The sequence below is a fragment of the Protopterus annectens genome, chromosome 15.part0 (assembly GCF_019279795.1).
Source record: "Protopterus annectens isolate FY-2018-M chromosome 15.part0, PAN1.0, whole genome shotgun sequence".
In the NCBI taxonomy this organism is placed as follows: domain Eukaryota; kingdom Metazoa; phylum Chordata; order Ceratodontiformes; family Protopteridae; genus Protopterus; species Protopterus annectens.
In genome coordinates, this window is record NC_056749.1 from 728,306,941 (window position 1) to 728,451,119 (window position 144,179).

Here is a 144,179-nt window from a genome sequence, read left to right on the forward strand (position 1 = left end):
AACACTGTAAGGCTTGAACATCTGGAGTCTGGAGCAGGCATCTCAAGAATGGCTGCTTGTTTAGAAGGGTTTGGTTGTAAACCTGTACTGGTAAAGAAATGACCTACATAAGTAACTTCTGGTAATCTGAATTTACATTTCAGAGGACTGAGCTTCAAGTTTACTTCACATGCTCTGTCCAGAATTTTCCTGAGGTTTTTGTCATGCTCTGCTTCACCATTGCCTCCAACAAGTAAATCATCAACTATTATAGCACACTGGTAGCCTGAAAAAATTTGTTCCATTGCACGCTGAAATACTTCATTGGCAGAATTTATTCCAAAAGGCATCCTGAGGAATCTGTATCCACCAAATAGAGTGCTGAATGTAGTCAGTAGTAAAGATTTATGATCAAGCATCACTTTCCAAAATTAACTCTGCATCTAAGACAGAAAAAACAGTAGCATTTGGCATGAGGGTGGCAATCTCCTCAACTGTACGCATAGGATGATGAGGTCTCTTTAATGCCTTGCTCAAGTTTCTTGGGTCAATGCATATCCCAATTTCATTTGATTTTTTCTTATGAGCAGCTATCATGGAAGACACCCACTAAGTTAGTTCTATGAGTGGACAAATCACACCTTGCTGCACCATTTTGTCTAACAGGACCTTGACTTTATCCTACACAACTATTGGAACTCTCCCTGCTGGTGTGAACACTGGACTGAACTCTGGGTCTACCTTCATGGAGTACACAACTGGAAGTTTGCCTCACTTGTCATCAAAAATATCAGCATACTCTGAGAAAATAGCATCAGTAAAGCTGGAACTGGGACATTTGATTACATGATGTATTTCTTTGGTAAAAGATAGTAGTTTCATTCTCATACTGTCTCTGAGACCTAATAATGACTACACAGGTCTTCGGACTACATAAAATTGCAAGCTGTATCTCTTCCCAGCGGAATAGCATGAAAGCACTACTGACCCTTCGATCTGAATCTCTTCACCTCCTTAAGCAATAGACTTCACACAATTGACCAAATTAAGTTGCTCATCAGTTCTCACTCTAGCAAATATTTCTGCTGACATTACATTACACTTTGAACCAGTGTCTACTTTGAGCTCTGTGGGTTTGCCATTGATCAGGACAGTAAAAATACTTCTTTCTTTGCCAACAAATCTACTGTATTAACCTTTTCACTGACCACAGATACACTGTCTACATAGAAAGTAGGGTTGCAGCTTTCTACATGATCAACTTACATTTTTAAGTGACCTTTCTTAATAACTGAATGAGGCTTGCCTGATTTACAAAACTTTTGAAAGTGTTTCTGTTTCTTATACTTGTGCCATTGCTGACCAAATGCTAAGCACTTCTCTCTTTTAGACTCACAACTGGCTCCACAATTATGACAGTTAACAATAAGACTTGACTTGACTTGGGTTTTGCTGACTCATACTTATACTGTACTGGGCATGTAATATTTATTGAGCTAGTCTTGAAACTTGTAGAAAGTTATGGGTTCTCCCAGGTAATCCCTCAGGGGTTGGAGCTGCCATGTGCTTAGGCCTGCTTCTGCTTACTATGTGTTGCATGCTGTCTATGTTTGCTCTAGAGGCTGTTGAAACCATGTTCTTATCACTTGCAAACATACTTGTGTGCCTTTCTGTGAGCACATGGATTTGACAAATTCCTGTGGCTTTGATCAACATTAAATCACTGTCATGAAGCAAAATCTTTTTCATTGCAGCACTATTTCTCTAAATTTACTTTTCAAGCACTCAGGATCCTCCTTTACTTTAGCCAGTACCACAGTATGGTGGTTTTCCCCCTCTCCTGCATATACTTCTGGTACATACACAAATGAATGATCTCTTTCAATGGCCTCTGACCCAGCTAAGTTAAGCAAAATGAATGCCCTCGTATGTGTATCTTTATTAGAAAAAACTGCTTATATTAAAATATTATATTACTGCTGAAATACTCTCCAATTCTCTGCAATATTATGATCAAACACAAGTGGACTGGGTCTGACAAATGCCTCTGTCATATCAACACACAGCAGCGAAGGTGCTTGGAATTATGTATGAACATACACACACATAGATGTATGCCAGAACCTGTAATTATGCACAACAGACTCTTTAAAATAGCTGCACTTTGCCAAATAAGTCTGCATAGCACAAGAGCACTTCAAAATCACAGTACTTTATGAAATACAAATATGAAATACTTTAAACTATTTCCTAAAAATTAGGAGATGAACTATCTGTGAACATATTTGTTAACAACCTCACATACACTGTACTGTAGGAGTCTTATTTCTTTCAACCTGTATTTTTCTTAATTAGCTTATTTTTCTGTAGCTAGCTCTACTGATTTCTTAATTTATTGTATTTTTTTTATTTTTTATAACTATTTTTCTATTTTATATATTATATTTTCTTCTTTATGAGTATTGACTTTGGAACTACTGTCTCTCTCTGTACTCTTTGTCTTACACTTTCTTCTTGCTTCCTTTTCTCAAATAAATACATTTAAAACATTTAAATGTTACTGTGGCCTCTTCTCCTCCTGGTCTCTCCAAAATGGAAATATATCCAGTTGAACCAGCCCAATAAACAAATGTAAAAATAAAAATCACTCCCTATCAGTGTAAGAAATATTTCAAAATGACTATACTTTGCAAATAAACTGTACGTGGCAAAAAAAATCAGAGTAAGTAACATTTTAAAATGAATGCACTTTACAAATAAACTATACAACACAGAAAACCAAAATGGCTGTACTTTGTGAAATAACTCTGTAGAGTGTAAGAAGCAATTTAAAATGGCAGCACTCTGTGAATAAATGCACACAGCAGCACAAGAAACTTTTTGAAATGGCTATACTTTGACTGCAGTTTTCAATATAACTGTACTTTGCACACAGCAAACTCTTTGGAATAATTGCAATGTAATAAAGCACACACTCTACAAAGACTTTGTACACTGAGATACTTCAAGCAGCTCCAGTTATGCTTTGAATGGCTTCGGTCAATAAAAAATAGTAGTTTGTGCCCAAATACGGTCTTTTACTGAAAAACATGCAGTTGCCTTGCTTTTTAAGCTTAATTTTCCCTTTTATTGTACTTGTTATGCCCTTTTACTCTCTTATCATGCTCATTATACTTTTCATGTGGTAGTTTAACTTTAAACATGCTCATTATATACACCACATTCTGAGCCCCATATGAATATCTCTGTCAGTTTTATTAAATATCCCAGTTTTGAACATTTAATTTAATTAATAATATGTTTTGTGCCTTACAAATGCTGCGTTTCATTTTCTTTGCCAAGTAAATACTTTTTGCAAGTTTTGGTTACCTTGAGTTCGTTTCTGGCCCTTTTTGTTTGTCTGAGCTCCGTTTCACTCACCCAGCTCAATCTGCCTTCACCTTCAACTCTGCTCCTCATGGCTTCAAGAAGTTGCTCTCTTAATCCCAGTTCTGACACCATGTCACTCAATCAGTCAGGATAAAACAGACAAGCAGTTGTGGGTTCAGTTCAAGCAGCTTAATTACACACAACCACATCAGGAATTAGGCTTTGTAACTTAAACTTAAACTTATAAACAGACTGACTACCACACTCATACATGTTAACACTCTGGCTGATCTGCTGCCTGCATGTGCTCACTATTTATATGCACGTGCTTACATCTGGAAATGCTTCTTAAAGGTACATACATATGCTCTGTTCTACACCTTGTATGGTTCTCACACTGACATGCATTTATTTGATTCCAGGCAGATATCTGTGGTTATGGATGTGTGTGTGTGTGTGTGTGTGTGTGTGTGTGTGTGTGTGTGTGTGTGTGTGTGTGTGTGTGTGCGTGTGCGTGTGTGTGTATGTGTGTCTGTGTTTGTGCAGAGCATTACTTTCAACAGATTCTGATATAATCTCATTATTTGGTGATTTGTAGTTTTCTGGCAGTTTTTGTGGATTGTAGTCACTAAATAATGACATATGCAAGTTTCAGATTTTGTATCATCCAAAAATAATGCTTGAAAATGCAAAATCTGTTATTCTAGCAACTTTCTAAGTATATAAAAATAATATTTAAAACTGGTCTCTAATTTGGTCTTTTAAATTCTTTTGGGGGTAACCGTGAGGAAGACATGGTATAAATATATATGACAGTAGCAACTTTAACTATATAATTGTGGACATTTTTTTGTTCACTTTAATCTACAACTAGCTAAACCAGAGATATGCATAGGAAGTGGCTATTATTTGTTTGGGCTAGAGAGGCCTACTGGATAGACCACATCTACAGTAAAACAGCAACCGTAATTGTTTTTAAATATGTGTAATATTTTGCAGCATGCATATATCAACATCTTGTTTCTTTAACCGATGTGCAGTACGTCAGTAATGGAGTTCTTAATACTATTAATATTTAACTCATTAATCATTTATACAGTGTAGAATGTCACACCTCCAGCAGCCTACTGCAATTTCAGAGCAAACAAAGATTAATTTATCTAGTGCAGAACATCCTAGACTAACAGTCTTAGTGCCATTTTATTAATAACTCCTTGTCCTTCCAAAAAATGCCTATTATTAGTGCGTAAGCCACTTAAAGAATAGTTTCAGATTTTCCTTGAACGAATCCTTATCTCAACAGTACTGCTAGAATGCAGATATTTTGATTTCTTTACTTTTCTTTTTACTTTACTGAGTCTTACTGCAGAATTGCGAGATTCCTTCTGCTAAACTATAATCTCTTTTCTCATCCATGGACTAATTTTTGAGATCAAAGTTATATCATCTGCATATGAATGTATTTAAGCTTTATCTCCAGTCTGACATGCTTTCTACAGCTTCATCACTTCCTTCTTTGGTCTTTTCCTTTACCTTTTTCCTAATCCCATTTGTTATCAATACAAAATAACTCTCCACTAAACGCGTGCCATTGTTTTAGTCAACACTGAAGTCCTATTCCCTTTCTAAATTTCCAATTTAGCATTGATTATATTCAAATATTTGTATAAACCCATTTAGGAAATTTAATAAAACTATCTCCAGATCTGTATGTTTGTAATACTTCTAATAATTTTTATGACCAATGATGCCATAGGTTCATAGGTTCATAGGTTGGTACTAGGCTATCGGCCCTAGGGCCTATGCAAGCCTAGCCATAACAATTCCCTGGATATTTCTTCCCACAATATTTACTTCTCCAGGCCCCTGTCTAGCAGGGTGACTGACATGATCCCCGGGGTGAATTTCCTATCTCCCATCCAATCATCAAGGTTCCTTTTGAAGAGGGCCAATGAGGCGCTCTTCTTGACATGTATGGGCAGTCTATTCCAGAGTATGGGGTGTCTCTGGGTCAGGAACCTATCCCTCCAGCATGTTTTATTCATTGTGATGACAAGGTTTAGATCCCTGGAGCATGTGGCTCTGAGGGTTGGGATTTCTTTAAGTGGAGCATGTCCAACAGCTCAGGGTTTGACATGGCCTTGTATGTTAAGCAGTGATTGCTTCTGAGTAGACGATATGTGACAGAGTATAGCTGGAGTTTTTTTAGACAGTCAGCATATGGCATCTGCTTTAGGCCTGTGATTCTTTTAGTGCGGTATTTCTGTGACCTTTCCAGCTGTTGCAGATGTCTTGTGAGGTACATACCAAATGGGGCATTATACTCTATAATAGGTCTAATGAGGGATGAGTACAGTGAGACAATGACCTCCTTTTTTCTGGATGTAAAGCCCTTAGTGATGAAGTGTGCCACATAGAAGGATTTCCTGACTGTTGTGGTGATGTGGTTATCGAAAGTGAGACCACTGTCCACCTGTGTCCCTAAGTCTCTCATCATACTTTTGATGTTTAGCGTCTTGCCACCTATGTGGTAATTCATGGGTACATGTTTTTTTCCAAAGGAGATGACTATACATTTCTTGGCATTAAGCTTGAGCCCATGGCTCTGGCACCAGGCATCTGTTTCTGTAAGGCCTTTTTGTAGATTATTCACATAGTTTGGGGATTCAATAATGGCTCCCAGTTTGCAGTCATCTGCAAACTTTGTTAGCCAGATTCCCTTAGTGTTGGCCTGTACTTCAGAGAAGTAGATGCCAAACAAGAGTGATCCCAGGACTGAACCCTGAGGTACTCCACTTGTCACTTGTCTGGAGCTGGATTTGGAGTCAGCTACTTTTACAGTCTGGGTTCTGCCAGTAAGCCAGTTGGCAACCCATCGAGTGATGTAGGGATTTATACCCAGCTTAGTAAGTTTATCTATGATTTCAGAGTGGGGGATGGTGTTGAAGGCCTTGGCGAGGTCCAGATAGGCTGTGTGGACCACCTTACCCTCATCCACAGCTCTGGAGACTGATTCAAAGAAGTCAATCAGATTTTGGAGACAAGATCGGCCCTTCACAAACCCAAACTGGGTGGGGTCCATTGTTTGAAGGTTGCCAGTGTCTTTGTTTATAAGTTCCATGATAATGCGTCCCATGCCCTTGCAGATCAGGCTTGTCAGACTGATGGGACAGTAGTTCCCGGGATCCAAGGCAGATCTTCCCTTGTGGAGCGGGATAACTGTAGCTGTGCGCCACTCAGTGGGCACGAAGCCTAAGGTGAGGCTATGATTAAACATGACACTTAGGTGAGGTGTCAGTTCATTTTGTAGTTCATGTAGTACACAGCCTGTGATGTCATCTGGTCCCATGGATGCTGTATTCTTAGCTTTGGAGAGTGCGGTTTCTACCTGTATGGCTATGATTATTGGAATTTGGCAATCTTTTGGTATTGAGATGGGCCCTTTAGGGGATGAGAGGGGAGTGAAGTTGGCACTAAATTGATCTGCCAGGATATTGGCAATATCCTTGGGATCAGTATATATAATGCCATTCTGTTGTAGCTCAGAGCAGATCTGCACATTGCCATTTAGATTCTTGACATAACTATAGAATTCCTTGTGGTTGTCTTTGGAATCTTTGGCAATTTTATTTTTGTAACTAGCTTTTGAGGATTTTATGAGGGATCTCAGCTTCTTAGTGAGGCTGGTGAGGGAGTTTTTTGCATCCTGGGATTTTCCTCTTTTCTGCAACAGTTTCTTCCTTCTGTTGTATAGTTTGTTTATAGCAGGGGACCACCAGATTGGCTTCCTTTTTTGGAGAAGAGCATCTTGGTTCTATTTGGGATGGCACGATTCATGCACAAGTGGATGTGCTTGTAGAGTGCCTTAGTGTAGGATTCTGCAGTCGAACTTCCAGATCTCGTCTGCATGGGTGTTGCAAAGTTTGTCACTTCTGACTTCAGTAGCATGAAGTTGGCTTTGGAGAAGTCTTTTAAGGAGGTTTCCTTACTGGGGGGTGGGGGTGGGATGTGGATGTCAAAGGTGATTTGCTTATGGTCAGACTTGACCAATGAGGGGATGACCACTGGTGTGGAGCATCTATCTCCCATGTTGGTAATGACCAGGTCTAGGATATTGACTCCCCTAGTGGGATAATGGATTAGTTGTTCCAGGGCATTGGAATTTATGAATTCCAAGAACCGTTGGGAAAAGGAGTTGGTACCCGAGTAGTTTTCCCAATTAATGGCAGGGTAGTTGAAATCACCCAGTATTAGGGTGTGTGGTTGTATCTTAATATTTTCCAGTATGTTTAGAAAGGTGTAGTGAGAATCTTGGGGCATGGTGGGGGATCTGTAGCAAGCTACAATTTGGATTTCAGTCTTACCTAGTGTTAGTTGCACCTGGAGAATTTCAGATGCATTGTGTTGGGCAACTAGCCTGGAGTTGTGAATATCCTTGGTGAATATGGACACTCCTCCACCTTTAGTGTTTTGGTCTTGGTTTTTTGGCCGAAAAGTGTGGTAAGAATTGTAGCCTGGTATTGCAGGCGTGCTCTCTGGAGCCTTGAACCAGGTCTCAGTTACTGCACAGATATCGATGTTCTCCATTTTTAGGAGTGCCTCGAGAGAGTGCATTTTGAGGTTTAGACTTCTAGCATTGAGTAGCATTACCTTCAGATTTTGCATGCTTGTATCTGTTATGGTGGTGTTTTTTTCCTTTGAACCTTGCCTAAAAAAGGCACTAGAGGGGTGGCAAGAGCTTTAGCCAGTAACCTGAATCCCAGGGGTGACAGGTGCAGACCATCTCTGGCAAAGCATCGTGGTTTGTCGATCATGTCTTTCCAGGCAGACAAATACTGGATCCCCTTTGAATGACACCAGAAGCTTAACCAATTGTTGAAGTCAACATTTTTCTGTATACAAGCTTAATAATCTTGTTTCTCTTTTCCCTACTGTATTGAATATATAACTTCTCCTAAAATTATCAATAATTTCCTTTAACATTTGGCACCATACATTTCATTTTCTAACAAACATCATCAAAAATAACAATAACTGTAATGTTTTTAATAATATCTTGCAGTCATGTTCACATAAAGCAATAGGTATCCAGTTCTTCAAACATCCCTTTCCACCTATTTCCATACCTGTTAGGTCAGGCTTTTAATCCCTCTGTTTTACTAATGGTTTAAAGATACTTCTTATTTTACGGTTTTAGTAATACTATGTACAGTAGGGCAGAATGGTACTTACAATCTGTATCATTCCACTCCGAACCAGCTTTTCAAATGCATAATTCAAGTCATCTAACACAAGCTTCTTTTCCACAATGTTCACTTTTCTGTCAATACTTTAAAGTTTAAATGATCCAAACCTTCATTCATGTCAACATTTTTTCATACATTCTTTCCATAAAAGCATTACCTTTTCCAGCTACTTTCTCTCATGTAGTCTTCATCTTCCCTTAAGCATCCATTACATTACTTATTACTTCAGTTTTCTTTATTTTTGGGACCAGTAATAGATATACATCTTCTAATCTTGTTTTCACTGAAAATGTCTGTGTCAATAAAAATATTTAAAATAGTTACATTAAACACATACTTTTCATAGGTGGCTACTAGGATAATGGCCCTAGGGCCCTTACAAGCCTAGCCAAGTTCAACCTTGTTCCCTTAAAGGTCTAGAGATATGGTCTATGTTATAAGCAGATCTAAATTAGCACCAGCTACCCCTATCCAAGAGTGACACAGGTGAAACTACTGGGGTGAATTTTTGGTTTCTCATCCAATCATCCAAGATACGCTTAAAAAGGGTTAACAAGGGGCTCTGTTTAATGTGTATTGTGAGTTTATTCCAGAGGAGAGACAACCTCTGGAAGACTTATCTGTCTCTCCAGCAAGTCCTGTTGATGTCAAATGCTAGGTAAAGGTCCTTAGAGTGAATGAATCATGTACAATTTGACTTACAAATGTGCAGCATTTCCATTAAGGCAGGATCAGAGGTTGCTCTGTATGCAAGGCACAGGTTGCCTCTGAGTATTTTACACAACACCGAGTACAGTAACAGTGATTTCAGTCTGTCCACAAAAGACGTGCTGAAGACCCTAAATTTTCATTGTTAGGAAACCTTTGACATCTTTCCAGTTGCTGCAGATGCCTGATTAAGCACATACAAAAGGAAACATTGTACTCTATTATTGGCCTGATGAGGGAAGAGTTCATGGGAGTTATAACCTCTCTTTCTCTGGAAACTCTGCCCTTGATTATGAGGTGAGCAATATAGAAGCCCTTCATTACCATTGTGGAGACATGGTGATCAAAAATAAGGTTTCTGTCAACCTGTGTGCCCAAACATCTCACCACTGATTTAGAACTTTGGGTGTTATTAATATGGTAATCTGCAAGAACATTGCCTCTGCCTAAGGGGAAGATAATGCATTTTTTTTTTTTTTGCTTTGAGTTTAAGACCATGACTTTGGCATCAGTCATTGGTTTGTGTAAGTATTTCTTGTAGAATGTTAACATCATTTGGGGACTCAATGACTGCTCCTAGTTTGCAGTCATCAACAAACTTTGTCAGCCACAGACATTCTGTTTTTGCCTGTACTTCTGAGAAGTAGATTCCAAACAATAGGGGCCCCAGCACCCATCCCTGTGGAACACCACTGGTAATGGGTCTGCTGGTGGAGTCCCCTATTTTAACTGTATGTGTTCTGTCAGTGAGCCAGTTTGCAACCCACCTGACAGTATATGGATTGACCCCCAGCTGGGTGAGTATTTCAGTGAAGACTGAGTGGGGGATTCTGTCAAAGGCCGTATGCACAGATTTGCCTTCATCCAGGGCTTTGGTGATAGTCTTGAAGAAGTCCACCAGGTTCAACAGCCATGATCTCCCTTTAACAAAACCAAACTGGGTTGGGTCAAGTGTTTGAAGGTCTTCTATATCATTGTTGATAAGGTCCATCATGTTTCTCTCCATAGCCTTGCAGATAAGGCTGGTTAGGCTAATGGGTTTACAGTTCCCAGGGTCAGTGGATGCACCCCTGTTTTCCATTCAGCAGGGACAAAACCAGTGCTTAGGCTGTGGTTGAAAAGAGTACCCGATATTGTTGCTAACTTCTGTTTTAAACCATTAAGAATGCATTCTGGGATGTTATCAGGTCCCATATAGGCTGTGATTTTGGACTTGGAAAGAGCAGTTAAGACCTGCTCTTTAGAGATACTAGGTGTTAGGAATGTTTTGGAGTATATGTGGTGGGGACGGGGGGGGGGGGGGGTGAAGTTTTCACTAAACCTGCCTGCTAGAAGGTTGGCTATTTCCACTGGTTTAGTATATGTGGCTCCATTCACTACCGGTTCACCACAAATCTGAGCTTTTCCTTTAAGGTTTTGCATGTAGCTAAAGAATACCTTATGGCTATCTTTAGCTAGGGATGCTAATGTAGATTTGCAGTTAGCTTTAGATGACTTTATGAAATGTCTTATTTGCTTGTTCAAGCTGAGAAGGGTGTCCTTCCAATTCTGAGATCATTCCTTCTTGCTCTAAAACAGCAATTTCTTCATTTTATTATAGTAATCTTTTTATGGTGGAAATGAAAATACCAGGATCCAACCAAGAGACACACTGAGGCACAATGAGCTAGCGCTTTCATCCACTTTTAATGATGTGAACTTCTTCAGAAAAACAAATAATAACCACCTAACCACCTTTTAAATGATTCATTACAGGAAATGATGTCATAGTCTGCACAATGAAATAAATTTAAAGTAATACTATGTAAAATAATTGATATATCTATAAAAATGTATATACATACATATAAATAAATACAATATATCAATATGTTATTCCATGCTCTATTTATCTATACTTTAAAAAACATTTTATGTTAATGACTTCATTAAGCCCTGGGTATGTATCAGCCCCAAAAAGGAGCTGCCAAAATGCATCCCTCTGTTCTAATATGTTGTCAATGTCACCACCAAACATTTTTTTCTCTACATAATCTAAAACGAAAAATTCAAATTTCTTAAAATTCATACAAGAAAGAGCATGTCTAGCTAAAGAATTGTTTTAATCTTTTTTCTTTATAGCTAGAACATGCTCATAAATTCTACGTTTTAAAACTTTTTTTGTTTTGCCTATATAGTAATTTTGGCATGTGGAACACGTAGCCATGTAGACTACATTTTCACTATGAAATTAAAATATTTATTTGCCCAAAATGTTTGTCCTAAATGTTCTATTGTAATGAAGGACGAATTACACATGAACCTACATTGTTTACAGTCTTTACATGCAAAAGTACCTTTTTTATTGCTAACTGATCTGTCCTTGTGAGTTTCTGACTTCTGAGGAGTTTCTAACTTCTGTCTAATGTTTGTAACTTTTTTATATGTAAACCTTGGTAAATACCCCAAAAATAAACTTAATTCATTGTTACCTAAAATGATTCTCCAGTTCTTCTCAATGATTTCCTTTATACACCAAATTTCATTTACTATTGGCAAAGGAAATGCTATGTTGAATACTTGATTTTTTCTTGTGTTACTATGATGTAAACTTATAGGAGCTCCCACCATTATGTCCTCAGAAGCCAAAATGGGCTGAGCAACCCCTTTTCTTAAAAGTAAAACTTCTTTTTCTATTCCCTCTAACCACCTTCGGTCATAACCTCTTTGGAGAAATAATTCTCTAAGAAAGATAAGCTCATTTAAAAATATATGTTCATCAGAAGTGAGCCTACTTAGTCTGATAATTTGACCCTTGATAACCCCTTTTTTCATGTGTGTTGGGTGCAAACTATCCCTGTGCAAATACTGGTTTGCAAAACAGGACTTCCTATAGATTCTACTTCTAAATTTTCTTGTAACATTATCTATGTTAAGTGTCAAATCCAAAAGTTAATTTGTTCACCATAACCACCTATTTTAAATAATAAAAAATCTGTAGTGCCATTAAGGTCAGATACAAATTCTACAAATTCAGAATGTTCCCCTGACCACAAAAAAAGCAAATCATCTATGTATCTATGGTATAATTCTACCTTGTTGTAACCAGGGTGTAACTTCAGGAATCTATTTTCCCAATTGGCCATGACTATGTTTGCAAAAGCCGGTGCCACTCTTGCTCCCATGGCTACACCTGATATTTGCTTATATAATGTATTATTAAATTTGAAAAAATTATTGTCGAGTACTAATTCCATTAATGTACAAATTGTATTTACTTTTTCACCTGAAAAATCAGTATGACATGTAAGATACTCTCTCATGAACTCTAAACCTACTTCCTGATTAATGGAAGTATACAAACTCATGACATCTAGTGTACAAAAATATATGTCTCTGTCAGGCACTTTATATTTGCCTAGGATCTCAAGCAAATGCCAAGAATCTCTTATATAGTGTTCAGATTTTTGTACTATTGGATTAAGAACATTGTCTAACCATATTGAAATATTCTCAGTTTTAAATTGTCTGGCAGAGACTATAGGTCTAAAAGATGGACTTAGTTCGTTATTTTGAATTTTTGGAATTCCAAAAAACGTAGCCATTTTGGGATGTTCTACCACTAGAAAATCATAATCAGCTTTGTCAATTTCCCCTTGGCAAAACATATCAAACAACAGGGTATCAATTTTCCTAAAACTGTAGTTGACAAAGTGTAAAGAAACTTTAGAATAAGTGTCTGAATCTTCTAACAATGTACTGAGAGATTTTTCATAAACACAAGTGTCCATGATAACTATTTTGCCCCTTTATCAGCTTTCATAGTTCTAATGTTAGAATTCCTACTTATATTTTCCAAAGCAATAAATTCAGCTTCAGATAAGTTATTTTTAACATCATTGTAGAGGTGGCTGTATACTCTTTTGACATTTATTGATTATTTGCTATAGTCACCTCACGGAGCAGACTGTTATTAACCATTTGGCATTATTCTACATATATTTTTTCCACTTTGGATACGTCAAGAATGGCCAGTATAGAGTTAGACTACGTTCCTCGAGGTGAACACCAGAGGAATGAGTCATTGTTTCGTAGATTCAAACAGTATCTAGATTGTACAGCAGTTTCGGCTTGGCACTTGGATACCTTGACGCCAAGAGATGACGTCACGCTAGAGACGATGAACATGGAGTGTTTACATCAACTTTTAGATGATATGGAACGGAGCTTTTGCAGGCTAAAAAGACTACAAGTGCAACGTATGCATTTGCGCTTTTGCTTGGACATGAATATCGTACCACGAGGGCTGCGTATCTTCAATATGCCTAGTCAGGGGCGCGACTACCCTGAACTCTTATCAGCATGGCAGAAGCTCAACTTAGAAGCCAGTCGGAGGTATTTGGAGCTACTAATTAATTTTTTCGAACCAGAAGAGAAAGCCCTAATCTTGGACATTAACAATAAACAATCTATTATCTTTGAAGAGTTTCCAGAAGGTATTGTTTTATCGCTTTTTGAGAATGTATTGGATAGTGTGTCAGCATTAGAAAGAAAGCTGATACAACAGAAAAAGCAGAAAATTATTAGAGATTTGAATGACTTTAAATTGGGCCACGTGTTCACTTGGCCCAGATATAATTCTAACAGCAATGATAATAAGAATTATGCTAATGGTTCTGGTGAAGTTTTGAATAGTACTAGCAATGTTAGTAATAGTCACCATGTTTCTGCTAATGTTAATACATCGGGTTATAGTAGAAACAGAATTGTGAATGTTGAGAATAAAGCCATCAGTAATGTTAATGTCTCTAGTGTTATAACAGACAAGAACTGTGATACTGAGCCAGTGGGTCCTAATAAAGATCTCATTGGCATACAAGCTAGTATGAATAAGGAAGCTATGAATAGAGTTATTAATAGTAATATGCATACAGATATTATTAATAATGTTAAACAGGCTCCCTCCTCGATAATAACTGACAGGGTAGAAACTGTTGATACTACTATTGTGCATGATGAAATCATAGAACCTATAAACATCAATTCTAATGATTCTAATGATGTGATACACATCATGCACCCTAGCATGCAGGAAGGAACTAATTTATATCCTACAGTTCAGGTGATAAAAAATAAATCAGTTGTTGATAGTGGAGATGGAAGTGCAGTGGTCAGACGGAAAACACAATGCAGTCAGATAATGACATGTCCTGAGACAGCATTGAATGTCTCTTTTCCCCTTCCTGTACGAATGGAGAAAGGTCCCAGACGTACGCGCTCTATGAGTCGCGGACGCCAGAAAAGGAAATACTCAGAAGAATTCCCACAGAATCAAACTCTGAAAAAAATGTGGAAGAAATAGGAAACAAGTTAGTATATAATCTCTCTAAGAGAGTATTGACTGGTGATGACATTACTTTGTTAAGTAAAGGAATGAATTTTATACCCAAGAGTAACAGCACAATTACAGAAACTGTAATAGACTTGAAACTATTTTGCAGGAATGTTATGCTTAGGTTGCTTTATAAAGATAGTGATCCCAAAATTCAAACAGATGGGAAATTTGTTTTTAAAAAACTCAGTGAATATGTCCCAGTCAATCATCCAATCATAGAGACTTACCAACGACTCACTGAGGATGAGTTATATAAATACTATAATGAGAATAGAAGTAGAAGATGCTATTTTGCAGATAATCTTACTCATAGCGAAAGACTAAGTTTAAAGAGCCTACAGAGTGATAGTACTATTGTTGTCAGACCAGCAGATAAGGGAGGACGGGTGGTGGTCATGGATACTGACCATTATTATACAGCAATGAAAAACATGCTAAGTGACAGTTTTTATGAAGTTGTGACTGTTGCCACTACATTAAGTATCATAAGATCGATTAGGAATATATTATATGACCTCTTCTTAAGTAAACTGATAGATGAAGACATTTATGGATATCTAACTATTAAAGAACTATTGACACCTATCATGCATGGACTCCCGAAAATTCATAAGAACTTAGATGACCCTCCCATGCGACCTATAGTTTCAGGGCGTGGGTGGGTCACGGAACATCTTTCCGTATATATAGAAAAGAACCTTAGACCTATTTTAAATGACAACAAATATGTACTGAGAGACTCTAAACAGTTCCTGCTTGATCTTTTTGAATGTATTGGACATCACACTGAGTTAGATGAATGCATTTTTGTTACCCTTGACATTCAGTCATTGTTCACAGTAATACCGAATGAACTTGGCCTGACTTTTATTTCTGATTATTTGAAAGTACATAGCAACTATAATACAGTGAAAATAGATTTAATATTACATTTCTTGGAATTGGTATTGGATAACAATATTTTTGTTTTTGGTGATGTTACATATAAACAGGTTGATGGTGTTGCAATGGGCACACCATGCGCCAATAGTTACGCAAACATGTTTTTGGCTCAATGGGAGGAGAGTGTTTAGTTCAGGACAGAACTCTTCATGAAATATGTTTAATTCTTTCAACGTTTTGTGGATGATGTTTTTATTTTATGGAAGGGGACAGTGGAGCAATTAGAGTTTTTCTTAGGAGTTATGAATACTCTAACCAGTTTTCTTAGATTCACTTTGAATTACTCAGTGAATAAGATTGAGTTCTTGGATCTATACATTGAGAGATTACCCAATGGGTTGATCAACACAGGTATATTCAGAAAGACTTGCTATAGCAACTCCCTGTTAATGAGATCAAGCATGCACCCCTCCTTTGTGTTTAAAAACATCATCAGAGGACAAGCAATAAGGGCCTCTAGGCTCAATCCAACAAATGAAGGTTTTGATACTGAACTTAACAACTTGAAGGATAGATTATTAGAGAGAGGTTATGACACTCATGAAGTGAATAACAATTTACAAGATCTATCGAATTTAAGATGTACCACTGCGACACCATATTTTGGACCAAATGAGGACATAGATAATCAGGCTAGCAACTTTAATATAACATCTGTTGTTAAATTTATTACCACCTTTACGTCTGATCGTTACTATGTCAAGGACATCATCAGTAGATTTTGGACTGTATTTCAGATAGACGATGACATTAGAAATATTGTTGGTGATATTCCGAAATTTCAGTATAGGAATAAAAAGAACCTTAAGAGGATCTTATGTTATTCCAATGAGACTAATATAAACACAGACTTAGGTAACACCAAGCCGTGTGGTCAATGTAATTTCTGTTTATATATAGACACTAATTCATCCTTTACACATCCTGATACAGGACAGACCTTCAGGACTACCACCACAGCTGATTGTATGACATGTAATGTAGTTTATCTTGCGGTATGCCAAGTATGTACTAGTTTTTATGTGGGTAAAACTAATTGCAAATTTAGAGATCGAATCAGAGAACATATATATAACATTAGAAAAGGGTCTCTTAATAATGCTTTAGCTAAACATGTCATGAACAATGACTCATCACATAACTTTCTCTTTAGAGTACTAGAAGTTATACCTACCAGTATGAGAGGGGGAGACATTAGAAATCACACCGAAAGTAAGGAGAGTGATTGGATTATACGTCTAAGGGCAGACAATGGGGCAGGCCTGAACGAGAGAGTATCTATAAAACCACGGCTAAGAAAGCGTAGGAAAATTAAGTAAGGCACCAAATATACATAGATACAGGATAGATATATATTGTATGCCTACTTATACCCATTGTATATAGTCGTAGTCCTGACATGCATATTCACACATGGTTTTATAGGATATATATAGATTGTTTATTGCTTCTATTTATATGTTTATAGATATGGCTTTATAATATGTTAAGTGGATATATGTTCAAAATGTAGAATAATATCAAAATATAGAAACATATAGAATATATATATATCTTTTTCACATATTTTTCATAAATATTCACAAATAGATTCAATATGAATTTTTATATATATTTTTATATATATTTATTACTATTATATGTATTAATTATGTATAACCTATAATATGAATTGTTGTTCATTAGTAATAGATATAGTTGATGAGATCCGTGCAACATGGAATATTGTTTTTTAAATATTCTTTAATACATATTTTTTATTACATATATATTGATGTGTTTGTTAATCATACATATGTGATGATTTTTGTAAATCACATATTTGTTTTTAGAACATACTCTTTATATTTTTCTCTTTAGATTAGAATAGCTTTATTTGGATTTTATGTTTCCCTTCTAAATATGCAATGAGATGAACTTTCAACTCAGTGTCGTGCCTATATATATGGCAGTTGTGTCAAATGTATTATTAAATAGACCTGAAGAAGCTATATTTAGTGAAAGCGCTTGTCTAATAAAGACTTTTGTTGCCTATAACATCAGCGTTTATATTTCTTGTTGATCGAGTGGTTTGCTGGACATCCACAACTATTGTCCCTTTGTGGAGTTTTACTTTCTGCGTCGCTCCTTGCCGTTTGTGTTTTTCATTTATTTTTAACATTGCCGTGTTTGATCTCTCTAAACTCTTTTTCACAAATGTTCTGAAACACTTGCAGTGTGTTCACCAATGGGGGGTTGAAGACACTTGGTTTAGTAAGCCTGGAATTTCCCTGTTCCACTGTAGTAGTAACATCATGCAGAATGTATTGCAGATTAAGTTTACGCAAAAAAAGCCTAAAATCAATCATTAACTTCCCAATGTTCATCCTGTTGGTAGGAATAAAAGAAAAACATTTTCTTAGCATGTTGTTAGTCGCTACACAAAAGGAAGTACTACTCAAATTAACAATATCTATTGTAAAGTTATCTCTTGGAGATGAAATCACCTCAGTTTGTTCCTCCCCTTTGTCTTCCCTTTCTGCTATGTTACATTATACCATTTGGTAGTCCTTTTCATGGAGGGCCCTTGTGTTCAAAAAGGGCCAGTGACATGTAAACTTAATCTGCAATACATTCTGCATGATGTTACTACTACAGTGGAACAGGGAAATTCCAGGCTTACTAAACCAAGTGTCTTCAACCCCCCATTGGTGAACACACTGCAAGTGTTTCAGAATATTTGTGAAAAAGAGTTTAGAGAGATCAAACACGGCAATGTTAAAAATAGCTTATCTGAAGCTGAATTTATTGCTTTGGAAAATATAAGTAGGAATTCTAACATTAGAACTATGAAAGCTGATAAAGGGGGCAAAATAGTTATCATGGACACTTGTGTTTATGAAAAATCTCTCAGTACATTGTTAGAAGATTCAGACACTTATTCTAAAGTTTCTTTACACTTTGTCAACTACAGTTTTAGGAAAATTGATACCCTGTTGTTTGATATGTTTTGCCAAGGGGAAATTGACAAAGCTGATTATGATTTTCTAGTGGTAGAATATCCCAAAATGGCTACGTTTTTTGGAATTCCAAAAATTCAAAATAACGAACTAAGTCCATCTTTTAGACCTATAGTCTCTGCCATAGAATTTAAAACTGAGAATATTTCAATATGGTTAGACAATGTTCTTAATCCAATAGTACAAAAATCTGAACACTATATAAGAGATTCTTGGCATTTGCTTGAGATCCTAGGCAAATATAAAGTGCCTGACTGAGACATATATTTTTGTACGCTAGATGTTATGAGTTTGTATACTTCCATTAATCAGGAAGTAGGTTTAGAGTTCATGAGAGAGTATCTTACATGTCATACTGATTTTTCAGGTGAAAAGGTAAATACAATTTGTACATTAATGGAATTAGTACTCGACAATAATTTTTTCAAATTTAATAATACATTATATAAGCAAATATCAGGTGTAGCCATGGGAGCAAGAGTGGCACCGGCTTTTGCAAACATAGTCATGGCCAATTGGGAAAATAGGTTCCTGAAGTTACACCCTGGTTACAACAAGGTAGAATTATACCATAGATACATAGATGATTTGCTTTTTTGTGGTCAGGGGAACATTCTGAATTTGTAGAATTTGTATCTGACCTTAATGGCACTACAGATTTTTTATTATTTAAAATAGGTGGTTATGGTGAACAAATTAACTTTTGGATTTGGCACTTAACATAGATAATGTTACAAGAAAATTTAGAAGTAGAATCTATAGGAAGTCCTGTTTTGCAAACCAGTATTTGCACAGGGATAGTTTGCACCCAACACACATGAAAAAAGGGGTTATCAAGGGTCAAATTATCAGACTAAGTAGGCTCACTTCTGATGAACATATATTTTTAAATGAGCTTATCTTTCTTAGAGAATTATTTCTCCAAAGAGGTTATGACCGAAGGTGGTTAGAGGGAATAGAAAAAGAAGTTTTACTTTTAAGAAAAGGGGTTGCTCAGCCCATTTTGGCTTCTGAGGACATAATGGTGGGAGCTCCTATAAGTTTACAACATAGTAACACAAGAAAAAATCAAGAATTCAACATAGCATTTCCTTTGCCAATAGTAAATGAAATTAGGTGTATAAAGGAAATCATTGAGAAGAACTGGAGAATCATTTTAGGTAACAATGAAGTAAGTTTATCTTTGGGGTATTTGCCAAAGTTTACATATAAAAAAGTTACAAACATTAGACAGAAGTTAGAAACTTATCAGAAGTCAGAAACTCACAAGGACAAATCAGTTAGCAATAAAAAAGGTACTTTTGCATGTAAAGACTGTAAATAATGTAGGTTCATGTGTAATTCGTCCTTCATTACAATAGAACATTTGGGACAAACATTTTGGGCAAATAAATATTTTAATTGCCATAGTGAAAATGTAGTCTACATGGCTACCTGTTCCACATGCCAAAATTACTATATAGGGAAAACCAAAAGAGTTTTAAAATGTAGAATTTATGAGCATGTTCTAGCTATAAAGAAAAAAGATAAAAACAATTCTTTAGCTAGACATGCTCTTTCTTGTATGAATTTTAAGAAATTTGAATTTTTCGTTTTAGATTATGTGGAGAAAAAAATGTTTGGTGGTGACATTGACAACATATTAGAACAGAGGGAAGCATTTTGGCAGCTCCTTTTTGGGGCTGATACATACCCAGGGCTTAATGAAGTCATTAACATAAAATGTTTTTTAAAGTATAGATAAATAGAGCATGGAATAACATATTGATATATTGTATTTATTTATATGTATGTATATACATTTTTATAGATATATCAATTATTTTACATAGTATTACTTTAAATTTATTTCATTGTGCAGACTATGACATCATTTCCTGTAATGAATCATTTAAAAGGTGGTTAGGTGGTTATTATTTGTTTTTCTGAAGAAGTTCACATCATTTAAAGTGGATGAAAGCGCTAGCTCATTGTGCCTCAGTGTGTCTCTTGGTTGGATCCTGGTATTTTCATTTTCAAAGTTACTAGTTTGTGCTTTCCAGCTTGGTTTACTTTTTTTGGTGGATTTTCATCAGGCATGTTTATTTTTTCTTCAGGATCTTGCTTTGGTCCTATAAGGAATGGCTGAGTCAATATAATTGTACAGATGTTTATACAATGCATTGTTGTATATGCCAGTATAGGTGTATTTGCCATCATTGGGTACAGGAACTTTGAAGGTATTCATGTAAGAGCCTGTAGTTGGTTTGGAGAAGATTTTTAGCCTAATTTCTCCTGAGGGGCGTCTGATGCTATTGCTACTTCAAAAGTGGCTGATTTATGATCAGACTTCATCAGCTGAGGAGGGCTGCACACTTATGGTGGTGCACCATTCTACCATGTTAGTAAGTACCAAATCTAGAATGTTTGGGCCCCTTGTGGGGGTGACAACTATCTGCTCCAAGGCATTTGAGTTAACAAAGTCATAAAACCTTTAGGTGTTTGTACATGTTTAATTTACCCAATCTATGGACAGGTAGTTAGTCACCCATAACCAGGGTGTTTGGTTGTATTTTGAGTGACTGAAGTAAATTCTTGTAGGCAGTGTGGATATCATGGTTCATAGAGGGGGATCTATAGCTGACGATAACTTGGAGAGGGTTCTTTCCTATAGTTATTCACACATGGAGTAACTCTAGAGAATCATTCTGTTTAACCAATATGGAGGTGTATTTATCTTTGATGAATATTGATATTCCTCATAGTCCTCCTCCTTTAGTTTTCATGTGTTCATTTTGCAGTCTGAACGTATGAAAGGCATTATATCCCAATACGGCCAGGGTGCTCTTCATGGCCTTAAAGCAGGTCTTTGTGACTGCACAGATGTCTGCATCTTCCAAGGTGAGGAGTGCTTCCAGTGAGTCCAGTTTCAGATTTAGACTCAGCATTTAGCAACATAACCTTGAGTTTGTTTTTTTGAAGATATTTTTAGGTCTGAAATTTTGTTTTTGTGACATTGCCTAAAAAAGGCAGTATGTGGAGGCAAGATCCTTAGCCAGTAGCCAAAGGCCCAGAGTAAACTTCAATTCATTTTGTAACTCCTTACTTTTTCCTCCATCTCATACACATCAGGGTATATTCTTCCCACATTTATCATTTGTTATTGCTCTTAACAATTTACAGTATGTAATAGCTTGTATTGCTCTTTCCATTGACAGTGCCACCCAGCCCATATTTTGCATTTTATTTCTGTAGTGGAACACTTTCTGCTGAAGATGCACATTTCTGCTCACCTGACTTTTTAATCTTTTCACCATCTTACCTATTCAAATCACATTTCCTTTCTTCACAAAACCACTAAAATGGCAGCATGATCAGAAAATGCTATCCATTTCTGTAGCCTTTTGTTCTTCCTTTTGAGTAGACTTCAATTCTTTGCCTAAATACAAATTGCCCATATTACAAATAGTTGACCATTCTTTAATAATCTGCAAGTTAAATTACATTTTGTAGCTCTTGCATATAAATTAAAATCACCATTCCAAACAATATTGATGTTTATTAACAAAAATGCATTAAATCTAACAAATCTTTTCACCTGTGCTATCTTCATCATTTCTCCTTTACTTCTTAGATCCACTGTTACACATGTTTTAGGTTTTTGAACAATAACATTTATGAATTTCAACTTTTTCCTGTATATTGCCAGTATAATACCTGAACAGTCTTCCTCCCTCTTTTACCAAAACACAGTTGCCATAAAATTTCCATTTCTTTAAGCTGACTTCTGTGTACAATATACGTATCTAATAAGCATCCAGTTTTTTTTTTATTTCTCCAAGTATTTTGGGTTTCTAATACCATGATGGGAATGCACCCCATTCCCAAGTCAAAGTATGATTAAAGTTCATGAAATTAGTATTTTTAATCTTTGATGTCAGCCAGTAGTGCTCTTCACAGCACCCACAATGTGCCTAGTAATGATTCCCCCTGCAGTTTGTATGTAGTTACATGTATTGGTAACATATCTAAATACGATTGTAAATTCTCTTTTTATAGGACCCAATTGCTACTACTACTATTGGAACTGTCTGGGTATCTTTCTTCCACATTGCTCTCATTTCTGCCTGCAGATCCTGATATTTTATGACTTTGTGTCTCTCTCTACGTAAGACATTGTAGTCACTGGGTGAGGTGATTTCAATGATCAATGCTGCTCTTGTCTTCTTTTCTTGGACCACTATATCTGGTTTTCTAGCATCTGTCTTTTGAACTGTTGGTAATGGATGATCCCATGTGATGTAGACTTCTTCATTTTCTACGATGCTTTGTGGTTCATGTTTCCAGTGTTTTTCAGCCACTTCAATGCCATGTTTGCACAATCCCCAGTGCAACAGTCTCACCACATTATTATGCCTTTCAGTATACAGTCCTTCTGCCATTAGTATCTCGCAACCAGCAACAAGGCATGCAACTGTTTTCAATTTTGTATGCAGCCTACTATCTTGGGCCTCCAATATTAACCTTTCATCTATTGGTTTGAATTCACCTCTCCTTAACCATTCCTGTGTTTGATCCTGATCAACATGAGGTTCTTTCAGAAGTTTTCTATACTTGCAACTATATTTGTTCTTTTTCCACATTTCTTGCCCTCTCATCTGATCCTTCACCTTATATTCTCTCTTTTGTTTTTTGGCACAGTCAGTTGCTGCCTGATTTTTATCTACTTCTGGTTTGATTTCCATTCCTGCTTGATGCCAATAAGCTTTTGCAAGATTAAGCAGAGAAGTCATCTTAGATTTATTCTCCTCATGTTTCAAAACTTGAGTCTTTTCAGGTCAGCAGATATGTGTGGAGTCACACTATTGCAGATCTGTACATATAGGTTCATAGGTAGGTACTAGGCTATCAGCCCTAGGGCCCATACAAGCCTAGCCAAAAAAATGTACCCTGGCTTTCACCACCCAAGAAAATTATTTTCCTGTGCCTCTGTCGAGCAGAGCCACAGAAGTGATCCCCGGGGTGAATTTCCCATTTCCCATCCAATCATCAAGATTTTTCTTGAAGAGCGCTAATGAGGAGCTCTGTTTGACATAGATAGGTAGTCTGTTCCAGAGTATGGGAAGTCTCTGGGACAGGAATCTATCCCTCCAGCATGTTCTGTTTATTGTGGTGACAAGGTTAAGGTCCCTAGAGCATGTAGCTCGGAGGGATTGGGATTTCTTTAAGTGGAGCATGTCCAACAGCTCTGGGTTTGACATAGCTTTGTATGTTAGGCAGAGATCACCCTGAGTAGGCTTATATGCGATGGAGTAAAGCTGTAGCTTTTTGAGACGGTCTGCATAGGGCATCTGTTTGAGGCCAGTAATCATCTTTGTGAGGCATTTCTGTGGTCTTCCCAGTTGTTCTAGATGTCTTGTGAGGTACATACCAAAAGGGGCATTGTACTCTATAATGGGTCTAATGAGTGATGAGTAGAGGGGAACAATGACCTCTTTTTTTCTGGATGAGAATCCTTTTTTGATGAGATGAGCCACATAGAAGGATTTCCTGACCACTGTGGTGATGTGATTATCAAAGGAGAGACTACTGTCCACCTGTGTCCCAAGGTCTCTTATCACATTTTCGGCATTAAGTAGACTACCAGCTATGTGGTAGTTCATGGGTACAGAGTTTTTACCAAAGGGGATGACAATACACTTTTTGGCATTGAGCTTTAGGCCATGGCTTTGACACCAGATATCTGTCTCAGTGAGGCCCTTTTGTAGTTTGTCCACATCGTTAGGAGTTTTGATTATGGCTCCTAGTTTGCAGCCATCTGCAAGCTTTGTTAGACAAAGACCTTCTGTGTTGACCTGCACTTCAGAGAAGTAGATACCAAACAGGGGAGGACCCAGGACTGAACCCTGTGGTACTCCACTTGTCACTGGTCTAATGTCGGATTTGGAATCCGCTATTTTCACAGTGTGGATTCTGTCCGTGAGCCAGTTGGCAACCCATCTTGTGACATAGGGATTTATACCTAGTTTAGTGAGCTTATCTATAATTCCAGAGTGGGGGATGGTGTCGAATGCCTTGGCGAGATCTAGATAAGCTGTGTGAACCATTTTACCCTCATCTATGGCTTTGGTGACTGCTTCAAAGAAGTCAATCAGGTTTAGGAGACATGATCTGCCTTTTACAAATCCAAACTGAGTAGGGTCCAGAGTTTGGAGATTACCACTGTCTTTTGTTTATGAGTTCCATGATGATACGTTCCATGGCCTTGCAGACCAGGCTCGTCAGGCTAATGGGGTGGTAGTTCCTGGGGTCCGTCGTGACTCTCCCTTTGTGGAGTGGGATAACTGTCATGGTGCACCATTCAGTGGGTACAAAGCCTGAGGTGAGGCTATGACTGAACATGATGCTTAGGTAGGGTGCCAGTTCATTCTGTAGTTCATGTAGAACGCAGCCTGGGATATTGTCTGGTCCCATGGATGCTGTGTTCTTGGCTTTGGAGAGTGTGTTTTTTACCTGTGCAGTCGTGATTATAGGAACTTTGCATTCTTCCGGTATAGAGATGGGCCCTCTAGGGGGTGAGAGGGGGGGGGGGGTAAAGTTAGCACTGAACCTATCTGCTAGAATGTTGGCAATATCAGTTGGTCCTGTATATTTAGTGCCATTATGCTGTAACTCAGAGCAGACCTGAGTGTTCCCATTTAGATTCTTGGCATAGCTATAGAATGCTTTGTGGTTGTCTTTACAGTCAGTGGTAATTTTCTTTTCGTAACTAGCTTTGGAGGATTTTATGAGGGATCTCAGCTTCTTACTGAGGTTGACCAGGGAGTTCCTCCAGCCATGGGATTTTACTCTTTTTTGCAACAGTTTCTTTCTTCTGTTGTAGAGTTTGTTTATGGCAGAGGACCACCAGATTGGCTTCCTTTTTTTGGAGGATAACATCTTGGTTCTATTAGGGATAGCATGATCCATGCACTCGTGTAAGTGCTTATAAAGTGCATTTGTGTAGGATTTGGCAGTCATACCTCTATTGTCCATCTGCATGGGTGTCATGAAGTTTGCCACTTCTGTCTTAAGAAGTGTGAAGTTGGCTTTTGAGAAGTTTTTTACGATGGTTTCCCTAATTGGTGCTGGGGGTGGAATGTGGATGTCTAGGCTGATAAGCTTGTGGTCGGATCTGACCAATGAGGAATTAACCTCTGGTGTGGAACACCAGTTTCCCATGTTGGTAATGACCAGGTCTAGGATATTGCTGCCTCTGGTGGGGGTGTGAATAAGTTGATCCAAGGCGTTGGAATTTATAAATTCTAGAAAACGTTGAGCAAAAGTGTTGGTACATGAGTAGTTTTCCCAGTTAATGGTGGGGTAGTTGAAATCACCCATTATTAGGGTGTTGGGTTATACCCTAATACTTTCTAGTGTATCAAGAAATGAGGAGTGTGAATCCTGGGGCATGGTGGGGGGTCTGTAGCAAGCTACAATTTGGATTGCGGTCTTGCCCAGAGTTAGTTGCACTTGGATAATCTCGGATGCATTATGCTGTGCAACTAGCCTGGAGGTGTGGATATCCTTAATGAATATGGACATGCCTCCGCCTTTAGTGCTTCTTTCTGGGTTAGGTGGCCGAAAGGTGTGGTATGAATTGTAGCCTGGTAATGCAGGGTGCTCTCTGGTGCTTTGAAACAAGTCTCTGTCACTGCACAGATGTCAATGTTCTCCATTTTAAGGAGTGCCTCGAGTGAGTGCATTTTGAGGTTTAGACTTCTAGCATTGAGTAGCATTACCCTCAGATTTTGCTTGCTTGTACCTGTTACGGTGGTGAATTTGTCATTTGAACCTTACCTAAAAAAGGCACTATAGGGGTGGCAAGAGTCTTAGACAGTATTCGGAATCCTAAGGGCAACAGGTGCAGGCCATCTCTGGCAAAGCATCGTGGACTGTCGATCATGTTGTCCCAGGCAGACAAATACTGGATCCCCTTAGAATGACACCAGAAGCTTAGCCAATTGTTGAAGTCAATCATTTTGTCCTTGTACTGTGGTATCATTCTGGGTGATGGCAGGATGCTAATCAGGGTTAGGGTCATACCTGCTTGGGATACAAGATCAGAGAGCTCCTCCATGTCTCTTTTCATGTAGTCCAGGGAGGTACGTCTCAGGTCATTTACACCAACATGGACAATGTCAGTGTCATATTTGTACTTATTGTGGAGTGACCTGAGTGCATGCGTTATGTGGCAGATCCTGGCACCTGACAGGCAGCTGACAGTAACTTTCTCCTTGTTTAGTCTAGTGAGTGGAACATCAGTGTGCCTGACTATAGAGTCACCTATGACTAGAGTGTTGGGTACATTGTTATGCCTTATGGGCTGTGGTTGAGTGGCACACTGAGTTTGTGGGCTATGTGTCATTTGGGTTGTGTTGGGGGGTGGAGTTTGCTTGCATTTATGCTTTGGATGTCCCTGATGCTTGGGCAGGTTTTTATTGAGAGCCTCCACGAATGTAGGTGTGTGTTTTGTGTTTCTATGTGTGTGTTTTGGTGGTGTAGGTTTTGAGGGACTATGTGTTGAGTGTGGTGTGGTGCAAGTGTTTACCCTCTCCTCTTGACTGTCTAGTCCAGTCATGGGTGAAGAGAGCTTTGCTTCCAGTTTGGCTATATAAGTGCATCTCTCACAGGTTGTAGTGTTGGGTGGTAGGAGGAGAGGGTTGTCTGTGTACATAAGACAATTGCTGCATTGCCTCAAGATGCCCAGATTCATCAGGTAGACAGGAGAAATCACTGGGAGCTGACCCTTAGACATGTCTGGATAGGTGCTTATTTATTAAGTACTAAAAACTGCTTTCCACTAGACAAGTGAGGAAAGTTGAGTGCTGTAGTAATTTGCAGCTTATGTAGTGCTTACAATGAGTTCTGAACAAGTGCTGAGTTCAAAGAAACAGATTTGAGTGCTGAAACTAGAAAACTAGCTAGATATAAGAAAAAAAACTAAGCTAGAAGGCTTCCCTCCAACACAGAAGGGCTTGGGGGCTCAGAAGCCTACAGTCTATACCACTTAACAGGAAGGGCAGGAAACAAGCTTAAATTTTTTTTTCTTCTGTTTCCCAGATGCTCTCTTTGTACACAGTAGGAGTGCCTGAAATCAGAATATGATCTCACTGTACTCAATATAATCAATTTCAAGGAGGCCTATCCCTCTTTCGGAATGGGAAATATATAATCTTGGTATGCACTGATTTTTATAAATCATTTGATGAGCATGAAGCATCCTTCTTGTTTTCCAGTCTAATCTATTCAACACCATTTGGGGCCAGTCAATCACTCCAAAACTATAAGTTAGGACAGGAAGAGCAAATTGGATTTTAGCTTGGATTTTGTTCCTAGATGTCAGTGCTGTGTTCAGGATTAATTTAAGTCTTCTGAAGTATTCCTTACTAAGTTTAATTTGTATTTTTCATGTTTTATTGTTGAGCCTTCATCAATTCCCAAATATTTATACACTCCCTCTTGCTCCACTTTTTTATATCACATTCTTGTCCCAAACTGATGTTTTACTGGCGTTACAGTTTTCCTGCTTTAAAGGTTTCTTTTGCATAGCTTAGTATAGATAATCTTATGTGTATTCTAAGCATTTACATTTAAGTATCAGATTTTAATATTGTCTATTACCTGCTTCCATTTTCTTAACATTCCTAAAATGTTCTTTTCTTTTTCTAATTATGATTATTTGTGAAGTAGAAAGTTGTGTTCACTTTTCTCAAGGTATCTTCTTCCAGTTCTTCATCTGATCTCTTAGTGCCTCATACTTTTTTCTGCCATACACTCTGTATGTCTTCCACCACTTTATCAATATATTTTTTGCTCCCCTTAAGATATTAAACATTACTATAAATATTTCAAATTCACTCTCTGTTTACTAAACTCACAATCTGTTTAAATTCTTTTGGGCTTTTATTTTCTCCTGAGTATCACAATTATAATTAAAACAAAATGCATTTTACAGCTATATTTCCTTAATTTAATCTGTATGTCCCCTTCCCCTATAATTTTCACAGTGTCTATCATATTTGTTATCACTGTGTTTTTGATGACACATCTTATTTCAAGTATTTTATGTCATCGTGAGTTTTACTGCAGTGTGTTTTATTGTACTTGTAAATTAGGGAGGTATGGTACAGGGGGTGATCTCTAAATCTTTTTTTTATTATTGTTTTTGGTTCAGTATTTTTGATATTTTATTTTCTGTAAATTTTGAGCTGAACAAACGTTACTTGACAGCGAATACATCATTTTTTTAATTGTTTTTGGTTCAACATATTTGATATTAAATTTTCTGTAAATTTTGAGCCGAAAAACAAATACGTTGATGACACATCTTATTTCAAGTATTTTATGTCATGGTGAGTTTTACTGCAGCGTGTTGTATTATACTTGTAAATTAGGGAGGTATGGTGTGAGGGGCTGGCCTCTAAATCTTTTTTTTTATTGTTTTTGGTTCACCATTTTTGATATTTAATTTTCTGTAAATTTTTAGCTGAAAAACAAATACGTTGACAGCTCATAGTAAAATGTTTACACCACTGCTTATCCTGTTGCTGTATTAGATGAACAAACTGCGAACAAAAATATAACAAAGTTTAAAAAGCTTATCATACCCAAGTGTCCCTCTGCAGCCAAAAATGCTCACTACTTTTTCCTGAAAGCACAATTTTATTATTGTCATTTTCAAGTCTGCCAAAATGTCCCATTCCTGTGCCTCCCTGTCTATAGTTTTCCAAGATCAAACAACTTTTTCATTTTCATCAGATTTCATTCTTTTATGTAAAAAAGAATGAAAATATTCTGCATCTAGTACCTCTTTTCAAAATTGAAAAAAGTTGTGTTTTTTCAAAGTCATTTCCAAAATGTTATTTGTTCTGTAACTGCAGACATAAGTTATCTTTCTTCAGGAATGATTGCTCACAAAATGGGATGATCAGTCAAAGTGAAGAAATGAGATTTATTTTCTTGACATATTATGGATATATGGGATATTAATATTTTTTCATCCATAAGGAGTATATATGGTATTTTATAGTATAAAATGAAAACTTGAATAATGCTGGAAATGTCTTAATTGATACCTAGTGTATAAGTAGCAGTGCTTTGCAAATATGTATACTTGTATAGCAATAAAATATGCAGGCATGGATTAATATCATATTTCTGTACATATCACAAGCAATGTTCACTTGGCAGCACTGTTCAACAGTATTTTACAAGCAGGGTCAGCAAATGGACCCAGAAGGGTTTCTTACTTGCAAAGGTGGTCAGTAAGTGAAACAATGTGATTTTTTTATGCAGAGTTTTAAATATATGACAAATTAATATATGCCATATTAATATCTTTGATAACTTAGAACAAAAGGAGTTTAAATGGTGTTTTGTGGTAAGAGATGTAGGTTTGCATAATGTAGGAATGTTTCTCATTAATAACTCATGGGTAACTGCTAATGCTTTGCATACACTCATACTTGTTTGTTTATAAAATATACAAATATGAACAGCTATCATATTTATGCAAATATATATCATGCAGCGTCTACTTAGAAACATTGTGGACAAATATTAGACAATATTTTAACAGAAATATAATGTATCATATTCTGTATATGTAACATTGGCTTATACAATAATTTCATGAAATTAACATTTTTCTCTTATGGACAATGTGCTTAAAACAAAACAGTCTGTTATGGAAGCTGAAAAAAGAAAGCAGCAATACCTTTTGCATCAGATTCTTTTTCCATAACGGGAAGAGGAATTAGTATGGGGCCAGCGAGTGAGATCTCTAAGTTTTTATTGTCTATTGCACATGAAATAACTGAAGTATTTTCTGATAATGACTTTGCAACAATATAGCAGTATGAAACAGACATACTTTAAAGCACTTTAGACAATAGATTTGATGATATGCTCTCTGCAGGCAGTGCTACTCAGTTTTTTTAAATTGACAGATGATGGCATTATGAAGAGGAAGGCAGCACAAAAGAGATAGCTGCATAAAGTGATATTATCAAGAACATTCAGAATGACCACTCATCCAGCATTTTACAACAAAGAAAATAAATTGCTGAAATAAGATAAATGGTCTGTGAATAAATTACTTTAGCTCCATTGACATTTCAGTTATTTTGAAATATCTAACTGAAAAGGTAGACATATTGGCATTGGGATTCCAATTGAATCCTCTGCTTTGCATACAGTGCCACATGGTGTCATCCAGTCAATGTGTATCCTTGTAATACAGATAAACATTGTCATATACCTCATGCGTCAGCACATTAAAGCAAAATAAACTGCTTACAGAGAGACAAGAATAAAATATAAGAAAATTTTGACTGTTGAGACCTTAAAAGTATGGTTTACAGATTGAGAGAACAAGATTTTGGATAGTTTTGTATGGTGTATGTAATTTGGCTATGACAGAGAAATCCCGGATGATGTAAACCAGTGAGAATATAACCAAGGATATTGGAGCAATTCTGACAGTGTTGGACATGATTACTCAGCTTATTTATAATAATACTACGATGCATAGAGCAATTCTGGCAGTGTTGGACATGATTACTCAGCTTATTTATAATAATACTGCAGTGCATACAGCAATTCTGGCAGTGTTGGACAGGATTACTCAGCTTATGTGTAATAATACTACAGTGCATAGAGCAATTCTGGCAGTGTTGGACATGATTACTCAGCTTACTCGTAATAATACTACAGTGCATAGAACAATTCTGGAAGTGTTGGACATGATTACTTGGCTTACTCGTAATAATACTGCAGTGCATAGAGCAATTCTGGCAGTGTTGGACATGATTACTCAGCTTACTTATAATAATACTACAGTGCATAGAGCAATTATGGCAGTGTTGGACATGATTACTCAGCTTACCTGTAATAATACTACAGTGCATAGAGTAATTCTGGAAGTGTTGGACATGATTACTCGGCTTACTCGTAATAATACTGCAGTGCATAGAGCAATTCTGGCAGTGTTGGACATGATTACTCAGCTTATGTGAAATAATACTACAGTGTGTAGAGCAATTCTGGAAGTGTTGGACATGATTACTCTGCTTACTTGTAATAATACTACAGTGTATAGAGCAATTCTGGAAGTGTTGGACATGATTACTCGGCTTACTCATAATAATACTGCAGTGCATAGAGCAATTCTGGCAGTGTTACTCAGCTTATGTGAAATAATACTACAGTGTATTTACAGCAGATCAAGGCTACTACTTAAAAACATAATCAGCATTTAGAAAATACTGAACAAGTATTGCATTAGCAGCAAGAAGTTTTTAAACAGCAGAGATTGGCAGGAAGTGCTATGTCAAAGCAAGGCACAGATTTACAGACACGTACTGCAAACTGAAGCAAAATAAATTAACAAGAAAGCAGAGTTCATATAAATAATCTTAAGCTTCTCAGACTACCTGAGAAGGTGAAAGGAAATTATCTAGTGTCTTTTATATTGAAGGAAATGCAAACTTTATCAACCACAGTCCGACAGGAAACTTCACAAACAGCTTAAATGACAAAGATTCTTGTGGTGTGATGCAAATGGCTGGAGGCAAACGGATAAATTCCCAGAAAAACTTTAATAAAAATAATTATAAATACAATACTGTTAAGCACTTTTGTTCCAACTGTATTAAGGGAACTTCTTCAGAACTAAAAAAATCATTAAAAAAGGCCTAATAAATGCCTATACCTATATCACATGACCCAGCTAAATTAAGACCATTTAAACCTTATTTACATCAATTAGCTAAGTACTTTAACCTTAAAGTAGGAGAAATAGACACAAAATCATTTAACCCAGTAAAACATGTAGCAGCCAGTCTAATTTGCCATTTCACTTCACTCACTTCTAGATGCTCTTCCACCACATAACCTAGGGAATCAACACTAATTTGGTCTAAAACAATAAAATAAAAACTATGCTCAGCATTATTTTCAATATGTCTAAATAATGCATTAATCTTTTTGCAGTTCTTAATGTTGGCAACATGTTCATATATTCTGTTCCTTCATTTCTATTGGTCATTCCAACATAAAATGCTGGACACAAGTCACAATATGCGAAGTAAACAAAATGACTAGAATCACAGGAAAAGTAGCCATTCACTTTAAACTGTTTCCCTAGACCACCTGGAGATAATAGGTGTAATTTTTATAACAATTTGACCAATGGGTTAAATGTGATGCACGGTGTTACATCCCATCACATTAGTTCTGACGTGGCCCCTTTAAAATTAAGGCAATTGAAAACACTGAAAAACAAGGACCAGCATTTGGAGGAAGCGAGGTACACCCCAAATTAGACATCAAGATTTCACCAGTGGGTGCAAGAACCAAAGTGACATCATCAAGGATGAATTGGCGGAAGAACCCGTCTTACATGATTCAGGAAATGAGGATAGCAGGAGGCAAAAAGTGAACATTGTTTTAATTCATCCAAGGATTTTAACTTATTTACTTATTCAGATAGAGTTATGAACACTGATCACGCTGATGTACTTTCTAAAGGTTTGTCCTATGTTCCAGCGAGACATGCTAATTTAGTAAGTACATTGATTGATTTAAAACTTTACACCCATAAATTAAATTTGACATTGTGGTTTCCCATTGGTGTTGGTGGTTATAATATTGAAGGTTGCTCCAGGGCCAGTTGTTTCAATCCACCAATGAACAGCAATGTTTCTATGTTTGAAAGGCTTTGTGACTCCAAAATCAGACAAATATTGGGTTGTCCTAATAAGAGCAAATTTTACAACTTGACTAGGCAGGATTTGGCTGCTTTTAAAGATATTTGTGGTGACAATTCTTTGTGGGTTATGAAGCCTGATAAGGGCAGTGAACTCATTATAATGAATGTATCAGGCTATAAAGAAAAAAATGAGCTTTTTTCTTAGTGAGAGTGGGTACAGGGAAGTTTCATGTAATAAGATTTATACAGCGTTTCATAGAATTGATGATGAACTTAATGACATGCATTTGTAAGGCCAATTATCTCCAAAGGTGATAGAATTTGTTGTGAATTCAAAGCCAGTTATAGCTGGCATATTCAGGATCACAAAAGTTCATAAAAATATTGATGACCCCCTTTTCGGCAGATTGTTGATGCTCACCATAGCAAAACATTTTTCATTGCCAGATTTTTTTACATTTTTTGTTAAAAGGGTCCATGGCCAAGTTGTCTTATATAAGTAAAGATTCCTGGCATTTTTAAGCCAGATAAATGATGTGGGATTTCACAGTAATGTTATCCTGCTCTGTCATGTACTAAGCTATTTACAATGAATATATGAATAGAATGCACCAGTTAAGTGTAAGGTTCCTTAATATGTAATGGCTTCTCAGTATTCATATTGTAATGTTTTTCACTAGTCTGTAGTATTTGTAATGATTGTAACCTAAAACCTTACTGTAATCATCTTTGTTTTTGGAGATTTTCTCCCCAGGAGGACTCCATTGAAAATGGGTTCATCTTGGCCCAATGGACTATCCTGGTAAACCAACTGCAAATAAAATAAAATAAAATAAAATATAGATGTGGTCAATCTTTTCTCTGTGATCCCACATGCTTTGGGACATCATTGGTTGAATGAACAACTGATGGTAACTGGTAATTTGTATCAAGACAAAGCCAACATGGTAGTGGCCCTCATGGACATAGTACTTAAAAATATATGTTTTATTTTTTGACAATAAATATTAGCAGCAATTCAAGGGGGTCACTATGGGGTAGCATGTACCCCTGCTTTTGCTAATTTTGTTAATGTCTACTGGTAGCAACGATTTTTGTTTAATAGTATATACAAGGACTCCTGGTTAATGTATACTCATTACATTGACAATATTTTTATTTTGTGGAATGATTCCCAAGTTAAACTACAAGAGTTTTTACGTTATTTAAACACCACCACTGAGTTTTTGAAATGTATGTGTAAGTCTGATTTTGATCGTATTTCTTATTTAGACATTCAGCTTATGAAGAATTTATGTGAAGCTTGATTTACCTCTAATATCTTTAGGAAAAGTACTTTTTCCAACAGCTACTTACATTACAACAGTTGGCATCCATACCACCCGAAAAAGGCCATCATCAAAGGACAGATGGAATGGTTGGCACGGATTATTTCTGATGCTGTGTTTTTGACTGAGTGTGAAGTGGTAATGGATATGTTCAGCCAAGGAGGTTATCCTTTGGCTATGTTGCAAGAGATTAAAAATAAAGTGGTTAATAAAAGACTCAATGGGGTTTTCAGTCCTAGTTTAACAAACAAGCTGACAACAAAAATGGTGGCTTTACCATCTAGCACCAATGATCAGTATTATAATAAGGCTAAATTGTTCATTACAACTTTTTCAGTGGATAGTAAGGCTATAGCTGAATGTATTCATCAGTATTGGATTATTTTTAAGTCTAATGTTTCCTTAGTTGAGAAATTGGGAGACAAGCCACATATAATGTATCGGAAATACCAATCTTTTAAGAATTTGCTTGAACATGATTATAAGGTAACTACAACAAATAGAAAACAAGGTGTGTTTAAATGTGGCCATTGCAACCAATGTAAACATATAAAATGTTGTGATACCTTCATTGTTAAAGGGAAAGAAATCTGCAGTTAACAAACCCAAATTGGTTAGGGTCCATGGTTTGAGAATTACCTATGCCCTTATTTATAAATTTCATAATAATGAGCTGTATTGTCTTACAGATAAGGCTGGTACATACCGGGGCCCCAGAATGGCACCAGTAGTTAAGCTAATAATTAAAGTCAGTTATCTTTGCTTTGTGGCATTGTTCTTGGTGATGGTGGGATCCTGCTCAATAGCAATTTACCTCCAGTTTCAGAAGCATATTATGAGAACTCCATCTTGTACTTCTTTTATATGAGTCAAGAGAGTCAAGGAGGTGCATTTAAGGTCATTCACTGCCGTATTTCCAATGACAAGGTCATATGTGAACCTTAGGTGAAAAAAATTGTGGATGTTAGTAATTATATATATTCCAGTTCCTCAGAGGCAACTAGCTGTTACCTTGTCTTTGCTTAGTCTGGTTAGTAGAGTATCTGTTTGTCTACTATGGAGTCACCCATAACGAGAATGTTGCCATATGAAATAGCTTGGTATTGCTCCATTATGGGCTTCTGCATGTTACTCATGAGAACCCTATCAGTGTCAGAGTGATCTGTATGTTGGATATGAGCTACTGATGCTGGGGTGTGTGCAGGAGGTAAATTTGTTTGTTAAGGCTGAGGTTTAGTCTTCAGAGTCCTAGTAGATGTTGGTAAAGAATTTTAATGGCATCTTCATAAGACAGCTTTTAGAATTTGCAATCTGTGGCTTTTGTGGAGATGCAGGTGTAGGCAAGATAGTTATAAACTCAATCTATGCAGCTGGCTAAAAGGGAGACCACTCCAGTTGAGTTAAGAATTTTCACATTTAATACACATAATCCTTTGGAATTAGTAAGAGTCCATTATCAGTTTGTGGGGGCAGTTCCTACACTTTCTCAGGATTCCATGTGTTATATGGATGGCAATAGAGGGTGGTTTATGTGGCCATTTCCCATGATGACCAGTGCTGCTTAATTTAAACTAAGTGAGAATCTAAAGATTACCTGTGGACATATTAGAGCTATGTATGTTAGTTGAACTATTACTGCAACTGGTATTCAGTACACAGATTATGGAAAGTAAAAGAAGCACAACTGCTATGAAGATACTTCTCCTGTAATATAAGAAGAGAGAGTTTTATTTGAGTGTGCTACCAACTATGGAAATACAACTACTGTGGTGCTAGTCTCAGCACAGCTTTATCCAATAAATACAACAAAAGAAAAAAATGCAATGAAAATGTTATGATTTTTCTATATCCCATCTGTGAATTTGCTCTCTCTACACTTGTTCTAACACTGTTCTATCTTCTGCCTTCCCCATTTACAGGAAGATAAAGCTGAAAACAGATTCAAAGGTGCTCAACAAACTGCTCCACCTTCCCAGTGTGGTACTTCTTCTACCTCTACTTTCTAGTGTCTCTGTACCAGCACCAATCCAGAGCTATCTGTAGGTTCATTGTTTAAAGTAGTTGCATTTTCTAAAAAAACAAAAAGGTTGACATAATTTATGCTTGTTCAATTGGAAGAAAAGGAATGTTAGCTATGTCTTTTGCGGTGAAAACCTAAACCAAGCCCAATATGTAATTTTTTCTAAGGAAACATCTGCCAATATTTGTAATAGAAACAAACACTTAAATTCTCATTCATTGGAAACACCTTCATTTTATTGCACTGGTTGGATTTGTAGATGTACATCAACTGCAGTGGTGTAATCTGGTCTGTTCACCATCACTGTGGTCAGGCTCAAGCCACCATCCTACCCTATCCCCAATTCCCACCCACACCCTGCTCCTCTACACTTATACTCATCCTGCTCCAGCTGCTGTCATTACCATGTAATAATATTAAACCCACCAAAACTCCACTGACACTACTTCATACATCCCTCTGATAGGAAACCCCTCTCCTTATATTAATGTAGCATAACAGTAATTTACAAGAAAAGTACTACTAATAATGCTAAAATGGCTCTTGTAATAAACCTACCTCTACTACCTGTACTTATAACCCTGACTAAATGTATATCCTTACACCCCACTAACTTTCAAGTCTACTCTTCTCCCACAAACCCTAATTGTACCACACACACATCCTCAAACTATAACTTCACCTCACAGAAACCTTCTTACATAAATCTTATTTGTCTTTTTCTCAATAAATACATGAAGTTAAACCACACAGCCCACCCTATAAATCCTAAAATAACACACAAGATGCGATGGACCCCTTGCTACCTATATAATACCTCACAAATAAAACTTTGTGAAGATGTACACTTAAATCCTGGACCAATCACCCAACATCACTCTCTTACCACTTGCTTAAACATTAATACCCCTCCACATCCACCAACCATAAATAAACAATTTAGCTTATGTATGATTAACATTAATGCAAGAAGCATTACAAATAAACTTTGCAATATCCATGCCTTTCTTGCAACTTATTTATAGCCACAGAAATTTTTTTTAAAACAACATTTCCCTGACAACCATATACTTCCACCAAGATATCAAATTCTTAAGCAAGACAGAAAAATAAAAAAGCAGCAGGTGTAGTCTTCATCCAAAAAAAAAAAAAAAAAGAACTAGAACTATCCCTGCTCACACAGAGCATTCCTAAATATCTAAAACTCAAAATATCGACAATTGCATTTTCCGCTTCTCCACTACTCAAACTAAATAAGCACAAAAATATACACATCACAGCACTCTATGTACCCCCCCTAGGTGATTAATATCACCACAGCAGACAACATGTTATGTTGGCAAACTAACTATGTTAGAAGAGCAGCCATGGTAATATGTGACCTCAACATAGACTGGACACATTATAGCTACAATACATAAACCCCACACATAAACCTCTATGGATTTATTCATATTATTAAGGAACCAAGCAGAATAAACAAGCCCACTGGCAGATAATCTATTCTTGATTGGATCCTTGCCAACAAACCAAACTATATAACCAAATCAAACTTTCTACCAGACACAATCAGTGACCACACCCCCCCCCATTTTTGCTCTCAGAATCATCAATAATGAGGACTGTGATCACTCTCAGAATCATCAATAATGAGGACTGTGATCACTTTCAAAATCATCAATAATGGGAGTGTGGTCTAGATGGTGAACTGTTAGCAGCATCATAATGTCGCTCTGTTATCTATAATTTATCTTCGACATGGTAATTCATTATCAGACAAAGCTGATGACCTAGAAAATAGATCTAGGAGAAATAATATTAGAATTTATGGACTGCCTGAAAAACAAGAAGGAGGCAACATGGTTATTTTTTAACATCTTCGTTTCCCAAAATTTTAAACTTACCTGAATTCTTGTCTTTTGCAATAGAAAGAACACATAGAGCCCTAAAATCTTTGGTTAAAAACTCTTCCCCCAAGGTCTATTATTGTCATATTCTTTTCCTGTCCAGATAAAGACTTAATATTAAAATCTGCAGAGTCTAATTCTCCTATCAAAATATGTAATAATATAAGATTTGACAGTAACTATTCATCTTTGGTGATAACAGAGAAAAGTTTGCCTGCCATTAATAAAAGAACTGAAGAATAAAGAAATTAAATCTCATCTATTGTTTCTTTCCAGATTAAAAAATCTTTCTTCCAGATACTGCTTAGACTGCTATCACTATCATTCACAAAAAAAAAAAAAATTGAATCAAATAGAAAACATGGAATTGAACATTACATTTTTAAACAGATATGCTGCAAGATATTGCAGGAAAAGCAATGAAAAAAGCAAGAATTTGAAAGACAAATGAAGATAAATTAAATTTCTTCCTTCTTTCTTGGACAATTAGTGTAATTTATTTCATATTTTGGGCAAGGTACACATTTTCTTGTTTTTATAATGTAAATGCTCATTATATTAATAGTGTATTCTCTTTTTTTTCTTTAAGTCTATGCTTTAACATAAATAAGTATACTGAATCTATATATGTACATTTCTTTGTGTTAATTTATTGTATGTAAATTTGCATGTCTAAGTATATATGTGTAGCATGTGTGTTTGAATGCTTATATACACTTGATAATCTATACTTAATTAAACATAAATGCATAAATATAAAATATAGTAAGTTTGTTAAGAGCATGGCATATTTAGTTTATACTAAAGTAAAATAGTTAAGTTTATTTATTATTAATGACATAGTTTTACTTTATATAAGAGAATTAATATACTAACATTTGTAAAGAGATTTTATTTATGATTATTTCTGAGCTATAGTTATGCTTTCCCTCTTACCATTTAGCAACATAGTATATAATTTATATATACATGTATTGACTGAAATTCCTGATATATTTAATTGCTATACCATTCAGCTTTAACCTTATTTTTTTTTCTTAATATATAAATAGTTGTTCTAGTGTTGTGATATATCCTATGGGTTGTCTGTTATTTATAGGAAAGTACAGGGGCAGAGGAGCTGTTGAGTTTCATTGGTTAGCTTGGGGAGGGGAAGTCTGAAGTGTGAGGTGATCATTCAAATTTAATTATGTTTGTATAGGTTGAATAATGTAGAGTTGAGTTTATGTATGGTTTCAGGGACCTTGGGATTGGATGTGAATCTTTGGAGTACAGTTGTCATAAAATATGGCTTGAGTGCTTTTTTTCTTCCTACTTAACTCATTACATCTGAGTGGTGCCTCCAGGTGTATCTGCAGTTAACTCCTACTGACGCCTCTAGGTGTCAAATATTGCATCAATAATTCCAAAAACCATGCTATGCACAAAGTTTTGAATGATTTCATCTTAAAGCTTACACAATAGCAAACTTAACTGCACTAATATTTGATCTCTGTCTAGTACAGGTAAATAGATATTAACTGTTGTTTTTATGAGATTAATTTATATAGATATAATTCACATTTTTCTAAATATCTGAAAAACCAAGTAACACAGAACTCCTTAGCCTCATTTGAAATTTCTCGGCTAGATGAATAAAATGCTACTGACAGTATGTGTGTAACTTGAGTGGTTGCTGAGATATTGTAAGTTGTTTACAAAATATTACAAATATAATAGTTACTGTGTTTACTGTAACTTATAAAATTCAGTTTAAGACCTAGAGTTTAATAATACTACCACTATAAAAATAGTTCATGCTGAATAGTTTCCCATTTATACTTCTTTAATAATCCTTATGGTTCCAGACATATGAACATTTGTTTGAAATGTGAGGACATAATTTGATTCCATGACAAGGCTTAGTCTCCACCCATTGGAAGTTACAGTGCAAACTTCCTGAGCTGCATTGGAATGAATGACTTAAATTTGCTGATTGCCTTTGAGCTCTCTATTACTAGCAAACAAGATATACACGTCTTTTAGTGGTATTTTATGCTGCGCAGACAGGGAGCCCCTTTCTTTTCTGTATTTCATTTTCTCGTGGAATGTAGGCTACTTTTTTCTTTTTTATTGCTTTTGGTTTCTCACCATAATCTTGATTAGCTTCATTGCTGTGACTGTTAAGCAAATAAAAATGCCAGCAATGCACAGGTTAAAAGTCATCTAAGCTGTATGATGAGACTTTTAAATATACATGAAATGCAGTTAGTGAGGAAAACAAACTAAGAACTGTGTAACACTGCAGAAATCCTCTGCAAATGTGATGGAAACAAAATAAGAGAAAAAGGCTTCGTCTACTAATATAGGATCTTCATTAGTGCTTCCATTGCACTGTTATTTGTATATTAAAATGAGATGTTGGGGATTAATTTTGTCACATTTTGTGTGCAGGAAAGTGAAAATATGGAAGTGTTTTCCATTACATTGCAATCCCTGGGAGTATAGGTAGATGCTAAGGTAAGGCTGGATGGTGCTACTCATTAAAATGTAATATTTATCTGTTTAGTAGGATCACTCATTTGTTGGGGTATAGATGGCAATGATCAATTTTCCAGATGCTAAGGATAAATGGATTTTAATTGTTTGGTTCTTAAAGATACAGTTGTATTGGATGATCAAATAACATCTGTTATAAAATTTGTGAATTGCTAGACGTCTTTTCTAAAATACTGATACAAACAATAAATACAACTACAGTAATTTAATATTTAAATAGCATTTTATGGATATAATCTATAAGTCTGAATTATTTTTTATAATGAAGAAAAGAAAGGAGATTAAGAAAGAGGAATTGGGAGGGAAGGGGAAGAGATGAGGGGCATCAAAAGTAAAAATTATGGTGAGTAAGATGAACTAGTATTATGTGGAGGTTGGAACAAATAGTAAACAAATATTCTTTAGCAATATATAGATAGTTCTTGTTCAAACTTAGATGTGAGTGTTTCAAATTATTATGGAAGACTGGGATGTATATGCAGGGTTAATGGCTTATTTTGATGCTGGGGATGAGATCTTGTGCGAGTGCACAGACAAAGGGTGATATTAGCTACTGCAAAAATTGAAGATGTCAGAAGTATTCATGGTTAATTTAACATTATGTTTGGAGGATCTATAAAAACAGGAGGTATATGGATTGATTCTCTGAAATTGTGGTTAATTTATGTAAAATCATTTAATTACATTATATTGGGTATTGGTTTAGTTGTTTCTGAAAATGAATAAGATGTTTATTGCTGAGATAGTAATTCAAATATTTTAATACAATGGGATAATGTTATAGTCAGCATTTAAAATGTTTGAATGTTTTACTTTATATATATATATATATATATATATATATATATATATATATATATATACTCTAATAATAGAAGAGATAAGAGGGAAGGAATTAAAAAAACAGAGATAAAAAAGAGAGCTCAAAAAGCAAATGAAAGGTTGCTTAATACTACAACCTAAAACTTAGGCTAAGGCTGAATATATAGTACTATAATATTAGGTTCATATGTTCATAGGTTGATACTAGGCTATCTGCCCTAGGGCATTTACAAGCCTAGCCAGAGTGTGTTTGGCTTCCGCCACCCTTCTTAGATTAGTTGACTGTGCCTCTGTATAGTAGGTCACAGAAGATAGCCCATTTAAGGTTAGTTTACCGTGCCTCTGTCTAGCAGTGACACAGAAGAGATCCCAGGGGTAAATTTATGATCTCCCATCCAAACGTCAAGATTCTTCTTGAAGAGGGTCATTGAGGGGCTCTGTCTGACATGGATTGGGATTTTGTTCCAGAGTGAGTGGAGCGTCTGGGATATGAAGCTGTCCCTCCAGCATGTTCTATTTATTTCTGTGCTGAGGTTTAAGTCACTGGAGCATGTAGTTCTGATGGATTTGGATTTCTTGAGGTGGAGCATGTCCATTAATTCTGGGTTGGACATGGCTTTATATGTCAGGCACAGATCGCCTCTGAGTAGGCGGTAAGCAACTGAGTAGAGCTGGAGTTTCTTTAGCCTAACTGTGTAGGGCATCTATTTGAGTCCCTTGATCCTCTTGGTGAGGTACTTTTGGGGTCTTTCTAGTTGTAGAAGGTGTCGGGTAAGGTACATCCCAAATGGGGTATTGTATTCAATTATGGGCCTGATGAGTAGAGGGGCACAATGACTTCTCTTGATCTAGATGTGAACCCCTTCATGATAAGGTGGACTATATAGAATGTCTTTCTAACCACTTTGGCAATGTGATTGTCAAAGGAGAGATTGCAATCTACTTGGGTCCCCAAATCCCTAATTACTTCTTCCGTTCTTAATGGATTACCATCTATGTGGTAATTTGTGGGCAATTTGTTTTTCCCAAAGGGGTTGACTATGCACTTTTTGGCATTTAGCTTTAGGCCATGACTCTGGCACCAGTTATCCGTCTCTGTGAGACCTTTTTGGAGGATGCTTGAGTCAGCAGGCGAGTTGATTATGGCCCCCAGTTTGCAGTCATCTGCAAACTTTGTCAGCCATAGTCCTCCTGTGTTAGCCTGTACCTCAGAGAAATATATACCGAACAAGAGAGGTCCCAGGACTGAGCCTTGTGGGACGCCACTTGTAACTGGTTTAGAGTCTGACATGGCACCTACAATTCTGACCATGTGGGTTCTATCACTAAGCCAGTTTGCAACCCATCTTGTGACATAGGGGTTGATATTTAAGCTGGTGAGCTTATTTATGATGCCTAAGTGGGGTATTGTGTCGAAGGCTTTTGCAAGGTCAAAGTAGGCTGTGTGGACTACCTTCCCTTCGTCTATGGCCTTGGTGACTGTTTCAAAGAAATTGACCAGATTCAAGAGGCAAGATCTGCCCTTAACAAAGCTGAATTGGGTAGGACCAGTGTTTGGAGGTTCCCAATGTCTTTGATTATGAGTTCCATGATGATACGCTCCATAGCTTTGCAGACCAGGCTAGTTAGGCTTATAGGGCGATAGTTTCTGGGTTCCGTTGTGGCACCACCTTTATGGAGTGGGACCACTGTTGCTGTACGCCATTCTTTGGGTACATATCCTGTTGTAAGGCTGAGACTGAACAGTGATTTTAAGTGAGGGTACAGTTCTTCTTGGAGCTCATGTAAAACGCAGCCCGGGACACCGTTCGGTCCCATTGATACTGTGTTTTTTGCTTTGGAGAGGGCAGCTCTCACCTGTGCATCTGTGATGTCAGGGAGGCTACACTCTGTTGGGATAGTCATTTGCTCATTTGTGGGGGAGGGGGAAGAAGTTTGCACTGAACCTGTCTGCCAGGATGTTGGCAATGTCTGTGGGTTCAGTGTATTTTTTGTCATTTTGCACTAACGCAGAGCATATCTGGGAGTTTCCACCCAGGTTTCTGACATAACTAAAGAAAGCCTTGTGATTATCTTTAGCGTCTTGTGCAATTTTTCTTTCGAAGCTAGCCTTAGATGATTTTATGAGGGATCGTAGTTTCCTGCTAGTACTGATCAGAGTTGCCTTCCCTTTCAGGGATTTTGCTCTATCATGTAGTAGTTTTCTCCTTCTGTTGTACAGCTTATTTATGGCTGGGGTCCACCAGACAGGTCTCCTGCCTTTGGAGGAGTGTGTCTTGGTTTTATTTGGGATAGCACAATCCATGCATTCCTGTAAGTATCCATAAAATGCATTTGTAAAGGATTCTGTGGTTTGGGCCATATTTTCCACCGGCCCTGGGGCTTTGAAGGATTCCACCTTGGTTTTGAGAAGTGGGAAGTTTGCTTTTGAGAAGTTTTTGACCATGGTTTCCTTTGCTGGGGGTGGGGACGGGATATGGATGTCCATAGTAATTAATTTATAGTCAGATCTTACCAATGAGAGGTATACCTCTGGTATGGAACATAGAGTCCCCATGTTGGTGATGATCAGGTCCAATATGTTTTCCCCTCTTGTGGGAGTGGTGACCAGTTGTTCCATAGCATTTGAGTTTATAAATTCTAGGAACCATTGGGCTAGGGTGTTGGGGCTTGAGTAGTGCTCCCAGTCTATGTTTGGGTAGTTAAAGTCACCCAATATAATGGTGTTTGGTGAGACCTTCATATTCTCCAGTGTCTTCAGGAAAGCCGAGTGGGGTTCCTGAGTTTGGGAGGGTGGTCTGTAGCAGGCTACAAACTGGAAGGCAGTTTTGCCCACTGTTAGTTGCACATGGATGGTCTCAGATGCTTCGTGCAGTGCCACTAGCCTGGAGGTATGGGTATCTTTGATGAATATGGATACCCCCCCCTCCTCTTGTGGTTCGGTCCAAGTTTTGGGGCCGAAAAGCATGGTATGAGGTATAGCCTGGTAGAGCTGGGGTGCTCTCGGGAGCCTTGAACCAGGTTTCTGTTACTGCACAGATATCAATATTCTCTATACTGAGGAGAGCCTCGAGTGCATGCATCTTGAGGTTTAGACTTCTGGCATTTAGCAGCATTACCCTTAGTTTCTTTTTCCTTGTGTTGTCTAAGGAGGTAGGTTTGTCTTTTGAGCCTTGCCTAAAAAAAGGCACTATGGGGGTGGCAAGAGCCTTAGCCAGTATTCGAAAACCCAGGGGTGACAGGTGCAAGCCGTCCCTAGCGAAGCAACGTGGCTTGTCAAGCATGTCATCCCAGGCTGACAGACACTGGATCCCCTTTGAGTGACACAAATACATTAGCCAATTGTTGAAATTGATCATTTTGTCTTTATACTGTGGTATCATTCTTGGTGAGGGTAAGATGCTACTCAAGGTCAGGGTTATACCGGCCTGGGCCACATGATCAGAGAGCTCCTCTATGTCTCTTTTCATGTAATCCAGGGAGGTACGTCTCAGGTCATTCACACCAGCATGGGCAATGACAAAGTCATATTTGTACTTGCTTTGGAGTGACCTGAGTGCTTGTGTTATGTGGTGGATCCTGGCACATACAGATGGTGGTAGCAGGTTTATTTTGTTACTAGTAAGACAGTTTCGGTGGGTAGTTTGACTTGGATTTCTCTTAATTAGGAGTCTTAAACTCCATGAATGGGAATTGTTTTAAAACATGGTTGTTTGGAGTTCATTGTAGTTATGTACTAAACCTGGTGTCTATGTTACTTGAAAAATTTGTTTTTAACATTTACTTCTTTGTTATATAATTCAATGTACAGTGACATTTCAAAACATTACTTAAAGATAGATTTACTATTTACAGAATGTTTTAGAAATATTCTTGTTTCCAATATAATATGACACACTTGAAATATATCTCAATTAATGTAAATAGATTAAATAATGGCTGTAAGATGGGCAGTCTAGTTCACTATTTAAACTTATTTAATGTTCAAAGTCTTTTCTTGCAAGAAATGCATCTTATTCACCAAGACATTGATAGACTTAATTCTAAAAATTACACACTCTCAGCTATTCACTTTAAAGAAAAAAGGAGGGCGGTTATAATTTTATGGAGAAACTCTACTTTAATGCCCAAAATTAAAAAAATACTTAGTGATACAAAAGGAATTATGTGCTCAGTGGTTATAAAATTACAAGGAAGAATTTATTTTTGGTTAATGTATATTAGATTCTGGGGATTGCAGCTAAATTTACTAAAAAACAATTAGATGTTATAATTTCAAATCTGAATGGAAGCCTTGTTATGCCTGGGGATTTTAACTGCTTACAAAACGAAAAAGGTACAAATGCTTCTACCAAACCTAGAATATCTGCAACTGCTAAAACTTTATTAATCATAGTCAAGTTATTTAATCTTAAATATGTAAATGAGTTTTGAGTAGATTATTCATTATTCTAAACTCATTATTCATATAGATTTGGTACACAATCTATAATAGATAGGGTTTTTATACCTACTGATCTGACTACTAATTTATGGAAAGTTCAAGTAGTCTCATGGCCATTATCAGATCACAATGCCGTTACTTATTATATTTTACTTAAACAAAGAACACAATGTCCTATAAGAAGTTACCTGAGTATATAAAAAAAACTAAAACATTTTTAATTTTTAAAATGGTTTATAAATGAAGCCCAACAATTCCTGGATATAAATAACAATTGGTCTGTTTTAGAAATGTACATGTGGAACTCTTTTACAGCCTATTTATGTGGTGAAGGTCAATGTATTGGTATATTAAAAAAATAAAACAGTGGGATAAAGAACTTTTAGAACTACAGTCACAAATAATAAATTAAAACTTAATATACAAAAAGAAAATCAAGATATATCCAAGTACAGCTGCCGTCCAAAGGTACTCGTCCCATACTGCATACTTTGTTTTTAGATAGAGGCTATAATAATTCTATGGTCAGAAACATTAAAATTTCTATCTTGAGTGTTGAAGACGAAAATATCAGGACAAACAAGGGTTACATAGGTAGCAGATGGACAGAAACGCATGGTTCCAGGGTCCCTTTTATCACCAGATATACCAATGATAATAAAAATGTTGTGGATATAATAAAGAAACACTGGAATGTCTTGATTACGGATCCCAAGATTTTGAAAGTGATAGGATGTAACCCAAGCTTCAGCTATAGGAACAGCAGGAATTAAAAAAGGTTGTTATGTAAGGAACATTCTAGTGTTAAACATAATAAATTGATTTTTAATACATTTGGTACGTATCGATGCACGAGATGTAAAATGTGCAGTTTCATTGTAGCTGAACAGCGGTTTATTCACCCTACCATTGATTATGAATTTAACCATAAGTTCTATGCTTCTTGTGATAGTAAGAACTTAGTCTATCTAGCCACATGCATAAAATGTGCAGGATTCTATGTAGGTATGACGACAAGGAGGTTGAAAGATAGAATGTATAACCACATATATGATATAAGGAAAAGGAATCCGCAAAATGCGTTGGCTAGGCATGTTAGTTCATATATTGACCACACATTCAGGTTCAAGGTGTTACAGATAGTAACCCAGAGTGGAAGGGGTGGTAATAACATGAACCATTTAGAATCCATAGACCTCTCTTGGATCTTTAAGTTAAGAGTTCATGTGGATCCAGGGCTTAACCAGTATATTAGTATTAAGCCTATACTTGAAGCGCGCACATAGGGATTATTTAGTTATGTTATATTCTAAGTGAATGCTGGATGTCAAAAGTTGGTAGCTTGTTATTCTATATATATTTTTATATCTTTGATAAAAGCTTGTAGTTTCACACTCACACGTTTAGATAATATTTCCGCGTCTTAGATTTGTGCTTGATATGTTAGTTGTGTTGTTTCGATATGGTTAGAATATTTGACTTACTAGGTATATATGTTTTTAGCATATGAATAAGTGTTCACCTATAGTGACTAAGCATTTATTACAGAACAAATGTTTTAGAAATTGTGTTTCAAAAGTTTATGTTTTGTATAGGAACAATGTTTTGTGATGTCTGTTTGTAGATTGGGTGATATTTTATATACGGATATGCATATTTATATTCTATTCTATTTTAATTATATATTATCTCTCTTTTTTAGAGAAGTTAGTTTTGTTTAAAAGTAATGCTAAGGTGGTAGATTTAACAAAACTCCACCTATTTAATTAATTAATTGGTTACGTAATCAGTTATTCAATTAAGTTGTTGCTATTTAAATGTTTGGAGTGAGTGTATGTTAAATATGAAGAAGCATGCCAGTGGAGCATGTGAAAGCGCTCATTTTTATTCATTAAATCTGGATTTTATATACGTTGTGGTGGTCGTGTCCAGTGCTTTCGCTTTAATATACAAAAAGGTAACAGGAACTTGATTACCAACTTTAATACATTAAATGCAAGATATTTAGAAATTCTATAACATAAAGTCCCAATAAACATAGAAAAAGTTAAAATGCAAGCATACTCTCTAAATCCTAAAAATACATAATATAGCCATTAGATCCAAAACTATTATTATACCCAATCACTTAGATCCAAAACTATTATTATATCCAACCATTGTAAACAAATTTCTATTCCAAACAGTAATAAAATGTTACTGCTATAGAAGGAATTTTAGAGGTCTTCAAAATAATTATGATAAACTGAATAAATTTAATAAAAAAATTAACACAGAAAGAAGTACTTGAAACCTTTTTAAGAAATAACATACATAATAAATTAATGAAAGAATGAACTAACATAATAGAAAAATCCATAACTATGACTGAATTGAAAGAACAACTTAAAAAAGAAAACTAATAAAGCCCATGGAGGGATGGAATAATTTCTGAACTATATAAATTGTTTCCAAATGAGGGATTAGTCATTTTATAATTTTTTTTTTCAATAGTAAAAAAATCTAATATTCCACCATCTTGGAAATACACTCTTATTTCTCAGGTTTTATAACCAGATAAAGATCTATCAACGTAGTCTTCCTGTAGACCAATATCTGTATTGAATTATAACAAAATATTTATGTCAATTTATACAAACAGAATTAAGTATTTTCTCCCTTTACTACCTGATGAAGATAATATTCTGACAATATTAAAATAATAATTGCATTTATTGATTATGCTAATAACATGAAAAAGGAGTTATCAATACTTAGTTTAGATATAAATAAGGCATTTGATTTCATTAATTCAAAGGTTCATAGGTTCATAGGTAGGTACTAGGCTATCTGCCCAAGGGCATTTATAAGCCTAACCAGAGTGTGTCGGCTTTCGCCGACCCATTAATTAATTAACTGTTCCTCTGTCAAGCAGAGCCAATTAAGTGATCCCAGGGGTGTATTTTCTGTTACCCATCCACTCGTCAAGGTTTCTCTTGAAGAGTGTTAGTGAGGGGCTCTGCCTGATGTAATTTGGAATTTTGTTCCAAAGCATGGGAGTCTCTGTGACAGGAATCTATCCCTCCAGCATGTTCTATTTATTGTTGTGGCAAGGTTTAGCTCACTAGAGTGCGTGGCTCACAGTGACTTGGATTTCTTTAGGTGGAGCATGTCCATCAATTCTGAGTTGGACATGGCTTTGTAAGTCAGGCAGAGATCACCTCTGAGTAAGCGATATGCCACTGAGTACAGCCGGAGTTTTTTCAGTCGGGCTGCATAGGACATATGTTTGAGACCAGTAATCCTCTTGGTGAGGTACTTTTGTGGTCTTTCCAGCTGTTGGAAGTGTCTTGTGAGGTACACCTCAAATGGGGCATTGTACTTTATGATGGGTCTAATGAGTGAGGAGTAGAGGGGCACTATAACCTCTTTATTTCTAGATGTGAATCCTTTAGTAATTAGATGGGCCATATAGAAGGATTTCCTAACTACTTTGGCAATATGATTGTCAAAGGAGAGATTACTATCTACCTGGGTCCCCAGATCTCTTATTACCTCTTCTGTATTAAGGGGGCTGTCACCTATGTGGTAATTCGTGGGTGTTTTGTTTTCCCAAATGGGATGACTATGCATTTTTTGGCATTTAGTTTGAGACCATGACTTTGACACCAGGTGTCCGTCTCAGTAAGGCCCTTTTGGAGAATGTCTGTGTCAGCCGGAGAGTCAGTTATGGCTCCCAGTTTGCAGTCATCAGCGAACTAGGTTAGCCATAGTCCTTCTGTGTTTCCTTTTACTTCTGAGAAGTATATGCTGAACAGTAGGGTTCCCAGGACCGAGCCTTGTGGGACACCACTTGTGACTGGTTTAGAATTGGACTTGGAGCCCGCTATTCTTACCATGTGAGTTCTGTCTGTAAGCCAGTTGGCGACCCATCTCGTGACATAGGGGTTTCTGTTCAGGCTGGTGAGTTTTTCTGTAATACCTGAGTGGGGAATGGTGTCAAAAGCCTTGGCGAGGTCAAGGTAGGCTGTGTGAACCACCTTTCCCTCATCTATGGCCTTGGTGACTGTCTCAAAGAAGTCAACCAAGTTTAGTAGCCATCATCTGCCCTTAACAAAGCCAAACTGGGTCGGGTCAAGTGTTTGGAGGTTCCCAATGTCTTTGTTAATGAGTTCGATGATGATGCGCTCTATAGCTAGTCAGGCTTATGGGGTGATAGTTACCAGGGTCAGTTGTGGCCCCTCCTTTGTGGAGAGGAATAACCATTGCTGTGTGCCATTCTATGGGCACATAGCCTGTGGAGAGGCTGAGGTTGAACAGCGTGTTTAGTTGGTGGGTTAGTTCGTTCTGTAGTTCATCCAAGACGCAGCCTGGGACACCATCTGGTCCCACTGACGCTGTGTTTTTGGCTTTTGAAAGGGCTGTTTTCACCTGTGCGTCTGTGATTTTTAGGACACTACACTTTTCCGGTATTGTTGTGGGCCCTTTTGGTGGTGAGAGGGGGGTGAAGTTTGCACTGAATCTATCTGCCAGGATGTTGGCAATATCAGTAGGTTCAGTATATTTTGTGCAATTTTGCACTAGTTCAGTGCATATCTGTGAGTTGCAAATTAGATTCTTAACATAGCTAAAGAAGGCTTTGTGGTTATCATTTGAATCCTTGGCTATTTTTCTTTCAAAGTTAGCCTTGGATGATTTCATGAGGGACCTCAGTTTCTTACTGATACTGATCAGGGATGTCTTTCCTTCTTGGGATTTGCTTTTTTTCTGAAATAGTTTCCTCCTTCTATTGTATAGCCTGTTTATTGCAGGGGTCCACCAAACTGGGTTCCTTCTCTTAGAGGAGTGATCTTGGTTTTGCTAGAGATGGCACGATCCATGCATACTTGTAGGTGCTCATAGAGTGCATTTGTAAAGGTTTCTGCATCTTGGGCAGTGTTATCCTTTAGCGTAGGGGCTGTGAAACTTACCACCTCTGTCTTAATTAAGGTGAAGTTTGCTTTAGAAAAGTTTTTTACTGTAGTTTCCTTAGTTGGGGGTGGTGGTCGGGTGTGGACATCCAGGGTGATTAGTTTATGGTCTGATCTAACCAGTGATGGGTTGACCTCCGGTGTGGAACACCTGTCACCCATATTGGTGATGACCAGGTCCAATATGTTTTCACCTCTGGTAGGGGAGTTTACCAGCTGATCCAGGGCATTTGAGTTGATGAATTCCAGGAAGCGCTGGGCCTGGGAATTTGTACTCGAGTAGCTTTCCCAGTGAATGGTAGGGTAATTGAAATCACCCAGTATCAGGGTGTTTGGTAGGACGTTCATGTTTTCCAGTGTCTCCAGAAAGGTGCAGTTGTGGTCTTGGGTCATTGAGGGTGATCTGTAGCAGGCCACAATTTGCATTGCAGATTTGCCTGATGTTAGTTGCACATGGATGATCTCAGAGGAATCATGCTGCCCACTAACCTGGAGGTGTAGGTATCCTTGATGAATATGGATACACCCTCTCCTTTTGTATTTCAGTTCATGTTCTGTGGCCGAAATGTGTGGTATGAGATGTAGCCCGGTAGTGCTGGGGTACTTTCTGGAGCCTTGAACCAGGTTTCAGTTACTGCACAGATGTGGATGTTCTCTATACTGAGGAGTGCTTTGAGCACGTGCATTTTGAGATTTTAAACTCCTGGCGTTGAGTAGCATAACCCTCAGTTTTTTGTTAATTGTGCTGTTTACGGAGATGGGTTTGACATTTGAGCCTTGCCTAAAAAAGGCACTATGGGGGCAGCAAGAGCCTTGGCCAGTATTCAAAAGCCTAGGGGTGACAGGTGCAAGCCATCTCTTGCGAAGCAACGTGGCTTGTCGAGCATGTCAACCCAGGCTGACAGACACTGGATCTCATTTGAATGACACCAGAAGCTTAGCCAATTGTTGAAATTGATCATTTTTTCTTTATACTGAGGTACCATTCTTGGTGAGGGCAGGATGCTACTCAGGGTCAGGGTCATACCAGCCTGGGCTACATGATCAGAGAGCTCTTCCATGTCTCTTTTCATGTAGTCCAGGGAGGTATGTCTCAGGTCATTCACACCAACATGAACAATGACAAAGTCATATTTGTACTTGCTCTGGAGTGACCTGAGTGCTTGTGCTATGTGGCAGATTCTGGCTCCCGACAGGTGGCTAACAGTAACCTTTTGCTTATCCAGCCTAGTGAGTGTGACGTCAGTGTGCCTGACTATAGAGTCACCTATTACTAGTGTGTTAAGTATGTTATTTCACCTTAAGGGCTATGATTGTGCGGCACACTAATTTTGTGATTTATGTATTGTCTGGTTTGTGATGGGAAGTGCAGGTTGTTTGGGTGTCTGCTTTGGAGGTCTTTGATGCTTTTGCAGGTTTTTATTTAGAGCCACCGAGTATGATTTTGTGTATTTATGTGTATTTTTTTGCCAGTGCTGTTTTAGTAGGTCTGTGTGCTGCTGGAGTTGTGATGCAAGTGTTAACCTTCTCCTCTTCACTGTCTGTTCCAGTCTTGGGTGGAGACAGCTTAACTTCCAGTTTGGCTGTATAATTGCATCTCTTGCATATGTTAGTGTTTTGTGGTAGGAGGAGAGGGTTGTCTGTGTACATGAGGCAGTTGTAACATTGCCTTAGGATACCCAGATTCACCAGCTGTACTAGAGAGTGCACCTGAAGTTGCCCTTTGGTCATGCCTGAATAGTAGGGTGAGCTGCTTAGTTGCTTGGTTGGTGAGGGGTGAATAAAGAGCCTTGCCCTGCTGGGCAATCAGTGTCAGGGTATATTAGTGCTTGCTATTAGGTCTGAGCAAGTGCTGGGCTGTAAGATGCTTTTTGAGTGCTTAGGTTGAGAGTTAGACTAGTTTCAAGGGAAAAACTGAAGAGGAGACTTAGTGGAGCCAGGAATAATTTAACCGTAGGTAACTGGCACTGCCCGGCATGCAAAACCATGCAAACACGGTTTTTATAGTAGGGAAATGAAAGAGATAGAAATTAGCCCCAAATGGCCAATAAACTACTAACTTCTGGGCTGGAACCACTCCTCCAGGGACAGATAGGTTGCTCAAAGCTCTCCTCTCTCACAGGTGAACATAAAACTTCCTTCTATCCAAGTAAGTTATGGCCAACTCAGAAACTAGTATCACAGCCCTGAATTCAGCACTAGCCTGAAAACTGGACTTTACTAGTTTAGAAAGGCGAGAAACAAGGCATTTTTTGTTTTTTTTTAAAAGATAAGGCAAAAACAGTAAAAAATACACTTAAAACAGCTTTAAACAACTACAAACGGTCAGAAAAGGATATTGCACTTTAGTGTGTAGCCTACAACAGTTAAACAAATTATTTAAACAAAAAACAACTTTTTAAAAGTGTAGGCAGACAAATAAGTACAATATGTGAAAAAAACAAGTTTTTAAATGACAATAAATGCAGGAAAATCTGCGTTTAGGTGGAAAACAGTTAAGTACAGCAAGAAAGTACAGAAAACTGATATTTAATCACTCCAAAGTCTCTCTCCTAAGCTTGAAGGCTTGTATCAGTTTAAGGCTTTCTAGTGCTACCCAGTAGGTTAGTTACAGGAAAGATGGGAAACAAGCACAGATGTGGTCTTTTAAACCAGAAAGTTGAAAGAGATGGACACTTCTACATTAGAAACATATCATTTTTAGACCTTATACAGATTATTAATCTATATCAGAAATCATTTGCATCTATTACAATTGGTTCTTTTGTTTTCCACTAAATTAATATTATCAGGGGTATTAAGCAAGGTTGTCCATTTTCTCCTTTATTATTTGCTTTAGTCATTGAACTGTTTGCAAATCTTACAAGATCAAATGTAAATAAAAAATGATTTCAAATAAATAATAGTTTCTCCTCAAAAATACAACTTTTCATTTATGACATTTTATTGACACTTGGTAATAGTGAAATATCCTTCTATGACTTGATTACATTGATTACATTAATTTAGTCAGTATCAGGACTTAATTTTAATAACAACAAAACTAGTTTTTCACTCATCAATAGTAACTCAAATATTAAGAAAAGAAGTTTACCAAATTCAGTTGAGAAGATAAACACATTGAGTATTTCGGGTTCATATTGTAAGATAATCTCGTGGTGCTGCGGTAGCATTGTTGTCTCACAGTTAGACATTGCCCGTTCGATCCTCAGTTAGAGCGTCTTCTGTGTGGCGACATGCATGAATGGGCGTTCCTTCGTTGAAGGTTGTGCGTTTTATCCCGGCAAGCCAGCACATAAAACTCTACTGCCAATCATTAGCGGACCAGAGTTCCGCTGTGGCGACCCCTAACCGGGAAGAAGCCAAAAGACACAAACAAACAAACATTGTAAGATAATCTCATATATTTAATATTGATAAATTACAGTAACAAAAGAATTGCTAATATGTACGTGGAATAAAATGTTTTTTCCTATGGATCATATAGATTAATGCTGATTAAAAATGATTATTCTTAAAAAGTATATATAAGTCAATCAATTTATTTTTTGTCTTTAACAATTTAATCCACTCATTTTAAAGTTTTTTTGGGGGAGGGGTCATAATATACCAAGATTTGTTTTGGAGCATCAAAGAAGAGATTGGTTAAATGGTAGAATTGGATTCCCTGATATAGAATTATATGCCTGGTCATCAGTCATAAAAATATAACATTGTGGTTAAATCCTAACTACTCAGCAAGATGGAAAGAAATCCATGAGAATATTTTGATAGAGAAGAATAATATAATAACTGCTCAACATACTAGAATTTTAAAGAATGATATTAAATGGTAATTGACTCATTCCCTCCAATGGAGCTCAGGAAGTTTGCACTTTAACTTCCAATGGGTGGAGCCTAAGTATTTTGACAGAATCAACTTATGTCCTCACATTTCAAACAGATGTTCATATCTCTGGAGCCATAGGGGTTAGTATAAAGAAGTATAAATGGCAAACTCTTCAGCACAAACGATTTCTATAGCAATAGTATTCTTTATGTTCTAGGTCCTAAACTGAATTGTTTAAGTAACAGAAAACACAGAAATATTACTTTTGTAATATTTTGTAAGCAACTTACAGTAACTCAACAACCACACAAGCTACATACATACTGTCAGCAGCATTTTGTTTATCTGGCTGAGTGCTTTCATATGAGGTTAATCAGTTCTGCCTATGTTACATAGTTATTGAGATATTTAGAAAAAATGAAGTTCATACGTATATAAATGTTATAAAAACAATAATTATCTGTCTACCTGTACTAGACAAAATTTAACTATCAAAACTGCTGAGTTTGCCAATGTGTAATCTTTAAGATGAAATCTTTTAACACCTTGCATGTAGCATGGTTTTAGAATTCTTGATACAAATATGAACAAGCAATATTTGACATCTAGAGACGTCAGTATGATGTCACTCTAGAAGCACCTGGAGGCATCACTCAGCTATGAGTTGAAAGGATATTTTATGGGAAACATATATAAACCATCATAGTCTTATTATAACAACCTTTTAATCATTATTTAGAAACTTTATTTTTATGAATCCCAATATTGAAGCATGTTTTTGTAATATTTTCAATAGCCTTTACAAACAGTTGCATTAATGCATTAAACTTTTCTAACATGTCAGTTTTTAAAAATCATAACTTAATATTTTTGCACCAGATAATAAAAAATTACATACTGCACATTTCATTATGGATAAATATAACACAGATATGGAAATGTGGTTAAATATTCAAATGAATAGACAGTACATGAGCTCTAAAACTGACTTAATGCCCTGCTTGACAAATAATTCCTTTCCAACTTTCATTGAGTTTATGACTAATTTAGATTTCGGTCATGATGGAAAAGCATATTTATCCAAAATATACAAAATGGTAAGAAACACAAAACACACATTAAAACCAGTTATTGAGATTCCTTCTTGTTAGTTGATAAAAATGAGCTAAACAAATTAACATTAATATTTTCAAAAAGAAAAACTACTTTCTCTTTACTTTGGAGATTATTTTCTTGGAAATTCATATACAGAACTTTTATTGCTCCACATAAAGCTGAACTTATGTATAAAAAAGAGACTGATCATTGGAGATGTATGTTTACACTGGAAGCAGACTGGCAATATATGTTTTTTGATTGTAGTGTAATAGCATCATTTTGGGAAAAAAAATATTTCTTACAAACTCTCCTGACTGATAATTTTAAGTTAATTAAATCACTGGTTCTGTTTAATACTCCATTCCCTGCAAAAGTTCCTGGAATCCAATACTCCTTTATTTGGAATATTTTTTTTCTATTTAAAGAAAAGTAATTACTATTAATTGGAAAAGTATTACCACTCCCTCATTTAATGAATTTAAAAATATTGCTAATATAATTTCTCAAAATAAATTAGTCATCATTAAGAAGAGAACATATAAATGCTTCTTATTATATCAATTGGTTAAAATTGAATTTTTAAAGAAATTCTGAGTTAAAACTTATAGTAATATTTGTCTGTTTCTGTGTTATTGTACACTGAATAGTTGATATAAATGTGTTAATTATGAAAATTAAACACAACTGTGAATAGTTGTTTTGTCACTATTTATTATATTAGATAAAATGTAATCATAATGTTTATTTCTTACTTAAAAATTCAATAAAATATTAGGAAAAATAATCAATACATAAACAAAAAAGTAATTATTAAACAAGTATGCAACCTCACTAACTTCAATAAAAAAACAACTTTATAAGTAATGTACCACAATGCAACTGGAAGTTTTTAAAATATATGTCTCTCAATTTAATTCTGCAGTAGAATACTTTAATAACACAGTATTAGACATACAGAATCACTATGCTCCTTTAAGAACAAAATGAGTAAAATCCAGCTTCCTGGCTAACCATACATACAAAACAATCATGACAAAAACAGATCAGGCCTGGGCCACATAGCACAAACTAAAAACAAAGCCTTCTCTAATTAACTTTAGTCAACTAAAAATACAACCAGAAAACAAAAAGATTACAACATTAAACTTCAGGTAAAACAGGAAAATAACTGCAAACTATTCTGGAAGTCTATAAAAAAAACACTGAAACCAGGTCATGCCATTACTTCAACACCAACTGCCATTAGTAACTCAGATTCCATAGCTAATAAATTCAACACACACTTTGTCCAAACAGTCCTTAACTTACTAAACACCAACCCCCTGCCAATCAACTTAATTCCATAACAACTGCCTAACACTGACTCACCATTTAATTTCCAACCCATCGCTACTTGGTTCATCAAAAATCACCTACAAAATATCAAGTCAAAATAACTTAGAAATCATTGCAGGGTAAGCCATTACATCTATCTCCAGTTTAATAAACAGGTCCATTAATGAAGTTAAAGTCCCTACCTTACATAAGCAATATTTTATAATACTACTGTATTAAGGTGGAGCATATACAGACATCTCATACTATCACCCAATAGCCATGCTGTCTCCGCTTTCTAAAATTGTAGAAAAATGCATCCATTCTCAACCTTCAAACTTTCTATTCACCAACAACCTCATATCTAGTATTAATGGACAAAGACCCCTTCTCAGCAGAAGCCCAGGGAGAAAAGCTTTAGTATGCACACTACAAATAATCTAAAGTTATACACAAAATAAAAAATGTAGAACATATCTAAATAAATATAAAAATGTCTAAAATAAAATATCTAAAAATAAAAATTATAAAACATAATTTTATAATTTGCATAACATTCTGATAAAGGCTAGGACTTATAGACTATTTGTGCAACATGCAGTGCAAAACAGTGTTGGTAGTGGTTATATACAGCATGTGGGTGAGCTACAGAAATCATTTTCATGAAAGTGTATGATTTGCAGTTCATGCAAATGAGTATATAATGACATGTAAATGAACCCCATGCAAGCAAACAACGTGGAATATGTCAATGCAGGATATCACCATGGTAGAGTGATTAAGTGTATATGGTGATCCACATTCACCTAGATTGAATCCCATGATTTATGGAATATAGGACAGAATCCATATTAGGCACAGCATCAGCAGTCATTCAGCAGCATGCTTTGGTTGGCAACATCAGCAGTCATTCAGCAGTATGTTTGGTAGGGGACATTAGCAGTCATTCAGAAGCATGTTTTGGTAGGTTACATCAGCAGTTGTTTGGTAGCATGTTTTGATTGGAGACATCAGTAGTCATTCAGTAGCATGTTTTGGTAGGTTACATCAGCAGTCATTCAGCACCATGTTTTGGTAGGCAACATCAGCAGTCATTCAGCACCATGTTTTGGTAGGCGACATCAGCAGTCATTCAGCATCATATTTTGGTAGGTTACATCAGCAGTTGTTTGGTAGCATGTTTTGATTGTAGACATCAGCAGTCATTCAGTAGCATGTTTTGGTAGGTTACATCAGCAGTCATTCAGCACCATGTTTTGGTAGGTGACATCAGCAGCCATTCAGCAGCATGTTTTGATAGGTTACATCAGCAGTTGTTTGGTAGCATGTTTTGATTGTAGACATCAGCAGTCATTCAGTAGCATGTTTTGGTAGGTTACATCAGTGGTCATTCAACATATTTTGGTAGGTGACATCAGCAGTCATTCAGCAGCATGTTTTGGTAGGTTACATCAGCAGTCATTCAGCAGCATATTTTGGTAGGTGACATCAGTAGTCATTCAGCAGCATGTTTTGATTGGCAACATCAGTAGTCAGGCAGCAGCATGTTTTTGTAGGTGACATCAGGCCCCATGCTTCAATGTATTATGTGGCACCTTCCTGCACCTACTGAGACAATATAGGTAGTGACTCACACACCAGCATGTGTGACAGTGGCATCAATAAGGATGCAGTGTGGAACTTAGTCGACTATCATGCATAAACAGAATCAAGCTGTATGCATTGTATGCCCATTCCTGTGTACAGAAATGATGTGTAGCACTGGCCATCCTAGTAACAGGAATCTTCCACTAACCTACAGGGGAATGTGATAAGTACATTGCAGGCTCTGCATAATGAGTTCTTAACCAATTTTCTTGACATAATGCTACAACATATAGAGGAGGATATCTGTTTTCCAAGGACTCCAAAGGAGGGAACTAGTATCATATAGGTATTCTGTGAAACTGAACAACATCCTGAGGTTCTCAGTGCCATAGATTGCAGCTCTGTTACTATGAAGACCTGCATCTGGTCCAGAGGGAAATAGAAACTGCCAGATTGTCTGTAATGCCCATGAAATTATTTATCTCTAAACATATTTAAAATATGCCACCAGATTCACATAGCTAAAATGTCTGTGCAGGAGTGGTGTAGCCACTACTGCATGGAATATGGTCACTGAGCGATCCAGGAATGCACCGTATTGACATGCACAAGTGAGCCGACACTGTTCCTGCATGGAATCCCATCTGGGATACTAATTACCTCATTTGCTGGTGAAAAACATGCAAATTAGGTAAAATAGCAATCTAGGAAGCAGGTAGGTAGCCATGCAGGAACAGTGTAAGCTGCAGAAATGTATTCGGCTACTAGCTGAATACATTTCTGCAAAAATGAAAATGGAGGCATGACAGCTCCACTAAAAGCATGGACCCTAACCTGTAGGCATGCCAATGGCCAAATATATGGCCAATGGCATGTTAAACTGTTTAAATTTTTAAAAATAAAAGTTTATTGTTTTTCAGCTGATCTCAGACGTTTAAGCATAGGGAAGTGCCACACAAACGGGATGTGGTGAAATAAAAAAAATGAATATAAAAAGTCCATTTTAGGGGAAAGCTGTATTTTGCTATTATAGTCAATGACAAGCAGAATAAAAGCAATGGCAGAGAATAGTGGTTGCTAAGGGGGAATGCTCTTGTGTAGTGCAGTAACTATGAAGTAAGGCAGTGGGGTATGTTAATGAGGGACTTATACTGAATCACAAAATTCTTCTAAGTGCCACACTGCACCTAACCACGTAGGTGCTCTAACACCACCATGTAGACAGGAGGAGCAACTAACATGAAACGGATGTGTGTCATGCTTGCTGTAAGCAGTGGTGTGTCATGCTTGCTGTAAGTACATTGGAGCTTCATTGGCTGGGTTTGTGCTTAGCTAAGCACAGCTAAGAGAGGGGGTGTGTTGGAAGCTGCATACACTTATTCCATGAACCAAGGAGTGTGTTTGCACCCAGGGGAGGGCCATTTCTTGCTGTTTACACTAGCTAAATGGGTCTGGGTGGTCCACTGGGGCTTAAACAGAAAGTATATAGGAAAAGGAAATAGCAGAACAAGGGAAATGTAGTACAAACAGCAATATGGGATACTGCAACACACAATGGGCCATTGAAAGCATTCAATAATACAGTTGTCAGGTGGCTGCATAGCTGAAAATGGGTGGAGATGTAAAAAAAATAAATAAATAATGGGCAATAGCACAATAAAGTATAAATGAAGTAGAAATCCGTAATATGGGACTCTTGCAACAAACAATGGGCCAGGCAAAGCACACAATAATACAGCTGGCAGGTGGCTGCATAGCTGAAAGTGGGAGGAGATGTAAAAAAATAATTAAAAAAGGCAACAGCAAAATAAAGGCAATCATGCACAAATTACCACTAATGCCTCTAACACTCACAGTGGCCAAATCAAAGCCATGAGTAATATAGGTGGTAGCTGGAATGGATCATAGTCAGCCAATCATACAGGCAGCATCTGCAGCACAACAGTATGGAAACACCTTACAGTCTGTTTTTCCCACAAACTCTGCACCATTGGTGTATACATGTGGGGGAATTTTAATTGGAAAAAAATGTTAGGGGCTGCCATTGCTTTGATCCATCAGTATGTGCTAGAGGTTGAGGGCAGAGAGGAGGATAATGCTGACAACTGCCACAGACCAATGAGGAGGAGAAGAGTGTTCAGACCCAGGGTAACCTACCAGGGGATACATGACTTGGAGATAGTAAAGCGCTACAGGGTGGACAGAGACATACTTCAGCAACTCACCGAGCTGTGCCGGCCTCAACTCAGAGTTAGTACCAACAGAGGGGAACCCATTCCAGTGGATACCAAGGTATGTGTAGCCTAAATAATTCTAGTTGAGCTACTTTCCAAAGCCCTACTGGGGACATGATGGGGATCTCACAGGCATCTGCATCCAGGGTACTTCACCAGTTCCTGGATGCCATGCTACAAGATGCTGGTGAGCACATTTACTTCCACAACACCTGTGAGGAGAACACCAGTAACATGTGTCTCTTCCACTGTGTAGCAGAATACCCGGAGATACTGGGTGCAAAGGGCTTCCCCTCCATCAACTGTCAGGTTGTGTGCAATGCCCAGGGCATTATCATGAATGTGTGTGCTGGCAGCCCTGGAAGTTATCACTACTCCCACATCTGGCATTTGTCACAGCTTTACCAGGCATTTGCCAGTAGGGACATCCCGTATGGCCATCTGGTGGGGAATGCTGGCTATGCACTGGAGCCATGGATGATGACACCCATCAGAAATGCACACACACCCACACAAGAAATCCATAATGAGACAGATGCATAAACCAGGATCATTATAGAATGTGTGTTTGGGATGCTCAAGTCATGGTTCCGCTGCCTTGGCATATCTGGTGGAGCTTTGCAGTACTCTCCAGCCACATGTGCACACATGTTCATAGTTTGTGCCATGCTACACAATATGATCCTGTGTAAATAGCTGCAGCAGCAACAGCACAGGAAGGGCCACACAGCCCACCACCATTGTCAAGGTCCCCACAGGCACAGAAGGACTCACAGGAGAAGGCCCCTGAGCCTGCTCCCATAGGCAGATGGAGGCGTGCCCAGTATGCTCAGACCTTGGCAAAAAGGCAATGCATAGCATACACACACTAACACTGTAGAGACCCCAGGGACTGACCTCTCTCTGACTTACACACACAGTAAAATGGATATCACACACATCATATTACCTGTAACTTACCATGTATAGGCAGTGTACTGTGTGCATTCAACATAGGCGGCTCTCAAGCACTGTCCCCATAACTGCTGCAAGCACATGGTAAGTCAGTCTTCTTAACAATAAATTAATGCAATAGTATGCTCTGCTAGAATATCTATGGTAATGCGGCATGCATGCAAGGGAATGGGGTGGCCTACTGGGATAGCAGCACACAACTGACAGCTATATTGGCCACGAGGAAATGTCTGGCCAAAACTGGCCTCCGCACACTATGCAGTAGTACCCAAGGTGGCAAATCCCACTGCAGTATAGGTGTGGGGACCACTAAGTGGGGGGGTGTCATATGTCACAGGCATGGATGTCAGTGTGGGTGTCCCATAACCACCCCTCTCACTCACACAGTAAGTCAGCTGTAGAAAGCCACAGAGAAATGTCTGGTAAAGGCACACAAATGGTGGCAATGTTGAATTAACCCCCTAGAGACTCACACAGTGATAGCACAGCAAGCCCCACAGTTGCAGTAAGGCTACGAAGGGTAAGAAGTCTGAAACTCAAATGTATGCCAGTACAATCTGACCTGGGCTCTTTACTGATATGCTTCCAGTTTCCAAGACAGGGCACAATAGTATGGTAAATAGAACCAGAATGTAAAGCAATACCAGTACAATCTGTGTAAATGTGTACAGTGGTCAGGTGTGCCCCCCTATATACTCACACAAATGCAGTACCATATATGTTTGCATGGAAATAGCAGTATAGCACACATTGGCAGGGCAGTGTCAATACATATGAAAACATGTTGCCTGTCCACAATATGCAGGGGTCAATAAGCAATGTGTATGTGTGGTTAATACTGTCTGGATTTGGCCAGCATGTTCTCCTGGCAGTCATCTTGTACTGCCCTAGGTAAAGTGCTGCCTTTGACAGGGCCGTGTGCAGATAACTGCAGTGCGAACTGTTATGCTTGTCAGTGACACCCACTGCTCTGCCACTGACGTATCCGGAAGTCACAGTGCTATGTGGAATATGCTACGCATATTACTGACATCTTGAAGGATGTGTAGCAGACGTGCTAAGACTTTTGTGAATATAAGTGCTGTGTGGTACTGTTGCTAGTAGGCATTCTCAATAATCCTTTTTCTTATGTTTGTTTTTACAAATAATGGACATGCCTGCACAGTTGAATGCACTCTGTACCCACACCCATAACTCCCAACCTCTCACAGCAAGATGTCTGGACAAGGGCAGAAGGAAAAGTGGAACAAAGGCACAATGATAGGCATGTGTTGCACATATTGCCCTTACATACTGAGAAAGTTGGTTGGAGGGGTTTGCAGTGGTGGGAATTGTCTGAAGGTTATGTATTTGGAAACAGTAATGTCTGCATTATTTTGTAACATCACACTTCAATTATACATAACTAACTTGCCACAAAAACACAGGTTTATGTAGAAAGAATGAAACCTCTAGCCAAACACCTGGACAACCTACCAAAAAATGTACAGGTCAGAGGTATGCACACACAAGGATATGACATCTCAAGTTAGAAAGATACCACATAGGCAGGGGATCCCCAGCCAGTATATCACCAGGTTGCTGGACTGTTCACACAGCTGTGTGTCATTACTACAGTGGCTGTAGCCGCACCTCACAAATGTCCTTGTTGGGCAAGAATTTACATAGCTGCCCTCATAATATTGGTCTGTGCATCATACAACTACTATTCCTCTGGTAAAGCACTGTGATGATCTGAGGATGTCTGGCACTAGGTAATGACACAATATATTGCAGTTTCAGACTACAGCTATGTCAGAAAATATCTGCTAAACAAAACAAGTACCCTGAGGAAAGTCCTGTGTAAACCTAAAAGGTATACCTATAGCACACAAAACCCTGGACTGGAGTACACCTATCTCTGGAATGGACTCCCACCCTAACTATAGAAGGTCACACTGGGCATGCTCCTACACTTAGAGAATCAAAGGCATGTTGGAACCCACATTGGAATATATGACTGTATTGTGTATATATGTCCATGCAAACATACAGGTATGTACACCTCAACTGTCCCCACACACACACTTCAGACAGGATTACCTTCAGCTAGCTGTAGGTGGCCCATATGTGATATATCTGCATCTGTAGTATGAGATACACACACACACACATATATGGGCAACAGATAACATATGTCAAGCATACACACACATAGATGTGGGGAACTGAGAGACAGACAGTGATACAGAGAGAGACACAGGGGGACACAGAGTGAGTCACACACATGGATACCCTGAATGGCATACAGTTGTAAACAGTCGCACGTGCCAGCATAAAATGTGGGCCCCACTGTGTTACTGTACTGAGGTTGAGTTTAAAATATTACATCACCTGTGTGTGTGTGTGTGTGTGTGTGTGTGTGTGTGTGTGTGTGTGTGTGTGTGTGTGTGTCTCCATAGGTCCAAGTATTAGGAGACTCTTCCCACTTAGTACACTTCACATTGCCCTACTTCACAAGAGCTGCTGCTTTCATTCACCTTAGAAGTACCATTGGACACCGATCACCCTTATAAGCTCTGTAAAGCATGCAATAACTGAGTAACACTATAGTAGAAATAACTAGATAGGTAGGGGTTCTAATCTCAATACTGGCAACTGTGTGTGTATGTGACAGTTGTGTATGTGATACTGAGGGTGCGTGTGTTTGTTTGTAGGTGAAACAGTTTTAAGCCATTCCCACCGACAACACTTCCCAGTGCCTCACTTTATCACTCCTGCTGTCATTCCCCTTATCAGCACCTTTGGCCAGTTGTTGGTCCAGTAAGCTCTGTAGTGTGTGTGATAACTGTGTAACACAATAGTATAAATCACTAGCTATACAGGGGTTCTAATCTCAGATCTGGTAAATGAGTGTGTGCATGTTTGTAGGAAGAAGTATTTTGATAAGTCTCTCAACCACTGCCCTACTTTATCACTCCTGCTGATGTCATTCCCCTTATCAGTACCTTTGGCCAGTTGTCAGTCCAGTAAGCTTTGTAGTGTGTGCGATAACTGTGAAACACTATAGTACATATAATTAGATAAGCAAGGGTTCTACTCTCAGATCTGGCAAATGTGTGTGTGGGTGTCTAAGTGTGTGTAACTGTGTATGTTTGTAAGAATAAGTGTTTTGATGTTACCCACCCACTGGCCTACTGTATCAGTCATGCCAATGTCACTCCCATTATAGGTTCATAGGTGTTTACTAGGCTAATGGCCCTGGAGCCATTACAAGCCTAGCCCATAGAAGTGCCCTGTCATTGTGCAACCCAATGTTAGTTCCTGGTGACTCCATCAAGTACAATCACTGGAATGATCTGGGGGTGAATTTTCTATTACCCATCCACTCATCAAGATCTCTCTGGAACAGGGTCATCTATGTGCTTTGCTTGACATGTATGGGACGTCTATTCCAGGGCATGTGCAATGTCTGGATGAGGAACCTGTCCCTCCAGCATGTTTTGTTGATTGTGGTAATGAGGTTGAGGTCCCTGCAGTGTGTGGTGCAGAGACATTGTGATGTCTTTAGATGTAACATTTGTAAAAGAGCTGGGTCTGAAATGGCTTTGCAAGTCAAGCAGAGATTGCATCTATGTAGGCGATATGAGCCAGAGTATAGCTGGAGCCTTTTGAGTTTGTCTATGTAGGACATGTGTTTAATGCATAGGATCCTCATTCTGAAGTACTTCTGGGGCCTCTCCAGCTGTTGTAGTTGTCTAGTGAGGTACATGCCAAATGGGCCATTATACTTGATGATTGATCTAATGAGGGAAAAGTACACAGATATGATGACCTCCTTTTTCCTGGATGCAAAATCTTTGGTAATGAGATGTGCTACATAGAAGGATTTCCTGACCACAGTGGCAATGTAGTGGTTAAAGGAGAGGTTGCTGTCATCCTGTGTCCCTAGATCTCTTATAACACCTACAGTGTTCAGTGAGCTCCCATCAATGTGGTACTTAGTGGGAACTGAGATTTTACCAAAGGGGATGATGATGTATTTTGTGGTGTTAAGCTTCAGGCCATGGTTTCCACACCTGTCAGTGGTCTCAGTGAGGCCCTTCTGTACGATGTCTGCATCACTTGTAGAATTAATGATGGCTCCCAGCCTGCAGTTGTCTGTGAACTTGAACAGCCAGAGTTCCTGGACTCCGGTGAAGTACATGCTGAACAGGGGAGTACCCAGGAATGATCCCTGTGGGACTCCACTCATGACTGACTGGCAGTTTGACTTGGAGCTTGCTACTTTCACACTGTGTTTTATATCTGTTAGCCAATATGCAACCCCCCCTAGCGATATAGGGGTTGATGTCTAGTTTGGTGGGTTCATCCATAATTCCTGATTGAGGAATGGTATCAAGAGCCTTGACCAGATTTATGTAGGCTGTATGCAGTGCCTTACGGCCATACACAGCCCTGGTAACTGACTCAAAAATGTCAACCAGGTTGAGCAGGCATGATCTCCCTTTCTCAAAGCCAAACTGTATGGGGTCCAGAGTTAGGAGATTACCTATATGTTTTTCGATCAGGTCCCTGAAGATGTGCTCGATAGCTGCACACATCAGACTTGGCAGGCTACTGGACTGATAATTCCCAGGGTCTGTAGTTGCCACACCTTTATGGAGAGGGATGACTGTAGCAGTGCACCATTTGGGAGGGGCAAAGCCTGAGGTGAGGCTGTGACTGAACACAGCACACAGATGTGGTGCCAGGTATCCTTGTAGTTCATGTAGAACACAGCCAGGGATAATTTGGGGTCCCATGGAAGCTGTATTCATGCCCTTGGATAATACAGGTGTATCCTGGGTGGCAGTAATCCTGGGTGCCTGGCATTCTTCTGGAATTCTGATTGTTCCCTTGGGGAGGAGAGAGGGGTAAAGCTGGCACTGAATATGTTGGCAAGAATGTTGGCAATATCAGTTGGTTCAGTATAGGAGGTAGCATTGTGCAGTAACTAAGAGCACTTTTGGGTATTGGTATGGAGGTTCTTGATATCACTAACAAAGGATGTGTAATTGTCAGTGTCTGCTGCAATTCTGCCATCATAGGTGGGTTTAGATGGTTTTATGAGGGATCTCAAGTTGTTGTTTAGGCTAATAAGCAAGTTTCACCACTCTTGGGACTCCACATTTTTCTGCAACAGTTTCTTCCTTCTGTTGTACAGGTTATTAATGGCAGAGGACCACCAGATTGGTGTCCAGTTTTTGGAACAGAGTGTCATGGTTCTGTTGGGTATGGCTATTTCCATGCATTGATGTACATGTTTGTACGGTGCATTAGTGTATGATTCGGCAGTCATGCAGGTGCTGCAATTGTGCCATCATAGGTGGCTTTAGATGGTTTCATGAGGGATCTCAAGTTGTTGTTGAGGCTAATAATGGAGGTCCACCACTCTTGGGACTCTACATTTTTCTGCAACAGTTTCTTCCTTTTGTTGTACAGGTTATTAATAGCAAAGGACCACTAGATTGGCATCCAGTGTTTGGAACAGAGTGTCATGGTTCTGTTGGGTATGGCTATTTCCATGCATTGATGTACATGTTTGTACAGTGCACTAGTGTATGATTCGGCAGTCGTGCAGGTATTTTCCATTGTCATGGGTGCTGTGAAGTTAGCCACCTCTGTTCTTATGAGTCCAAAGTCAGCTTTGGAGAAGTTTTTCAAGGTGGTTACCTTTGTGGGGGTGTGGATGAGATGTGGATTTCCGTGGTGATTACTCTGTTTTGGATCTCACCAGATAGCGATTGACTACAGTTGTCAAACAATGGTCTCATATGTTAGTAATCAACACAGGGCAAGCATGTTGCTTCCTCTACTGGGTGTCAGAATGAGCTGATCCAGGGCATTGGAACTGACGAATTTCTGGAAGAGTTGGGTCAGTGTATTCCTGCTTGAGTATCTTACCCAGTTGATGGAGGGGTAGTTGAACTCTCCTAGTATGAGAGAGTTGGGTTGGACATTGATAGTTTCCAGGGTGTTAAGGAATGTGGATTGAGAGTCTAGGGACATGGATGTGGACCTATAGCAGACTATGATCTGGATTGCACCATTACCCAATGTAAGTTGTACCTGAAGTATCTCAGATGCCATATGCCATAATACTACTCTGGATGTGTGCATATCCATTATTAATATGGAGACACCACCGCCTTTGTAGCTGTGGTCCATGTTTTGGGGCTGACAGGTGCGGAATGAGGTATAGGCTGGTAGTGCAGGGATGCTGTCTGCTGCTGTAAACCAGGTCTCTGTTACAGCACAAATGTCAATTTTCTCCATTTTGAGGAGTGCTTCAAGTGACTGCATCTCAAGATATAGATGTGTAGTGTTGAGCAGCATGAGCCTCTGATTGCATATATGAATAGCTGTTACGGTGGCAATTTGATTTGGAAAACCACCTAAAAAGGCACTATAGGGGTGACAAGACACTTAGCCAGTACATGGAAACCAAGGGGTGATAGATGAAGGCCATCTCTGGAAAGCCATGGCAGACTGTCAATCATGTCATCCCAAGCAAATACTGGATCTCATGAGAGTGACACCAGACACTTAAGCCAATTGTTGAAGGCAATCATTTGTTGTTTGTACTGTGGTATCATTCTGGGTGACAGTAGTATACTGCTCAGGACTACTGTCATACTTGCCTGGATCACATAATCTGAGAGCTCCACCATATAACCCATGGAAGTACATCTCAGGTCATTCAAATACACATGGACAATGGATACTTGTAGTTGTTGTGGAGTGACCTGACTGGGTGTTTTATGTGTCAGATTCTGGCACCTGATAGACAGCTAACTGTTACCTTCTCTATGTTCAGCCTAGTGAGTGGGACATCTGTTTGCCTCACTATTGATTCACCTATGATTACTTTATTAGGCAAGGTGGTTGGCCTTTGGGGCTTAGGTTGAGAGCCACACTGTGTAGGTGAGATATGTGTCCTGTGGTTTGTGCTGTGTTGTGGAGGTTGAGTGGGTGTCTGTCTTGGTGGTCTCTGCTGTTTGGGTAAATGTCTATTGAGTGCCTCTATGAAGGTGGGTGTGTGGTTATTGTTTGTATGTCAGAGTTGTGATAGTGGGTGTTCTGGAGGGGTATGTGTTCCATGTGGTGTGTTGCAGGTGTTGACCCTTCTCTTCTTGGCCAGCTAGTCCAGTCTTTGCTGGAGAGTGCATATCTTCAAATTTGGTGACATAGGGTTATCTCTCACAAGTCTGAGTGTTGGGATTTTAGAGAAGAGGGTTGTCTGTGTACATGAGGCAGTTGCAACAGTGCCTCGGAATGCCTAAGTGCACCAAGTTAATAGGCAAAAGCACAGATAACCGCACTTTAATCATGCCAGGAGGAAGGTCATAACTACTAAATACTGGAGCTAATTATGTGAGGAACAACTACTGCTGATGACTCTCAGGTGTGCTAGAATAATTGATAAAAAAACCTGTTGAAGTGCAAAGCCATTAGGATATTTGAAGTGCAGGAGACAAAGAACTAGCATGATCTAAGGGAAAACTGAAGGCAAACTGTCTGGCACCTGTAGCAGTTTACCTCAGCTGTGCAGTTATCAACATCTTTGGCCAATTATTAGCCCATTAAGCTGTGTAGCGTGTGCGATAACTGCCTAACATTATAGTAGAAATAACTAGATAGGCAGGGGTTCTAATCTCAATACTGGCAAGTGTGTGTGTGTGTGTGTGTGTGTGTGTGTGTGTGTGTGTGTGTGTGTGTGTGTGTGTATGTGAGTCATATACTGTGTGTGTTATACCATTTTGAGTTGTTTACCACCCTGTATACTTCCCATTACCCTACTTTACTAGGCTTGCTGATGTCATTCACCTTAGAAGTACCTTGGGAATAGGTGAAGTTATGCAAGTTCTGTGGTGTGTCTGATAACTGAGTAACACTGTAGTAGAAATAACTAGATAGGTAGGGGTTCTAATCTCAATACTGGCAACTGTTTGTGTGTGTCTTTGGGTAAAGATCATATCCTGTTTGGCTGATACCATTTTGACTTGTGTACCATTCACGGCTTCTTACCACCTCCCGATGGCATTACTTTATACAGTGTGGTAACGGCATCTGCCTCACATGCAGCATGTTAAACCATTGTGCACACCATACCAGATGTTTGCAAAGTATTTGTGGTCTGTGTCCCTTACCAATGCCCATGTATGTGATATTGTTGCCAAATTGGCCACAGTGGCACACATGCAAGAATCAGACATCATATCTGACTGAAACCTCATGCTGATATAACGTCTGCTACAGTATCACTTGTCCAGGCTTATAGGAGCAATACATGAATCCACATCCTATTTCTGGTGGGTTATTTCACCATCCATGAAGGCATTCAGAACATTATGTGTTGTAAGAGGTGGTGTGTTATGTCCCATGCATATAATCTATGTGGGGCATGTCATGTATATGTAGTAGTACAGTACACCAAGGTGGAAATTTAGGTTTACTAGTCTGTCTATTGCCAACTGCGTTTATGTTACTGTGTTCACATCCCCTGTGTCAGTCCTTACTATGTGTATGCAAAGGATATACCATTTTGCCTCCCTGTTCCACCCGGTGAACTCAGGAATGCATACCACAAACTTGTCAAACACAGTATCATGCTTGCCCTCATCAACTGAATTGGGGTTGAGTGTATGGGAAAGAAATGGCAGGACCAGCAGGTGTTGACAGGTGAATTTTTTGCAGTTAATGTAATGGCTATGCTTGTGAGGGACCTGCTGACAGTACTGCAGTAAACTGTTCTGTATGTATGAGCCTGTGGTACTACACAACACTGAGCTGACATGTCTGAAGGCTACCTGTCTGTGACAAGGGGCATGTATGCAAGGTCACACTGTCTGACAACAGTGTCCCTCACACACTGCTGCATGTATACACATGTGGTACATGTACATATAAAGCTGTACCTTGCCTATGAAATGTCGGTGTATCCCCACTCTGCCATACTCCCTCTTTGAAATGTCTGCAGGGCCACAGCCTGCAGAAACACAGACACCTTAGAACACAAGCAGAATACAGCATTTCAGACTACATTTAGTTAGTGGTACTAACAGCAATAATGCATCCTGGCTAATAAGGTACATACACCTGTATGAGTACTCATAACAAATGCAAGCAGACAGCACCGTACATAGTATTACATAGCTACACTGTACCATATTCACACTGTGCATCAGACCCATATTAGCATGTCCCTGCATCGATAGTATGGATGACAGGGATGTGGCACAAGTATCATCATATGCTCAGGGTGTGGTGTGGGTTTATGCATTATTGTCATGGATAAAAGTTTTTATATAGAGCAAATGATGAATTTAATATCTGATGATGAAACATATGTACAGATTAATAATACTATCTTAAAAGGAATATTAGATATGATTGAATTTTACCTTTTTGACATGTTGATGACGAACATGTTCTCAGAAGAACTTTTTAAATACTTTAGAATAGAACATCCTACTATTCCTATTATATATAGATTACCAAAAATTCATAAGAATTTAATGTGCTTCCCTATGAGACCCATAGTCTCTAGTTAAGGCTGGGCCACAGAACCACTGTCAATTTTTATAGAAAAGAACTTGCACCCTGTTTTAGATACATGTAACTCAATTTTAAAAGATACCAAGACCTTTTTACAGAAATTATATATAGAGACAAAGGGATTACATCAAGAGTTTTTGTTAGTTACACTTGATATTAATTCTCTTTTTACAGTCATTCCTAACCAATGGGGTATTGAAAGGATTCGAGAACTACTTATTGAAAAGCAATCATTCCAAAATGACAAAGTTGGAATGATATGTGGATTATTAGAAATAGTCTTGGAGAATAATGTTTTTAATTTTGGTGAACATTATTATTTACAAAAAATAAGCGTAGCTATGGGCACTGCCTGTGCCAATAGCTACGCCAATCTAGCTTTGGTGCAGTGGGAAAACACATGTTTATTGCAAGGACATGACTATAGCAAACATGTGTTATGGTATGTACGGTTCGTGGACAACCTTTTTATTTTATGGGGGAAGTCAGAAACTGAATTAAAAGACTTCATAGACTATCTGCATACTACAACAACTTTTTTGTAATTTACTTATAAATATTCTTATGATAAAATCGAATTCCTGAATGTTATGGTTCAAAAATCTGGGTTAAAGGATATGAAAACTAGTCTATACAGGAAACCGACAAGGAAAATTTGTTTACTGCATAAAGGTAGTATGCATCCCAGACATGTTAGCAGAAATGTCCTAAAAGGACAGATGATTAGGAACATGAGAATATATAACAGTGATAGTGAGCTTATGGAAGCAACTGAAACACTGAAGGACGAGTTTAAAAGCAGAGGCTATTCTAAATCTGAAATAGATTATGTGTCAATGAAGCACTTGCTGAAAGAGGGAGCAAAGGTCGTCCTTATTTCTCAGTGGGAATAGGAAACCAAGAGACAAAGGACAGACAACAAAATGACATGAGACTGCATTTTCCTATTACCTTTACCAGCGATATAAATGTGTTCTGTGATGTTTTTAAAAAGAATTAGAATATTCTAACTGCATCCAAGGACTTGGAAACTATGATAGACTCAGTACCACATTTTTCCTTCATTAACAAAAAGTCTTTATAAAGGCAGTTATGTTATAAATCACACAATATCATACATGAGGTTACATCACAGAGGAAAGGCCCTACCCCTGCAGAAAATGTACAGCATGCAGATACATTTTTTCCTGCACTGCCTTTTTTCATCCAGTCAATAAATTCAGACTAGAAGCAAATATGTATGCAGATTGTAGAACTAATAATATAGTATACTTGAGTTTTTGTCAGATATGTAAAGCATATTATATAGGTAAAACAAATAGGATGTTAAAAGAACAAATTTTAGAACATACTAGAGACATTGCGACAGGTAAAGAAACTAATGCTCTAGCTAAACATGTTCTAAAAGAAGGGAAAGACCATAATTTTAAATTTTTCGTGCTTGAGGTAGTTAAGGAAAGCTTAATAGGAGGTGACATAAAAAACAGAACGGAAGAATCTGAACAAAAGTGGATAATAAAACTGAATGCTGATAAGCACCCAGGTATAAATGATGCAGTATCACTTAAACCTTTCCTAAAGGCTCGACATCTGAAACATTAAACAGATGTTGATGCCCTAGAATAAAATTGTTTAAATATATCCATGCTTTATTATGCAGTATGTTGCCCTTGCCCCAGGTCTATATTCCTCCCAATCGAATTCAAACATATATTAAATAATTTAATTTTTGTCTGTCAAGATGGTCAAGACTTTGCTAGGAGGTTTTATTATAACAATATGAATATACATGCACTTTATAGACATGCTTTATTAATTTTTCATAAGTATGCATTTATCTTTATATATTTTATATTCTTATGTATAATATTATATAATCTGTGTTGTTTTTTAAGATAGAACCTGATACAATGTAATGCCAATGGCTAATAAGAAGTGTTGGTCTTTAAAAAAGTTTTTACTGAAAGGAATCTTTATGTAAATTACTTAAAGCTTTAAATAGGTAATTGTGACTAACTACAATGTGTTAATAGGTAAAGCTTTAAAATGCTTGGTTAGATAGTTTGACATTGTAATACAGTCGGAAGAAGCGATCTGGGTAGATCGCGAAAGCGCTTACTTCTTTTTTTTTAATAAAAGGTAAATCTGTTGTGGAACTCTGCAACTTCTTTTTTCTACAATTGTGGTGTGGGTTTGCCAGATGCACAGGCTGTGCCATATGGTTAACATCATGTGTGTGTGTGTGTTTGGAGGAGTATCCAATAGATGGGCTTTGCAGAGGTACTGTGTGTGTCTGGAGGTGAGCAGCCTGTGACACAGATGTGTGTGTGTATATATGCACACAGTCATGCCATGTGGCGGCCCTACACAGGAGTACATTGGACAGTTGTGGACCGTACATGACAGGGTGTCCAGTTCACCATCTCCAGCCACAGACATGGGAACTGGTCCTGCCAAGAGTATCACTGACACCAGCAGGCCCAAGTCCAGATGCAGTATTGCTTCCTGATGGTGACTCCTATTTGCTGGCTCAGTGCCCCTAATGGGACGGGAGAGGAACACATGCCTATGGCCTGCTCCGGTGTGCTGTGGACAGCAACCCGCCTTTGGTAGTGCTGGTGTCACTGCCACTATGGGAGTATGAAGGTGTATGGCCCTGTAGACTCTCAGCTGTTGTTGCTGCTGACCTATGTCCACATGGCCAATGCCCATCACCCACCACATGCTGTAGCAGAGACATGCCATGGTCGAGGATTGCCAAGGTCTCACTCCACTGTCTATTCATGACCTCAGTGTTTTGATGTATGGCTTCAACAAGGTCAGAATACCTCCAAATTGCAGCCAAAGCCATAGCATACCCTGTTTCTATCCTGATAAACAGATCCATCTCTAAAGCCTCCATCCCCTCTATATGGAAATTCTCTCATATAATCCCTTTGCACAAAGGAGGTAAAGCTACTGAAATCTCCAACTTCCGTCCTATTGCTCTACTCTCCCCACTAGCCAAAATTATGGAAAAATGTATTCACCATCAGCTACTTCAGCACCTTCTCCAAAACAACTTGCTTGCTAACTGCCAACATGGATTTAGGCTCTTTTATAGCACTACTTCTGCCCTTTTAACTTTTACTGATTGCATAAATAGGAATTGTAACAATAACTGTCTCTCAGCTGCTCTATTTATTGACCTTTCCAAAGCCTTTGATATGGTCAATCACAACCTACTTATTAATGTGCTAAAAGCCCAATCTCTTGACCCACAAGCAATCCTTTGGTTCAAATCTTATCTGGAAAATAGACAACAAGCAGTACTCTGGGACAATAATCTATCCACACACCTCCCAGTGAGCACTGGAGTTCCTCAAGGTTCTATCCTAGACCCTCTTCTTTTCTCCATCTTTATTAATGATCTCCATACTGTTTTTCCACAATCCACCTGTATACAATATGCTAATGATTCTACTCTTATCTGTACTGCCAAGTCTTCTTCCTCTCTCCACACTCTTACACAAAATGTATTTAACACAGTTGAAAATGGTTCACTCAACACTGCCTTCTTCTTAACCCCTAGAAAACTAAGCTACTACTCTTTACTCCCACCATAAAATCTCCTCAGTTCCACTTCACTATTACCTCTGACAATGGAACCTGCATTTCCCCTGATTCTACTGCTCAACTACTTGGTATAACTATTGACCATAACCTCAGCTTCGATGCCCATGTTAATAATATTAAAAAAACTATTAATAAAAAATTAGGCTCCCTGTATAGAATAAAACCCTTCCTTACACCACTAGCTAAGAAATCCATTGCCCAGACTCATCTTACTTCCACCCTATTCTATGCATCTGCCATTTACACCAATCTATCAAAGCATAATCTCACCAAACTTGAAACTAGCTACAATAACATAACCAGATTTGCCACTGGCTCTCCATACAGAGCCCATCACTGCCTCAACCTTAAACAACTCAAATGGTTAGAACTACAAAATCAACTACAATACAATCAACTTGTGATTGCACAAAAAATCCTGCACCATTCTACTAATACTCCCATCCTCACTAATCTGATCTCCCCTTCAACACTATGCTCAGCTAATAAGCTACTTATTGCCAGCAACCCTTCTAATAACAAAGCAGGCGATTCCCTCTTCTCCAGTGTTGTGGGTAGAATCTGTAACAAACTTCCTAATACACTCACCTCACTCTCATCCTCTCGAATCTTTAAAAAACACCTTAGAGACCACCTTAAAATACATTGGCTTTGCCCCTGCTCAAAGCCTGATTGAATCTACTTTTCTTCTCTCCTCCCTGTTTCTTTTTCTCCTGCTTCCTTAACAATTACCCCCCATATCTTATGAACAACACTACTAAATAGTTTTGCTAATGTTCTAATGCTTTAGATTTTGATTGACTTCACATGAACCCTACTAAAGCATTAAGACTTGTTTATTTCTTACTTCTACTCTAATGAAACCTTACATTGTTCACAATTTATTAATTTTTTCTTAACATGTCTTATTATGTAATGTGAAACTAGTTATTTTTAGAATATTTTGAATGTATTAATTCACTCATGTTGGAGCTTTTCTCCTCGGGCCTCTACTGAAAAGGGATGTGTATCCAACTAGACTAGCCCGGTCAACAAATGTAAATAAAATAAATAAATAAAATAAATGTATGTCACCACATAAATCCGGAAGAGTTGCATCCACCAACCTGAGTATTTGTCTGGTGTGGTGTTCACTACGTGCCTGTGCATCCATGACAGCCCAAAACATGTGTTTGGTTACTCCTGCTGTGGCACTTGCGACAGTAAATTGACAAGCAGCAGTCCTCCTGTGAACACCCCTGTCCATCCGACTGTGCGGGACCTTGCCTGCACTCTGGCTATGGCCAGCATCTACACTCACAACTGCCATAGTCACCACACTAGCCTGTTCAATGCTACCACCTGCCAACTGATCATCATCTGTGGCCACTGGTGACGGGGTATGTGTGAGCATTGTCACTGTGTGTGGGGATGGTGTGGAAAAGAGTGGGATGCCAACCAATGCCACAGATTCAGCCCCTGACAACCCCACCTTTACCTCACTATTCCTATCATCATTGTCAGAGACTGCAGAGATAATGACATCAGTTTCCAAGTGGGAGGGACCCCAAACTCCATTGTCACCTGTGAGGGGAAGACAAAGTATACACATTAATACCTAGACGCTGAGGTTGTCTGGAACACACACACACACACACACACACACACACACACACACACACACACACACACACACACACACACACACATACACACACACACTTATAGGTGAGGTGGCACAAATCTGTTACCAGACCACATATTACCCAAATGGTGACGTGCATGACACACACAGCCCTCAACATTATGCACTGCAGATAGTTTTACTACGTGTAACAAACATTATAGAGCTGTGGGATACATGATTAGTGTTAGTAGGTGATGGCCCTTCCCCAGCACAGACTGCAACCATGCTCACATCATTGCTGTTCACCGGTATAGCACAGTGGCAGTACTACAGGACAGACTTCACAACTGTACAGATCCTCAAAGGATATGTAAATGTCTGGCTCATATGTTTGCTCTGTTTCTCATAACCTCTGTGTTTCTATGATACATAACTGGGATGACCTGAGGAGTGACATCACTGATTAATAACATACATTTGAGTGTCAGACCTCCAAACCAGCAGTAAATGTATGGTCACACAATTCCTGTTACACCACCAACCTTCTAAGCTTACATTGGATATGATAAGTGTACACAACCCTGTTAACATAACCTGTTCTTGTAATATATGAGATGACACTACACTAATTCATTCAAATATGTTACCCACCTTTCATGTGACATATGACCTGTGCAATCCAATCGATAAACAAATGTGTTACATGTAAAATATAATGACTGCAATATGTACAATATGGTGTTTGCATAAGTGTGCACACCCTTAAAATGATGCTTTGTTGAAGCAGCTTGTAAGTGACTTAAAGCATTCACTCTTCTTGTGAAGGTGTATATCAGCATGGCACACCTTGACTTTGCATTATTTGGCCACTCTTTCATGCAAAGGTTACCCAACTCTGTCAGATTGCAAGGGCAGCTCATGTGCACAGCCCTCATCAGGTTACACTGGGGTTTGTCTATCTGGTGTAGGTCCAGGCTCTGGCTGGGGCCAATCCATAACCATGAGTGTGTTCAGGTGGAGCCTTTCTTAGGCAGCTTTGGGTGTATGCTTTGGGTCTTTGTCATGTTGAATGCTGACACTCCTCCCCATCATCAGCATTCTTGCAGATGCCTGATGGATTTGGGCCAGATGTGGGTGTTATTTGGAACTGTTCAGAATTAACACCACTGTGACTACAGGCCCAGTTCTGGCTTTGGAACAGCATCCCCACTGCCACCGGTGTGATTCACCATGGGGATGTTGGTGTTCAGGTTGAGAGGGGTGTTGCTTGTGCACCACACATACCTTTAGGTATTGTGACTATGAGGTCAATCCATAGTCTCATTACACCATAACACATTTTTACACATGCTTTTGGGAGACCTGATGTGCTGTATTGCAGATTGTATCCACCCCTGGATGTTTTTTGGTGTGGGGAAATGCTTCCATCTTCTGACACTACCCCATAGGCCAGACATATGCAGAATACGGGAGAGTGTTCTCACATGTAGTACACAACACCAATACTTGCAAGAGATTCCTGCAACTCCCTCAGTGTTGCTGTATATCTCCTGGCAGCCTCCCTGACCAGATTTGGACATGTCTTGCCATCATTTTTGGAGGGACATCAGGTTCTTTTCAACAGCAATGTTGTCCCATATTCAATCCACCTTTTGACAACTTTCTCCACTGTGTTCCATGGTGTATGCAATCCTGTGGTAAAGTTGTTGTACCCTAATCTTGACTGATACCTTTCAAATATGAGATCCCTTTGCTGCTTTGTAAGCTGTCTGCAAGCCATGGCTGTTGCTGTTGCAGGCAACTGTGCAAATATCATGAATATCCTACTTGGACAGCAGAGTGTTATTTGGTGTTACTCGGACTGCCTTTATTGATGGCAGGTGTGTACCCAAGCAGACTGAATGCTGTCAGTAAATCACAAGCTGCACAATAAAATATTATTTGAAGGGTGTGCACACATATGCATCCAGCTTATTGTTTGTGTACTCCATATTTGGTTCCCGTCAAATTGACTGGTTTTCCAACTGAATTGTTCATGTCATAGGTCACATTACAGGTTGGAAAAGGTGTGGACTGATATATTGTGGTCTCAATTTGTATATATATATATATATATATATATATATATATATATATATATATATCACAAACACCTGGCATAACAGGGGTGTGTGCACTGTGTATATTCACTATACGAAAGTAATGTTTCACACATGTCCCTACCTTAGACCGTTTGTCCTCCCATTTTGTTGGTCTCTTTCCAGAAGTCTTGCATTGACAGATTGTGAGGTATGCTACAGAGATGTCACATTCTCTTTAGATAGGCTCCTGAAGTGACCACTGTGATGCAATGCAGTTAAACCCACCACAAGTGAACATGCACATAAAGCAATATGGCTATGAGTTACACTTTTGTGCATGGTAGATTGCATGATCTTCACATGCCTAGGGTATTGGCAAACCACAACAGACAAATTCCATACTCACCAGCCATCCCACATGCAGACCAGATGGACCTTGGTAGCTGTGGGAGAGAAGTATTCTGAGCAGACTCACATGTGGCATTGGTACAGGATGGATGCAGCATGTCTGCACATTTACAGTACACCACCAATACTACACAATTTGCTGTCCTTCACCATAAATGTGCACTTCTGTACATTAGAAAACCCCATCCACAACTGCAATCTGACCTGACTGATGCATGTAGATACTCTATAAATATAAGTATGTCTGCTACACTAGTCTAGTAATCTCCACTGGGGCCTTACCTGCACACTCCTTGTCCATTGTATGGGTGCCACCCACCTCCAGCATGTGGGGATCTGTACCCTGTTGTTGTGCTGGGATGGCTGCCCCAAGGTTGCCGTGGAGCTCCTCGGTGGGTGTCAGTGGGGGCTGCATTGATGGGCCCCCACCTGTGGCTGTGTGGTCCCTGGCCACTGCAGCAGCCTTTTGCTGAGCATGGCGTATGAGGTCATTTGCACGATGCAGGACCTGCTTGTATGTATGTGCATGCAGGCCGACATAATTTACCCTGTGGACTAGGTCATCCCACAGGCCAGTCCTCTCCCACAGATGTTGTTGGCTCCAAGCAAACATTATGGCATGGTTCTGTAGTGTGACTTCTATGATTATATTTGTCTCAGCTGCTGAGAAAGTAGACCTTTGCTGATGCGACATTGCACCTGGAAGACATAAAAAGGGAAACACATCACAGGACTTCACACATTTGTCAACAGTATCTACAGAACCTACAGAGCTACATTGAATACCAGTAGCCAGCACTCACAACCACAACATACCCCTGTAATCTATCAGCACTGTATCTGCTTGCATTGCACTACTGGTCCTGATGTGTCATATTCCCCCAAATGATGGATAGTTAATTTCATAATCCTCTAGTCCTCATTCATGTCTGTGTAGAGGGATGACATTGGCCATCTTCAATGTGGATGGGGTGTGGATGGTGCCAAGGCTTGGTGTGACAACTGTGTGTAATGGCACTAGAAGCACATGCCTGAGTTCATGTAGGATGCAGACAGGGATGTTAAGAGGTCCCATGCATACTTAAGTTTGTTGCCTTTCAGTAGACAATATGTACCTGCTCACTGCTGATGAGGGGAGGGGTGTGGGTGCTGTGCATATCCACCTATAGTGATGCTGAGCCAGGGAGTGATGTTTGCCTTAAACCTATCTGCAGCAGGTTGTCTATAGCTATGTTGTGTGTGTATGTGGTCTGATTGACCACTATTACAGGGTGGGTTGGTTTGTTGCCTCAGAGATTGCAGACATATGTGAAGATGGCCTTGTGACTGGCCTTGGTGGATGCATCCAATTTGTACTCATAGTTAGCCTTACAGTACTCCACCTGTGACCTTATATGCTTGATCAAAGGCTGAACTGATGCCAAGTTGGTGTTGGCTCCTAATTTGCCCTGTACAGCCAATATACGGACCAAGTCTGTGGTTTGCGTGTTGCTTCTGTCCAGCAAAGGGGATTACTCTACTTTGGTGGAGGCAGGTTTTACGAGTAAGGTATTACTGAGTCCATACAGCTATGTTGGTGTTCATATATCTGTTTATAGTAGGCATGGGCACACAGTCATAAAACAGCTGGACACCTCTCCAATTTCAAACAGATAATCATACTTATTGTAATACCCATGGCTGTGTCAGGGCAATGTAACAACCAGTAGCTGTAGAAATGTCACTCTGTTGGATGCACAGTAACTAAGATTACAAATGTGTACAACATGTACATCTTATTTAACTGACATTTTGCATCTTATGTCTGTTGTTATGAGGCGGCCAGATACACCTACACATACTGACATGTGCACAGGTAAAACATGATATACATTTCTGTCCTGTGTCAGTATGGCACACTGTATTTACACTCTTTCTGCCCTGTCATCCCTCTCAACCTGTTAGAGCAGGACATCTGTAGGATGCCACACATACATGGGGAGCAATGGGACAAAATTAGTGACACTGTCTTAATATTGCTGTAACACACTTGAGTCATTCAATAGCACAGTAGCCTTTGCATTGATAGACATACCCTGGATGATGTCCAACACTCATATGGCAGGAAGAAAGGAGAAAGGCTAGGAGTGTGGTAGTGAGGGTAAGAACTTATAATATTGGCAGTATGACTGGTATACGGACAGAGCTAGCTGATATGATGGCCAAAGGAAGTTGGATATATTGTGTGTGCAAGAGATCAGATGAAAGGGGAGTGCAGCTAGGTGTATCAGAGCCAGGTCACAATTGTGCTATCAGGGTGTGGATGGGAGGGGAAAGGGGGTAGGTGTTATCCTGATGGAACAGTATGCCAAGTGTGTTTTTGGAGGATGACACAAGTGTCTGATAGAGTAATGTTTATGAATCTGGAAATGTATGGTGCAACGATGAATGTTGTTAATGCATGTGCTATGCAAGTTGCTTGTGCGGTGGATGAAAAAGAGAAATGTGAAGTCAGTTGGATAATGTGGTGATGACTGTACCTGAGGGTGAGAGAGTGGTGATTGCAGCAGATTTCAATGGCCATGTTGGTGAAGGAAACAAAGGGAATGAGGAAGGGATGGGTATGTATGGTGTTAAGCAAAGGAATGCAGACACTGAAAAGGTAGTGGATTTTCCAACTGGATGGACATGGCTGTGATGAATACATAATATAACTAGGAGGAGCATAAGGTAACATACAAGAGTGGAGAGAGATGCACACAGGTGGAATATATCCAGTGTAGGAGGTCCACTTTGAAGGAGATTGGAGACTGTAAAGTGGTGACAGAGTAAAGTGTAGATGGTCAGGTCACCTTGCATTGTCCGCCATTCTTGTAGTTAGGGGTTGGTAGGTATGTTTCTGGGGTATGAATCCACTCCATGTTATAAGTATATATATATATATATATATATATATATATATATATATATATATATATATATCACTATTTATATTATGTATATATTTGTCCATATATATGCATCTCTATACATATATACATGTGTATATGTATAAATACGGGTTCTTTTCCCTACTGTTGAATGAGCATATGTTGGAAAAAGCATCATCAATTCTTACAGCTCAAATGGTGTAGTGGTACATTGCTCTGACTATGGTGTACAGCACCTCTGGGTTCAAGACCTGGCAGAGATGGTAATTTTGTTGCTCTTGCAACCGCTTACTCACGCTTACACCCGCACTAATTCTTTAAAAGAAAAGAGAAAGGGGTGAGAGGAATGTGGTGGAAAAGGGGCATGCAGAGGGAGTAACAATATGAAAGACAGCTACAGATGTGCAGGATGGGTGTACAGAAGGTCCATAGCTGTCCATTTTCTTATACAGCAACAGCTGTGCATTTGTACAGATGTTGGAGGTGAATTTGGGCACTCAAACCCCAGAGAGAGGGGTGAGGACAACAGAAATGTGTTGTTAAACCTGGTAAGCATAGCTGAGCATTCCAAAATGAAAATAAAAACTACTCAAGAAACACTTAGGCAAGGTTCATCCAAAAATACTTTACCCAAACTCAGGCAGGCTTATAACAACACAGTACAGTTAGCGCTTTCATCCAAAATCAATGTAAGAACTTCATCAGACAAATACAAAAGGAAAAAAGCCAGAATAAATAATACATATTATTAGTGGGGAGTACGTGTCTTTAAATTACTAACAAGGGGAATGATGTCATTGTATTTGAATTATTTATACTGGCTTTTTACCTTTTGTATTTGTCAGATGAATTTCCTACATTGATTTTGGACGAAAGTGCTAACTGTACTGTGTTGTTATAAGCTTGTCTGACTTTGGATAAAGTATTTTTGGATGAACCTTGCCTAAGTGTTTCCATAGCTGAGTATTGCTAACCATTGCTTACAGTTCAGTCTCATAATATACCACACTAATGACTTCATTAAGTGTATATGATTTCCCTTACATGACATGGCTGTATGTCCTTTCATTACAGTAACAAGGGGTGCAACTATACTGTATAGGACATGTGTATACATGGTTGTTTTCACATGTTATATGTACTCACACATCCATTTTACACCAGTTACACTATGCTGGTTGACAAAAATAACTTACCACATATTTTAATATGAACATAGCACTTTTAACACTGCTTTCCCATGTAGATTTGGCTTGTCTGTCGTATTACTTGAACGGTATACACCTGCATGCAAAGCTGGGACTCTGACCACTGCATTATCTTGGTTTGGTGAGTTGAGCTGTATATTTTTATTTATCACCTATTGGATATTAATATTATATTACTATATGAAATAGAGAGTATTGCAATTTTTGGCCAAGGCACTGAGGACTGCTGTCATGACATTATGGCATACATTTCAGTTTCAGACTTGTATCCTTCAGAACCTTAATGCTAATGCATAACCTGTTGTCTGTCAATTTTCTATCTGTCCTCTGTGCAGATGGGATGATACCAGTGCTCAGGCTGTGGTTGACTACACTGCAGAATGCTTCTGAGAGCCCATGCCTGTGTTCATGTTGGATGCAGCCAGGAATGGTATCAGGCCTATGGAGACCTCTATGTGTTGTCTTTGAGAAGGCATTGCAGACCTGCTTCATGATCATGAGAGAAGGGGGGGGGGCAGGTGCTGTACATGCACATGTGTACCTATGGGGGGACGGAGGGTGTTTACACTTCACCTGTCTGAGCTGGTTGCCTTTATCCATGGTTCATAGGTTCATAGGTTCATAGGTTGGTACTAGGCTATCGGCCCTCAGGCCTATGCAAGCCTAGCCATAACAATTCCCTGGAAATTTCTTCCCACAATATTTACTTCTCTGGGCCCCTGTCTAGCAGGGTGACTGACATGATCCCCGGGATGAATTTCCTATCTCCCATCCAGTCATCAAGGTTCCTTTTGAAGAGGGCCAATGAGGCGCTCTGCTTGACATGTATGGGCAGTATATTCGAGAGTATGGGGAGTCTCTGGGTCAGGAACCTATCCCTCCAGCATGTTTTGTTCATTGTGATGATAAGGTTTAGATCCCTGGAGGGTGTGGCTCTGAGGGAATGGGATTTCTTTAAGTGGAGCATGTCCAACAGCTCAGGGTTTGACATGGCCTTGTATGTTAAGCAGAGATCGCCTTTGAGTAGACGATATGCCACAGAGTATAGCTGGAGTTATTTAAGACGGTCAGCATATGGCATCTGCTTTAGGCCTGTGATTCTTTTAGTGAGGTATTTCTGTGGCCTTTCCAGCTGTTGCAGATGTCTTGTGAGGTACATACCAAATGGGGCATTATACTCTATAATGGGTCTAATGAGGGATGAGTACAGTGGGACAATGACCTCCTTTTTTCTGGATGAAAAGCCCTTAGTGATGAGGTGTGCCACATAGAAGGATTTCCTGACTGTTGTGGCAATGCGGTTATCGAAAATGAACCACTGTCCACTTGTGTCCCTAAGTCTCTCATCACACTTTCGAGGTTTAGTGTCCTGCCACCTATGTGGTAGTTCATGGGTACATGTTTTTTTACAAAGGGGATAACTATACATTTCTTGGCATTAAGCTTGAGCCCATGGCTCTGGCACCAGGCATCTCTTTCTGTAAGACCATTTTGTAGAATATCCACAGCATTTGGGGATTCAATAATGGCTCCCAGTTTGCAGTCATCTGCAAACTTTGTTAGCCAGAGTCCCTTAGTGTTGGTCTGTACTTCAGAGAAGTAGATGCCAAACAAGAGTGGTCCCAGGACTGAACCCTGAGGTATTCCACTTGTCACTTGTCTGGAGCTAGATTTGGAGTTGGCTACTTTTACAGTCTGGGTTCTGTCAGTAAGCCAGTTGGCAACCCATCGAGTGACGTAGGGATTTATGCCCAGCTTAGTAAGTTTATCTATGATTCCAGAGTGGAGGATGGTGTCAAAGGCCTTGGCAAGATCCAGATAGGCTGTGTGGACCACCTTACCCTCGTCCACAGCTCTGGAGACCGATTCAAAGAAGTCAATCAGATTCAGGAGACAAGATTGGCCCTTCACAAACCAAAACTGGGTGGGGTCCAGTGTTTGAAGGTTGCCAATGTCTTTGTTTATAAGTTCCATGATAATGCATTCCATGTCCTTGCAGATCAGGCTTGTCAGACTGATGGGACGGTAGTTCTCGGGATCCAAGGCAGATCCTCCTTTGTGGAGCGGGCTAACTGTAGCTGTGCACCACTCAGTGGGCATGAAGCCTGAGGTGAGGCTATGAGTAAACATGACACTTAGGTGGGGTGCCAGTTCATTTTGTAGTTCATGTAGTACACAGCCTGGGATGTCAGCTGGTCCCATGGATGCTGTATTCTTAGCTTTGGACAGTGCTGTTTCGACCTGTGTGGCTGTGATTATCGGAATTTGGCAATCTTTTGGTATTGAGATTGGCCCTTTAGGGGGTGAGAGGGGGGTGAAGTTGGCACTAAATTGATCTGCCAGGATATTGGCAATATCCTTGGGATCAGTATATTTAATGCCATTCTGTTGTAGCTCAGAGCAGATCTGAGCATTGCCATTTAGATTCTTGACATAACTATAGAATGCCTTGTGGTTGTCTTTGGAATCTTTGGCAATTTTATTTTCGTAACTAGCTTTTGAGGATTTTATGAGGGATCTCAGCTTCTTACTGAGGCTGGTGAGGGAGTTTTTTGCATCCTGGGATTTTCCTCTTTTCTGCAACAGTTTCTTCCTTCTGTTGTATAGTTTGTTTATAGCAGGGGACCACCAGATTGGCTTCCTTTTCTTGGAGAAGAGCATCTTGGTTCTATTTGGGATGGCATGATTCATGCACGAGTGGATGTGCTCGTACAGTGCCTTAGTGTAGGATTCTGCAGTCGAACTTCCAGATCCCATCCGTGGGTGTTGTGAAGTTTGTCACTTCTGACTTCAGTAGCATGAAGTAGGCTTTGGAGAAGTTTTTTAAGGAGGTTTCCTTACTGGGGGGGGTGGGATGTGGATGTCAAGGGTGATTTGCTTATGGTCAGACCTGACCAATGAGGGGGTGACCACTGGTGTGGAGCATCTATCTCCCATGTTGGTAATGACCAGGTCTAGGATACTGGAGCCCCTGGTGGGACAATGGATTTGTTGATCCAGGGCGTTAGAATTTATGAATTCCAAGAGCCATTGGGAAAAGGAGTTGGTACCCGAATAGTTTTCCCAATTAATGGCATGGTAGTTAAAATCACCCAGTATCAGGGTGTTTGGTTGTATCTTAATATTTTCCAGTATGTTTAGGAAGATGTAGTGAGAATCTTGGGGTATGGTGGGGGATCTGTAGCAAGCTACAATTTGGATTGCAGTCTTACCTAGTGTTAGTTGCACCTGGAGAATTTCAGATACATTGTGTTGGGCAACTAGCCTGGAGGTGTGAATATCCTTGGTGAATATGGACACTCCTCCACCTTTAGTGTTTCGGTCTTGGTTTTGTGGCCGAAAAGTGTGGTAAGAATTGTAGCCTGGTATTGCAGGGGTGCTCTCTGGAGCCTTGAAGCAGGTCTCAGTCACTGTACAGATATCAATGTTCTCCATTTTTAGGAATGCCTCGAGAGAGTGCATTTTGAGGTTTAGACTTCTAGCATTAAGTAGCATTATCTTCAGATTTTGCATGCTTGTATCTGTTACAGTGGTGGTTTTATCCTTTGAACCTTGCCTAAAAAAGGCACTATAGGGGTGGCAAGAGCTTTAGCCAGTAACCTGAATCCCAGGGGTGACAGGTGCAGACCATCTCTGGCAAAGCATCGTGGTTTATTGATCATGTCTTCCCAGGCAGACAAATACTGGATCCCCTTTGAATGACACCAGAAGCTCAGCCAATTGTTGAATTCAATCATTTTGTCCTTGTACTGTGGTATCATTCTGGGTGAAGGCAGGATGCTACTCAGGGCTAGGGTCATACCTGCCTGGGTCACATGATCCAATAGCTCTTCCATGTCTCTTTTCATGTAGTCCAGGGAGGTACATCTCAAGTTATTCACTCCAGCATGGACAATGACAGAGTCATATTTGTACTTGTTGTGGAATGACTTGAGTGCATATGTTATGTGGCAGATCCTGGCACCCGACAGGCAGCTGACTGTAATTTTCTCCTTGTTCAGCCTGGTGAGTGGGACATCAGTGTGCCTGACTATAGAGTCACCTATGACTAAAGTGCTGGGTACATTGTCTTGCCTTAGGGACTGTTGTTGGGTGGCACACTGGTGTTGTGAGCTATGTGTCACTTTGGTTGTGACTGGTGTTTGTTTGCGTTTCAGCTTCGGAGGTCCTTGTTGCTTGGGCAGGTTAATGTTAAGGGCCTCCGCATATGTGGGTTTAGTGTTGCTATGTGTGGGTGTTGGGTTTAGTGTTGCTATGTGTGGGTGTTGATGGTGTGGGTTTTGAAGGGCTATGAGTTGCTAGAGGTGTAATGCAGGTGTTAGACTTCTCCTCTTGACTGTCTAGCACAATCTTGACCGGAGAGAGCTTTGCTTCCAGTTTGGCTATGTAAGAGCATATCTCGCAGGTTGTAGTGTTGGGTGGTAGGAGGAGAGGATTGTCTGTGTACATGAGGCAGTTGCCGCATTGCCCCAGTATAGCCAGATTCACCAGGTGGACAGGAGAAATCACCGGAAGCTGACCCTTGGACATGCCTATTTAGGTACTTTTTTGTAAAGTTTAAGAGCTGTTTTCCCTTACCTTTGCAAGGTACTTTGCAATTGTAGGCTGTTTAGTGCCTATGATTAATTTCTTCTTATTGACAAGGAGAGATGAGTGCTTGTATCAGTTTCAGGTTCCTAGTGCTTTCCAGCAGGTTCTAGAGCAAGTACTAGTCACAGGGGTTCAGATTTTAGTGCTACTACTGAGAAACCAGCTAGTTTTAAGGGAAAATTTGAAAAGCAGACTTTCTGGCACCTGGAATAGTTTAACTGTAGCCTCGTAGTGCTGCACGATGCGAAAAATGTGCAAACACATGCGTTTTTAAGCCAGAAAGTTGAAAGGAATAGAAATCAGCCCAAAAAGGCTAATAAAATTACAATTTCAGAGCTGGAAACCACTCCTTTAGTGTTAGATAGGCAGTACAATGCTCACCAGTCCCACTGGTAGGCAGTAGGACTTCCCTCTACCACAGCAAGGTCTGGATAGCTCTGAGCACAGAAAATAAAGTCCTGAGACAAGCAAAGCCTGGGATATGGACTGGCTAGAAAAGGTGGGAAACGAGCAAACAAGATGGTATATATATATATATATATATATATATATATATATATATATTTTTTTTTTTAAAAACACTTTAAAAAGACCAAAAAGAAACACTTAAAACTCAAAACACCCAGCTCAAAAGTCCATAAAATAAACCAAACTCGGACAAGTAGAATTATATATTTTTTTTTGTCGAAACTAAACAATGCAATAATACAGTAAATAAACACAGAAAAGGCTAACACACTTGAGTGTGTAGTCCTAAACAGTAAATGCAATTAAAACTCTACAAAATTAGCAATTTAAAACTTTTTAAATGAAGCAAGGCAAGTGCACAACTGGAAAACGATTTAAGAGGCAGTAACACAGCAGAATAAGTATCTAGTCTACATATACAGAGAAGTCTATATATACAGAAAAGCAGCTAAAACACACAGACACTTCAGATGCAGTGCAACCTAGAGCACTTGAGTTGTAGCAATATTAAGGCAATTACAGTTATAATAAATGCTCTAAAATATACTCTATATTTCCAAAATGTTTGAGAAGCACAGTCAGAACATAAGGAAATTCAGGCAAACATTTATAAATTTTTTTGAAAGGGAAAAAGGAGAAACAGAAGGCCTTATCAAATGTTCTCTCTGTATTAGGTAGAAAGAGCTAATGACACTAGACTGGGAGGAGTGTCCCAGATCAGATCTACAGTATGGGCGGGCAACTGCAAAGCCACCAAGTATAACACCAAGACACCAACAGGGAGGGCGGGTGAAAAGCTATTAGCCTGCAAAGCACTACAGAAAGCCACAAAATGAAAGTTTTTAAACAGATAAAGATTTGTAAAGATACAGAATGCTTTGAACTGCAAACAAATCAGTTACCCATGCAGATTACAATAAAAGTGCTATATATAAATTGCTAGAAACAATAAATAATCGAGAAAAAACAGGATACTTAAATATATCAGCTAAGAGTTGGAGTCAACACCTCTCATCCACTCTGCTCAGTGTGTATAGCGCATGTAGTGTTATTGACCACCACTACAGAGCAGATATGTGAGTTGCCTCTGAAATTACAGACACATGTCTGGAAGGCCTAGTGATTGGCCTTGGTGGATGTCTCCATTTTGCACTCAAAGACAGCTTTAGGGTACATCATCTGTGACCTTATTTGCTTGTGCAGAGCAAGGTGACTTTGCTTCCAATGAGGCAACTGTTCCTTCTTGGCCTGTCCTGCAATTATTTCCACCTATGATGGTAGTTGTGTATTGCTGCTGTCTACCACATGTGTTCAGCCTACCATGAGGGGGTTAATGTTGTCCTGTCAGGTATTGCTGTGGCCATAAAGCTATGCAGGTACCCACATAGTATTGTGATGTTGGCCTGGACACTGCTGCTAGTTGCAACATATGGAATGCCCTTCATGTGGGCCTTGCTCATTTTCCTTGACTGTGCAGGGAACATTATGGAGGTGTGAGAGTTACAGCTTCACAGACAGTAGGTGGAAATACCACACAGGACAGGACATGTGGAGACAGGCCAACAACATCGGGTGCAAAGCTCCAGAACTGGGTACAGATTGTATGTCATTAGTGCTGTTATACACATGGAGGGTTGCTAAATTGACAGGGTTAGTCTGAACATGCATTTACTGGGTAACTTCACGTCTGACAGTGATATGCCTCTGACATACCTCTCAACTAGCATGTCGTCTACAGACTGGCCAGATGTTTGCCTGTTATGCTTGGTCTGTTCCTCGAACAACATCTGGTTTTGTGCGGTTGGTAGGATAATGTGAGGATTGTGGTCAGTAACTCTTGACATCTATAGGTATTCCAGACATCATATCCTTCAGGGCTGCTATGTTACAACAACATGTGTAGCACCAGCTACTGTTTCCATTTGTAACACCATTATGTGTGATATGCCCCTCTTTCCAGCCCCCTGTCCCACAAGTACATCATGCATTGCCCAGATGTCCTGCACTATGAGATGCAGAGGTATGATATTTCATTAATTAACAACTGCACTCCAGTTATCATGCCAATGACCTGGCAGACTCCTGGCCATGGTATGCAGCGGTGGCCAGGATTATGGTTCCACACCCTGATAATTCTGTGGGAATCTGTACATATGACAGTTATGTCTGTCTGGCCATTGTGAACAGACTGCCAAGATTGTGTAGCAGTGTTATGGGTAGATGTTTGCTGGACTGGGTAGGTAGAGGAGAAGATGTGAGTGCCATACATCCTTTACCTATCTGACTCTGCATGCTGCTACAGCTGCTGGTGGTCTATCATGTCTGTATGCTTGTAGGGGCTGACTGTGAAATATCCTGTAACACCTCAGGATTCCCAGTACACTGTGAATTGGGCCAGTATATGTTGGTGTAGTGTGTGACTCGCAATCAGGATATGTTTGTTCAGACAGTCGTTCTACTCTACAGTTCATTTTGGGTACTGGTCTTTTGTTGTGACTGTGGTGCAAATGTTTTTGGGTGCTTTTCACTACAGTTCCAGCCCTGCAGTGCATGCTATATTTGAATATACATGGGTAATTACCCAGAGGTGATGTGGGGGAGTGTCATGTTGGTCTTACTGCTCTTCATAAGGTACTGGGTGACATGTTTGGCAGCTGTCAGGAGATTTCCATTCTGTTACATCACTGTGGTCATACCTCTACACTGTCCAGAGGCCTAGAGCCTGTCCAGATGTGTGACTCACATGTTTGGTCTGTTCCCCAGACAATTGTTGTCCTTGGCTAATTGGTGGGACCCTCTAGGGAATGCAGTCAGTAAATGCTAACATCCATTTGTGTTACTGATTTCATATCCCTCAAAAAAGATATGTTACAACAAAGCCAGTAACACCAGCAACTGTCTACATTTATAACAGCAATATGTCCAATATACCCCTGTGTTTGGGCCTCTGTCCCCCAATTATGTCAGGCTTTGTCCAGATTAGGGTTGCCACCTTTTCAAATGCCCAAAGTGGGACATTTTTTGTAGAAATGTGAGATTATACCCACGGTAGTATGAAGGACAGAACTTCACTTTTTTGCCAAACTAAAAGCTTATTCTTGTAGCATTTGAGTTGCTTATGCTATTTCATATAGGATTTAGTTGGTTCAGATAAAAAATAACTATTTGATTGCAATTATTAAAGAAAACTTAGAAAATATTTTTTGTCCCACAATCTCAGGATGTTTGTCATTTTTAAGGTTTTTTTCGCAGCACACAACTGTCCAAAGTCCCTCGCAAAATGGGACAGGTGGTAACCCTAATCACCTTATCAGAATGTTGAAACTAAAAATTTTGAAGGCAGAGCATTGAACTGTCAAGAGATTGAAAGCTGTTGATGGGATCTGGCCCTTTCACACAGCAGTGTGATCTGCCTGTAAGCTAGCTTTAAGTATAAGGTTTTCTCCTCCTTTCTGTTACAAACTACTGAACTTAGTGACAGTAAATGGTACCCATTCATAGGCAGACTATGTTATTCCCAATTACACACTGTTTGTGGTAAGACCTTTAATAACTGCTTCTAATTGGCGCTGCTTTATTTATCATCAGCATCATCGTCATCATCCCCCCTTTTCACATTTCCCACATGAGGTCAGGGTGTTGTGTCAACTGTTGCCATCTCTCTCAGTTCAGTATCACTCTTCTACCCACATGAGGTCAGGGTGTTGTGTCAACTGTTGCCATCTCTCTCAGTTCAGAATCACTCTTCTACCCACATGAGGTCAGGGTGTTGTGTCAACTGTTGCCATCTCTCTCAATTCAGTATCACTCTTCTACCCACATGAGGTCAGGGTGTTGTGTCAGCTGTTGCCATCTCTCTCAATTCAGTATCACTCTTCTACCCACATGAGGTCAGGGTGTTGTGTCAACTGTTGCCATCTCTCTCAGTTCAGTATCACTCTTCTGCCCACATGAGGTCAGGGTGTTGTGTCAACTGTTGCCATCTCTCTCTCAATTCAGTATCACTCTTCTACCCACATGAGGTCAGGGTGTTGTGTCAACTGTTGCCATCTCTCTCAATTCAGTATCATTCTTCTACCCACATGAGGTCAGGGTGTTGTGTCAACTGTTGCCATCTCTCTCAGTTCAGTATCATTCTTCTACCCACATGAGGTCAGGGTGTTGTGTCAACTGTTGCCATCACTCTCAGTTCAGTATCACTCTTCTACCCACATGAGGTCAGGGTGTTGTGTCAACTGTTGCCATCTCTCTCAATTCAATATCACTCTTCTACCCACATGAGGTCAGGGTGTTGTGCCAGCTGTTACCATCTCTCTCAATTCAGTATCACTCTTCTACCCACATGAGGTCAGGGTGTTGTGTCAGCTGTTGCCATCTCTCTCAATTCAGTATCACTCTTCTACCCACATGAGGTCAGGGTGTTGTGTCAGCTGTTGCCATCTCTCTCTCAATTCAGTATCACTCTTCTACCCACATGAGGTCAGGGTGTTGTGTCAACTGTTGCCATCTCTCTCAATTCAGTATCACTCTTCTACCCACATGAGGTCAGGGTGTTGTGTCAACTGTTGCCATCTCTCTCAATTCAGTATCACTCTTCTACCTTATTCAAAAGTCATGTCTGACCAGTGCACAACTTCTCTCACACAATCCATTCAGAACTTTGCTGGAACCCCTATTGTCCTCTTTCCTTCTTCCTGTCTGTCCCAAACCTTCTCTGTGACATTGCCTTCTGCTTTCCTGCAGAAGGGCTTGAACCACAATAATCTGTTCCTTTTGACATTTTCTACAATTGAAGCTACTTTGGCTTTGGCTCTTATGTCCTCATTTCTTCATCTGTCCCACTTCATCTCCATCACCTCTAGCTTCTTCAACTGCACTGCCTTTACTTCCTAGGTTTCTGTGCCTTACAGTAGTACTGGTTGCACCACTGTTTTCTACACCTTACTTTTCAGCTTTTTTGGCATTCTTCTGTCATGCACAACTCCTGACACTCTGTGCCGTTTGACTGCAGCCCCTCTGATTCTAGCTTTGATCTCCTCATTCAGACTTCCATTCTCCTCCACCAGCCCTCCCTGATACTTGAAGCAGTTAACCTGTTCCACTATTTTCCTTTCTACATCAATTCTCAGTTTCTTCTGATTTTCCCCATTTGTTACCATTACAACTGTCGTATCTGTTCTGAGTTTCATCTCATGTGGCCTCAGTTTTACATTCCATTCCCCAAAGCTTTGCTGACAATGTTGCTCAGAGTCAGCCTGCAATGCCACATCTTCTGCATACAGCAACTTTGTTGACCTTTTCCCTCTGACCTTTTTACTAATGTAATCCATCACCAATATGAACAGCAGTGGGCTCAGAGCTGAACCCTGGTGCACACCCACTCCTACTGGGAACCCCTCTGTGAAACTGAACACTGTTTGTACTTGAGTCATGGCCTACACTAATTATGTCAATGTTTCTGGGACTATAAACGACTGCAGGACTGCCCAAATCAGATTTCTTTGGACCTTGTCATATGTTTTCTCCATATGTAGGAATGCACAGTTGGAAGCTCTTTCTTCTTGCCTTCTTCCTGCCTGTCCCAGACTGGCAATTGCTCTTCTTACTTATATGTATAACAGTATTGCTAACAGTATTGCTTATTTCTTCAAATTCAAGTACTCATTGCTTTGTTTCTGTTCTTTGAGTAAGGTCATAATAGCTGTTCTGTTATCCATGAACTTCTCTTTCCATATTACTAATAAGTTATCATCTGCATTAAAACCTCTAATTATACACAATACTGTCCAGGCTGTCCATGTTTTATCAGGACACAATCACATTAATGATAATTGAACCCCCTTTCCAGGATACACTCATTGCTGTTGCTAAATATAAAGCTCTGTTAATAGATGTATTTGGTGTATTAATTCCAATCACAAGTAGAAGGTGTATAAGGCAACTTATTGTTACTCAATGCAAGAGATTATTTTTAGAATAACAAAGTAGAAAGGTGTATCTTTTAACTGGCTATTCAGATGTCTAAAGTGGGACAAAGAGGATATGTGCAGATACATGCATTCCCATAAAATTAAACACTGCAAGCACACATGGGATACTCCCCGGCAGTACTTCAAAGTGAAGAAATAGCCAGCAGTTCCCCCAAACCAAATGAGGTTCATTGAAAAAAAATCTTGAAAATCATGGTACTCGGAAAAAAATGTTGTATAAAGTTAAAAATACTTATAGTTAAAGATTGTTTACTTATTTAGACAGAAATAAACAGTAGAGCCAACACTAAAACAGATACCTCAAAAGGTATTGAGAGATACAGACTGCACATTCATTAACTCATTCACACCATCTAGCAGTCATTTAGTGGCATGTTACATGTCTGACTGATGGCAGAATAGAGACTAATTACCTAAATCTCAGAGTAAAAGAAAATTTAAATGTGAAAACTGACTTTTAAATTAAACAAGTAAAGTGGGGCTTTTCATGAGTTGTTCACTTAAAATAAATGCATCTTTTTAGGTGCTTAATTGTGAAAGAAAAAGCCACAAATTCAGTACTTTCTTAAGTTACTTTGAAACAGTAGTACTGTGCGTGGTCTGCCTTTGTAGCAATGTAGGCTTGAATGAGACAAGCAGGTCCATATAATTAGGTCTGCAGATGTTAATCAAACACAGTACAATTAGCACTCTAGGCATGTATGGGGTAAATTAAAAAAATATGCAAAATATAAAACCAAAATAAAAATTCACATATGACTTTTCCTTTATATTTATTACTTCAGTAGAAATGCTCTTCACCTTTCCTGTACATTGAGGACAATGAATGTTTAAAAAATGCACAGTTATTATAAAATATAAAATGGCCAATGCAAAAGACATAGCCACAAATAACAGCTACATATTCATCTACTTGAACAAGTGCAACCTGCATTGCAAGAGATGATTAACATGACTGCAAATGGCTACATTTGTAGCCAATCATTTAGAACATATCTGTAACTTTATGAGTCATATGCAGCTGTATTTTCAAAAGAAAAATATTTACATGTAATACCAACCCAAACTCTAAACCTTAAGACATTTTAATATGTATATATTCTTTCTGAGAAATCACAATGCTACTGTTTATAGAAGCATCTTCCTACACTTTACCTTTATACAACTCTAAGTCTTCAGACATTGTAATATTTATATATGCTGAGGCATCAGACTCCTAGTGTTTATAAAAGCATCTTCCTACACTTTATATTCTTAGCTGTAAAACTACTCTTTGCTTGTAAAAGTGCTTGGTTGTAAAGAACAACTGAACAAAATTTGTCACATTTCTTGAGGTACTTTATTGTCATCATTTGCTCAGCCTTTTTAAATTTAACCTTGGAATGGTTTCTTGTATCACTGCATCTGCTTTTAAGCAGAGAATATATCATCTCAGCAAAATATTTGATAGTGACATACTTACCACTGCTGCAAATACAGGATATGGAATATGCCTGCATGGTTCATGCTTGAAAAGGTTCGGATGTGTTTCCTCTGGTGATAGTGATTTAAGACGCAGGACTTAATTACAAACTAGTTGCGTAAGAGTCTGCCATTGTTAGTTTTCTAAGCTATCATTAGTTTTTGCAGACTAAGAAAAACAACCATGGTCCCTAGATCGTTAAGGAAAAAGGATTCATGTACTGCTGATCTTCAGAACCTGTACAAGTAATCAAACCAATTACTTAAAGAGCATAATGCTTCTCCCCAAGAACAAGATCAAGCTTCTTTGCAGAGCTTTGCATGAAGTAGCAAACCAGAATTTTACAAATGCTCTACCCCCCCCCCAAAAAATGGCATCAAGGTTCTGTTTACAGAAGTACATGAAAGAAAGGGTTCCCAAGACAGCAAATGATGTAGGTTTGAGTATAGTAATGTGCTAATTAAAGTTCAAACACCTGCACATGGAAATAATACGTTTGCAATATAGAACTGATGGCAGTATAGCCTACTATTTTATTCTTAGCAAAATAGGGTTATATTTGCTGTGAGGTTCTTTCTTTCTGGGACAGCCACTAAAATTGCATTGCTAGAAAATTACTTACTCTATGATAAGAAGCAGGAATTGTGACTGAGTTATAAAAAAGCATTCAAATTCCATGTCACAAAAGCAAGAACAGACATCTGGTCAGCACGTGTCCTAAAAAGGCATTTGAATTCCTTATCACAAAAGTCAAAAAGGCCCTTATTGTTTTTTAAAGCATGGAACAGATCATCTGCTTCAGGTTTAGAAATTTTGTGCTGTAATCTATCAGGATTTATAATTCAAATCCACTTTCTTGTCAGTTGGCTACTCTTGGCTTGTTAGATGGCTATTTTGTGTTGCTCAGTGTCCACATCCATGGCCAGATATTGTCTCCTGCCCTGATGATAGGAATGCTTTAATTACAACATTGCACTTGCATTATGTCACTTATTAACAGGAGCAGTCTGTAAAATGACTCAAAGCTCCAACACCCAAACACCCACTACCCTGATACTACTCCATCCCATATCTGGGGAATTAAGATATAATACTGTCATATCCTGGGTATTATTGGCTGGGCTTGTAAAGGTTCTTGCACCACTAGCTTAGTAATCACATGTGAACCTATGAACTTGCCCATGCAGTTAAACTCAGTTTTCCATGCACTCTGTTGTTGTACATATAGAGTGTTCATGCTGATCCTTGTGTTACTAAAAGTTATGTCTGTTTACTAGTTATGCAGCACATTTTGTAAAACAGCGTAAGATACCATAACATGGAAGAACTGCTACATGGCAATGCAGCAGACTGATATCTTTCCTTAATACTGTTCCTTGTAGTGACTACCTACATAGCTATGGCTAACATGAGCTGACTGCACAGTGTCCATTGTATGTACATGTATTGAGATAAGGAAAGAACTGGGTAATAGTGCAATCAGTGAGGAAAGAACTGAATGGTGGAGCATTCATGAATTTATTAAATGTCACAAATATATATATATATATATATATATATATATATATATATATATATATATATATATATATATATACATACATGCACAGGTTCCCTATTATATGATCGAAAACGCATTCTTTTGAATGCATCTTGATAGAACTTGAAAGCATGAAACGGCAAAATACCGAAACGGCATATAAGTGAAGTATTTCCTTGGGAAAGAAATCGCTTGGCCACCTACGTTATTTTGCCATTTTCGTTACTGTAGTGTGATCTTGGAGTTGGTATATTTAACTAGCGAGGGTGTGGGGGACACTTTATGTAATGTTTTAAAGTTTTTTGTTTCTTTTTTGGAACAGCAGTTTTTTTCCCTGGGAAAAAAATCGCTGTTCTAAGTGTTTGGGATTGTAAGCTTTCGCTTACATTGGGGTCGATAAATCAGCGTTCTTTTTTTTAAGCGTTCGCTGATTTAATATAGACCCCATGCACATACATGCATAACTAAAGTACACGTATACAAAGTGTTTATGCAGTGTCCTACAGATGTATACATATACATGCATACATACATTCATACATACATGGACATGCACTTATATATATATATATATATATATATATATATATATATATATATATATATATATATATATATATATATATATATATATATATATATATATATATATATATATATATATATCTATTGTGTATATATATATATATATATATATATATATATATATATATATGAAGTATATGTTTACCAACATAAATTGTTTGTGATTGATTTACAAGTACAGTGTAAAAGAACTGCACATGCTTTACCATGATAACTACTGATCAAATAATGTGGGTTAGCAGAGCATATAGTGACTAATCTATATAACTCTTTGGTTTAAACGGTAAGCAGTTAGCCATGGTCTATAAAGCAGTTGTAACTGGCTTCCTGATTTCAGTGTTTTCTCAATGCATTTTTTGAAGTCTGTTAATGCTGACAATTATCTGACTTTGATTGCAAGCTGCTTCCCTGTGGCAGGGGTGAGTCTAGAGAGTGCTGTTTCTTCTATATCAGTTTTGAAACATGGATGTGTGAGGGTGGTAAGTAGTATCCTGACAGCTTCTCAATGAGTAGGACTGCTTTTTTTATTGGTATTTTCTCTTAAGAAAGAAATAACCATTCTTGTGTATCTTGAAAGGAAGGGAGCTCAGCAGGGAAGTTGCTCTTTCTGTGACAGGGAAGCAGTTTAAAATCTGGCTGAAGATGCAGTGGTGGGTGCAGGAGTCAGCTAGAAGTGCAAATCTGAAAACTAGTGCTCTTTCAGGTTAAGTAATGGAACCCCTACTGTTCTCTATACTATTTTCAGATTTGCACTTCTAGCTGACTCCCTCACCAACCATTGTAACTTCAATCAGGGCTTAAAACATTTGCCTGTTCAAGAACATTACCTGCACAAGTTTTAAATTAAATTGCCTTGATAATTGTTTTGAGTGTATGAAATCTTGTAGTTGGTTCTTGCTATGCATATGGGGTACTTTTACATGAATTTAGACATTTTCATCTTTCCTCACTGTTGTGTAGATGTGCAATTAATTTATATAGGTAAGGGGGTGGGGAGCTAAGGGATGCATAGGCTTGTCACCCTGTTATAACACTGTTTTGACCAGTGTGGTTTTCTTACGGGATATGTTTAAATTCTTTTGTGATTGATCCATTTGCAAAACAGTTGTGTGTTACTCGAAGGAAAAACAAAATAGAACACATCTATTGCATTATATAAAATCTCCCTACACACACACACACACACACACACACACACACACACACACACACACGCACACACACACACACACACACACACACTTGAAATGATGATAATTCTACTCATTGCACTAATCTTTTATTACTGATTTATCATCAAATGCATCAATACATTAACCATTTTCTTTGTACATTTATATTGATGCTGATGATGTCATAAGAAGGCAGAAACATGTATGTCCACAGCTAGAAGGGCTTGGCTATAATGGCCTGAAACTGTCCACCATAAATAGACTTAAAAATGAAAGTAAAAGAAAAAATCATGAACATTCAGAATTGCCATTTAGCTGAAACACCTGATATCCTTAAAGAGTGATTTGTATATATATCCCATAAGGCCTCTGATGCAAGAGGTTTAAGGTATCACACAGTTAGAAGTTTAGCTTTGCCAGAATTTTCTTTTTGTGCTTTTTAACCAGATGGTTATCTGTGTGACCTTTTTACTCTTTGTTTTAGCTTCTTCCAAAGTTTGTGAATGCAGGCAGTTTTCATTGCTGTCATGGAGGATTTGAGATGCCTTGGGGTCTTGATTATTGACGTATTTGCCCTGCAAGCTTGGGTGCAGTGGGGCAGGAGTAGTAACTGATGACTATTGCAATACCCATCTGAAGCTGAATGCTACTTTTGAAAAATCTTACTAGACTGACAGCCTAGAAAGCAGGATGGCAAACAGATGGGATAACAGGAGCCTGACACTATTAAGGTAGATTGATAAGAACAAAAAACAGAGGTAAGACAATTAAATTATTTCAAAAAGATAAGAAACATGCATGGAAGAGAGGAAAGAAGTCAAGTAGGCAGATGGACATGGACCAATGGCAAGGAACCACAGGCAGGGGCTAGACATGAAGAGGGACTGAGACAACTACAAGAATCCCACAAGGAAATGTAGGTGCAGTAGGGTACTGGGACTGACAGAAAATATTTCAGTTGAGGGAAAATGATTCTGTGTAGTTACCCAGGGAGAAATAAACACGTGTTAGATCAAAATTAGGTATTAATGTAATACAAGGGATGAGCACTAGAAGCAGACTGAGACAGGAGAAAAAAGCTACTGGACAAAAGCAGAGGAGCTATTAAATGAGCGTGGGAGAAGGGACAGGCATCCGCTTGGAATTGTGGCAATATAAGAGATTGGATAGTCTAAATTTAAGGTTATTAAACAGAGAAGAGAAGGCATTGCAATTTCATGTAGAATATTTAAGTGTTAGAAATTTGGATTCACTGTGGAAAAGGCTATACATAAGAAGACAGGATTCGCAGAAAAAAAGGAGGGTGCTGCCATGGCAATAATAGCAAGCCAAGTGACAGGACACAATGGAGAATTTGGTTTGCTCCTTGAAATAAGCCTCACATGTAGTCCACCAACATCCTGTACTCTAAACTGCAAGCTCAACTCCCCCTCAGACAGAGCATGGGGTGAGGCTGAAGTCCTTAAACTACAGCTTCTCATTCCTAGAAGTGTTCCACGTAAACCACCTAAGATTCAGGTTATGATATCTCTGTGTGCTCCTGATATCTATGGCGCTCCATTTTTAAACATGAAGGGTATGTCCCTTTTTACAGCCACCTGAAACCTGATAGGTTATGTGTTAGTGTACACCTGTATGTAGTGTACCAGCTTTAAGCCTCAGAACTCACAGGCCCATTTTCTATGTAAGAGGGTCTCAGAAAGCATTTTTATTCAGATTCTACTCGGTGGATGAAAGAAACTAGTCATTGAGTATGCCTACTTTAAACCATGTTTTCCTTGAAAGTCTGGCTAAGCTTTCCTCATGGAAAACACAAAACAGTAAGCATGACACCATAAGGTGATATTACCAGGTGACTCAAACACTGACTTTGCTACCTTGCAGGATTCAGTATGCAGAGCCACTGTAGTAACAAAGGACCTTCACCAGTGCATATATCCTAACCAACAAGGACTAAATAAACCACTGGTAAAAAGGAATGTCTTTTGGCTTTTCCCGGTTTGGGATTGCCACAGTAGATTTGGCAGTGAAGTTTATATGGTGTTGAGTTGCCAGCCTGGCACCTAACCTTCACAGAAGGCAACTAAACCACTAGTAATTATGGCAAATCAGCCGGGGTGGAAACTAATCATCCTGATAACTTACCCATCACTGGGATTTTATTTGACTCCAAGAATGACCACTATTCTGTTTGGTGAATTTGAAGACTGACATAACTAAAATTTCCACTCAGTGCTACCAGATGTCGGCTAATTAATGATATCTTACAGTCTTCTTGCAAAAGTAGACAGGGCAGCTATTACTGATGCCACAGAGGCCTGGCATTTTGAAAGGGATGTGTAAACTTTTTATATCCACTGTATGTGTAGGAAGATTCTGTCTTGAGTACAAAGTATGACATGACTTAATTTGACTGCTGATTATCATGTTGTCATAATAAAACTCCTACTGCTTTTGTACAAGTGCCATGAGATCTTTGTACATCCACCTGAGTTGCCACCAGCTGAAGCAGATGGGACTTCGGTAACATCTCATGCAAAGGACAGTATACTCCAGAGTTGCTGCACTGCATTATCAGCACTTTGAAAATTATTTATAGTCTTCCAGCAGAGAAGGTGTCTGTGTGCTACCTTTTGAACCAGTTACACTGATATTGTATATGTTGTATCTTTCGGCTTTTCCCCGGTTAGGGGTTGCCACAGCGGAATTCCGGTCTGCTAATGATTGGCAGTAGATTTTTACGTACTGAGTTGCCAGCCCTAACATACAACCTTCAACGAAGGTATCCTCATTCACGCATGTCTCCACACAGAAGACGTTTTCGCTGAGAATCGAACAGGACAACATCTTACTGTGAGGCGACAACGCTACCGCAGTACCACCACCGCAGTATTACACTGATATTGTATATATAAAAAAGAAAATGCTATGTAACATAAAATATAAAAATACTCTGAATGTCACTGGTCAGATCAGACCATAAACTAATCACCCTGGATGTCCACACCCCACCACCACCCCCATCCAAGGAAACCACAGTGAAAATTTTTCTAAAGCAAACTTCACCTTACTTAAGGCAGAGGTGGTAAGTTTCACAGCCCCGACGCTAAAGGATAACACTACTCAAGATGCAGAATCCTTTACAATTGCACTCTATGAGCACCTAGAAGGATGCATGGATCATGCCAAGACTCACTCCCCTAAGAGAAGGAAACCAGCCTGGTGGACCCCTGCCATAAACAGGTTATATAACAAAAGGAGGAAACTAGTTCAGAAAAAAAGCAAATCCCAAGAAGGAAAGACATCCATGATCAGTATCAGTAAGAAACTAAGGTCCCTCATAAAATCATCCAAGGCTAACTTTGAAAGAAAAATAGCCAAGGATTTGAAAGATAACCACAAAGCCTTCTTTAGCTATGTCAAGAATCTAAGTGGCAACTCACAGATATACTCTGAGCTAGTGCAAAATAGCACAAAATATACTGAACCTACTGATATTGCCAACATCCTGGCAGATAGATTCAGTGCAAACTTCACCTCCCTCTCACCTTCAAAAGGGCCCACAACAATACCAGAAAAGTGTAGTGATCCAGAAATCACAGAAGCACAGGTGAAAACAGCCCTTTCAAAAGCCAAAAACACAGCATCAATGGGGCCAGATGGTGTCCCAGGCTGCTTCTTGCATGAACTACAGAACAAACTAACCCCCCACCTAAACATGCTGTTCAACCTCAGCCTCTCCACAGGCTACTTGCCCATAGAATGGCACACAGCAATGGTTATTCCGCTTCACAAAGGAGGGGCCACAACTGACCCTGGTAACTATCACCCCATAAGCCTGACTAGCCAGGTCTGCAAGGCTATGGAGCGCATCATCATGGAACTCATTAACAAAGACATTGGGAACCTCCAAACACTTGACTAGACCCAGTTCGGCTTTGTTAAGGGCAGATCATGCTTACTAAACCTGGTTGACTTCTTCGAGACAGTCACCAAGACCATAGACAAGGGAAAGGTGGTTCACACAGCCTACCTTGATCTCGCCAATGTGTTCAACACCATTCCTCACTCGGGTATTACAGAAAAACTCACCAGCCCTGAACATAAACCCCTACATCACAAGATGGGTTGCCAACTGGCTTACAGACAGAACTCACATGGTAAGAATCGCGGGCTCCAGGTCCGACTCTAAACCAGTCACAAGTGGTATCCCGCAAGGCTCGGTTCTGGGACCCCTACTTTCGGCATATATTTCTCAGAAGTACAGGCAAACACAGGAGGATTATGGCTAACCAAGTTCACCAAAGACTGCAAACTGGGAGCCATAATTGACTCTCTGGCTGACATGGACATCCTTCAAAAAGGCCTTACTGAGACAGACACCTGGTGTCAAAGTCATGGCCTCAAGCTATATGCCAAAAAATGCATAGTCATCCCGTTTGGGAAAAACAAAACACCCACGAATTACCACATAGGCGGCAGCCCCCTTAATACAGAAGAGGTAATAAGAGATCTGGGGACCCAGGTAGATAGTAATCTCTCCTTTGACAATCATATTGCCAAAGTAGTTAGGAAATCCTTCTATGTGGCCCATCTAATTACTAAGGGGTTCGCATCTAGAAATAAAGAGGTTATAGTGCCCCTCTACTTGTCACTCATCAGACCCATCATAGAGTACAATGCCCCATTTGGGATGTACCTCACAAGACATGTCCAACGGCTGGAAAGACCACAAAAGCACCTCACCAAGAGGATTACTGGCCTCAAACATATATCCTATGCAGCCCGACTGAAAAAACTCCAGCTGTACTCAGTGGCATATCACTTACTCAGAGGTGATCTCTGCCTGACTTACAAAGCCATGTCCATCTCAGAACTGATGGACATGCTCCACCTAAAGAAATCCAAGTCACTGCGAGCCACGCGCTCTAGTGAGCTAGACCTCACCACAACAATAAATCGAACATGCTGGAGGGATATATTCCTGTCACAGAGACTCCCCATGTTTTGGAACAAAATTCCAAACTACATTAGGCAGAGCCCCTCACTAACACTCTTCAAGAATAGCCTTGATGAGTGGATGGGTAACAGAAAATACACCCCTGGGATCACTTCATTAGCTCTGCTTGACAGCGGCTCAGTTAATTAATCAATGGGGCGGCGAAAGCCAACACACTCTGGCTAGGTTTAAAAATGCCCTCGGGCAAATAGCCTAGTACCTACCTATGAACCTATGAACCTATGAGCCACTGATATTGGGCAGGTGCTTACCTAGTTCAAGAACTGAGTTTGTCAGGAACTTGTAATGCTATAAATATCAGGCCATGAAAAGCTGTATATTCATAGAGGAACCATTAAACATCCTTTGCAATGAATCTGTTCTGCACTGAAGCATGGAAGAGGCAGTCATGTTGAAATGAACAGGGTTATTTATGAACCCCACTGCTCATCAAGTTATCACTTCCCCATGGGTAGTTGTAGAGTTAGTATATATGTAAAACTGCTTTCTGTGGTCTGTTTTCCCCCTCTTGCTTTTCAGTGGTTTAGTAGTTTATTTTGGCAAAATGTTTTGTGCGATATTTATTTGATCTACATTGTGCATTTTTGTTTATTAGCTTGGATTTCAATGGAAATAGTTCATTTTAGCAGGGCTTTTAAGAACTGTATGTTTTGTAGAGCTTAATTCAGAAGTAGTTGCTAGTGATGGAGTCCAGGAGACCAGTGAGGAGCTTAGCCAACCCTAATTGTGAACGTGCACTGATTAAGTCACAAGCACAGAATCACAAAATAGGCCATTGGAGAGAATCAAACCCTGTACTGTAAGATGCAGTTCAATGCCTTAATCCTCAGTGCTAACTTACAGGTTAGGGACAGACTTGATCTGAACAATTACTTCCAAGATGTTAAAAGAAATATCTTCTTTGACACAGTAAATAGATCTCTTGATAACTATACACTACACTAAATGGGTTCACTCTCATTTCACTATCACCAGGAATGATTTTTTCTACATACATTGGGACCCCAAACAACATCCATCCCAGTTATCCAAGCACCTTAAGTTTGACCTTGTACTAGTATGTATAATAACTTCTCTTTCTATCTTGCTTTCCATGTTAAGTCTTGACCTATTATTTAGCAAGAGACAACACTGAGCACCTGGGTCAGATAGCATGTTCCTGAACATGTCTGTATATTTTTATTTATATATTTATTTATTTATTTATTTAAATTTGTGACCGGGAGTGTTCGACTGGACGTAGGCCCATTTTCAGCAGAGGCCCGGGGAGAAAAGCTCCACATAAAATAAACAGACAGTAGTTACATTGGATTACATAGCGATTAACAATTTAACATAGCAATTACTTACAACATATTTACAGATGAAGAACATAGTACATCAGTAGACAACTAGAATCTTTATCTGTGAAGTACATAACAGACATTAACAAATGTTACAATGAGAAGTTCCTGCTGTATAATAAGTACTAGGCTTATGAGCATCTGAGCTTGCTATAATCAAGGTAGTTAGTGGAGTGGAAAGAAAGGTAGTAGTTGGATGGGGTGGATGATATTAGAGTGGGAGTTGCAAGGGCATAGCCAGCATGTTTTTAGGTGTGCTTTTAGTAAAGTTTTGAAGTGGGTGCATGATGGTACAGAGGTAAAAAAAGATCCTTAATTATAGGACTTTTTTCTTTTGTTGGCTTGCATTTTGTTAAATATACTATGCCCCTTTATTGCAATGATTTGATCAGTGCCCTTTCTCCCAATAAAAATGTAATGATGGTCAGTAGCATAGCCTGCTGTGACAAAAGGGGGTATTGCCAGCACAGCTAGCTGGAATTTTGTCAATAATTATATGTCATTTGTGAATATCAAACTAATTTATACAAAATGCTGATGTTACAAATGTATTAGAACTGTATATGTCATGTGTATATCAAACTGATTTGTACATATGTTTGTGTTGAAAAGGTATTTGTAAAGTGCTTGTGTTTGATATGTATCCACAGTGTGCCCTACTGGAGAGAACAGAAATGTACATGCACTATTGTAACTGTTTAAATGTATATGTTTTAATAGAGGAAACAGGAAATCGGTAGGTTAACCTCATTCCAGAAAACTTTAAAATATATCTGAAATTACATCACTTTATAGGCTAGGCCATAAAGCTGATATCTCGCAGGTTTCACTGCTGCCAGAAACACAACATCTGTACTAGGAAGCTTTCTGTATTCTCTTTGGGATGAACTAATTACTACTCTGGAAGTCTGGAGGTATGCAATTGTTTTATGACTTCCAGCACCTGCCGCATATCTGAGCAAAAGCCGTTGTGTGTGTAGTTTTACAGGTAGGTGCTAAGTTCTGCCAGCTTCCAGCAATGGGGGTTTGCATTGAAACTAGAAGTCAGATGACCAGAAGTGATGTCATTTGCAAGGCTATCTCAGAGGTAATGTTTTAGCTATTATTTTGAGAAGTCTTTTAGTGAGCATGAGCATTCTGTATTCTGTCTTGGGCCTGGCAATAAGAAGGATCATTCACCACATTCAGTCAGGAATATAGTGAAGCTTAGTTTAGATATTGTTTTTCTTTATTTGTCTGATCCTGTCCATCAATGTTATTTTAAATATTTTGTGTGATTTGAACTCTGATGTCACTGTGAATATATGCTTAGTAGTTTCTTGTTCTTTTATTATTTATTATTAAATATATTAAACATTTCATTGTGGCTGATCTTTGTAGAGATATTTAAGTTTTGAGAGTATTTGCATATTTATTTGGTGACACTGTGTGGGCCACTCCTAATAGCCTTGCTCTTGGTCAAACTACAATTTGTATTAATATTAATTTCACTCAGTATATTGACTACCCTTGTAAAGGCCTTAAGGTAGCTGGCAGGAGTTTCTGGTGGCAGTCATAACTACCTTATAGTCTGGGCAGAAGGGGGCATAGCTAGTAAACCTGTGCTAGCCTTTCCCAGGTGTGTGTGTGTGTGTGTGTGTGTGTGTGTGTGTGTGTGTGTGTGTGTGTGTGTGTGTGTAAATCAAATCTCCTACGGTGTGTGTGTCAGCTACTTGGGCAGGGACACGAAGCATTGGTTGGACAGAAAGGGTGCTGGACATCTTGGCTTGGGCGCTCAGCTGAGATCTCAACTCTATAGCTGTGGCAGTGAGGAGTCTTAATGGGGATCTGGAGAAAGAGGGTGAAACCAGCCTCAGACTGACAGTGTTCCCCATGTGCTGTTAAGGGAAATTGTGTTTGATTGTGCTTGATACAGAGAGCTGCATCTAGAGATACTGTGTGTGTACCTGTTATCCTCTCAGTGAACATCACCCACTGGTGCCAATGGTGAGGACTGAGGCTCCTTGATTAGTGGCCCAGAGGTGGAGGGTCATCACATATTGGTTGGCAGTGGTGAGATATCTACATCACATATTGGTTGTCAGTTGTGGGGTTACCACATCACATATTGGTGAACAGTGGTGTGGCTACTGAACTTCTGTAGCCTGTAAGCAGTCATCACTAAAGAAGGTGTTTGTACTCTCAAGCAGCCACACAGTAGACATTCAGAGTTTCATATCACAATAGTTTTATTTATTTTTTGTTACCTTAGTTTGTCATGGAGCACAGACAAGGATGTCAGCAGAGGATTATGGCAAGCTGACAAGGAGTAAGCCGGCTGAGATGTGCCAACCCAAAGGACTAGCGCATGCCAACCTGACTAAAGGGGAAATTATTGCATCCTTAATCACAGATGCATCACAGACCAGACACCAGGAAGATAGCCAGACTGGCCTTGAGGATGTACAGCTCTCAGAAGAAGGACAGTTCAACTTTTTTTCAGAGGTTAAAAATCTATATGGAGTTAAAGAGACTTGAACTGAAGGCCAACCAATTGAAACTAGAATCAACCAAGAGATTGTGAGGTTTGGTGGCTGAAGAAAAGGAGAAACAGATGGAACTAGAATCAGCAGAGTGAATGCAACATTTGGAGGCTGAAGAAAATAGACACTGAGACATCTTGGATCTGAAGAAAATGAGAGGCAGATGCAACATGAAAAGAAAATGCTGACTCTAAGCCAGGGTCATGGAGGTATTGGGGAAGGGAGTAACTGAAACCCAGAAACAATAAAGGTCAGCAAATTTCTTCCACAATTTACAGAGGGTGATAATTTTGATAGTTTTATTCATATGTTTGAAAGGGTATGTAAACAGTATAATGTTGACTAAGGGTGCTGGGTACGCTTCGTGACCCCCTTACTCCATGGTAAAGCTGTAACTGCTGTTTCTAAATTTTCTGATATTGATTGCTTAAATTATAATATAGTTAAAAATTGTTTATTGGAATGCTTTAAGTTAACACCTGAAGCTTATAGAAAAAAGTTTTGTGAGCATAGATGCTAGGCAGATGAAAGTGTGTGTGATTATATTGCTGAGTTAAGCAATTATTTTCAATGGCGGATGAGTGGGTGTCAGGCCACCACTTTTGAAGGACTGCCAAACCTTTTGGTGAGGGAACAAGCCCTTAGCACTTTGCCTGAGGTCATGATAATCTGGTTGGTAGATAGGGAATGCAACATCACAGATGAGCTTGGGAAAAGGGGATCTCTACTTAGCAAGCAGGGCATCACTACACAGGAAAGGGATACCCAGTGCTGCACATGGATACAAGGGAACCAATGGTGGGAAGCCTAAGCCACTGCAACAGAGCCCACCAGTAACAGAGGAAGCCACTAGTTCAGCTACAAGGTCAGGATCAGGGGTTAAATGTTTTAAATGCAATCAGTGGGGCCATGTATCATGTAGATTTTTACAGAGGCAAGGTGGGGAACAAAAGGCAGGGAGCCAGCAAGTGGGAATAACAAAATGCCAGTGGTAAGTTGTCTGGAGACAACAAGGGCACCAAACTACCATAAGAGGTTATATCGTATTGTAGTAGATGGCCAATAGGCCACTGCTAAGAGAGACACAGCCTCTGACCTAACCATTGTGAAGCCTGCAATGGTTAAAGAGGAGCACTACTTGCTTGGGCAGTCTACTCCAATCAGAGAGCTTTAAGAGGGACCCCATTCCAAATACCTTTGGCTAGGTTCACCTTAACTAGTAGGGTGGAAAAGGAAGAAAGCAAGTCGGTGTGTTTGAGGATATCCTTGCAGATGTCCTGCTAGGGAATGATTTTGATAATGCAGTACTTTATTTGCTTGCAGTTAAACACAATTATTCTTGGAGACAGGTATGTGGTTCTGGTAACCTGGGGGGGGGGGCAGACAGACCACACACTTGAAGCCAGGACTGGTTATGTGGCTACTTCAGGCAGGGAGCTACCCTGTAGCAGTGAGACTGAAGGTGAGCCACAGCTGCTGGTGAGTACTGATGTTCCCTTTGACAGAGTGACTGCAAGGGCAGAGGTGAGTAGTAGTACCCATGCTGACAGTGAGGCACCACTGTCAGAGGATACCAGACTTCCTGTGGAAGGGGAGCTGGGAAGGGTTACAAAGAGAGAGTTGAGACAGGCTCATCTCTCAGACCCTACATTACAAGGCTTGAGGGAGGTAGCTAGGGAGACACTTGATTCTCAAGAAAAAGAGGATTCTGTATACTAGAACAAAGGGTTACTGTATAGAGAATGACCCCTGAGGGAGGGCTAGAAGGTGAAAGAATACATCAGTTGGTAGTGCCTAGAGCCTATTATCTGGCAGTTCTAGCCATAGCCCATGACATTCCATTTGCAGGTCATATGGCCATATAGCATATTGAGAGATGTATTTTGCAGAACTTGTAGTGGCCTGGGATTGCAAGGGATGTAACAGGGTAATGCAGGACCTGTGAGCAGCACCAACAAGTAGGCAAGGCAGGAGACAAGGTCATAGCTCCTTTCGTTCCTTTGTCTGTGATTGAAGAGCCATTTCAGAGGGTAGCTCTGGATATTGTGGGGAAGCTGAGCCCCCCAAGTTCCACAGGGAAGAAGTATATCCTAGTAGTAGTAGATTATGCTACCAGATACCCTAAAGTGGTGGTCCTGTCCTCCATTGGGGCAGAAAAGGTGGCAAACACTTTGTTAGAGATTTTCAACAGGGTAGGTTTCCCAAGAGAAAAACTGACTGACAGAGGTGCCAATTTCATGTCACACTTTCCCGCTTGTCTGTGGAAGCACTGTGGGGTGAAGCACCTAAGCACCACCCCCTATCATCCCCAGACTAATGATCTTGTAGAGAGGTTAAACTCTACACTAAAGACCATGCTATGGGCATTTGCAGACCAGTTTAAGAGAGAGTGGGACAAATATTTGCCCCATGTGCTGTTTGCATACAGAGAGGTACCCAAGGAATCCACAGGTTTTTCACCCTTTGAGTTGCTGTATGGGCATCAGGTGAGGGGACTTCTAGATTTGATTCTTGATGAGTGGGAGGGTGAGTGCAAATCCCACAAGGAGTCTGTTTTGGCTTATATCCCAAACCTCAGGACAAGGGTCAGGGAACTCATGGGCTTGGCCCAGGGGAATTTTGCAGAAGCTCAACAGCAGAAAAAAGGTCTGTTATGACAGGAATGGTCAAGCCAGAGAGTATGCTGTGGGGCAGCAAGTAAAGGTTCTCTTTCCTGTCAGACACAATACGTTGCAGGCAGCTGAGGAGGGACCCTTCAAAGTGGTAAGGAAAGTCAATGATGTTAACTACATGGTAAAACTACTAGGCAGGAGGCCACATTAACATGATGAAACCTTGCCATGATAGAGAGGCCCTTGTGCTGAGTATTTGCAGTGGATGGCAGGAAGAGTCTGAAAGGGATCTGGTGACTGATCTCCTCAGTGAGGCTTGGACTGACACCTCAGTGGAAGGGGTAGCAGTGTCCCAACAGCTATCCCCTAACCAGGTTTGTGAAATATGAGACATGTTACAGGAGTTTGGGGGCATGTTCACTGGGAAACCAGGGTGTATGCACCTCATGCAGCACCATGTGGATAAGGGACATCAATTGCCTATTAAGAAGACCTTTATAGGGTGCCTGAGAGAGCCAAACAGATTCTGAGGGAGGGAATACAGAATATGTTGGAACTGGAGGTAATCCAGGAGTCCAGTAGCCCTTGGGCCTCCCCAGTGGTACTGGTACCAAAGAAGGATGGCAGCACCTGGTTTTGTGTGGACTACAGGAAAGTAAATACTCACACAGAGTCAGATGCTTACCCCCATGCCTAGGACAGATGAAGCCCTAGAGCATCTGTTTGGGGCTTAGTATCTGACCACTATTGATCTTACCAAGGGCTGCTGGCAGGTGCCTTTGACTCCCAAACCTAGAGAGAGGAAAGCCTTTGTGACTCCTTTTGGCTTTTATGAGTTCATGAAGATGCCCTTTGGGATGAAAAATGCCCCAGCTACTTTCCAGTGGCTGGTAGATTGTATCCTGGGATAATCAGGAGATTTTGCAGTTCTATATTAGAAGCCCAAAGATCCGTTTGAGCGAATCGGAAAAGAGTGACACATATTGCGTGAACTACGAAAATGGCAAACGTCCAAAACTGCGAAACTCGAAATGTCGAATTGTTATGGTTGGCCCGTCCACGGTATAGCTCCGTAAGGTAAGTGTGCGATAGTTACAGACCTTAGAGTCAGGGTATGTGTTAAAGTAAGTGTATAGATAGGTAATGTATATAAGGTTTAGTGTAGGGTTAGAAGTAGGGTTTTAAGTGTATGTGTGTGGATTATTTGTTTTGTTTGGGTATATCTTCATAGGGTAAGTGTGCGATAGTTACGGACCTTAGGGTTAGGGTTCAGGTTAAGGTACGTGCATAGATAGTAATGTATGTAAGGTTTAGTGTAGGGTTAGAAGTAGGGTTTGGTTAGTGTATGTACATGGTTTATTTATTATGTTTGGGTAGGTAGTATGTAGCTCTCGGTGGGGTTGGATGACTATGATGATTCGAGATTTAAAATTTCGCCGTTTAAGGGGTTCTGCGTATTTGTGGTTTGGGCTATATGTGTCGCTGTTGTGGTATTCACTCAAACGGGTTTTCAGTTTTATAATATAGACCCAATTTTGCCCTTGCTTACCTGGATGAGATTTCCATTTAAAGCCATTCCTGGCAATAGCACCTTCAGCATATCAGAGAGGTGCTGGGCAGAGTACAAAGTGTAGAGTTAACCATTAAGCAGACAAAGTGTCAGGTGGGTATGGCAGAAGTCTCCTACCTTGGACATAGAGTGAGGAGTGGTAAGATCAGGCCAGAGCCTGCCAAAGTGGAAGCCATTCAGGCATTACCTGCCCCTGTTGCCAAAAAGCAGGTGAGGATATTTTTAGAGACAGCAGGGTACTGTAGAAAGTTTGTCCCCAATTATAGTACCATAGCTGCTCCCCTCACAGACCTGACAAGGAAGAACAGGCCAGATAAGGTAGTGTGAGCAGGCATTCCAGAAGCTTAAAGGAGCTTTGGGAGGACCCCCTGTGTTAGCCGGTCCAGATTAAATCAAAGCATTTGTTGTGCAGGTGGATGCTTCAAACCATGGGGTGGGGCTGTACTCAGAACACATCTCAGCCATAAGCTCCAACTCAGGGATGAATGCTATGCAGCTGTAGAAAAGGAATGTCTAGCCATAGTATGGACACTGCAGAAACTTCAGCCTTATCTCTATGGAAGGAAATTCATTGTAGTTACACACCCCAATCCCTTAACATGGGTACATCAACCAGCCAGCAAAATGCCAAGTTACTAAGGTGGAGTCTAGGGTTGCAGGCATATGATATGACAATGCAGCACCACAGTGAAGTTAGCAATGCCAATGCAAATGGGCTCTCATGACAGGGTATGGGGTAATGTATTTCCAGATAGGCTCATTCCTCTCAAGCAATGTTTCACAAAGGGCATTTAAAAAACTAGCTTGAGTCTTCGAGGGGGGAGAGGTGTGACGAAAGGAGGTACTGCCAGCACAGCTAGCTGGAATTTCGTAAATAATTATATGTTATTTGTGAATATCAAACTAATTTATACAAGATGCTGGTGTTGCAAATGTATTAGAACTGTATGTCATGTGCATATCAAACTGATTTGTACAGATGTTTGTGTTGTAAATGTATTTGTAAAGTGCTTGCGTTTGAAATGTATCCACTGTGTGCCCTACTGGAGAGAACAGAAATTTACATGTGGTATTGTAACTGTTTAAATGTACATGTTTTATCAGAGGCAACTGGAAATCAGGAGGTTACTCTCAGTCCAGCAAACTTTAAAATATATCTGAAATTAAATCACTTTATAAGCTAGGCCATAAAGATGCTATCTCAGAGGTTTCAATGCAGCCCTAGGCATAAGGTCTGTACTAGGAAGCTTTCTGCACTGTCTTTGGGGTGAAGTAATTACTACTCTGGAAGTGTGTAGGTATGCAATTGTTTTATGACTTCCAGCACCTGCAACAGATCTAAGCAGAAGCCCATGTGTGTGTATTTTTATAGGTAGGTGATAAGTCCTGCCAGCTTCCAGCAATGGGGGTTTGCATTGGAACTAGAAGTCAGGTGACCAGAAGTGATGTTATTCTGCAAGTTATCTCAGAAGTAATATTTTAGATATTATTTTGAGAAGTCTCTTAGTGAGACTGAGCATTCCGTTTTCTGTCTTGGGCCTGACAACAAGAATGATCATTCACCACATCATCTGCCTTGCTCTATTAAGTAAGTTATTAGGGAATAGTATAATTATCCTAGATTCAGTCAGGAATATAGTGAAGCTTAGTTTAGATATTGTCTTACTTTATTTGCCTGAGCCTGTCTTTCAATGTTATTTTAAATATTTCTTGTGATTTGAACTCTGATGTCACTGTGAATACATACTTAGCATTTTTTGTTCTTTTATTATTTATTATTAAATATATTTAAACCTTTTATTGTGGCTGATCTTTGTAGAGATATTTAAGTTTTGAGAGTATCTGCATATTTATTTGGTGACACTGTGTGGCCACTCCTAATAGCCTTCCTCTTGGGAAAACTATCATTTATATTATTATTAATTTCACTCAGTATATTGGCTACCCTTGTAAGGGCCTTAAGGTAGCTGGAAGGAGTGTATGGTGGCAGTCATACGTACGTTATATTGTGGGCAGAATGGGACATAGCTAGTAAACCTGTGCCAGCCTTTCCCAGGTGTGTGTTTGTGTGTAAATCAAACTACCTAGGGGGTGTGTGTCAGCTACATGGGCAGGGATATGATGCACTGGTTGGACAGAGAGGGTGCTGGAGGTCTCTGATTGGACACTCAGCTGAGATCTCAACTCTATAGCTATGCCAGTGGGGAGTCTTACTGGGGATCTGGAGAAAGATGGATAAACCATCCCTGGACTGACTGTGTTCCCTGTATTGTACAATGGAATCATGGAAATTGTACATGATTGTGCTTGATGCAGAGAGCTGCATCTGGAGATACTGTGTGTGCACCTGTTATCCTCTAAGTGAATGTCCACCACTGGTGCCAATGGTGAGGATTGAGGCTGCTTGATTACTGACCCAGAGGTGGCGGGCCATCACACCTGCTATCCACTTTATTTGTTTATTGTAACTCTAGAGTTTCTATTATACTAGGAATGGGTATTTAAGGTATTGTGCTGTTACAGGTTATGGCTGAACCACTACCTTATGGAGATGATGTATCATTACTAAATAATTAATGTGGATAATTGATCAGTCAAAGTCTTCAGAATTATTGAATTATGCAGCAACTTTTTCAGACTATAAAATTAATATTAACATGTTGATTTTTTTATCCCATTACAGTACAATAACAAGCCATTATAAGCATGGCAGGACAATGTACCTGTTAGGGGCTTAAATACTTGGGGCTGTGGTTAATGATCAAACAAGACAGTCTGCTGACCTGGAATTTGAGTAAATTGTGGGGTGCATTTCTTTCTGATCTTGTACAATGTGGACAGTGCTAATATTTGTGATAGAGTTAATGTTATTAAAATTAATCTGCTTTCTAGCATTTTATATGTCTTATGGTTCCCTTAGTAAACCTCAAATAACTAAAACCAGATGATGTAAAAAATGCCAAAACCAAATGCCAGAGACACCAATAACAAAAACTCTGGCTACAAGCAGCTTTTCTACACCCCTCACCCCAAAGTATATCTGCCAATCCATGATTGCACTAAGAAGGAAAAATTCTCCCAAAACAATGGAATCAGTTACAGGGCCTGTTTGGAAACCACACCAGCAATGCTCAGCAATATTTTCTTATGGAAAACAGTTACCAGCATCCTGTTATCAACATTTTGACTTGAGCTTTTGAAGGTCAAGGAATAGCAACTTGGTAACCTGCAGAGAAACCATGCCTTACACCTGATGCCTGTGTGGTTAAGCTCTGAATGGTTTAAAAGTTGTGTTTTTTTATTATCTTGTGAAATACAAAGCTACAATGAGTTGGACAGAAAATTTTTACAATGCCATTTCATTAGGGGGGTCAGATACTAGATACATTATGCATTATTTTAAAGCAGAATTGCTCTCTCTGTCCTTAGAATCACAGGTGAAGGAGGTCATGTGATGTTCCAATGTCTGTACAAGGCAAGGTGGGTATGTTTGCAGCTTTGGGAGCCTTATTTGATATTGTAATCTTTGTGACTCCAAATTCTTTTCCTCACAGCTTGGGACAGTCCTGTGGAGATAAATATAGCTGTACTACAACTAAAATGGAAGGTAATTTTTTTTTTTTACTTTATTTTATTTTATTTCTTAACTGGATAACTGAGCTGGTTCAGGGACCCTTTTCAAGCAAATGACTTGAACCACAAGGAACAGATAAGTGGAACATTTACACAAACATGGCATAGTAAGTTTGAGATGTGACACAATTAGTGGTGGTTTCCCTATTAAAGGAAGAAAGAAAGAAAGAAAGAAAGAAAGAAAGAAAGAGAGGAAAATATATATATATTATTCTGATACTGTCATGAAAATAAAACACAGAATATGTATATTTATGTAGGCTATCTACACTGAGTGGTTATCATATCTAGTATTTCCTCTTCAAAAATCAATCATTGGAGGTGTATATTGTAGATGTATATGCAGATTTATATCTCAGGGTTATTCTTTGTCTTGGAGGCATCTGTACTTATGTTGTTATTGAAGATGCCCTGCCAGGCTTTCTTTGAGAACAGTTTCTAATTGTTATATGGTACACTGTCCCAGGTTGCAGGAGCCACGTTGCAGAATGTCTTTTTCTTCTCAAACCAGGCCAGAAGAGGGGTCTGGATAGGAGGAGTGGGTCTTCAGTACTGACCATAAGTGTGTAGGTGATGTAGTTAAGTTTAAGCTTGCTGGCTAGAAACAAATGATAATTCTGCAATGGTAGTTTGTAGATAAGGGAACTGAGTACACATTGTTTTGTCTGTAAGTGGCAGCCATTTTGTCTTTGCTTGTGATATCCATTGCTTCTCTTGGTTGCTGATTAAGATAATGAATATCTATATGTTATTAGATGTTACTTGGAGGGCACTTATGGTAATTCTGCTAGATAGCTATTAATATTTGGTCACATATAAGCTTCTGTCAACATGGGATCACAGCTTGCTATGTCCCTTTGTGTTGGCAGCCTGTTAATTTTAGCAACTCTGACATGGTGTAGCAGCCACTTCATGCTTTCTGACAAGTCACTTCATTTTTATCATTTACTGATACTACTTGTGAGAGGTATAAAACTTCTTACACAGAATGTGTGTGTGAAAACAGCGTGCAGCTACACTGTAACCACTTAATAACAGAGACATTTTTGCTGAGGTTGATAAAAATCATTATCTAAACCTCCAAGAACTATTTTGAACAAACCTCATCCACAAAAAAAAAAAAAACTCTTGACTCTAACATATCTTTAATTGGACCTTCATCCTCAACTAAAGGGACAGAATTTAAATATCACTCCTACAAACTTAGAAAATTGTTAGAGTAACAGGTCTTACATAATTATATATTTTCTAAGGGATATAAAGTCTGAAATTCAAATGTATGTCATTGTTTAGTATTATTTTGTGATTTCAGTTGTCAGTGATTTACCAGAAAACCACACATTTTATGAAGAACAGACCAAAAATATGAGGCAAAAATCTGGACTGTCTGCAAAAGTCTGTACAGTTGAGAGGTATCCCTCTGTATGCCTTCTCTCATGAGGACACACAAGACTGTAGCCACACATGGCAAAGTATTAGTAAGAGCTGGCTCTATAGTTATGTACACTGATGTTTTACCTACCATTCTGTATCACAGTCAGTAGTCTCCATAACAGAAGGCTTTGGGATCAGACATGACCCCATAGGTCCTAATGTTGTTGTTACCAACATGAAGGTGAATGTCCTTTAGTTGCTGTACCCTGGGGAGACATGCAGACAGAAACAGTTAAGTGTTAATCTCTATATACAAATGTCTGAAAAGGCATTATGTTGTCTTCTCTGAGAATGTTGCCATAAAACCAAACATAAATAATTAATGTAAACAATTGACTTAATAACTGGCACCATTTCAGGGAGAAATCCAGAGTATGTAAGCATGTGAGGTAATGAATGACAGGCCAGTCTGTTTTGTCATGGATGGCTCCACCTCTTTCTTCAAGGTGTCTGCATATGGTTAACATTTTTTTTTCAAATTCTTATTTAGCCTACATTAAGGTGGATTTGCTCCATGATAGTCTGAACAATAAAGTGAACAATAAATTGCCTGATAAATGCTTGAGTGCATTCATGTATTTGTTGTTACAAAAACTTGGTTTCAGTGTTCCCTCTATAACATGGTACAGAACCTAACACTCCTTCACACTTTCTGGGAGTAGGGAGACCATCTGTTTTTATCAGTGAAAATATTAACTAGTGCAAAATACGTCAATATTTTGAATTCATATTCCTTGGCATGTTTGTCATATTTTATAAAGTCCGTTATCACATCATTGCCAAGTATAGTTTCCTTTTTATCATTATCTGAGGACCATAGCAGGTATCTCCACAAGCTGTATTCCAAATCTGTTGATCCCAATGCCATAATTCTTCAAAAAATTCAATTATCCTTCACAGCTACCAAAGAATATGCCTTGCATTTCCAACATTTCATTGACACCATCCCCCTTTATTAAACTGTCTAAAGTCCCATGACAAGGAGAAATACACTTACCCTTGTCCTCATAAATGATACCGTTTGCCTCCACAAGTACTAATGTAATTTCCCCTTTTGATGAAATCTGACCAGTAATCTGTCACCTTTTCCTTCAAAAATAGTAAACAAAATGTCCAAAAATTCAGCTTCATTGAAGGAGTACTCCAAAACCAAAGTATATCACTGTCTTGAGGCCTTTAAGAATTTTGAAATTGCTTTGTGTGCTGCTGACTCAACCTCTAAAGCCACCAAATTTTCCTATGTTTTTTATAGTCAGCTCAAACAAGTTATAGATAAGCAGTTCAGACACAAACCTCTATGGCAGAGCCCACAGATAAAGTAACTTTATATTAGGAGGAGTAAATTTTATGATACATCAAGGTTTCAAGGTTTCTGCATTAATGCCTGATTCCTCTTCAGGCCTTCAATGAATCTGCTGCCTTTTAGACTTGGATTGTTCACCTCTTCCTCCAGCCACTCAGTGAATACATCTTAAAAGCTGAAAGTGTGTCCTTTTTTCTCCATCTATAGAGGCAAGGAGTTCCACCAGCTCCCCACTCTGTTGTGAGATGTCCTGCTAAGGAAACCACATTTTGCTCTTGTACTCCACAAAGTTATGAGCCTTTCTGTATCAGTTTGATGGACACTGAAAGTAATCCATATGGTAACACCTAATAAGTCAGGATTAGGTCTCATTTTATCATGCTGTAATTTATAGTGAGCATGGAAAGTTGTCTCAGTCTGTACTTGTACTTCAAGTGCTTGACATTGTAAATTTACATTGTACAATGTTGTATTTTTCCACTCTAATGATCAGAGAATAACTGTATATGCTGACCAAGTAATTGTGTATGCTAGGTGAGGCCTTATGTTGTACAATTGGTCAACGTTCTTTTGACTGGTAGCAACACCGCAAGGTGCCTACCATGACTGGTCCTTAGCTGAAGTTTAATTTCAAGATAACATTTCCTGACCACTTGAAAATAATGTGCCCTAAATGAGAAACTCTTATTAAAATTAATTTCCATATCTTTTGTTTGGTCAACACTGGCCAAAATGGAATCAATAGTATATTGGTAACCTTGCATTTGACTGTCAAAATGCAAAATGTACAACTTCAGATTTCTTAACACTAAACTCCATGTAGCAAGGCATGGACCAAATGTCTAACTTATCCAAAAAAGATTTTCATACTGACATGGTCAGTTACATTGGTGATCACTGAACCTACTTTCATGTTATCTGCAAATCTGCTGGCTTCAATTCTGTTAGATATTGGGGAACCAAATAAAAGAGGCCTTAGAATAGATGTCAATGTAACTCCAGCACTAATACTTTGGAATTCAGAGAGACAGTCCCTAATTTTGACACAACACTAGTACTCGACTAGCTAGTTATCCTCCTACCACCATTAACTTGGCACCTACACAACTCAACCAGTTAGTTATCCTCATACCACCATTAACTTGGCACCTACCCAACTCAACCAGTTAGTTATCTTTCAGCTGCCATTAACTTGGCACCTACCCAATTACCTCAAAATGTCACCCTGAGAAACTGTGCCAAAAGCGTTTGTGAGGTCCAAACAGATTACATCAACAAGAAGTCAGAGCCTCTCAGACATGTTAGTAGAAGTTAAATAGATTAGTTAGACATGAATGATTCTCAGTTAAACCATATTGATAAAGATTAATGACTATTGATAGTTTCTCTGATAATTCCATTAAGACCTTTTCAAAACATCTACCAAACGTGCAGGTTAGACTTATTGGTATAAAGTTGTCAAGTAACTATGTTTCTCCTTTATGAATAGGAACAATAGTAGCATTCCTCCATATTTTTCAAATATAGCCAGGTTTTGAGAATTCTTGGAACAAAAAAGTCAGACAACCAGAAATGCTTTCAATAATGTTTTCCAGAAAAAAAAGTCACAGACAACTACTATTAAGGGTTTAATAACCTGCAATGCATTGTCTGGGATGTTGTCTGTTATTTTAGGGCATGGCTCAGTTGCCTTGATGACTTTTATTGTCTAAGTGCAATCACAAGAGGGCTTAACATGAATACATTTGTACACAAATAATTTAACCAAAAGCTTCAGTTCAGAAAGAGCACTGTCAATCTCAAGAATAATTAAACCTGCTTGTTATTTCTTTCTGAACTAGTATGGACAACTAGCCTTTTCATAAGTTCATAGGTTCATAGGAGATTGGTAGTATAATGGCTTAAGAGACCCTACAAGCCTAGCTAGTATAATCCAATTTTAACCAATATACAGCCCCTAGGGTCAAGAGGATAGTATGGGTTTTTGCCTATGCCTTGAGTATCTTACAGATTACCCTTATCCATAAGGAACATAGGCAGTACCTCAGGTGTGAATTTGTGATTCTTCATCATTTGAGCCAAACTGTGTTTGAAGAGGGCCAGAAAAAGGCTCTGCTTAATGTGAATAGGAAGACTTTTCCAACAAAGGGGCACTCTCTGAGACACATCTGCTTCTTGAACATATTTTGTTTGAATCCTTGACTAAATTTAGATCCTTAGATCAGGTGATCCTCATGCTGTTTGACCTGTGGATGTGTAGTAGCTCCACCCGGGTTGGATTTGTGAGTGCCTTATAGGTCAGGCAAAGGTCATCCCTTAATTGGTAGGAGACAGAGTAAAGGGTTAGGGTTTTTAGTTTGTCCACAGACAAAATGTTGTTTACATTCTGTATTTTCTTTATGGGGAACCTCTAAGGTCACTGCAGCTACTATGTGCCAAATAGCATATTATACTCAATTATTGGTCTAATAAGACCTGAGTACACCAGGACTATAATTTCCTTGGATATGAATGCCATACCTTTACTTCTAAGTTGTGCCACATAGCAGGACTTACTCACCACTGTGGATAAATGGACGTCAAAGTTCAGGCTACCATCTATTTGTGTACCTGGAACTCTCACCTTGAGTATACTCTTAGGGTTGTGCTACTGATGTTGTAATTTGCAGGAGTATTTGGCTTCCCAAAGGGTATGATAATGCATTTTTTTCACGTTTAGTTTTAGGCCATAGTTCTGGCACCAATCATTTACCTGGTCTAGACCCTCCTGAGGGATAGCTACATTGTTTGGGGATTCATTCATTTCTCGCAGCTTGCAGTCATGGTAAATTTTGCCATTTGGAAGCCTTCAACATTAGCCTTGACTTCAGAGAAGTATATGTCAAACCCTGCACTGAGCCCTGTGGCACACCACTAGTAACTGGCCTCTTGCTACATTTGGATTCACCCACTTTAACTACACGTGTCCTGTCCATGAGACAAATGGCTATACAAATGGCTACCCATCTGGTGATGTAGGGATTTATGCCTAGTTTTGTGAGTTTATTTATTATAGGTGAATGGGGAATTGTATCAAGTTCCTTGAACAGGTCGAGGAAGGTGGTATGTACTGCTTTACCTTCATCCATGGCCTTAGTGATTTTCTCAAAGAAATCCGCCAGAATCATTAGACATTACCTGCCCTTGACCAGGCTGAAATATAAGTGTTTGGAGGTTTCATATGTCATTATTGATCAGGTCCATGTTTCTTCTTCCCATGGCCTTACATATAAGACTAGTCAACCTTATAGGTCTGTAATTTCCTGGATCATTAGATGGCCAACTCTTATGCAGAGGGATAGCTGCAGCTGACCTCCACTCTATTGTGACAAAGCCAGGTCATAGGCTGTGGTTAAATAGAGATCCTAATGAGCCTAATATGTTCTGATTTAAGCTGTTTTAAGAGGCAACGTGGTATATCATCAGGCCCTGTTGAACCATTTTTTTTAACTTTAGAGATCTCAGTGATAACCTGTTCTTTGGTGATAATTGACAGTGGAGTGGTGGAGGGTGTTTCTTGGGGGCGACCTAGGGGTAATGGGCAACATATTTTCTGTGTCTTTCAGCTGAGTATAGCTGATGCCATCTCTGGGTCTATATCACGTTGTTGAACTTTTAAAAGTTCTAACGTCATATGGTTGACACCATATAATCGAACATTTAAAAGTTTGAACTTTTCAACTGAGATCTCCGTACAGTGCGGAATGGGAAGTAGTGCAATCTCGGAGTTGGTATATTTAGGAGCGGAGGTGTGGGTGGTGCATCTCCCCGTGTGGGGGGTGTAGGGGGGCTGTCCCCCTTCTTAAACCATTCAAGTAGGTTTTTTCTTTGGTTTATTTTTTTTATTACATTTTCAGACTTTTAAAAGTTTGATCATATGGTGTCGACCATATGATGTTTGAACTTCTAAAAGTTTGATTATGTAATATAGATGCCCATCTACAACTATTTCTCCACATTGTTGGGTGTTGCCTTTAAGACTGTGAACGTCACTGAAAAATGCCCTATGATTACCCCTAACTTTGGAGACTATTTTTATCTCAAAAGTCTTCTTTCAGAGACTTGACTAGTTTCCCAATTCACTTGTTTAGACTAATGATGGACTTTTTTCTCTGTTGTGCACATTTCCTCTTTCTTGTCAACAAGATTTTCTTTCTATTGCTGTACAACCTATTATTATCAGGGGTCCACCAGACTGGCTTGTTTTTGCAGTTTGACATGGGGTTTATTTTTGTCTGGTGCTGCCATTTATATTCAGTTTGTTTATATGGTCATACAGGGCTTTTGTGTATGCCTCTGCATAGGTTTCTGTGTTTTCTGGATTGGGGGGCTTGGAAACTAGCTATGTCATCCCTTAATATGGGGTAATTTATTAAAGTTTTGTAGGTCAGCAGGAGAGACTAGTTCTACCTGTATTTCAAGGGAGACCCCTTTGTAATCTGTTCATACCAGTGAGGACATCACACTGGGGGGGTACATCACTATCCCATACTTGTGAGTACCAGATCTATGGCATTTGTTCCCCTAGTGGGAGTGCAGAGTAGCTGCTCCAAGGCATTTGAGTTTACAAAGTCAAGAAATCTTTGATCCTGCATGCTAGTGTTATGTGCACCTCCCAGTTAATGGAGTGGTAAGGAAAATCATCCATGAGTGTGGTATTGGGCTGGAAGGCGAGTGATTCTAATAACATCAGGTATGATATATGGGTTTCCTGGTTCATGATGGAGGGCCTGTAGCAAGAAAGAATACAGTAATGGATTTTTCCCATGGTTAGTTGGACATGGAGTAGCTCAAGCATGTCATATTGTTTGACCAGCCTTGAGGTATGCTTATCCTTTATGTAAATAGATAAGCTTCCACCTTTTGCTCTTTCATGCTCAGTGGGTGGTCAGAACACATGAAAGGCATTATAGCCATGCACTGAAAGAGTTCTTTCCATGCCTTAGAACCATTTTTCAGTAACTGCACAGATGTCAGCATTCTCCAGAGTCAAGAGAGCTTCTAGGGAGGGCAGCTCCTTGTTGAGACTCCTAGCATTGAGCAGTAACACCTTTAGCTTGTCCTGAGTAGCTTTTGTTATGTTGGAAGGTTTGTCTATTTTGCAATGCCTAAAAAAAGGCACTATAGGGGTGGATAATGTTTTGTCCAATATCCAAAAGCCTAGCGGTTACAGGTGAATGCCATCTCTAGAAAAGCAGTGTGGCCTGTAAATCATGTCCTCCCAGGCTGACAAGTATTGTACCCATTTGGAATGATTGTAGTAGCTAAACTAATTTTTAAAGTTGATCATTTTCTGCTGGTATTGGGGCATCATCCTTGAAGATGGTAGAGTGCTGCAAAATGATAGGCTCTTACCTGCCTGTGACAAATATTCTGAGATCTCAATTATGTCTTTTTTCATATAGATGTACATCTCAGGTGATTCACACCCACATAGACTATAATTGAGTCATACTGGTACTTAGGGGTAAATGATCTGAGTACTTGCGGAATCTGGTGAAACCTGGCCCCTGACAGATAACTAACTGTAATCTTCTTCTTATCTAGCCTGGTAAGAGGGATATCAGTTTATCTCACGATGGAGTTTCCTATGACCAGAATATTGGGTTGTAGTGTTTTTTGCCTTATGGGGCGGCCATGGTGGTGCAGCGGTTAGCGTTGTAACCTCACAGCAAGAGGTTCTCTGGTTCAATTCTCAGCTGGGGTGCTTTCTGTGCGTAGTTTGCATGTCCTCCCTGTGGTCGTGTAGGTTTCCTCCCACATCCCAAAGACATGCAGTAGGTGGATTGGACACTCTAAATTGGCCCTAGGTGTGAGTGTGTGTGTGTGTGTGTGTGTGTGTGTGTGTGTGTGTGTGTGTGCCTTCTGTGGAAGATTGTGCACCGGGCTGGCAACTCAACACTGTAAAAATTCCACTGCCAATCATGAGTGGACAGATGATCCTCTGTGGTGACCCCTAACCAGGAAAATCCGAAAGAAAGAAGAAGAAGAAGAAGAAGAAGAAGAAGAAGAAGAAGAAGAAGTAGTGTTTTTTGCCTTATGTACTTGGTAGTTCAGATACGGTGAGATGTGGCTTTATGGGTTGAGACAGGAATTGTCTTGTTTGTATGCATGCAGAGTTTCTAAGGACATTGCCTGAGAGGCCTTTGAGGTTTTGATAAGTTACATGTAAGCCCCTCAGCATATATCATTCGATGCATGTGGTCCTTTGTGGGTGCAGTAAGTGATGTATGTGAGTCACTTACAAATTGTTTTTGTGTCTGTATGTAAAAGTCTAGCCTCCAGTGTTGATATATGTAACCACATCTCTCACATACTGTATTTGACTGTTTGAGAATTAAGTGGTTGTCCATGTACATAAGGTATTTTCTATATTGCTTCAGAATCTTATGTCCACCAAGATGGATGCAGAGGTAGCAGGAAAGTGCTCATCCATGGTTGCAGATCCTAATGTGTACTTGCTAGGGATAGGAGTGTAAGGTGTTTGTAAATGGATGAGAAAAGGGGGATTACTGGGTGTAATCTGCAGCTAAACTAACCAGTGATGCTGCCCAGTGCCCAAACCAGATGGTCTCTGAGCAGTGATAGTCCTGGGTGCTATAATCCAGATTATAATATAAAGTTTAGGTAATCCTAAATATTCCTAACTAAAAGTGTAAATGGTGCTCACCATGCAAACTAGGTGCCCTGTGAGTAAAGTAGGGTTGAGGTAAAGTTCTGAGGTGTTTTTTAGGAAATTTCAACTTCTAGTAGTTGTGTACATATGAGGCACCAGTAACCAATACTGCATAAAAATCAGTTTTGCATAAATGTGAGGCTTATTTACAATCAGAAAAAAGCAAGTTTGACACTAATTATGCCCTAAGGTCAGTCAGGTAAGCACACCATGACCTTTCCACCAGTAATTCCTGCTGAGATAGGTGAAATCAGCTGTCACAAGAGTTTAGATTTTGAGGCCATTTAATGTAAAATGTAAAAGTGGAGCCCAGACATTAAGGAACCACAAACAGATGCCTAATACTATGTAAGAAGCACTAGGTGCAATGTATTTTAGTGCAGAACAGCAGCCCTTACCACAGTTTGAAAATGAAACTTTAAACTTTAAAGAAGTGCAATAAATATATAAATAAATAAATAAATAGTGCAGTAATTTTTTACAGTATAACAAAAATAAGCAATGTTTCTAGATGTCTGCATCTGTACAGGGCACTGGCATAGAGATCAGCTCCGTGCAAATATGACAAAATTTATACAAGCACTGGAAATACAGAAAACTGACTACTGAGCCCTCTGGCCAACAAAACAACTGCATGTAGAGCCATTCTGTGTGCTTTTCAACTCAGAGCAGACAAACGCCTACTGCCACTAGATGAATAATCCTAGTCTTCCTAATGTAAAAGCACAGTAAAACTATCTCTAGTGTGAAATGCTACCACAAACAAACTTAAACAGGCAATAAGTTATTCAAGATAATAGTAGTGTATTTTAAACAGCTTATAAAAGTGTGACTATTCAATAAAACTACTTAGCTTTGTAGCAATCAGCCAGGAGCCATTCAATTGTGCAGAATTTATAAAGGCACTAAAAACAAGGTAAGTTGATTAATAAGCCTGCGGCCATCTGTACTGTGTTTCCCAACCTATACAGACCAGGCTCCCACCTACTACCACTAGATGGAAAATCCTCTGTCCTCTTGATGTAATAGCACAGAAAAGCACTTGCTAGACAGTGAAAATGCACTACTTTATCTAGCTAGCTAGATAATGAATTCAGTGCAAGTATATTACTAGAACAGAAAATAAGTGGCAAAATGCATTTTTTTTCTAAAATAAGCACAAGGAAAGGTAAATAAATCATTCAAGATATCAACAGCAGTGTAGAAAGGAAGGAGCTTATAAAGCTCAATTAACAGTAAGGATGGCAGCTTAAAAATCACCAAGTTTAAAAAGCAGATTAAGGAATGGGAGGATGGATGGGAAAATAATAAGCAGGGAGTCAGCAGCAGTGCTTGTAGTTTATGCAGGCCTTGAGTCTTATCATAAAAGGCAAGGCCACAGATATACTCTGTGTATTTAAATATCACTCAAGACAGAAATTTACCAATGAACAGAGCATGTGAATGTGCAGCCTGGGTAATTTAAGTGTCTATCTGCCGCATAGAACAAAAACACTAGGTCAAGCATATTTCTCAAAACAGAAAACAAAATCGAACAGGTAAAATAGAAAGCAGCTATATCAATTTAAGCAAATCACAGACAAAAAAGAGATTACTTCTTTCACTAGCAGGGAATATACAACAGTGCTTGTAGTTTTTGTAGGCTTTGATGTGAGATGAGTGCAAACTTTTCTGTGGCTTCATGGTATGTATTTTGTGATCTCTCATTAGGTCTTCATTTGTAAGTCCTCAAATGGTAGTCCTTCCTTCTCTTAATTTTTCATTCCCTGTGGCCACCACTAGTAATTAATATTCCCAGAATTATGGAGAATTGAGTGAACTTGCCTTTCAATTAAATTACCAATTAACTTATAGAACAACCTATAACAATGAGTAATTCGAGCAGACTGCATACTTTCCTCCATTGTCATTCATTTGTTATGTTATTTATTTCTGAAAAGTCCTCTCAACAAAATACTTTCTTTGGAGTTGAGGATGCACCAGACCCCTTAAAAAGTTCCACATTGAGTTTCCAAGTAAGACAAAAATGATCAGACGAAAACATTTCAGGTTCAGAGACACAATATGCTACACTGATGTTTTTGTTTACCTATATCGCATCTAAAATGTTGCCTTTTCTAGTCAATTTTGTTACTATTTGGAAATATCCTTTAACCTTTCTAGGCAACATCAACCCTCCCATAGCACTAGGAAAAGAGGATATGGATTGCCATCAGTCGGCTCACTGATATCTCATGCAATTAAATACAAATTGTTCGATAAATATCTTGATAGGAGTCTACAAAACCCATCCAACTCCCTTTTATTATTATTTGGAGGATGATAAATCTGTTTACCAAATCTGCAATTTCCTTTTATTTTGATTTGAAGGATGACAAAAAAGCCCAATCTCAGTAATAGTATCCCTTCATTTGATATGTATGCTTAAAGATTCATATTCCTTATCACAGTGAATTAAGGATGAGCGCAACGTGTTTTTAATACAAGATGACACCCACCTTGTCTTTTCTGTAGCCGTAGTAACCAGTATAACCACATAGTGGTAAAGGCCTATTAATCTGAGAATACCAGACTTCAATGAGCAACACCACATATTTATCCCAAGCACTCTTACATTCATGAACAAAAATGTGTTATATATACCCCTGACATTACACAAAAAGACCTTTAGACAGGGCCCTCCTTCCTTACCTCCAGACTGTGGCACTCAGATTTTTTTCTAAAACTTTTTTCACCAGCTTGGTTAATTCACCCAGTTGTTATTGATTCTCATGTATGACTAAGGTATAATTTATTCACACTGAAATGCTTAGGTTGCTCCACCACCTTTTTCCTATACAGTTATCCCAATTTGTAAGGCACAAAGATTTTCCATCCTAATGCAACTGGTTAATATTAAAGGTACTTTCATTAATAGTTGGCTAAATTTAGCTGAAGGGATAATATCCAACATTATGGAATTAAAATCCTCAGACTTGCTGAGGTTAGTAATTTCTATCACCACACTTTTAAAGTCAGGATCATTTGTTCAGCCAATGTTGTTTGTTCCCCTAGTCACAACTACCATATTATATCTCTGTTTGCCAACAGATCTCTTTGCAGAGTGACCAATATACCATTCATTCTACCACCAAGAAGGGAAATAGTTGTAATCCTTTCCATAGGTACTCTGCATAATATATTTTTAAATACCTTTAATCATAGAATCACCTATAGCTAAACTCTGATTAGACATCAGTTCCTCTCTGTGTCTCCCAGTTTATTTGATAGTTTGCTAGGAAAGGAATGACATCAGTTATGCCAGGATATATACAATGATTTTTTGTCATTATACTAGGGCTTTCCATACCTCTCAATGTTTAAGAACAAGAAATATGAACAAGGCAACAAATAATGTGGGGACAAAAGTTAAAAAATAGGGATAGATTTTAAATATTGCTCTTAAAAATTTAGAAAGTTGTTAGAATGACAGATTGGGTATAGCATGCATTTTCTGAAGGATACAAGTCTGACACTCAAATGCCTGTCATTATTAAATTACCTCAGTCCTCGGCAATTTATCAGAAAGCCAGATATTTTATGAGGCATAGATTAAAAATATGAGGCAAAAATCTGGACATTCTGCAAAAATATGGACAGCTGAGAGGTAATGAGTCTCTTCTTCTCCTCTGTCTTACTAATTCATGAATTCTATGAATTTCAACTCATTTTCACATTACACCCTCTTTATACCAGAGGTTAGGAAGCAAAGGCAACTCCCAGTAATAAAAACCAATAAAAAGTAGTAGCAGCTCTGGGAAAAAACGGTTGGAGTTGACTGTATCAGTCCAAATAATGTACGAAGCCAAGCACAAAACGGAGCCAAAAATCAAGGTATAAAACACATCATACCAGAGGTCACTGAACTTACTTTGCCACTATTAATGCCTAGGACTTCATAATCATCCCTTTTTGGTTCCCCTTCCTCCAGGTTAGATTGTGCAATATCCTCTATTATCTATAGTCTAAATAAAATATTCGTTGGCACACTTAACGAATAGGAAGGAGACTGGGAATGTCACATCCTCCTTTTATTCTACTTTTTGGATAAAAACTATTTTTCAGTTTGCACCTCTCTGAGTCTTGAGAGTTTTACAATTAGGAACATGTTCATCACTAGGAACACAAATTCATTTTTCTATGGTTGACTTTCTTCTAGATTTTAAGTAAGTATGTTTATTAGAAGAATAATCAACATAAGATACAACGTTGGATTCTGTAGGGTCAGACTGTGTTGCTATTTCCTGTAACCCTTTCTTGGACATATATATCACATAAGATACAACGTTGGGTTCTGTAGGGTCAGACTGTGTTGCTATTTCCTGTAACCCTTTCTTGGACATATATATCACATAAGATACAACGTTGGGTTCTGTAGGGTCAGACTGTGTTGCTATTTCCTGTAACCCTTTCTTGGACATATATATCACATAAGATACAACGTTGGGTTCTGTAGGGTCAGACTGCGTTGCTATTTCCTGTAACCCTTTCTTGGACATATATATCACATAAGATACAATGTTGGGTTCTGTAGTGTCAGACTGCGTTGCTATTTCCTGTAACCCTTTCTTGGACATATATATCACATAAGATACAACGTTGGGTTCTGTAGGGTCAGACTGTGTTGCTATTTCCTGTAACCCTTTCTTGGACATATATATCACATAAGATACAACGTTGGGTTCTGTAGGGTCAGACTGTGTTGCTATTTCCTGTAACCCTTTCTTGGACATATATATCACATAAGATACAATGTTGGGTTTTGTAGGGTCAGAATGTGTTGCTATTTCCTGTAACCCTTTCTTGGACATATATATCACATAAGATACAACGTTGGTTTCTGTAGGGTCAGACTGTGTTGCTATTTCCTGTAACCCTTTCTTGGACATATATATCACATAAGATACAACGTTGGTTTCTGTAGGGTCAGACTGTGTTGCTATTTCCTGTAACCCTTTCTTGGGCATATATATCACATAAGATACAACGTTGGGTTCTGTAGTGTCAGACTGTGTTGCTATTTCCTGTAACCCTTTCTTGGGCATATATATCACATAAGATACAACGTTGGGTTCTGTAGGGTCAGACTGTGTTGCTATTTCCTGTAACCCTTTCTTGGCCATATACATCACATAAGATAAAATGTTGGGTTCTGTAGTGTCAGACTGTGTTGCTATTTCCTGTAACCCTTTCTTGGGCATATATATCACATAAGATACAACGTTGGGTTCTGTAGGGTCAGACTGTGTTGCTATTTCCTGTAACCCTTTCTTGGACATATATATATCACATAAGATACAACGTTGGGTTCTGTAGTGTCAGACTGTGTTGCTATTTCCTGTAACCCTTTCTTGGACATATATAGCACATAAGATACAACGTTGGGTTCTGTAGTGTCAGACTGTGTTGCTATTTCCTGTAAACCTTTCTTGGGCATATATATCACATAAGATACAACATTGGGTTCTGTAGTGTCAGACTGTGTTGCTATTTCCTGTAACCCTTTCTTGGGCATATATATCACATAAAATACAACGTTGGGTTCTGTAGGGTCAGACTGTGTTGCTATTTCCTGTAACCCTTTCTTGGACATATATATCACATAAGATACAACGTTGGGTTCTGTAGGGTCAGACTGTGTTGCTATTTCCTGTAACCCTTTCTTGGACATATATATCACATAAGATACAATGTTGGGTTCTGTAGGGTCAGACTGCGTTGCTATTTCCTGTAACCCTTTCTTGGACATATATATCACATAAGATACAATGTTGGGTTCTGTAGGGTCAGACTGTGTTGCTATTTCCTGTAACACTTTCTTGGACATATATATCACATAAGATACAATGTTGGGTTCTGTAGGGTCAGACTGTGTTGCTATTTCCTGTAACCCTTTCTTGGACATATATATCACATAAGATACAACGTTGGGTTCTGTAGGGTCAGACTGTGTTGCTATTTTCTGTAACCCTTTCTTGGACACATATATCACATAAGATACAACGTTGGGTTCTGTAGGGTCAGACTGTGTTGCTATTTCCTGTAACCCTTTCTTGGACATATATATCACATAAGATACAACGTTGGGTTCTGTAGTGTCAGACTGTGTTGCTATTTCCTGTAACCCTTTCTTGGACATATATATCACATAAGATACAACGTTGGGTTCTGTAGGGTCAGACTGTGTTGCTATTTCCTGTAACCCTTTCTTGGACATATATATCACATAAAATACAACGTTGGGTTCTGTAGGGTCAGACTGTGTTGCTATTTCCTGTAACCCTTTCTTGGACATATATATCACATAAAATACAACGTTGGGTTCTGTAGGGTCAGACTGTGTTGCTATTTCCTGTAACCCTTTCTTGGATATATATATCACATAAGATACAATGTTGGGTTCTGTAGGGTCAGACTGTGTTGCTATTTCCTGTAAGCCTTTCTTGGACATATATATCACATAAGATACAACGTTGGGTTCTGTAGGGTTAGACTGTGTTGCTATTTCCTGTAAGCCTTTCTTGGACATATATATCACATAAGATACAATGTTGGGTTCTGTAGGCTCAGACTGTGTTGCTATTTCCTTTAACCCTTTCTTGGACATATATATCACATAAGATACAACGTTGGGTTCTGTAGGGTCAGACTGTTTTGCTATTTCCTATAACCCTTTCTTGGACATATATATCATACATTTGACATACTGCCCATTTTCTGGATCCCACCCATCAGTAGAGCCATCATACGTTTACAGTGCTTATGTAAGGTAAGATAACACCTAGTGGTTAGGTCATCCAGACAAAATCTATGCATTTTCCCTTGATTTCATAAGAAAAAAAGATAATTTGTCAATATGAAAGTTTTGTTACATCTTTGCCTGGCATGCTTAACACACAAAGATGTTCAAAGAGTCCATATCCTTCAGAAAATCCATGCTGACACAAAACCTGTTATTCTGCCGACTTTCTAAGTTTATAAGAGCAATATGTAAAATCTGTCCCTGTTTTGGGCCTTTGTCTCCCCACTGAGAAATGCAAATGCATCTGCTTGAGAGGAGCTGAATAGAAGTAGCAGCTGCTTTGTCCTGATTGGTGCAGCTGCCCAAAGTCCCACCCCATTACTGCCTTCTGCTTCATTCTACCCCCAGCTTCAATGAGTCTTTTCCTCACAAAAAAGAAAATAATAAAAACTAAATTCCACCCCTTGTCCTAAAAAGGATGTGAGGGCAGTCATACAATTAATAGAAAAAAGAAAAATATTTCTTCTTGGATGTCACAACAGATATAGACACTCAATACCAGACTTATATTTAGAAAAAGTTTTCCATGTCAGTCAGAAAAGGGAGCATAGGCAGCTCTTCTGGGATCTTGAAAACATCATTTGGAAGAGAAAGGCTGAATGGAAACTGAACACTGCAATCTGAAGGATAGTAACAAGGCTTTTTACAACTGTATTTAGTCTTACTATAAAGTGTAGTCTAGTTGCATTTGGAACACAAGTATTTCATGCTTATTATTAAATAAATGGAACATCAACTTAAAGTCAACACACTCATTAGAAATCTAGGCACTTTTCTTGACAATGAACGGTCCTTTGATAATCAAGAATCACTTACAGGAAGTTTTCTTTTTCTTTCGGCTTTTCCCAATTAGGGGTCACCACAGCGGATCACCTGTTTCCATTTCTTCCTGTCCTCTGCATCTTGCTCTGTCACACCAACCACCTGCATGTCCTCTCTCACCACATCCATAAACCTTATCTTAGGCCTTCCTCTTTTCCTCTTACCTGGCAGCTTCATCCTTAGCATCTTTTTCCCAATATACCCAGCATCCCTCCTCAGCACATGTCCAAACCAACACAATCTTGCCTCTCTGGCTTTGTCTCCAAACTGTCCAACCTGAGCTGACCCTCTAATATACTTATTCCTAATCCTGTTTACCCTCATCACACCCAGTGCAAATCTTAACATCTTTAACTCTGCCACATCCAGCTCTGATGCCTGCCTTTTTGTCAATGCCACTGTCTCCAGCCCATATAACATAGTTGGTCTCACTACCCTTTTATAGACCTTCCCTTTCACTCTTACTGGTACTCGTCTGTCACAAATCACTCCTGACACTCTTCTCCACCCACTCCACCCTGCCTGTACTCTCTTCTTCACCTCTCTTCCACACTCGCCATTACTCTGAACTGTTGATTCCAAGTATTTAAACTCATCCACCTTCACCAACTATACTCCCTGCTTCCTCACCATTCCGCTATCCTCCCTTTCATTCACATACATATATTCCATCTTAGTCCAGCTGACCTTCATTCCTCTCTTCTCTAGAGCATATCTCCATCTCTCCAAGGTCTCCTCAACCTGTTCCCTACTCTCACTACATATTACAATGTCATCTGCAAACATCATAGTCCACAGGGACTCCTGTCTGATCTCGTCTGTCAACCTGTCCATCACCAGTGCAAATAAGAAAGTGCTCAGAGCTGATCCTTGATATAATCCCACCTCCACCTTAAACGCATCTGTCACTCCCACAGCAGATCTCACCACTGTCACACTACCCTTGTACATATCCTGTACCACTCTTACATACTTCTCTGCCACTTCTGACTTCCTCATACAATACCACAACTCCTCTCTAGGCACCCTGTCATATGCTTTCTCTAAGTCCACAAAGACACAATGCAACTCCTTCTGACCTTCTCTGTACTTCTCCATCAACACTTTCAGAGCAAACATCACATCTGTAGTGCTCTTTCCTGGCATGAAACCATACTACTGATCACTAATCATCACCTCCCTTCTTAAATACCTAAGGTATACTCTCAATATCCAAAGACATCTTTGAGCCAGTCATTGACTATAACATTCTGACTGGTGTACATCTTCCCAAAAATGCATTTCAGCTTGAATGAGCTCATGTTTCCTAACCATGAGAATCAAAGTTCCAGGCTCCCATAGCTATTCAAATCGATTAAATTGTCATTAACTTTTTCTGTAATTCTCAAATAAAGTCATATGTGGGCATCTCTGCCTGTCTTTCATGTTACAAAATAATTTGTTTTACTAGCACTTCTTGCCCTCAGACCTACTGGTAATGTTAGAAACACTCTAAAATGTTCATCATAGTATAAATAGGACTTGTTGCAGGAATAAGTTTGTTACTCAAAGGATTCCTTACATGGAACAAACTTTTCCTGCATGTTAAACAGTGAATCTCCTTACCTCCTTTCAGGTTAAATCTTGATGATTTAATAGATATGCATAATTGTACTCTAGGAATTAATAATATGTTCCTTACAAAAGTTAAACCTATTGGCAACACTTTTTATGGTCTATGGCTGGGCTGTATATGGTTGTTCTACCTATCAAGTACAATTTATGAACCTATTTCCTACATGCAGAAATATGTTGCCACAAGACAGTTCACTTTTTCAGGTCCTTATCTATTGATTAACAGTATAACCAACATAAAAGTAATTTTAGCACTTATGCTATATAATGTAGTTTACATTTTTAAACTTTTGATACACCTTTTTTAAGTATATTAGTAGTAAGACAGAATCTGCATGTGAAACTTTAGTAACCTACATAATCCATCCACTGAATATACATTTTGCATCTAGTACTGGTGCTAATGGCTTCTGTTTCCAGTGCTGCATTATTGTCGTCACAGAAAACCATGGCATACTGTGACAATTTATGTGTTGTCACACCTGCACATGAAACTATGGCGCACTGCGACACTTTATATGTTAAGTCACATCTGCACATGAAACTAGGGCATATTGTTACAGTTTTATATGCTAAGTATTATGTACACAAGAAACTAAGGCATATTGCTAGTTTATATGTTGTCACACTTGCACATGAAACTAGGGCATTTGCTACAATTTATATGTTGTCACATTTGCGCATGAAACTTGGGTATATTGCTACAGTTTATATGTTAAGTAACATGTGTACATGAAACTGGGGCATATGATTCCAGTTCATATATTTAGTCACACTTGCATATGAAACTAGGGCATATTGCTACAGTTTATGTTAAGTAACATGTGCACATGAAACTAGGGTATACTGTTCCAGTTTATATATTAAGTCACACTTGCACATGAAACTACAGCATACTGCTACAGTTTATATGTTAAGTAACACATGCGCATAAAACTAGGAGATACTGGTCCAGTTTCTATTTTAAGTTACACTTACACATATAACTAGATATATTGTGACAGTTTATATGTTAAGTAACATGTGTATGAAACTAGGGCATACTGTTCCAGTTTATATGTTGTCACATTTGCAAATGAAATTAGGGCATATTGCTACAGTTTATATGTTGTCACACCTGCACAGGAAACCAGGACATATTGCTACAGTCAGTATGTTAAGTAACACATACACATGAAAATAGGGCATATTGTTAAGTCTCAGCCAGTACATGCAGATAAGGCACACTGTTGCAGGTTTATATGTTGAGTTCCAGCTGGTGTGTGAAGCTAAGGCACACTGCTAATCTCAGCATGTGCATGAAATTAAGGTACACTGTTTGAGGTTTGTGTGTTAAGTTGTACCTTGACTTTACGGCACACTGTACAGTTTATATGCCGATTATGGCACAGACCTTGGTTATTTTTGCCTTTGGCCTAGGCGATGGCTCAAAATGGTTTCTGGATTGTCGATTACAGTGAATGATAAATACACATTTAAATAAATCAATAAGTGCTCTAAATTAAAACAAAATTTTGTAAACTTTGGAAAACAAATTAGCATAATTTTGGAGACAAATATACCTGTGTTTTCCTCTTCTGTTCTTGGCTGTGGTCTGTGCTGAGTCTGCATATCCTTCCTGTGTCCATCAGAATATTTTGTGGGTGTTCCAGTTTCCTCTACACAACCCAAAAATATGCTGCACATGAGCAGATGATCCTTCTTGTGACCAATAAATGTGCATGCAATGCACACACATGCATGTATGTGTGGTCATATGTTTGTGTGTGTGTGTGTGTGTGTGTGTGTGTGTGTGTGTGTGTGTGTGTGTGTGTGTGTGTGTGTGTATTTTGTGATGCGTATTAGTTTCTCTGTTCTTCCTCACCGAATACTGAGACAAGCTGCAACTCTACTGTCACCTTGAATAGGATTAAGCAGGTAATCAGAGAGTCAGTGGTCTAAAGTGGGTATGATTACCAGTGAGTAGGGATATGAGAAAGGTGGTGGACATAGCCACAAAGGTCACTCACTACATCACTGGTTTTGTGTGTGCCTATGTATGTGTATGTCTTGTTATGTACTTGCATCTTATCTGTCACTCGTCCTTCTCTAGTATAGATGACAAGCAGTGAGGTAGTTCTTTTAAATGCTTTAATACATAGAAACACATCAGGATGGATAGCAGCATCAGAAAATACAAACTGGCTAACAGACAGATCTTACATATATACATGCTTACATCTCAACAGCTTACTACAAAATAGCAGTCAGGCTCACACATGCTCAGTATTTATACACTTGTGCAAGCCCTTGGATAGCTTCTTAAAAGTATATACGCACACTTTGCTCTACATTCTCTCTGTTAAAAAGATTGCCCTTTGAAAAAACAATATTAGAGTTAGACATGCATTAATATAGACATTAGAAACAAAACACAGTGTTCATGTCCAAGTTGCCTTGTATCTTTTACATAGTTTGGGGATACGACCATATCTCTATAACATAATGATATGGACTGGATTCTGCAACAGGGACAGTCTTCAGTGAACAACTCATATCAGGAACTTCTGGAATCGTCGCAGTAATAAGAATATTCTCTGGAACTTCCTCTGGAATTTGAACACTGGACGATTCACTTTGAGAGAAAGAGTCTTTCTCACAGGCTATGGAGTATAGGCTCAGACACCAGTCTCAAATGTTTCCGATTCTACCTAAAGTCTACTGCTTGTGATTCCACAATGTGCAATCTCAGCTCTAAGCAAATAATCTTCATGGCACCTATCCAGTCATAACCTCTGGACATTTGCATTGTTATCACTTCTCCTTCTCACAATGGATTGAGCAGTTTGTTGGTTTTATCTTAGTAGGAATTCTGGGGCAGGCATTTCTTCAACAGATTGGCTTTCACTAACCTGTTGTTCTTGACACAATTGACTACTGATTGGTAATGTGGTTCTGGTTTGTCTCGACAGAAGTCTCTTAGCAGGTGAACCAAGATGTTTATCATGAGGAATATTTCTGAGATTCAAGAGATTCAGGAAAAGCATCACTATTATCTTGTTTTGACTTTTCAAGTAACTGTTTTGCACTTTGAAATGCACGTTTTGCCAAATTATTTGACTGTGGATACTCTGGGCTACTAGTGACCTAAGTAAAGTCCCATTCTTCAGCAAATCTTTTGAACTGTTGGCTTGTAAATTGCATGCCACTGTCAGAAATAACTTTGTGTGGACTACCATGTACTGCAAAATGATGCTTCATTTTTTTTTTCAATAATAAATCTTTATTATTTTTAACTTCTTCATACACACTTAAACAGACCACAAAAAAACAAAAGTAACAGCTCAACTTTCTAAAATTTAATAAACAGACAAATCTCACTTCTCTAGCGCCTCGGCCAACAGCCTTTACAGAGTAAAAAATGTGAAGCACATACAAAGTGATATATATGACAAAGTTCATCAATTAATACATTTAAACAATCAATTAATTATTCAATTATAAAACTTAAACATTTAAAGTTACAACAATCATATAAAACTGTGCCAGTTACATTCCTTATTAAGTCCATAAGGACTTAAAGTATTATATTTCATAATTAAAAGCGATTCTTTTTGTCTCAACACATTTTTTTGAAGAGTAACATTATTAAAATATAGTGGTACATGTTCTAAAACAGAAACCTTCATACAATCTAAATTGCCATAATGTTTATTATTAAAATGCTCTGAGATGGGACTATTCATCTTTTTATTTCTCACATCTCTAACGTGTTCCTTAATTCTATGGGACAAAGTCCGTTTAGTTTCACCAATGTAATATTTTTTGCAGGAGCAAAAAATAACATAAATAACTCCTGTATTGAGACAAGAGTATCTAGCTCTATTAGAGAATTTTTTTCCATTAATTTCTTTTATTTCCGTATTTATATATTTACAAATGGAACAATTGTTACATGGGAAAGTACCTATTTCATTAATATTAGCTGACATGATATTTTTCTTTTCCTTATACACACTGTGTACCAGAAAATCTTGTATATTTCTGCCTCTTTTATATGATATTACTAATTGTACATTTCTTAATGAAATAATTTCCTTCCTAACAAAGTTCCAGTATTCTTTTATTATGCCATTAATCACAGGAGAAAAATTAGTATATTTTGTTACAAAAAATAATTTATCTTGATTTTGTTCCTTGTCATTATATTTTATAAGTCTATGTTTACTATTTATTTTTTTCTGTTTAAATACTTCATTAAAGCTTTCCATAACATTCAGTTCATTATAGCCTCTTTCAATAAACATATTAGCAGCTTTTAAAGCCTCACTAGAGGCTAATAAATCATCACTGCTAAGTCTTTTTATTCTAATAAATTCTCCATAGGGAATTGCTGTTAATGTATGAGTAGGGTGACAACTTGTACCACACATTTTCCAATTCGTTTGATCAAATTTTCTATGTATACTTGTAATTATTTTTTTATCATCCAGCCCGGTTAGGGTAATATCTAAAAAATTAATCTTATCTCCTATGCAAGTGTCATCAAATTTAATACCAAATTCATTGTTATTTAATTCATTAATAAATATGGTGGATAGACTATATCCCCCATCACATATAAAAATTAAATCATCTATAAATCTATAATAACTAATAACATGTTTTTTGAAAAAAGAATGCCTATAAATATATTTGTTTTCAAAAAGACCCATAAATAAATTGGCATAGGCTGGGGCAAAAGCAGCCCCCATAGCTGTTCCCTTCAGTTGTTTATATAGGGTGCCATTAAATTCAAAAATATTGTGGGTCAAACAAAATTCTATAAGTTCCAACATATAATGGGTTTTGGGGTTATCACCCATAAAAGCTAATATTGCTTCCAGACCAAATCTGTGTACTATATTTGTATAAAGACTTACTACATCAGTGGAAATAAAATACATACCTTGTAACCAGCAAATGTTCTTAATTTTGTTAAGAAAATCATAAGAATCTTTAATATACGAGGGTAATTTAACTACCTCTTTTAACAAATGTTCATGTAGTAAACCACATAGATTATATGTAAAAAAATCAAAAGCAGACACAATGGGTCGACCAGGAGGTCGCTCCAGATTTTTATGTACCTTAGGCAGGCAAAAAAATTTTGCCACCTTACTATTTTTAACTGTAATTTTACGATCTATATCTGTTCTAGTAAAATAATGTAACCTGACACCCTTATTAAGCAAAACTTTAAAATCTTGTTCCGCTTTTAAAAGAAAAGCAATGTCAGTCACCAAATATGTTTCTTTGTCATTCAGATGTTTCATGCACATATCATAGTAATCACAAGAATTAAGAACCACCAGTTTTCCTCCTTTATCAGAAGGTTTAAAAATAATGTTATCATTTCTACTTAACTGTTGTAATTTATACCACTGTTCTTTAGTTAGGTTAAAACACTGTTTTTTACATAGGAAATCTTCAAGTTCTTTTTCTAATAAAGTGTTGAGAAAAACATCAAATCTCTGAATATTCACATTTTTACAAGGAGGCACAAAATAATTACTAGTTTTTAAACTACTGGTGTCAAACGGGCTATATGCATTGTTATTGCCTTCATTATCCGAAGTGCAAGAGTAAAAAGAATCTTCGCTATCATTATTACTACTATCATACATCTGAGAATTGTTAGATTTACGTTCCAAATTCATACCTTCATTTTTTGAAAAGAAAAAATCACTAAAAATCATTTTACGATATAACTGAAACAGTTCTATCTTTAACTCATGTTTACGTGGTATACAGGTAGGTATAAACTTGAGTCCTTTCATAAGGACTGATAACTCTGTATCATCAAATTGATAATTTGATAAATTAATTACATATTCATTAATAAAAGTCTCAGAACATAATTTATGTCCATCTACCTTTTTTAAAGTGTCTATCGCCCGGGTCTCTTTGGCATTCCGAGTTCTGCCATTCTCTCTTCCTGGGATTATTATTAGGTCTCCGTTGTTCCGTATAGGTCCTCCGAAAAGTTTCTGAGTTAGCGGCTCTGGGTAAATCGGGAAAGTCTTCTATCTCCCTTTCGTCTTCATCAAAGGATGAGGCACCGCTTTCACCCGAAAAAAAGCTCTTGTTTTTATGCTGTTCCGAAACCGGATTTCCTTTTTGGAAGGTAACATTCTTTCTCCTAGGTCTGGGATTAGTAAAGAGCACAAATGCCCTCTTGTGGTCATAATCACGAATATCCCTATTCAATTTGTATTTTTTTCTATCAATAAGTTCTTTTTCATAATTGGTTAGTTTAGTATTAATATTAATCAAAAGATTTTCCAGTGTAGAGTTAGAGGTCATATTAACCAATTGTTCACAAGTTGATTTAGTTTCAGTGACCAGTTTGTCTCTTTTTACATTGTCCCGTTCAATCAAAATTGAAACCCATTCAAGACTGCAGCGATGGGCTGCTGCAATCCATCTTTCATGGAACTTTATTTCAGTTTCATCATTTAGATCAAAAGGGGAAGAAGGTTTTTTAATGGACCTAAGTCCACGTGGAGTTATCTCTAATTCACAATATCTCTGCAGACTTCCGATGTTATAAAAAATAGCAGTCTCTTTGAATATTAATTTTTCTAGTTTAGAACACAGTTCCTGTACATCAGGGTTATCTGAAATTTCAGACTTCTTACCCACCATGGCAAATGGATTCAGTGAACTTCTTTTCCATGAGTCTTCCCATTTCTTCATAATGCCACTGCCAGCATTATTAGATATATCAACACCTATATTTTTATTTCCATGGAAATGAATGTCTCCATTGTTAATTGTAGTAGTATTAGTAGTATTCATACGTTGACTAGATTCACCATTACGATTGGGCAGTTCCATGCCCGATTCTCTAAAAATCCTTGGAAAGGAGCACAGAGACTCACTGGTCATATTCAGCAACAACACTTCTGAGTATTCATATAATAACAACGACCACAAAAACACCAGTGAGTAACAGCTCAACTTTCTAAAATGTAATAAACAGACAAATCTCACTTCTCTAGCGCCTCGGCCAACAGCCTTTACAGAGTAAAAAATGTGAAGCACATACAAAGTGATATATATAACAAAGTTCATCAATTAATACATTTAAACAATCATTTAATTATTCAATTATAAAACTTAAACTTTTAAATAATAATAGCTAGAGAAGTGAGATTTGTCTGTTTATTAAATTTTAGAAAGTTGAGCTGGTACTCACTGGTGTTTTTGTGGTCGTTGTCATAATAAATCTTTATTATTTTTAACTTCTTCATACACAAACAGAAAAAGAGAAAAAACAAAAATAATTTCTACACACTTTCTAACAACATTGAAATACAAAATATACAATATTTACATAAATGCTTTCACCATTTGAGTAACATATCCACACAGTTCCCATCTAAATATATTTCCATGCAATTTTTAAGGTTCTTCTAAAAGTTTACTTTATGGTCTAAAATAGAATAATAATGGGATATCCTGATTTCACTAGATTACGCTAATATAATGTTAAAAATTTGTTCCCAGATCTTTAGGTTATTTGAATGTTTACTTTGGTTATTGATGACATATTTGTGAGCTAATATATGTTTTATCGCTAAGATCTTGAAGTTTTCCCAAGATGTTTGCGTTGGGTTCAACCAATTTGTTGCTATATAGAGCTTCATTAATAGGAAAATATTCATAAGTACAATCACCTGGGATCTAGGTATATTGTTTGGAGAAATGTGTAATATCGTAAACTCCCAAGACAACGTTGAATTTTGATATCCCATCTTTTGCAATTGTAGTCTTAAGGAATTCCAAAGTTTATATATACATTTGCAGCTCCAAAACATATGCAGGAGGTCCACAACTTCGTCTTTACAATATGGGCATTTGGGAGAATTCTTGGAGTTGAATGTATACAAGCTAAGGCGTGTATAGTATGCATTATTATATATCATAAGTTGGGTGAAAGTTAACTTATGAAGGGAAATAGATTTTGCTGTTAATTTAATTGCATTTATGAATTTACTATCTTCAACCAAAGGTAATTTTTCTTTCCAATATTTCGATATGAGAAGGTTATTATGGTATTTAATATCTTTTATCAATTTATAGGTAGACATTATATATTTGGTTGTTTGTAATAGAGCTTGCCATAGCAAAGAGCATTTCGTTAATTCCTCTTGGTTAACAGATAGGTCTGTAAAGTGACCACTTGCTAATTCTTTAATCTGCCTCAATATAACTAAATATGTTTTGGGAAGATCCATTTCTTGCCTTAGATCATGTGCGGAATAATTCAGATATGGGTATATATCTTGTAAAGTTAGGTTTATTATAAGTGGGAAGTTTTTTAAGTTTATAAGTTGATTATTAATTCTTAGGTTAGGGTTTTTATGGAAAGGTTGTAGGAACATCATATATTGAAATAGATTTAATGATCTAAAGCAATTTTGCAATAATAATATATATAAGTTTTTACATGGTCCATTAGGGCATATGCTTTAATAGTATCTCTATTTAAAAAGGGTAAAGCTTTGAGGTTTATGTTCAAATGCTCCACATGTTTATAACCCAGTTTTATCCAATTTGGGGACCAAGTAGTACTTTGTATGTCATAGTTAGCAGTTCTTAGAAGTCTATTAGCATTTATAATTAAATAGTAGGTTCCAAAATCAGGTAAATCCAATCCACCTTTATTTTTGGGGGGTTACCAACTTATCATAGGATATCCTAGTTTTCTTTGGTTCCCATATAAATTTAGCAAGTTCGATGTGTATTTGTTTGAAAAATTTATTGGTAATTAACACTTGCACGGACCTAAAAATATATAACATTCTGGGCAATACATTCATTTTAATAACTGATACCTTTGCTAATGTAGGCAATTTCAGGTTATTCCATCTCCTTAGGTCTAATGAAATTTGATCCCATTTTAGTTTAACATTATTGAGATAGAAATCCTTGTTTTCTGTGGAGAAGGTGATACCTAAATATTTAATCTTCTCTTCAGATTTTATTTGCCCAATCAGGGGTAGAAGTGAAAAGGGTTTCAGAGTTTTCAAGGGAAATATATTGTTTTTCTTTAGGTTTATTTTATAATTTGATATTAATTGAAATTCTTCGACCGCAGATAATAATCTCTTGGTATCAGAAAGTGGTGTTGTACAGTAA